The 144,179-nt window shown below is 38.5% G+C and overlaps 2 protein-coding genes across 7 annotated transcripts; both read left to right on the top strand.

The window, feature by feature from the left end:
* The first annotated feature begins 61,613 nt into the window (after positions 1–61,613).
* Positions 61,614–82,914, top strand: RIPK2 (receptor interacting serine/threonine kinase 2). 2 transcript variants are annotated; one of them, XR_007375724.1, is made up of 12 exons: positions 62,259–62,493; positions 64,215–64,368; positions 65,489–65,644; positions 68,821–68,978; positions 70,049–70,098; positions 70,447–70,608; positions 74,022–74,107; positions 74,261–74,350; positions 74,977–75,079; positions 79,597–79,776; positions 80,502–81,457; positions 82,853–82,914. XR_007375724.1 is itself a non-coding variant. In XM_048939164.1 (11 exons), the coding sequence occupies exons 1-11, from the start codon at positions 61,949–61,951 to the stop codon at positions 80,825–80,827; spliced, it is 1,653 nt and encodes a 550-aa protein (XP_048795121.1). In that variant the 5' UTR covers positions 61,614–61,948; the 3' UTR covers positions 80,828–82,115. The 2 variants fall into 2 exon arrangements, 1 of the variants encoding a protein (XP_048795121.1); XM_048939164.1 differs by lacking the exons at positions 62,259–62,493; positions 82,853–82,914 and adding an exon at positions 61,614–62,136 and having other exon boundaries at positions 80,502–82,115.
* A 1,567-nt stretch (positions 82,915–84,481) lies between these two features.
* LOC125690620 (Y+L amino acid transporter 2-like) lies at positions 84,482–107,979 on the top strand. Of its 5 annotated transcripts, none has more exons than XM_048939169.1 (11): positions 84,482–86,991; positions 87,081–87,294; positions 87,372–87,449; positions 96,529–96,654; positions 99,044–99,188; positions 100,091–100,214; positions 100,991–101,094; positions 101,357–101,453; positions 102,649–102,798; positions 104,598–104,781; positions 105,360–107,979. In XM_048939169.1, the coding sequence occupies exons 2-11, from the start codon at positions 87,120–87,122 to the stop codon at positions 105,449–105,451; spliced, it is 1,275 nt and encodes a 424-aa protein (XP_048795126.1). In that variant the 5' UTR covers positions 84,482–86,991; positions 87,081–87,119; the 3' UTR covers positions 105,452–107,979. The 5 variants fall into 5 exon arrangements, with proteins under 5 accessions (XP_048795126.1, XP_048795122.1, XP_048795123.1 ...); XM_048939165.1 differs by adding an exon at positions 93,471–93,988 and having other exon boundaries at positions 86,985–87,294; positions 87,372–87,462; XM_048939166.1 differs by lacking the exons at positions 84,482–86,991; positions 87,081–87,294 and adding an exon at positions 93,471–93,988.
* The last annotated feature ends 36,200 nt before the right edge of the window (positions 107,980–144,179 follow it).

Here is a 144,179-nt window from a genome sequence, read left to right as displayed (position 1 = left end):
TTAATGTGGTTGTTGGCTTAATTTTTATTTGAAGAAACTTACTTGACTTTGTTTGGGATTTATTCCACTAGAAATGGAATTGGAAACACAGCCCCTGAGTACTTGTAAGCAGTATGTTGCAGCCAGATTCTAGCCCACTCTGCTCACACTTTGATTCTGCAGGCACAAATTGACCAGTAGTAGTAAGCAGATTAATAAATGGTTGGTGCTGAAGTACTGCTTTAATTCAGACTTCATTTGCCACCTCTCATAACATATGTTTAGACACGCATTCCTATTTTAAACTCATTTTGACTTTCAGGCCTAGAGAAAGATTTAGGCTGAGTTTAAGCAATCTTGCCTACTCACTGATGTGCTGAAAAGATCTGGGAGTCTCTAAGGCTTCCCAGCTTACACTTAATATTTCCTGCTTTTTCTTCAGAACTCTCTTTAGACCAATAACATTCACAAATCCAAATTCTCTGCTTCCGTTCCCAGAACAAGATGTCTGTGTCCAAACTGCCTCTGGCACACTGCCCCGACTGTGCGCTATTCCTCTCACAAGGGCCACAACTTCATGTCAGTAATTAAACTTCCCACTCAATTACCAGGAAGTTCTAAGTCCTTACCCTGCATTATTAAGCGGTATGAGTGCTACTGCAATGGGAGAGATAGGAGCTTGAGTGCTTAGTCTGTCCATGCATACTTTTTCTTCAAGGCTTCTTTAAGGCTTTTTTTTTTCCTGAAAAAATAAAGCACAGGAAGTACTTTTAAACTTGGCTGACTATATGAGCCATCTAAATTCACATATAATCATCTAATGTCCTGATATCCTGCAGTGTTTAACTTTGCAGCACATTCTGAAGTATTTCTTGGTATGCTGGTACTCGTGTTTATTCCAGTCCATCACTGAATAAATGACTCAAGATCCCTTACTCATTCCCATCATGGTCAGCATGTTTGAAAATCATTGGTTTTTTAGAACCTAAATAGCAAACCAGAACCTAACTGCAGCATAGGAAGTTCTGCACAAATGTGCACAAGAACTTCTTTACAGTGAGGGTGACGGAGCACTGGAACAGGCTGCCCAGGGAGGTGGTGGAGTCTCCTTCTCTGGAGATGTTCAAGACCTGCCTGGATGCCTACCTGTGCGACCTGCTGTAGGGAACCTGCTTTGGCAGGGGGGTTGGACTCCATGATCTCTGGAGGTCCCTTCCAACCCCTACAGTTCTGTGATTCTGTGATTCTGTGATTCTAGCTTCACAGGTTTGAATATTTTGACCACAGCGACTGGTCTTGAAAAGCTTTTGACAAAACCATTCTTTTTACTTCATCCTGCTGAAGTAGTAAACTGACAAATAATGCTCTCTTTTCACTTGTCAGTGCCAAAATGTTAATAGGAAACACAAAAGCAGCTGAACTAATTCTAGATGTGTTTAGTGTTTATTGCTGAGATTTAGATTTCCTTGTATTCTTAAAATACTTCCATTGCATTTAAGCAACACTTACATAACCAAGAGCATAATCTCATTGAACAGAAAGCTTCTAGAAAAGGTTTTGCAAGCAGGAATGATTGGAAGAATTGAGAGTAATTTAGAAAAAAGAAACTTCTTTACTTTTAATATGATTTTCAATCTTTCCAATGCTGTACTATTGCTATAAGAAAAGTGCCTAAAGTGAAAATGTTATACACTTAAAATACATTGAAATGCTCCCGTTCTTGCAGATATGTGAATATTTTACTTTCTCTTGTAGTTCCAGTTTTCTTCCTCACCTAAACTATTATATAGACATCTGCACTATGAGATTATATTCCACCTCAAAAGTAGTTGCATTTTGATGGTGGGTGAAACAAGCCATTACACAGTTCAGTGTGTTAAAGTGCTCTGAGACCCCTTGGGAGAAGGTATTAGAAATATGTGTACCAGAGGTATTATTTCAAGGCAGTAACTCTGCCAAATGTTCAACTGAGACTGAAGCCTTACAGCTGAGTTGTTAACCTCTGGAAACAGGAGTTTAAACTGCAAATGCTGACCTAACCTTACCTCCAGGGGAGCAAATGGTAATAATGAAAAATTATTCAGCTTTCACCTCCTCTCCAAAGACAAAACAAACATTTTAAGCTCTCTTTCTCCACTTAATTTGGGCATGCTTGTTAAAAAAATAATAATTCCTGTGCTTAGTAAGCAGTATTTCAACTTTCTGACTCCTATACAGCAGGAAAATCATGAGGGCAGGTTACTTTCATCCTTGCTTTGTCAGTAGAAAAGAATTCAACTCTTGGCCTGCTCAGAGCCTCCAGCAAAAAGTACAACAAACATCCAAGGTACCTGTGCTGGATATTCAATTTGTCTCAGCGTATAAAATCCCAGGAACAAGCAAGGTGATAGGAATAAGACTGGAGAAAATTGACAGGAAATTTGTTACTGTAGATCTGTCAACTTTGGCTGTTATCTCTAAAGAGAAGAAAAAGAGAAAATACTCTCCAGAGATTTAGTAGACCATAAGAGAGGAAAAAAATAAAACCAACCATGTTCTCCTTTGTAAGGCAGAATATGTTCTGATTATAACACATCTTTACAAACTCTTGGAGATAGATATCACAAAGCAGCCTCATCTGGTGGGACTGCATTTATTCACCAGAAGTCGTCGCTGCATGTAACAAATGCTTTATCTATTCTTCTCTAAATGTCTGACTTACAAATTGAGTGTAATAGTCTGCTTGAAACTCCCAGGAAAAGGGTCTTAACTACTGATTACTGTAGTTACTGATTACAGGTAGATATGGCAAGGAACAACATTTCTCAAATGATAGTATTCACCAGGTTCCCACGCTTTAACCTGAGCTCCTTCTGCTACCAGGAATTGGACCAGTTGGTAAGACAAAACGTGGTTATTTTTATGCTTTCAAACCAGTCAAAGCCAAAAATAAAGCAAAGAAATGCAAAATAATTATTATTGCTCCATCTGCATAGTCTGGAGTCCAATGAGGTTTACAGAGGTGCTACATGGAAAAGCAGCGCAGATTTTCTTGCCTTCCTGGGACAAGAAGACAAGAGGAATAAAGGTCTGATGTCTTTTTAAAACCTTGGATAAAAAATTTGAATAAAGTTTACTTTTTTTTTTTTTTTTTTTTTTTTTTTTTTTGCATCTATTTTATTCCTTTACTGTATTTCACCAATAAAAATAGTTGTTTTAATCAGACATAATTACTTTTAAGCAGAGTAACCGGTATAATCTATTGACTTAAATAAACTGCTCATTTTTAAGCCCTAACCTAGGAAACAGGTTGCCAGGAGTAAAAGGCTGTTCTCATGTGACAGTTTTTTAAACACTGATAATCTCAGATAATTATTATTGACTTTGGTGTAATGGTTCAAGTAATTTCTGTCCATATAGAATAAAATATTTCTGAGTCAGAGGCTCCAGATAACACAAAATAGTTATAACCTTCATTATTACTTGCTTGAAGTAACCAGCAAATGATCCTCTACTCTTCCCATCTTCCTCCGCCACAAGTCAACTTCATCTTTCAAAAGGCATATTGATATTCTTTCTTTTCTTTTTGGTTTGTTGTTTGTTGTTGTTGTTGCTGTTGTTTTGTTTTTGTTATATCTATTTATTTGTGTTTAGTTTATTAATTATAAATTTCGACATTTATTTAGTGAGATGTATTTAGTGGAATGGGGCATAAAGTGAAATGCTGGTCACATGGAAACAACAGCAAAATCAATTCAAGCTTTGGTAAGGAGGAAGTCTCTGTAGCACTTGAGGACTAACTGAATTTTAGGGTCCTCATCTTAACAAAATCCAACCTTTCTTTTGTGTTACATTTCCATTAATGCCCTGGTACTAGGTTTCCTTTTCTAAGGTTAGGGAGATGCAAAGATCATAATCAATATCAATTGGAATACTTTTTATTAATTAAGAAGTAACTTTTAATAAAATCTATTAGTAATAGCAAATAATTATGCAGTAAATTCACTTACCTTTGCTCTGGACACAGGAGCAGTGGCTCATCCTAACATGGCAATGGCATCTGGGCAGTTGTTCAAAACACTCCCAAGCATCCCTTATCCCACCAGACATTCACATAACTGCAGTCCTGCTTCAGATCATTGATTCTTGACAAGGTCTGCACTGCACACCCCCTTGCTGCTGCCCATACACGCTGGTGACCTCCTACACTTTGTCTGGCCATTGGTGTCCTGAATGTCCCCATTTTTGGGGATCTGGTGAGACTACTGCTTTCTGGAGTTCTCATTTCTCAGGAATATCATACTCCTTTTCAGCACATTCCATTTCCATGGTTTGGCCTGGAGATTTCTAGTAACTGTATCTCTCCCTACACACACGAATGACCAAGGCACTCTGTCATACAGAAGGGGATGCTATGGGACCCTGTGCTCCCCAGCCACAGCACATCTTCCTCTCTGCACAGAACACTGAAGCTTATTTATTTGTACTCATATATGTGGTACATGTATGAAACAGAAAACATGCTTATGTGCTAAGAAATATTTTACAGCTTTGAATCTTCTATTCAAAAATATCTTCAAGTGCTGATTGTAAAAGTTTCAGGTGATCCCACAAGAATGTACAATGCATTCTGTATATTATTCCTCCACAATGTCCATTATCAACAACAAAAACAAAATGAAAGAAAAGAAAAAGACCCATTTATTTTCTGAGACCAACCTGAATTATCTATAAAAATTAAAACATAGTTTAAAGTAAATATAATTTTTACACTTCTTTCAATTCAATTGATCTAGTTACATTTATATTAGAATATGAATCATAACAATAGATTAAATTATAGTAACAATAAAACCAAATTATCTAAAGTTCTATATTTTCATATTTGCCATCCCAATCACTGCCCTCCACCATTTCCCCACCAGGGAAAAGTCAGCTCTCCTGTCAATATCTTTGTATTATCATTTTTGCTAAGACAAGAGACTAAAGATAGATTTTTCACATGTAATACAGTTATGAATCTGATCTTATTGGAATTAGACACTTTAAATCCCAGCAGTTATCATGAGGCAGAATCTTAAATTATTCACTTTTCTGTGGTGAATTATTATCTATATTGATTTTCAGGTGAGTAGGATTTTGGTTAAGAAAGCCATCCTTGAGTAAAGTGAAAAAAGCCATCCTATAGAAAGAGAAAAGCTGTTTTATTTCTGAGAATAATTTTTATTGGTTTTATTGTTTTTTTGTTGTTGTTTTTTTTTTTTTAATTTGGTATCAGAGAGAAATATTTAGTTTATTTCAATATGACAACTCATCACAGCTATACAGAAGTTGGAGTATCAGAGGTAAACATGGCACTAAAATGGTGAACATTATTAAGTAGATCTAATTCAATCTAAACCAAATTTTTCACCACGTTTTTCCTAAAGTTATGGCAGCAAATCACCATGGTGTTATGGTATTAAGCTCTGTTAGATTCAATATTTGAAATGTGCCAGAAACTGCAAAATCCTTCTCAAGAGATCTTCCAGCTTGCTAAGGATCTGTGATCAGGAAAATTTCTCCCCTACTCTTTGCTGTTCGATTCTTCAGGCAGTTTCCCAATCATTAAAAATGCCAGAAATGCCACAAGATACATTAAAAAAGGAAGTAATATCTTTACTAAGCTCATTCCCATCAGAGAGCATTTCTTTCCTTTGAGAGGATCATACTTCTGTTGCTTACGTGCAGAGAATGCAAATGGGAAAAATCTGCTTGAAGAAACATTGTCAGAAAAGGCATATGCTGTGCAGACTCCTGAAAACACTTCCAGTTACTCAAAGACTGCATCAGGCAGTGCCTTAGGCACAAGTAAGGTACTGTTGTACCCTGACAGTGTCTAGCTACTGCAGTAACTTTTGAACTCTTAGTAGCTGCTAAGATATTGAGCTCAAGTCAATGCTCAGAGGACAAAACTAAAAGTATTCTTAGTACCATAAGGAGGTTGGACGGAATGAAGACACACTGAAGCACAATAACAATACTTGATAGCACAGATCCTCAGGTAAAAAAATCACAGAATCACAGAATCATACGGGTTGGAAGGGACCTCCAGAGATCATTGAGTCCAACCCCCCTGCCAAAGCAGGTTTTCTACACCAGGTTGCACAAGTAGGAGTCCAGGCGGGTCTTGAACATCTCCAGAGAAGGAGACTCCACAATCTCCTTGGGCAGCCTGTTCCAGTGCTCTGTCACCCTCACTGTAAAGAAATTCTTAAATATTTATCTAAATATCTAAAATATTTGTTTTCAACACAGTCACCACCGTTAACTGTGCATTTTCACAAGTGATGGACAAGAGCTTGAATGCCACGCTCATCAAAATCTGAACCAGCAGAGGTGACCCACTATCACTGTTGTCACTGTTGCAACGTACCACCCACAAACTCACTGTGCTCACATCCACTGTTTGGTTTCCACTAATGTTCAGCATGCATGAGTGAATGCTTATGGGTACAATTTCTTCCACACAGTGGAATTCAGTTCCACACCTTTACTTCATACATGCTTTCACATCAGATGCCATTTTTACAGACTGTTCGTCTGCTGCCCCCTGTCGCACAACACCAAAATATGATAGAATATTGGCAAGAAAGTTCAACCTCTACTTTCATACCACCAAAATCTGCCTCTGACACTGTGGGCCAACATAATAAAACAGGAGGCACAGCTTTCAGATCAGCCTTTATAAATATCAACCTTTTATGCAGGTTTTATGCTTTTATAAGATCTGAAATAATACATTTCAAATAAAATTTTCTCCTTTTCTACTTGAGCATTTTCATTTTGAAAAGCCTAGGACATTTAAGATCATATAGTCCACCCTCTGTAGTGAGATAATCACTTACAAAGTGAGGTAAACAATTTCAAGAAATAGGAAATGAAGGAGACAGCAAAATCACAAGAGTTTTTCTGTCACAATAGTCTCTAAGGCTTTGATGCATCAGAAAATCTTCTGTGCTTAATACTGAACGTGCCGGCAAAAGTTCCAGATAAGACATCAGGAAAGGTAAATGGATTTTGGTAGTAGAATAGATTGTATTAACTTATCAACTTGTAATTTACTGAAATACTTTACAGAGAATCACAGAATCACAGAATTATAGAGATTGGAAGGAATATTTTGAAATCGTACAGTCCAACACCCTGCTAAAGCAGATTTGCTGGAGTAGTTTGCAATAGAAAGCATCCAGGCAGGTTTTCAATGTCATCAGAGGATCAGATTTAACATCCTTGCTGAACACAGTATCCACTCTTCTCCACTCATCTAACCAGCTGGTCGTGACATCACAGAAAGGTAACAGACTGGTCAAGTATGACTTCTGTATGGTGAAAATGTGTTGACTACTCTTGATAACCTTCTTTTGTTCTACTTGCTTGGAGATGACATCTGAATAAGCTGCTCCATCACCTTTCTGGGAATGGAGGTGAGGCTAACTTGCCTCTAGTTTCCAAGATCACCTTTCTTGCCCTTTATAAAGACAAGAGTAATATTGGCTTTCCTTCAATATTCAGGGACCCCTCCCCTTCTCCATGACCTTTCACTGATGATAGGAAGTGGTTTGGTAGTCAATTCTGCCAGCTCTGTCAACACTCATGGATGCATCCTGTCAGGACCCTGGAATTGCGTATGTCAAGTTTTCCTATTTGCTATAATTTTTCATGAAAATAATAGGAGGCATTACTTTTGGGGCAACCTATATATACATTTGTGGATCTTTCAGATCTTTCACCCTACAGTACATTGATCACCTTCTATATATCTTGTATCCATCTTCTTGCTGTTTACTTATCACTAGAGGAGTTGGCTCCACTCCTGTGTCTTTGAGGAAACAACTTAGGTCTCCAGTATTTGGCCTATCACTCATCCTCTCCATTCTCAACACTTTAAGGTTCTGGTGCAGTGTCAAATAGATGTTTCAGTATATTTTTCATATTTTCTTTGGCATTATTCTGCACTGAAGAACAATTCTAACCAGACTATGAACAACTTCCGCACTAAGCACTAAGAATGAGACAATACTTCAATAACCACAAAAATCTTAAGAGGCTGATGCTGAAGCTTAGTACCCCACCTTGGCTCATTTGAGCACTGATTAGACCCAGAAGCCAAGTATCTGAGCTCATCCGGGTTCCAGATTACAGATGTTTCTAGTTCTGATCTTCCACCTTGCAGATTTTTGTACCAGACATTCTCTGCCTATAGTTTTCTAATAAGATGAGCAACTATTCCCAAACTGTTTCACTTCAGCAATGTTTGGGTAATGCATCTCCGTTTTATAATAAGATATACCTAAAGAGGGAATGCATAATTAATTATGCATTAACTAGGCATTTATCTTTGCAACAGATAGAAGGATAACAAAAGCAGTGTATAGTAGCCATGAAGATAAACACAGCATTTCACATGTATAAAATATTCCCAGAAATCTAGGTTCCATTTCATTGTTATATTTTTTTTTAAAGAATGATTTTCTTGGTTACTTTCCAGAGGTAGAAGTCACAGAGGCTAATTTCAGATTGCTCAAGGCCTTGGAAACAGATGTGTTATGCAAACATTGCCCTAAACTTTTAAAAAAAAAAAAAAAAAAGTGAGCAGGACCCACACAGACTCGTAAGTAAAAGACACACAAGAGAGTTTTACTCCTCACAAGAGAGTTTCACTCCTCATAAACTTCAATCTCCTACAGTTCTACAGTTTTCAGAGTTTTCTGTCATTCATCAGCATCTACAGGCTGGTTTTCAAAATAGCCAAACTACTAGGCGGAAAAAAACAACATTGTTATCTAGGGAGATTGACAAACTGTTTTCTGTAGTGAGTGGTTTCTTTTGGTATGAGCTCCACTGAGTTCTCACCTATGTGTTGAACAATTCAAGAAAGACATGAGAAATGATCAGCAGGATCAGCAGGAATAATTAGGTGTTTCAGTGTTAAGGTCTGAAGGAATATGGATTGCTTACACTTAAAGAAAATGAGATTGGGAGGGGGAACATGGAAAGTTATAGTATACAAATCACTACTTAAAATTGTATCATCAGGAGAGAATAAAATATTTTTTTATGTTCACAGTGAATTGGAGAATCTTAAAAGACGATGAGGAAGGCTCAAGGTAGAGATCAAGAAAATCTTTGCAATGTAAAGGCAATAAAGCACTGGAACAGATAACAGGAAATGCTGAGGAGTTTGCAGAGACTGACATGAATGTTTGTCTAGAGATAAGACAATAGCAGCTAACTACTTTGGACCAGAAAAATAGATCAGGAAACTTGAAACTCTTCAGTCAGGATTTTGTGATATAATTAAAACAAACAAACAAGCAAACAAACAAAACCACTGCATAATAAATATATACCTATACACATAAAGCAGTATATATATAAAATTAGTAATAATTATTCAGCAATCCACCTTCTCCCACAGCTGTTCGCTTTCTTTCGGATGACGGTACGTGCAGAGTACAATTATTGATCCTAGAGACAAGTGAGATATTTTAAGGTTAATTCAGTATGTAGCCTTTAGATTTTGTAGAGTTAAAGCCCCAGGTTTTGTAACATGATCTTTCCCTTGGTAAAAATTAGTTACTGTAAGAATATGTGGAATTAATTATGGAAACTGGGTTCTTCCATGGGATCACAAAAAAAGTACCGTTGGGTATAGGTGGAGCAAAACAGCAAATGTCTTAAGACTAAAGCACTTAATGCCTACCAATTTTTTTTTTCATTTGCACTGAAGTAGGTGGTTGTTCTTGTTCCTTTTGAGAATAATTCTTTCATATGCTAATATGATGTAATTCTGGAACTGTAGGAACAAAATGAGAACTTATTCCAGGTAGGAAAAATTGAAGGATGCTTAATCTGTTTGCTTATAGCAGATGAAATAAATTATACCCATTAGTGTAGTAGTAAACAGCTTCTTTTAATCAAGCATAAGATCAAGCTGAAATGATCTGTACATACCATCAGAAATAAAAGGCCAGCCCTAGCATATGTATCATTTTATTAGAGTTTAATAATTCTCATTTTATGGGTAGAATTATAATGAAGATTACTTATTAAGTATTTTGGGTCAGTAAGCGTGACTGAACAAAAACTGAACAAAAAGAACTTTTTGTTCAGTAACAAAAAGTTACTGAACCTCAAAAATGTTTCATGGACCAAATTATTCTAATAGCCATCAGTTTCCCAATAATTATTATTTTCAGCTAAACATAAGCAGGTTTATGAGGGCATGATTTCTATGCCTTTCTTCAGCAAGGTGGATGAGAATTTAGAAACAGCACCAAATAAAAACAGAGATATTACACCTCCAAGGAAAAGCCTTCCTTAAATGATCAGAACCAATATCAATAGCTTCAGACCAGCTCTTTATCTGGGATTGTTCAGCATGCAAGCTTTCAAGCAGAAGTGTGAACTTTCCTGTGGTTAGACTCCCACTACCTAGAAAGCATAATGACCCATTAATTCCTCAAGTTTGTTCACCTGAAAGTGCAAGTTTAAGAACTAGATTTGTCTTCCCCAGGGGAGGAGGCTGAATCAGTAACTAACCTCAGACAGTATTTGATCTGACCTGAAAGGTGACTGAAACACAGCACTACACAGATGAGTGCTATCTTTGTAAGTCCTCTCCTTAGTGCTTCTATGCACAATGGTCTCTAACAGAGTTTCTTGGTTCAGTTTGCAGACCTGCAAGCTGAAAGTGACTCTCTTCTTTTTCTTTGGAAGTGTAAAGTGTCAGTTATTTGAGGATTTGAAGCTGCAATACACTTTCTATTCTGTTCGTTTTTCTAACTTCTAGTTCAAGGTAGAGGCATTCATATCTTCAGGAGATATAAAATCTATAAAAAGTCAGAAGGCTTAACATTTTAGCTGAAATAAACTGAACAGAGAATCTGTCACAAGACACTTATTAAGATCTTGATCTATTTTTCAACTGCAAAATTATTAATAAAGTAAAATATGTCTGCTCATGACAATTTGATCAAAAAGCAAAGCGTAATGTTTTTAATAACTCCATTTGTTTCACTGGAGTCTTCCCTCAAACCAGTTCATCTTTTCTCCATGACGTTCTTCAGATTTTATAGAAATCAAAAAATGGAACGTTTCCTTTTAACTGAAAAATTTCAATCTAATTCTGGTTTTGCTTTTTATGGCTTGCTGTTTTACACATTTCAGGATATCACTGGGAACCTGACCCATAGAACAGAAATATTAGCTCTTCTTCACTGCTGCTCACTCTTAGAGCATATTAAGTGGCAACTGTCACAGCTGGACCTTCAGTGTGAGGCAGATCATTTGCCATGGGTCACAGATTCTCACTCAAACCCATGTACATGCCAAACCTGAAGAGAAGGATGGATGGCCCACCTTTAGCACTTGTTTTTTGGCATAAAGGTAGCTCTTTTTGCACAAAGACTTTCAGGAAGTTTTCATAGTCTTCCAGCTGTCACTGAAGTTTGTAGGTAAGGCAAGACAAACAAACCTGGTTCCCTGACCACCTTGTGCTACAGTGCCAAAAATATCTCAACATTCTTCCAAGTTGGCATGACTTGTGAAGTTTATTTAAAAAAATAATAATAATAATTGTGCTCTATGTTGGCATAAATAAGGAAGAAAATTATGCCTATAATTTAAAATCTGATAAGCTGAAACTATGATAAATTCCAACTCAAAATCTGAAATGTTTCCTCAGTTTCAACAAAAAAGTTTTATTTATGTAACCCACTGCATTGAAATCAAGAGAATTCCATGAGAAAACAAATGGCATGATAGCATACATGGTTATTCCAGAATCAGGAACACAAACCATACATTTTCACTTTCTGGTCATTATTTTGACAAATATATCTCAGGCATACACTTAGTTGTTTTTATTTTTGTTTTTCCTCTAATAAGATTAATTTCATATTCTCCAAAGAGAAATATGCTGATAAAACACTTCCACAACTGAACATTCAGAAGACCTAATCTTATAACCTTGTGAATTACCATGCAGTTTTAGCTGCCTTTCTTTTTGCCTTTTCAATGCCAAGTAATAATTTGGCATGTGTGCCAAGATATATTTCCAAAACTTTACCGTAACTTTGAATATTTTTGTGGTATCACAGAATCACAGAATGTCCCTGGTTGGAAGGGACCTCAAGTATCAGGGAGCTCCAACACCTTCACTACAGGCAGGGCCACCAATCTCCCCATTTAATACTGGACCAGCCTGCCCAAGGCCCCATCCAAATTGGCCTTGATCACCTCCTGGGATGGGACATCCACAACCTTTCTGTTCCAGCATCTTCCCCCTGACATCCAGACTAAATCTTCCCTCCCTCAATTTAAAACACTTCCCCTTGTCCTGCTGTTATCTACCCTTTCAAAGAGTTGACTCCGCTCCTGTATATAGGCTCCCTTTTGGTACTGAAAGGCTGCAATGAAGTCGCCCCAGCCTTCTTTTCTCCAAGCTGAACAAGGCCAGCTCCCTCAGCCTGTCTTCGTAGAGGAGGTGCTCCAGTCCTCTGATCATCTTTGTGGCCCTCCTGTGGACCATCTCCAACAGCTCTGTCTTTCTTGTACTGGGGGCTCTAGACCTGGACACAGTACTCCAGATGGGACCTCACAAGAGCAGAGTAGAGAGGGACAATAACTTCTCTGTTCAAGTAAATCAAGTACTCAAGTAACAGAAGTGCCTTCTAATATTACACAGGTTGCTCCAAAAATAATATAGCTTATTTACTTCCACAGAAATTGTAACAGATAATAAGAGCTCAGTAGCAGTATTTGATAGAGAAAATCCTCAGCTACAAAACACTATTTTTCAACAGTCACAACCATGAGCTATGCACTTTCACCAGCAGTGACTGAGACCCTGCATGCTGTGCTCATCAAAATCTGCACCAGTGAAGGTAACCTACTGTCATTGTCACCACTGCTGAAATGCACCACCCCCTACCTCACTGTTTGTTCTCCAAACTTTCAGAAAGTATTTATAAATGTTAACAACTTTTTCTACATAGAGACATTCAGTAACATGCCTTTGCTTCATACACACTACCATGTCAGATATCAATATTCCTTTACGTGTTGTTGCTATGTAACAGGTGGCAAGAGTGGGGCAGTCTGAAAAAATGGCATTCAATCTCTGCTGCCATAATGATTATATCCAATTCTGATGTCGTGAGCCATAATAAAATAGGAGGCATTATTTTTGGAGATGCTTCTGTACTTTTTCATTTATATGTTCATGCAGTTTTCCTACTCACAATGCTTCAATACATATTTATTGTCTTAGCATTCCTGTAGGATGTCATAAACACTGGAGTTTAAAAATCTGCTGACACATATAGTTAAGAAAGTATTCTGTGCTTTCATTTGCACTGAGGACATACAAAATTAAGAAACAAAGTTGTTCTATGTGTTAAGCAACAGCATCTTACCCTTGGTCCTCTGAACCTCTGGAGAAGAATCAGCCAAAAGTTGTATAAATATAGAATCACAGAATCATCTAGGTTGGAAAAGACCTTCATGATCACCAAGTCCAACCATCAACTTGACCTACCAAGACCTGCCACATTATTGCCACAATCACACTTCTCTTTCTTCTTCATTTGGAAGAGAACTAGTAAACCCAAGCAAAAATTATATATATATATTGACAATATTGAAATCCAAAATTGGTCTGTACATATATTGCCAGCACCAGCTGAATTACCAGCTGGGGGGCAGAAGTACTCTAGACCTTGTCAGGGCCCATCAAGTTACGAATTTATGAACTGCATTGCACAGAAAGATTTAGAGATTGGATTCCTGATCACAAGTTGAATGAGTTCTTTGATGGCTGTTGAGCCAGAGTTGGAATCTAAGCACTTTAATTTTCTAGCACAGAAATTTGCTAAAGGTGTTTTGAAGTTTTGAAGTCTCTCCAAACATTTTTTCTTGATCTAAGCTTGATACCTCAGGTGAAAAATGACATTAAGCCAAATGGCATACCTGCAGAGGCCATATAAGTAAAAAAGAGAGATCACAGAAAAGAAAGAAAAATTAAATGCTAAAAAAATAAAAATAGAGACAACCACAAGAAGAAATAAGCTTACTACAGAAAGGTTTGAGAACTACCCTAAATAACAGCTAAAATTCCAGTCAATGTGTGAGAAGAACTAAGGCAAGGAATATATTCAGAGGGCACAGGGATTGGGGAGAAAGGGGCAAGGGGTGTCACTACTATCGCTGGGGTAGAATATGAACCTCCTCACCACTGTCCCTGTATGCCTTCACCCTGGGAATGCACTTATGGAAAAGTTCCAGCAATTTTAGCTATGCAGAGTATTACTCTCTGGTAGGTGGATCACTGGGTGGAAGCAGCACTTGTGTTTACAATGACAGCAGATAATAAAAGCAAGATAAGTATTTGAGTTGGTTGGTAATTTGTTTCCTTGAAACGTAACCATAGCTGTTTGATTTCTTAAGAAAGAAAAAAAAAGCAACCATCACAAAATGAAGATGAATATGTCTCTATACTTTTAACATGCAGGTGCTGAAATAATTCTTTTGCAATGTAAACACTCACAGTGCCTGAAGTACAGCTTATTGCAGCAAGTTGATGGACACCAAGAAACACAAAATAGTGATTCATCAGCATTGAGAAGCTGCAGATTTAAGCCAGAGCAGCAGCTGCTAACAGGTGCTTCATACTCTAAACTCTAATATTTGTGCTCAGCCTTTTCTCCTTGCTGCGGAATGGAAAATTTGACATTAACGCTCCCTGCAAATTTTTCACAGTTTAAGTCCTTGTGTGATTCTGTTGCATTCAACATATCCTAGATTAGGAAGTATGAGAGAGAAGCACAGGTGCAGTGCATACTGAACTATGACAGAAATGGCCTGAAAGTTATACAAGCTAAGAGGGAGGCACGATTCCTTTGCCACAACTTGCTCAGGTCAACAATCAAAAGAAATAATGAAGACTGTGGGTTCACATGGCCAGGGGTGACTCGCCATCTGAAAACACAGACTAATGGAGTTTAGTGCTACCCAGAATTTGACATCACATTCCAGTTGCTATCCTCTCTTCATTTCAATTGCATTAAGGCATTTTTTATTTTAAATTAAAATTAAAGTTTTAAACTGACCCACACTAGGAATTTTTCTCCAAAAAATTATGAGTGCCTTTCTTTTTCCTTTCTATAATCAACTGTTGGAACTTCCAGATGCTAATGGAAGAACTCAGTCATTTAAGTAGCCTTGTAGTGCATTTGTGTTAGTGCTTCATTTGCAATTAGCCTATACTACCAAAGAATTCCAACCATTTGGAATTTAAAATGCAATTTTATATGAGTGAGCAGACGTACTTGTGGGCACAGGATCTTGGACTGGACACAAACTCTGCTTGAATGAACCAACTTACAGGCTCTAATCTCTTTGTACCACAGTAACTCCATTTGAGAAATGAAAATGATTTCTTCCCCACACTCATTATATGCTCAATCTGTTCCAAGTCCTTGAAAGACCAAGAAATCAGTTGGTGTCAATGTAGGAAATTTTTTTCAATTATGTTTATAACAGACTTTGAGACACAGGATGTTGTCAGTGAGAAAACTATCCCCTACAGTGGAACCTGAATATTGATTCAATGTGTAAGAGCTTGTGTAGGGAAGAATTCTCAGAAAGAAGTACAAAAAATTTTTTTCGAAGTTTTGTCCACCTTCCTTCTGTATAGTGGCATGGTTATTTCTCTTTGCCCTATGCCCAGGAAAGAGGAATAACCATATTAATTTTATCAACATTTATTTCAGACTAGGTACAGAAAAGGGACTAGATAAAGCACTGAAAGCTGCTGCTATATGAAGTGTACTACAAGAGAATAAATTTGATTGGTTAATTCAGTATCCATGCAATTAAAAAATAGCAGGAAGGACTTAGCGAGCACTGTCTTAAGTGAACTGGATAATACTTCACACCTGTTTGTCCCTGGTTGTTGGAAAAGTCACTGCTATCCCCCCCTCCCACCCCCCACCCCCCGTAAAATATTGCAAACTCAGTAAGCTAGTCAGGCTTTGCATCAGTATAGATTATCAGATAAATGCAACTGGAAGTGAAAGAACAGATACAAGTTCAGAAAGTACGTATTATTTTATGTACATTGCAAGTTTTTCTTTGTTCATCTATTGCCTAAACAGCTGTAGTTGTAGAATTTTGACAGAGTATGTGTGTAGTTAAAACTCCACAATCCCACTGTTTCTTTTCTTTCCACACAAATACAATTGAGTCATTTATATGCAGAGCTGATGATAGCTTTTCATATTAATATTACCCAACTCCACATGTGTTCTAGTAAGTCATTAGAGTTACTAATGATTGATAAATACCTCACTGGAGTCCGCAGAGACTTACATTGGCTATTGGGGGCAAAAATGTCAAGAATTTTACTCTTCTACCTACTTCAACTAATGAGCTCCAGAATACAGAAGAAATTCCTCTTATTAAGTCCAAGGGCATCAGTTTGTACTCCGTGTTCTTTTACTTTTGGGACATGCCTGGATTATCTTCAATCTCTGTTCTGTCATTATTGTATAGTGGACTTACTTATGCTTTCCTGTGTTCTTTTTATTTATACAGCTGAATAACCTTTTGCTATTTGTTTAATTTCCTTTGCAAACTCTGGCTCAGACTGACTTTTGGCATGTCTGATGTTATCTCCTTACTCCTTGATCTTTTAAACATAATTGTGTTGCTGAGCAGGACCTTTTCCTGTTGCTGGTAGGGTGTCTACTTACTCCTGTGATTTGCTTTGTGGTGATTATTCATACAGTGAGATGTGGAGCCCTATCCTATGATATCCCCAATTCCAGAATATAAACTCCACATGGTTTTCTGTACTTCTGTACAATAAGATTTCAGGGTGCCAGTTGATCTTTTCAGTGCAACTGATTTGGTAAATCTTAACATCCTCATTCACACCGCAGATGCCAGCCACCACGATATTTCCTGGGAAAACAGAAAACAGCTTATGCCTGCACAAGCAATCATGAAACATTTTATCTTCTGAAAAAATGCAAGTACCAGCCCACTGGTGAGATGGCTTATCTGCCACCTTCGGCTTTTTTGGATTGCACAGTTGTAGTCTTAGACAACTTGTTAATTAACATTTGCCCCATAGCCTGATCTCTTTGGCACTTTTGGACGTACCAACTTGCCACTGAGAAGGAGCCATAGACTCCACAAACTTTATAGACTCCTGTATCCAAAATGTGTTGTATAATCTGTTCTCTTTTCTTCTGCTTAATGGAACATGAAACTCTGTTTTTCCATACATCTGATATTTAAAGTATCATATTCATAGTGTTTGTTATTGTAATGTCCTGTCAGAACCCAGAAATTTTAATGGTGAATTTATATCACCAGAGAGCTCTTTCTATCCATCTGTATCCTGTCTACAACCAAAAAGGAAAATTCATCAAAATCACAGACTGCTGACCCATTTTCCTGAGAATACATAGGAAATAAGTAATGGGTCACATTTGATGAGGTCATGTTAAGGAAGGGCTCATAGTAGCTTTCCTTAGAGACTCCTCACACCATGACTACTTTACATTCACACTTCTACATGCACCAGCTTTACACTGCTGGTGACTCACTCCTTTTCAGCCAGCAGCTGCTTCCTGAACCTTCTGACAAAAATGTTGAGCTCTGCTCCCTCTCATTGCCACTGTTTTCCCTGAGCACTTTCACCTGTTCCTGGTTTGATGAATGTCTCCTCCACCTCTTTCTGCCTCTTCCCAGGCTGACACAGAAAAGTTTTTATATGTTGTACGTGGAAGGTCTAGGACTTGCCAGGTGACCCCCTGGCTCATTTCCATGCTCCTTGTCACTGCTTCAGAACCAGTTGATATTCTCTTGGCAGCTCACCCTGACATGCATATTGCTAAATCCCTCTCACTCCCAGGAAAAAAAGAGTCCAGAAATTATTCTGGTCACAGCCAAAAGAATATACAGAGCAGTCAGGAGCAAATTGACCCTTGGCTTTTATAAACAGTGTGCACGAGTCAACGCTTTGAGAGCGGACTGCGTGTTGAGTCATGCAGCGAGGGGCAAATGCCACTTCCTAGGCATCAGCAAAACTAATCACTCAAGAACAATGAGCATGGCAGGCTTCAACATATGATGGAACCGTAGCAAAGGTATTTGTTTAAGTAGACTTAAGGGGGTTCCAGTGTTCTATAAGTGATGTGGAAGGTTATAACCACCATAATGAAGAATCAGAATAATAGGAGGAAGAGTAGTGGTTAAGTGTTCAAATTTCACAAATTGCATCCCTACGGTTATTCTGCATCGGCAAGGACATCTTGATTTATCCAAATAAGTGAGACTAGGCTACAAACCAATGAAGATTTGCATCACTGCAATAGAACAGTGGAAAAAACAACTAGAGAGGTGCCCATGGCCCCAAAAGCAAAAATTTTACAAGGTATTTTTAAGAATTCTTCTATCTGCACATACTGCTTGGCAAAAGGACTGAACAAATCTCAGAGCCAATTTTTGTTAAAATGTCACCATCTTTAATGCAAACAGCTTTACCCAGTATACGATCTTACAAGAAGTGCAAAAGTGAACAATTGACTCAGAAAATAAACCTACAAAGTTGAAAATGCAGCATGAACATAAAAAAAAAATAAAAGGGAAAAAAAAAAAAAAAACACTAAGAATTTCATTAAAAGCAGTTCCTTTTCAAAATGTAAAAATTTTTGGACAGTAAGTACTGCAAAGCTTTCATTATCACTGCTATTTTCATTGTTTATGGTGTGTAATTATGCTTAAGACTAGAAAAGTAAATGAAAACTACTCAGTGAAACCATTAAAACAGGAACATTATCTGAAAAGCAAATTCTAATAAAGCATAAATTTAAATCTCATAATAATCTCATAATAGGAGAAGAACTCCTATTATTTCAGCATATGCAAAACTGTCATGGAGTGTAAATTTAGCTTGAATCTCACAGCTCTGTCAGGCCAGCCAATGATCTGAGTATCTTCATAAAGAACAGATGCACAATACGATAACTCAGACAGCTTGCTGAGTTTCCTCTGCCAGTGGGACCCACTTGGTGCAGCCAGAGTCAGAAGCCTACTTTCTCACACTGTAGCAATGGCATTGCTCCAGTAGCAGCTCTCATCTTCCACCCAGCTGCTGCTCTTTATATGCAACCTCAGAAAGAGAGTATTCATTATGCATCAATTCCAAAGGCCTCAAAGAACAATGGGACCTACTGACTGCTTCTTAGCAGGTCATTCAGCATTTTTAAAACTATTAGAGATAGTAAATCTCTGCTCTGCCCATCCAGCCCTAGATGTGGTTCAGAGCAAAGTGAACATTCAGCTCAAAAGAATGTGACATCACAAATATGGATTTCCTAGAAATAGAAAACTTGGATGCTGTAGGGCTGCTGAAATTTTCTCATGGGTAGAGTTCTGGAATCTTTCAATTTCTCCACACTGGCTATGATATTGAGATTTTCTTTAGAAGGGGTTTCTTTTCAAGTGCATTTTCATTTAAGAGACTTCATTCCTTGTTTGCATTTCTCCTCTAAAGCCAGCCTACTTTGGATGAGTCATGCTGTCAGCAGGCATCTGAGCTTCGAGCATGTTGGATCTGCTGTCTTTGGTCATAAATGTCTCTGTGATTTCTGGGAATTTAAGGCATGGTTCTCTGCACTGCAAAAAGCCAATTTTTTTCCACAAGCTCCTTGTTAAAGGAGTGTAATAGAGCTGTAGTGGGCATTTGTGAAAAAGTGTGAAGGACTAGCAAGACCAAAATACTAACTTCACCTTAACAGCAAAAAGAAAAACAAAACATTGCTAGAAGAACTTAAGATTTTAAATTCTCTCTTTTCTTCCATGTCATCTGCTGCAGGAATACTCACAGAAAGCACTACTTAGAAAACAAGTTATTGTGATCTTGCACAGAGTAATATACTCAAAGGCAGTTAAATCTCCGAAAAGGGTGGTCAGCCCCTGATGACAAGCTGACTTCTTTCTCCATCACAAAGGTCCTTGCATTGGCCCCTTTTGACTGGGTGATGTTTTCCAAACAATCGTATCAATGAATTCTTATCACCTTGGGTTTTGCTGCAGGTAGTACAATAGGTGCTTCTGGAGCCTGCACTGTGTTGTTGTGATCCAGCATGTTCCTCATAGGATCACAGATATGAGTCCTCCATTTTTACAGATTCCCCCAAACTGTTATTCAGACTTCACAGCCCCGTGTCTCAAAAATGTTCAAATTCCTTCGATGTATGTTATTCAATATTTTGCATTTAAAAAAAAAAAAAAAAAAAAAAACCCTCGTTAATATTTCAATTAAATCTGCCACATGGGGGAAAAAAAAAGTCAGTATATCACTGATTTGGAGGGTTTTTCTGTGTATGTGTGTGTGTGCTCTTTTTATTATTGAAAACATAATAAATTGTGTCTCAAAGCAAAGTAGAGTGCTGTAAACATTCATAAATCATTATTACATAGGCACAATCTTAATTTACAACTCCTGTATTTCCAGGAAGGAAAATAACCTATTTATTTATTTTACAGTAGTATACAGTTATCTCTCCCTTAATTTGAGTAAAAATACATTAAAGCATCCTAAGTGGGAAATGAACTTTTAAATACAAATCTCTATAAACAAACAACCCTTTCTTAAGTAATAAAATTGTATCCAAATACTCCACATTTCTTACTGCAACGAATCACCATTGTTCAGATACTATAACTGGAGATCACACACACACATTTATGGTCAGACATCTTAAAGAGACATGAATTTCCATTTAGGTGCAACCTATTACATTGAGATATGTTATTCCATATGTGGAGGGCTGTTATTTGTGAGATGGAGAAATGACAAACTGGATAAAAAATGTTTCCCATTTGTAGATTATGAGTAGGTCAGTTTTCTTTCAGTCCTAAGGTGAAAGGTAATACATGAAAGTTTGGTCTGGTGAATTTAGTGAAAATTGTGTAGTGATTCTGGAGTCTGAAGTTGTGGATTGCGGTCTTGGACTACATTATCCATAAGTTTAAATGGATTTTCATCAGTACCAACCTCAACTACGTCAAAAATAAAGGATTATTGTACCAGATCTTTCAAATGAAAGATTATTCACTTAGTAAAAGCTGAGGCCGTTTTCCAGAGGAACATACATTTTAGGGTCTGTATATCAATGGAGAAAAAATTCAAAAACAGTTTGGGGAAAAAATATTTTAGCTTGGGAATTTTTCAGCACAAAACCAGACATGTCAATGATACTTTTATGTCCTTTTTATAGTAACTTGCAGAGTGAAGCCAACCAATCTGCAAAAATTGTGCATATACCATAAGAGAGCAAATATTCCAATTCCCTGTGCTGTTTGATCTCACAGTCTAGAAGAGAAGCAGAACTATATTTAATGACTCCCACAGCCAGAATTTCAATTTTAAAAATCATCCCTAAGCCCTATTGTTCTTTGAAACATGAAACCTCCATCTCATTTTCCTGCCCAAAGAGCTTGAAACAGATGATGGCAGGATCTTTCCATTAAATTGCTGACAGGTAGCTGGCTGCCAGCATTCTAGCTAGGAGCCAGAGAGGTCAAGGCTGGAGGTGAATGTTGTGCATGCCTATACAAGTCTTGCAATAGATAAATGCAGAAGAGAAGGCTTTTTAGAAGCAAACTCCATGAAGACATCAGGAGTGGAGATTACAGAATGTGGATGATGTGCTTCATCCACTTGTACTTACATATCAGCTTCAGATGATGAAGTCCATAATTGAAAATGGTAGAAGTACTGATGGCATTTTGTCAGCATCACAATTATCAGGTCCACAAAGTTGCTCATGTGACATATCACTCTAAGAAAATGGTTCTCTTAGAAACAGATTTGTTTCATGGGCTGAATAGCAGCTTCTCCCCTGCCACAGAAGTGTTCACAATTTCTGTTTAAAAGAGAAAATGGGATTTTTTTTATTTCAGCTGGGATGGAATCATTTGCTACAGAGTGCCTGGTAGGATGCCATGGTTTGTTTCTGGGACAAGAACAATGTTAGTCGCTGCAGTCCTGTCCAGAGCCAAGGCCATTCTCAGAAAAGGGCCCAAGGAGCTGGAGGGAACAGAATGGGGACAGCTGACTTAAACTGGACAAAGGGATATTCCATATCGTATGACAGCATTCGGAAGGAGTTTTGAAGAGGATGGGAGTTCATGAGTTCAACTTTTTCTCCTTATCCTCATCCCCAGTATCACTGGAAAAGTGAGCGAATGATTGTTTGGTGCTCAGCTGCCAGGCTAAACCACAACAGAAGTTCATTGCTGCAATGCAAATAACTTTCTCCTTTTGGAGTTTCATCTTTCAGAGATATTCATGCATGTTCCTATGACGTGGCAGTGAGGGGTAGGAAAACACAGAAGACTACCTCCCTCACCTGCTCTTACCCCAGTAAAAACACACACAGGTTAGTGTTGGAAAGATAACAGGAGACCTCACAGCGTTGGTCAAGAAAAGAAAATAACAGAGTCTAGAAAAAGAGATTTTACAATAAAGAAAAGATGAAATTAATATAGTAGGAATAACAGAAACTAATAATAATAGAAATATATGCTTTCCTCAAGATTCTGCATACAACAGTGTTACTGTTGGGCTGCATGGAGCACAGAGATGCTGATAACAAGGAGTTAGCCTACATCTCCTGTTTAGTATTCATCCCTATTTTCCTTTGCTTCACTTTTCAGTCCTTCAAAAGTTAGCTGACACCAATTTATACTAGCTTGAACTTATTTCTGCTATTCCTCCTCTAAAAATTGCTTATTTAACTTGAAATACAAAACCATTTCATATTCCAGAACCTAAATGTCACATAGATACTGTAAGAAGTGAGGCATTTGCAGTTCAGAGGATGGATTTTGATTTCATAAGTGTTCAGTGATAGGGGAAAATTTGAAAATATTTCTGTCCTAACCAGATATTTTAACTGAAATTAGTTTGGCCATTCTGTTTAATAGAAGATAAACTTTAGTTCCTAAAACTCCCTGATGAAGGATTGTGTTTTCATAAGTGAGGTAGCTCGGTTACATTGTGCAAAGAAGGATTTCTGTCTCTGCCACACTGTAACATAAATCACATATTATGTACGAATGTATCATGTGAACTCTCATAGTTTTATGGGATACTGAGACAGCTCTTTTTCTCTAGAGCCTGCTGGTAGTTTGATAATGGTCTTAGACCTTGACATTAGTGCCTTTAGGTAATGGGACATGTACCAGCAAATCCTATTGACTATAAATAAAGGGGGAAAATATAGATGATGAAGACAAATTTTCCTTAGTTACTAATGGAAGAAAATAGTGAAAGTGTGCTTGATTGCTGATATACGGAGAGCTTGAAGAACTAAAAGGCTGTTTACAGTGAAGTGGCAAATGCTGATGGAAAATTGTTTTGGCAGCATGTGAGGAAATGGAGAAGTGAACAAAAGACAAAAATAGAAATAGACCATGTGAAGCTTCCTGTAAAAAAAATCCTGCATCAACCTTCCTAACTTTAGGGAAACTATGAGTTAAATGTTTTAACCCTCATATTTAATTGTTTAAAATTTTAAAAATACTTCTAGAATTTAGTTGCCATTTATGCTACAAACCCACAGCACGACAGTAGTATTAGATGGAAACTGCAGGAGTACCATTGCAACATGGCATTGGTAAGATCTTGTTTGAAATAGTATGTGCAAGACCACTCATCTATGCTAAAGTTAAAATAGCAGTAGAAGAGGAGGAAGGAGAATTTAGAATGTCTGTTAAGTAAAGCCATACAGTGACATACTGCAGAACTTGAGCTCTTTAGACATGCAAGGTACAAGATGGAAGGAGCATTTGAAGACCTTAGAAACATGTATTTGGATTAGTATCAAGGAAAAAATAAACCCTCATGTCTTATTCTTCCATAAGCTCTGACATAATTACTAAGCAAGATTCTGAGGATATCCACAGATTTGTGAACTGAAGTTTGTTTTAAGATGATCTTCAAACCATAGTGGTAAGAGCTGTATAACACAGTAAAGAAATGTCTGGGGCTTGAAAGTTGATGACTCAACATCAGTACCTTAAACAGAGATAATTATTGCCCCTAGAGATGTCCTTGAGTACTGCCTCTGGCTTCTGAAGAAAAGCTCTGGCTACCAGAAGAGAGGTGTCCAGAAAAATTATTCCTACTGTATAGATCTGAATAGTATCTGTCACACCTGTGCAGATGTTTTTGCTAGGCTACAGCATCTCAAATGGCATTAGTTGACCACAATTCTCTTTAGAATCAGGCCATGAGTGCGGATAATCAAACTTCACGTATATTATGTGCTGTGTAGGCAGAGTGATATCCAAGGAACTGAATTATTATAAACTTGAATTGCATCTATACTAAAATGTTTTCTCAGAGATTTCACATGTTACATTTGGAGGCCAGGGAGAATTTCCCCCAGATGAATGTTCTATTTTCTAGGGGAGGAAGGTTTTGCTTTTAGCTTTGAAGCAGAAAATGTCCTCCACAGCTACAGAGAGGAAGTTGACAAGACTCATTTTGAGGTCATACTGTATCATATTGCTTCAGACTGATGCTAAGAGTAAAAGCAGATGTTGGTCAAGTGTAGACTCTTCTCCCAAGTCTGACTTAAAAGACCGTTGCATCTATTTCTTTTTCTGTATAAAGAGAAAGGTATTCTGTCTCTGAGGTAGTCATGTTTAACAAATTCTGTGCTGGTTTTTGGATTGGAGATATTCTCCTTCACAACTCTCATGGCATAGCTGTAGCACTTAGCCCATGAGCATCCAACATTTTTGTTTGCCTGGGTCGCACTGAGCAAACAGGCATTGTCTTGGTCTGCATATGAAATATATAATATAGCTAATGTATATAAGTAACAAATGTATTTTTTATTAAAACATAAAAAACAGAGAGCAAAAAACACATAAAGCCAGTGAGATGTTTTTGTGAAACCAGTGCACCAATGTCTGGTTCAATGACAGTGGTTGCAATTCTTACTGAGTTCTCAAGGTGTTCATCAGAAATTTTTGATTACTTTTCCTGTGCTTCATCCTTGACAATAACCATTCATAAATGTACATACAGCCAAAAAGGGTGTGATTGTGATGCAAGGGATATTTTTCTCTGGTAAAACAAGTCTTATAAAAGTCTAGTAAAGAGACATGATGAAATTTTTCTTTGAGTTGAATATCTGGTTGCAACTCTACACATTCCATTTGAAAATTCATGAGTAATGTATTTATGCTGACTAAAAATGAAGGCACAAATATACATAAAAAAATTATTTTTAAATCTTGAAACCTATTCTCAGGTTTCTTTATCAAAATGAAAAGCAAGGCTGCATAATTTTTGCTATTCACAGGACAAAATGCATGAAATTATTTATCACAGCTTGAGTTTGCCATAATTTAAGTTTCATTTCATATGATGTTATGGTCTGATAAGTGGATTTTTACCTTGAATATGCATGTTTAGCTCATTTTAATGAGTGGTCAAATGTACAATGCAGTGATACTTCATCAAACATGACTTACTGGTAGTAATTGCATCATCTTCTATTAATTTTATAAGTACCTCTTTCTTATCAACCATCACCAAGGTGCCATCAGTGGCTCTATCAGATACGTTGACAAAGGTTAAAAAAGTCACTTTAAAGTATTTTTTACTGTTTCATACAAGTCATGAGATTTACTTATGTCTTTCAGTGGAAGAAAAGAAGCCATTTATTCAGTGATATCACATTTACTATCATTACCTTCAACAAAAATGGCAAGCTGAGCTGTATCTGTAGCACCAGCACTTTCATCTATCACCAAAGCATTTGAAGTTAGCAGCTTTACTCTCTAATTTTTTTAATAGATTTTGCTATTTCTTCAATTCACGTGGTTTACAGTCTGATTTTGGAAAAATCTGTTTTTTTATAGACATATCTGCCATATCTGCCACTTTTCAAATATTGCTGAATAAACTCACCATCAATAAATGGTTTAGATTTTTTTTTTTTTTTTTTTCAATCAGATTTGCTACCACATAATTAACTTCTATAAAGTAGTCTGAATTTTAACATTTTTAAAAGATCTTGTTGAGGTGACATTTCTTTTCAGTTTCACTACTTTGTCTTTACAAAACATTCCTTGATGTGCATTGAAATTGCACCATCTTTCTCTATACCATGTATTTTCAAATTGTAATCTTTGATAGCTGATATTATTTCCTTTCAAATTAAGTATAATATAGAATCACAAAATCACAGAATCACAGAATGGCCTGGGTGGGAAGGGACCTCAAGGATCATGAATCTTCAACCCCCCTGCCACATGCAGGGCCACCAACCTCCACATTTAACTCTAGACCAGGCTGCCCAGAGCCCCATCCAACCTGGCCTTGAACACCTCCAGGGATGGGGCATCCACAACCTCTCTGGGCAGCCTGTTCCAGTACCTCACCATTCTCTCTGTAAAGAATTTCCCCCTGACATCCAACCTAAATCTCCCCTCCCTCAACTTAAAACTATTTCCCCACATCCTGCAGTTATCTACCCCTTCAAAGAGTTGATTCCCCTCCTGTTTGTAGGCTCCTTTTAGGTATTGAAAGGCTGCAATGAGGTCACCCTGCAGCCTTCTTTTCTCCAGGCCGAACAAGCCCAGCTCCCTCAGCCTGTCTTCACAGGGGAGGTGCTCCAGTCCCTTGATCATCTTTGTGACTCTCCTCTGGACCCTCTCCAACAGTTCTGTCTTTCTTGTACTGGGGGTGAAACCTGGACACAGTACTCCAGATGGGGCCTCACAAGAGCAGAGTAGAGGGGGACAATCACCTCCTTGTCCCTGCTGGCCACCTCTCTTCTGATGGAGCCCAGGATACCATTTGCCTTCTGAGGTGCAAGGGCACACTGCTGGCTCATGTTAAGTTTTTCATCTATCAAGACCCCAGGTCCTTCTCTGCAGGGCTGCTCTCAAGGACTGCTCCTTCCAGTCTGTATGGAATCCTGGGATTCCTCTGGCCCAAGTGCAAAACTTTGCACTTTGCCATGTTGAACCTCATTAATTTCACCTGGGCCCACCTTTCTAGCCTGCCAAGGTCCCTCTGAATGGTATCCCTTCCTACTACCATGTCAATAATAACATCATATTATTTGTCTTGACAAAAACGTGCTCATCTGTCCATTTTTCTCTGAACACTTCCTTCATCCACAATCTTTCTTTTTTGAGGTTCAGTAGATAGGTTGAACTATTAGTGTCAGCAATCACTGTGTTTTACACAACAAGTGGAACGAGCACAAGCCACGTGTAATATACATGGCGTTCGATGTGACTAACTGTATGCAATGGGGCACAATGGGTAGAGTCAGCACCTATGGGGACTGCACTGTCCCCATGTCCAGAGGCCAGATCAGGTGGGGAAAAGCTGCTGCCATGGTGGCATGGCAACAGGGCCTGTATTAGCCTGTAATTTTAGTATATGATATTGGATGTGCTTAGCATCCTAGGGTATACAGTACCTCTGGGGTCTCTGTAGCCTTTAGAACCAGAGATGTCCTTGGTTGCCAATGCTTCTGAGGGTTCTGGCCTTGATGATCCAGACTGTCTATAGATCATGACCAAGACTGTTTCTTCAGCTATATGCTTCTAATTTTCTGTCCGTGTAATTATCATAATCCATACACAGCTCAGTACTGAAAGCTGGGAGAATTTATCTTGCCCTGAATTTTCTGTGAACTCACAAATTTCTCAGGAAAGTATCCACTCAACCGTCAGTATGAAATGACTGATGTGTACAGAGAATGTAACATATACTATACAAAGCCATGACCATTCTATGAGCCACCAAAGCAGCCAATTGTTCTATGAGAGGCTCTTCTGTGTTTATAAAGAACTAAGTACAAATGACCAAGGCAAAAGGAAAAATAAGAAATTAAACATTTAGAGATGCTGTATGGACAAGAGAGGAGCCACTGATGTAATCTGTCTGGAATTCAGTAAGGCCTTTGACACAGAACCCCTGTGAGAATCCTTCTTTGTTTTTTGGCTCAAAGCTTGCTTCCTGAGGTTTTTCTTGTGATAAGACTCTGAGTGACTTGTCAAGGAGGCAAGTGATGGGTGCTAACTGTGTGACAATTGATATCGCTTTGGGAACATTTGAAAGCCCCTTCCCCCAGAGCTGCTTGCTCTGTAGAAAAGCGGAAGAGAGTGCTCAGGAGTGTTTACTGGCGGAAGATCTGGCCTGTGACTAAACCGCTCCAGCTTAGTATGGGAGGCTGGGGGATGATACCATTGTATCCTGCAAAGGCAAGATACAAGTTGGTGCCTCCCTGCTTCCTCTTATCTGCTGGCAAGGCCAGGAAGATAAGAACAAAGGAGGTTCCTGCTGAGATCCCAGAGCCAGAAGCTGTCACCGCAAGGAGAACTGACTCAACCACCTTGGGTTTGAGCTGTCACTCAAAGGAGAGCTGACTCGACCACTTTGGATTTGAGCTGTCACTCAAAGGAGAGCTGACTCGACCACTTTGGATTTGAGCTGTCACTCCAAAGACAGCTGACTCAACCACTTTGAAGCATTGAAAAAGGGCCATCATCACTATGGTCGTCGTTCATCCTCATCGTCGTCAATAGAACAACAATGCCCAACGACCCACCACTACTGAGGATCAAAGATGGAACTACGAACTTCGCTGGATCCATGGTGGTGACTATCTCCCTCTTGCTTCCTATAAAGACTCCTTGCTTCTTCTTTTCTATCTTTTCCATCGCCCTCCTTCCCTTCCTAATTCATAATAGTGTCCGTCCTCCCCTTCCCCATTTCCCTCATTAAGATTTGTAATAAACTGGTTGGACCAATATTTGAACCGTTGTTTCTTAATCTCACGCCAGGTATATAGCAAATAAAAGAACCTCCTCTCCCTCCTATAAATTGGAGCGAGACAACCCCACAACATCCTTCTCTCCAAATGGAAAGATATTAATTTGATGGGTACACTGTTCAATGGATGAAGAACTGGATACAGGATCAAGTCCAAAGAGTGGTGGTCAGTGGCTCAGTGTCTGGATGAAGACCAGTGATGAGTGGTATCCTATAAGAGTTGGTGCTGGGACTTATACTCTTTAATATCTTTACCTGTGACATCAACAGTGGGGTTAAGTGCACCCTCAACAAGTTTGCTGATGACACCAAGCTGGGATGCGGTCAACACACAAGAGGAAAAGGGTGCCAACTTGAGGGACCAGACAGGCTTTAGCAGTGGGCCCACGTGAACATCAAATCAATAAATCCAAATGCAAGATCTTGCACCTGGGTTGAGACAATCCCCATTACCAATACAAGCTGGGCGATGAAAGAATTGAGCGCAGTCCTGCTAAAAAAAAACTTGGGGTTACTGGCGGATGGGAAGCTGGAGATGAGCCAGCCGTTTGCCCTCACAGCCCAAAAAGCCAAACATAACCTGGGCTGCATCAAAAGATGCGTGGCCAGCAGGATGAGGAAGGTGATCCTGCCCCTCTGCTCTATGCTAGTGAGGCCTCACCTGGAGTACTACATCCAGATGTGGAGTCCTCAGTACAGTAGAGACATAGACCTATTGGAGCACATCCAGAAAAGGGCCACAAAAATGATCCACGTAATGGAACACCTCTCCTGTGAGGACAGGATGAGAGAGCTGGGGTAGTTCAGCCTGGAGAAGAGAGGGTTCCAAGATGACCTGATAGCAGCATTTCAATATCTAAGAGAGAGTCTATGAGAAAGAAGGGGACAGACTCTTCAGCAGGGTCTGTGGTTACAGAACAAGAGGAAATGGTTTCAAGTTCAAAGAGAGTAGATTTAGGTTAGATATAAGGAAAATTACTTTTACAGTGAGTGTGGTGAAGCTCACTGGAACAGTTTGCCCAGAGAACCCAACCCTGGTTGGACCAGGCCCTGGGGACCCTGATCTATCTGTAGATGTAGATGTAGCTGGGGAGATGGACTAGATGGAGCTTAAAGGTCCCTTCTGAACTCCCTTCTGTGATTCTATGATTTCTGGGGGAAAAGTGAAGATCTACAACGTACGTAATATCTGGGAGGTTAATATGAAAATGCATACTTGACTACCTTTCCCAGCAAATGAAAAAGGGAGTCTCAAGATTTTGTTCCTCACTCTCAAGTTCTCTGAGGAGAGAAGATTTTGAGGAGAGCTGAAGCTACTTCCTAAGACAGCAGCTGCTTCAAGGAAAAGACTGGTTGAGGATCTGTGCTGTCACAGGATTGTGATGCTAAGTCAGAGCATCCTTATGGGAAATGGCCTGGTTTCAGATATCTCAAACCAGGGAACACAAGCCAACATGTAAGCCATGACAACAATCTACCACTGTCCTCACCTAGCTGTGAGGAAACACCCCTGAATTCTGGAGCACAGAGCTGTAATTGGGCTTTTCTGTGTCTCAGCTCCAGCACAGCTCTCACCTCAGACCAGGCCAAAGTTAAAGGCTAGCTACAAAAATAGTAGGAATGAACTAAAGGAAGCAGAAAAAAAACTGGCTATTTCCTTTTTTATTTTACTGACTAGTTACTGGGCATAGAGGCTACTGGAATTTAAAAACTAATCTATGCAGGTACAAATGTTTCTGTCTATGCTTTGCTGCTTCAAGCCATGCCCAGATTCAGGGGATTCTGAAAGGTCTCCTGGATCTCACCCTGAAACGAGCTAAAAGCACTAATTGAGATTCAACAAGCCTCCATTGCTTGCTCATCTGGTTGGAGACCATGACTGAACACATATGTCTGAGATCTGTAGTAGCTGACATGCCAAACCTGGATCTGAGTTTAGCATGTCAGCAGGTATGTTGATGACTAAGTCCAGGACGAGAGCACCAGAAAACTATTGCAGCTTTCCCAGAGAGGGATACAGAGGAAGTCTAAAGAAGACAGCTGTGTTTGGCTAACAACTGATGAGTGCTGAGCTGTGTGTAGGCAGATTACAGCACATAGAGCATGGATTATTTTATTGCTGTTTTCTTATGTCATGCAGTGTTACTGTGAGCAGTACCCTGAAAAGGCAGTTGAGTCACAATCTGTTCCTGCTCACAGCTTCCAGGAGCAGAGCAGCAGGTACAGGACATAACTCAGGCTTGCTGAGGCAATCACAGCTTAGCACACAGGCCTACACAGGCATCTGGCATTCAAGCACTCTTTTGGAAGTTAAAGAGCCACTTGATTCAATCTAAGGTAGCTGACCTTAAGTCGCATTCAAATTGAACAGTGGAATGGGTGGAATGGCAGTATGCTATCTTTTTTTCAGATGTCACTTTAGCTTTGTCTTTGAAAAAGATTAGTAACAATTCTGTTGAAATGGCTAACATCTCTCTCTCTTTTTTTTTTTCTTTTTAATGAATTCATTGCATATTTATAAGCTTTGATGCCTTTACCAGGAAATTGGTGACACCTCCTTCTGCTATTTTCTTCATCACAGTTAGACTAGTTTTAAAAGACCTGATTAAAGAGATTGCCTTCAGCATTATTTCCAGCACCAACTCAAGCTTTCCTTGTTATATATCCTCTCCAGAAAGAAATAATTTTATGACTCCTGAGAATGTGAAATGTCCAGAAAACTAAAGATTATTCCACAATTAATGTGAAGGGTCTTTTTGTGCATTCAGTCCACCACAGCACTGCTATAGGATGCTGCTTTATGCCATGTTTTGGTGAAAAGATGTCCAATGGTATCATTTCAGGAATGCAGAAAAAAAAATGGATCTCAGCCAGTGTAGGTTAGAGGTAGAAATAGACTTGAATTTTTGGAAGTATTTCTCTTCTGACATCTGGGAATGGAGGAGTGAGAACACAGCTAGGATTTTTCTCCCTGACTCGCTCTCTCAGTTCATTTTCTTTTTCTCCACAACTTTGATTTTCTTTCATTACTCAAGGAGGTCCAGACTGTGAAAACCAAGCAGTGCTTACCTGATCACTACTATCCTACTATGAGTGAGACCACTCAGAAGCATACCTACTAACAATGTAGTTAAGTCCACAGTACAGCGCATATTGGTCTTAATCTACCAACTATAGTCAGTAGAAAGACTTACACTGACTTTCCTATATTTTTGTTAAGACTGTATTTTATAGCTTGAACTTGGAAGTTAGGACAAGAAAAGCAAACTGTAACTCATGATCGGACAATATAGTGTAAAACAAAAAGCAATCAAATGTAAGGCCAAATGAAATGTTGTACCTTTAAATTAACTACTTGAATTAAACATCTAATTTAAAGGCACACTAACCATCACACGTGGCAAACTGCTTTTGTCCATTAAAAAAAAAAAAAATCAAAACATCATTTAAAAAAAAAAAGATTAGAAATTTCTAATTCCACTTGGCATAGGGTCTCCCAGTTAACTGGTGATATGAAGAGAGATAATAGCTTCAAGTTGTGCCAGGAGAAGTTCAGGCTGGATATCAGAAGAAATTTCCTCTGTGAAAAAGTGGTCAAGCACTGGAACAGGCTGCCCAGGGAAGTGATGAAATCACTGTCCTTGAAGGTGTTCAAGAAATGCATAGATTTACAGGCAGCACTGAGAGACGGCGTTAGTGAGCACAACGGTGATGGTTTGATGTTGGACCAGATGACATTTAGAAGTCTTTTCCAACCTTAATGATTCTCTGATTACATGATTCTATGACTTCTTACACAGGTATCATCAGATTGCAAGTCATATTTTCTTGACTGTTACTGTGGCCTCATACTTCCATTTTGGCTTTCAGGTTGCCACTTTCCTCAGACTTGTGTTCCTGCTCTTACTGCCTTACCAACTGATCATTCCATGAATCAGCCCAAGGAAATAAAAGACTGGTTCCTGTAAGGAACAGTTACAGAAGACAACTAATGATGAATCATCAAAGTAAGGAGATATTAGTCATTAAAATGGTTTTTAATGAATGAATCTTGCAGTGTCAAAAGCAATACTCACCAGACAATGAGGGAAGTGCCAGGATGTACTTATGCAGTGTGTAGAAATGACATGACAGCAAACATCATCATCTAGAATGCAGCAGCATCTGCCTCTCCTCATTCTAACAGAATTATAAAGGTTTTACATCTGCTGTAGTACAAACAGGCACAGAACAAAATAAGAGGTGATAAGGAACATTTACTTCCACATACCACAGATAAAGACCAGGTGTACAAATACAAAAGGGAAAGGTAGGCTGTAATGAAAACTGACTTCTCGCAGGTCTTTCTGCATGCATAGATGATATTTTGCAATTAACTATTGGAGCTGAGACAGAAAAAAAACCTGAATTTAAGTTACATCTACCTAAGCAGGTAGTGTTTCAAAGAGAGAGAATCTGGAAGGTAGAGGAGTTGGTGACAAGGATGTGATGTACATATCCAATTTAAAGGTTTTGATGAAAACTAGATCTGGTTTGATCCTTCTTATTCACTACCCACTAGCAGTTGGAGTATATTAAATACCTTCCTGCAGCATTTATTCTTGATTATTTTCATAAAAAATGAATCCAGTTTGCATGCATAAATTCCAGATTCTGAGGATGGTGGGCAAATTCACAAAAATGCTCCTGATCCAAATTAAAACAATAGGATACATATGTGTGCCTATAGTGTCCACCAAGCTGTATCTTTAGGGCAATTGCATTTAGGAGACTGCATTCCCAACTCTACCAATTTCAAAGTAAGGCACCATTATTAAGCTATTACAATCCACTAGCTGTTATATTTCTTTGGCTGCAGTTTCACTAAAGCCCATAAAACAGAGTCCTATCTTTCTCTTTGCTAATGGCTTTCTTCAGCACCTGCTTAGCTCTGTTAAATTTTTTCTGGTGACTTCAAGTAATTGTAGAAGAGCCTCCAGGTAAACTATTCACTCATTTGCTTTGAATTGGATTTTTAAGTGGCTTTCATTGTTATTCAGGAATGCTGTTTTGTCTTAGCATCAGTGCAGAATCTATTTTATATTGGCAGGAGCAAACATTCCTTCTGCTGAGAAGACAGGAGATGGTATAGAGCCAACTATATTTTCTGTAGTTTCAGTGCTTTTCCAACACCTTCCAACACCAACACCTTGACAGCTGTTGCTGTTGCATCTGACCTAAAGCACAGTATCTGTTACAACATCTACTGCTCTGTTGTAACTTATTTTTTTCACTTTTCCCACGACTAGGTGCATTTTATATAGCTCTTGTTCACTTATTAGTCCAATTCTGCCAGCAGTCTAATTTTATAGCCAAATTAAATATTATTTAAGCTTAATGAAGAGTTAAATATCCATTTGTGTGAAGCCCACAATCACTCTGTTTCATGTTGCTCTATCTAATGCTTTTCTTCCATCTATGTCCATAGTTTTGTGCCATGACATTGTGAGGCACATAATGTAATGAAGGACTGCTAGCAAAATCCACGTCTCTATCCATGGAACATATCCTTGTTCACTCAGCAGTTTCTTTGCTGCAGTGGATATGGTCCATATCCTCTAACTGAAGAACAGTTCCCCGGAGGACAGCGCCTGCTCTTTGCAAAAATATAGTCAGAAAAAAAAAAATGATGCCTTCATTGGTTTTAATGTCTAATTATAACCCATAGGCCACATACCAGGGCCTTCTAACCTAAATGCCTGGGACAATAGAGACAATTAGTTAAAAAAAATGTTCTTTTTATTTAGCAAAACATTCCCTATATGTTTAGCCATTGAGCTCCTGCAGGTTAGCTTTTTTTGAACTAGCAGACAATTTTGTGATTAATTATTTGTCATGAACTTGATGCGTCAAAGTAGAAAAGTGCCACTGAGAAGCACTCATGTCAGTTTTAAATGATGAGACTTTCTGGTAAAACACAGGTCGAAGACAGATGTTTTCTAACCTGAAAAGAGTTTCAAGTAGCCACATGGCAGAAAGAATCCAATCATGCTGTTCTTAGTTCAGTCCATGCATCTGAATATTATGCTCCACATACACAGCAGGTTTTCTACCCACTGGACTACTAAGTCATCTTTCTTTACACTAGAAATAGTTATCCATGTGAAGTGAAGCATCTTCAATTGGAATGACTGTTAATGTTATTTACTCAACATGGTTCACGCACTTGCTTAAAATCTTACAGAGATCAAATAGCTATCTCATAAAGGTAAACACATCAACTCAAATGTAGACAGAAAAACAAACAGAAGCTCAAAACCTTTGGCATGTTCAGACAGAATATGTTATCTTAGTCTCTAGTATGCCTGCTCACAAGATGGGATAGATAAGTCTACCTTGTTTTACTAAAAACTAGAAACACTCTAATTTCAAAGTATAAAGTGTATGGGCTTCCTAAGAATAAAAATAAAAAAAAATAAAAAATATATATCTGCACAAAAGTTCAGTGGGGAATGGTTTTCTTCACTGAAATCTTGCTGAGTTCTTTCTGTAACACAAAACTAAGAGAATCAGCAATGTATTGAACATATATGATTCCCTGAGATCTCATGTTCCTTTAAAATAGTTAAAAAATTCATCTTCCTGATGTTTCTTTGAGGTAGGAAGGTAATATTTTCCTCATTTTAAAAATGTGAAAAATGCCATACGGAGGTAATAAGTAATCTATATTGAATAAAATGTCATTGGCAGAATGTTTAAAGAACCTAAACATATAGACCTCAGTCTTAACTACAACATTGCCTTCTTCCATAAAGTGTTCTTCTTTCTGAAGGCATCACAGCACTGAAAGGGATAAAGATACTTTTTTGCCTCATCTCTACTGCTGAGGTTTCTCTTTTTTTCTCTTGTTCCATGAGATCTGTTCTATTATTGTTGTTAAAGCACGGGACAATCATCCAGATCCTCCAGTTCAATGTGTTTCAAGCATATTCTCTAACTACAAGACTTTGAATTCTTTTGGATTTGGATCTCTACTCCGAATGTCAAAGAGAAACCTTACTGAAGAATTTGAGGTTTATATAACACAAAAATCTTCACTAAAGTCATCACAATTCCACAAATTATTTCAATGAATCAGTTTGTTTTTTTTCCAGTGGAAGCACAGTTTGCTGAGATATTTCTAATAATTTATTTTTCAGAAAAAAAGTTAAAAATCTGGACTTCAATCATGAATTCTTTCCTGAGACATAATTCATTCTCTCTCGGATTTCATCTGACAAATAAAATAATTGGGAATAGTACTAGAAATAACAATGGTTTATCACTTGTACTTTATAAGGAAAGAAGTCTTATTCATAGTGAAATTCTTCTTGGAACTTTCTTTGGACTGCAGTGACATCTGCAGGTAGTCAGAAAATTTTCTGAATGTGAAGTGAAAATGAACCTAGAATCATGGAATCATAGAATCATAGAATCATTAAGATTGGAAAGACTACTAAGATCATCTAGTCCAACCACTCACCTGTTCCCACCATGCCCACTAACCCATGTCCCTCACTGACACATCTACACATTTCTTGAACACCTCCAGGGAAGTTACTCCATCACTTCCCTGGGCAACCTGTTTCAATACCTCATCACTCTTTCTGAGAATAAATTCTTCCTAATATCCAATCTGAATGTTCCATGGTAAAAGTTGAAGCTATTACCTCTTGTAAAAGGAAAAGATCACACTGGAGGGTGAAGAACTCAGACCAATTTTCTGAGGTTATGGGAAAAAATGGTTGAAAAAATGCATAAAATTTGATAAAAAATCGAGCATAAAAAATGAGACTTAAACATTTGTTTACATTTTCTAGCTGGGTGAATCATGACCTTCATACTCTGAGGTCTTTAAAGAAACAAATGAATTGCCCTGAAACCACTTCCAGATCATGGACTAAGAATGAAAAGATTCTTCATAATGTGCCACTGTGTTCAGGATATTATATATATTACACATTATATTATAATCATGTAAAATGATGTAGCACAATCAGTAATTTTGGTTATTAGGAAAACCTTCTTTGTATCAAGATCTGTGTTTTATCAAAGTTTACTGAAGAGTATGGTGAGAGCAAATCTTTTTTGCAGCAGAAGTGCAAGAAAATATTGTTAAATAAAAGCTGCCTATGGGAAATCACCAGCACAATTTAGCCATTCACTGAGAAGACAATGACACTGCCAGCCCTGACCTTTGAGTGCTTTGTAGCATGGGGTGGATCCACTCAGAACTTCAGACCCTCCACTGAAAGATGGTAATAGTGTCATCTGTATTTTCTCCACAGCATCCAGATATTTAAATAAGAAAATACAATCACAGAATCATAGAATCACAGAATAGCTCAGGTTGGAAAAGACCTTAAAGATTGAGTCCACCTGCAACCTAACCATACTACCCTAACTAAGAATCTACCACTAAATCATGTTCCTGAGCACCACAACCAAATGGATTTTAAATGCATACAGGGATGGTGACTCAACCAGCTCCCTGGGGAGACTATTCCAATTAACAACCCTTTCTGTAAAGTTTTTCCTGATATCCAACCTAAACCTCCCCTAGCACAACTTGAGGCCATTTCTCCTCAGCCTGTCACCTGTCATCAGTGAGAAGAGACCAACTCCACTCACGCTGTAATCATCTTTCAGGTATTTGAAGACAGCAGTAAGTTCTCCCCTCAGCCTCCTCTTCCCCAGACTAAACAACCCCAGTTCCTTCAGTCTCTCCTCATAGGGCATATATTCTCCAAACCCTTCACAAGCCTTGTTGCCCTTCTTTGGACCTGCTCCAGGAGCTAAGGATTTTTTTTTTTAAATACTCAGATAGCCTTTTTCATTCTAGACTCTCTCCTTCCTTTGAGTTGTTCAAATTAGATTTATCTGTAAGTTCTAAAGAAAAATACGTAAATGTAAAATATTGTAAATATAAAATATATTATACATACGAAGCATCACAAAACATAGCACAGAAGTAACAGATTATAGTAATGCACTCAATAGTTATTTATCCATACTTTTTTTCTCAAGTAAACAAAAAATCTTATATAATTGTATACAATCTATGTGCTAATATGCACAAAGAAAAAAAGTATGTTAACATGTCGCCTTGTATCAATAATGCAGAATGATGAATATTCTGAAAATCAGTACTGAATATATTCAGATATCAAAGCTTTGCCAGGTCTTTCTGAAAGAATTGAGAACTATATGAAGAAACATTGTCCAGGGACAAAAATTTAATGGTAGTCTAAGTCAGAAAGCTGCACTAACGCACTAAATTATTCTGTTTCCCTCTGCCTTTCAGTTAAAATCAAGAAGATGAACACTAATAAGAACAGTGGGTCATTTCTCTGGACTTTGCAGTCATCCACATTATGCATGAATCTATCCTAGAGCCATTTGGAGAAGCACTAGGAGCAAATGAGCTATGAGTCATGGAAAGAAGAAAAGACATGTCACAAATATTGAAATTAAATGCAAAAGAAAATGACAAATACTGGAAATGTGAGTTGCCTAACAAGCGACAGATAGTAGAACGAGGCAAATGCTAGAAATGGTAAGTAATATGTGAAGACAAACACTGAGAAGAAAACACGGTAAAATAAAGGAATGGAGACAATACAGAGCTAATGGTATCACTGATCCTAAGGAATTTTGAAAGAGTAAGACAAAAATAGACAAATAAGGCTCAGGGGAAGATGCTAAATTAAGGCTCAGTACAAAATAAGGGATCAAAAGATTTATTGAGAAGCTTGATCAGAAGCATCAGAATTGTCAGTAATGGACTGATGCTGTAAATTGCTTTTTGTGTAACTTCCATACACTCTTTTCTATGCTATTTTCTTTCTTTTTCTAATCTTTCTTTCTTTCTTTCTTTCTTTCTTTCTTTCTTTCTTTCTTTCTTTCTTTCTTTCTTTCTTTCTTTCTTTCTTTCTTTCTTTCTTTCTTTCTTTCTTTCTTTCTTTCTTTCTTTCTTTCTTTCTTTCTTTCTTTCTTTCTTTCTTTCTTTCTTTCTTTCTTTCTTTCTTTCTTTCTTTCTTTCTTTCTTTCTTTCTTTCTTTTTTTTTCCTTTTTCTTCCTAATCTTTCTCTCTGTATATGCTGATAGAGATTTCAGGATTATGGAAGTTTCTTTTAAGACATTTGGCCATTACTTTAAAGCTAGGCTTTTCCAAATTTTGATCTAAACTTGAGAAATCTTAATGACTTGCAGAAATTACACTTGCTAAACAAGACAAAAATTTTACCACGTTCATTTATTGATTACAAAGTGGAAAAGAAGAAAAGAACATGAAAACAAAGAGGCAAGGGCATGGTCTCAGTTGACATATATGAGTGGAGTTAGATGATCCTCTGATTTATATTCCTTAGGAAACTGTCACCATGTTACTACTTCTAAGAATGACAGCTCCCAACAGGGCAAGGGAGAAAGCAGATTTGTAATTAAGAGCATTGTTCTCTCAACTAACCTAAAGCAACTTTATGAGGCGTCTGCTCTGAGATGCATTTGACTGGATACTCTGCATGTCCTGATTTTGCAGGGAACCAAAGAAGATACAGCCATACTTATAAGGCAGAGCAGTTGCTACACGAGTACACGTTAAAAAAAAAGTTCACTAGATTGAAACTAAGAGATGAATGTAAGAATAGGAGAGATCTTAATATATATATATATATATAAATGAATTTTTCCAGTGGTCATGGCTATATCCAATTTCAGTACAACTAATAGTGGGATTAAACTGAGAGAGAAACTTCCATTATTTAAATAAAAGTTGGCAACATTGTAGATAGCAGTTGATTTTAGAGGCCATGCATACATGCTGCATTCTAAGAACAGGGGTTTTCTGTTTTAACGCTGCAGTCAAGCTTTGTAAAGGAATAAATTAAAAACTTGTACATGTTCATGTATTAGATGGAACAAGACCGAGGATTGGAAACTCGGATTTTTTCTTGACTGAATTAAAGATCTTTTTACATTGTTGTTTCGTATTTGCAAAGAGTCTTCATGTGAACACAACCAAGCAAAGTAATTGTCCAAAATACTTCAATATAGATAAGCATAGCCTATAAAGAAATATACCATTTTATCCTTTTTTACTCTGTTTTACATTAACTTTTAGTGCCTTGTCAATACTATTTGTCAGTTGAAACATGGTATGTCAGGATATTTATGTTAACAGCTTTTCTGGGACTTATTTGTTTTCAAATCTGAGTTAAGGGAAGAGGAATTAATACATATATTTCTATAAAATATAAAATATTTCAAATTAACTACAACTTTTAAATAAATAATAAAAAAAAAATAAGCTTTTTGAACCTGGAGTCACACCTTCCATGGAGAAATAACGTGATTGAGTCCATATTACTGCAAAGAGTTCAATGAAATTTACAAACCTTTTTAGAACAGAATAGTGAGAACAAACTCAGGATATACGTTAATACTTTTAGCAGGACAGTACAGCTTGAAAAGTGAGGACAGGTGAAAAATGAAGATATTGAGTTACAAAAAGTATAACTGTAATCTAACAGATAAAAGATTGCTTTCAGAATGTAAGCGGGGAGAAAAATAGCACAAAAATACTGGCTATTTCTGACGCAAAATATAGGTTCTGTTTAAAAGTGCCATCATTTGTAAATGGGAGTTCTCTGTGCATTGCAAAGGAAGAGACATTAAATCAAACCTCACCAAAGCAATAAAGAAAGATTTGCTCTTCCTTGTATCACCAGCTATTAGAATGCACCCACTGGAACACTTGCAGGTCCAAACACCTGACATTCAATACAACCCCCAGCATAAATGTACTGATTTATGTTACATCGTTATACTCAAAAAACAACGCAGTTAAGACACCTGCACCTCTGCTCATTACAGAGAGATCAAGTGAAGTTTTCACTTTATTTGACGTAAGTTTAAGTTCAGAGCCCTGCAGTCAAATGGTATGCATAGACTCATCACGTGCAGCATTTTCCTGAACCACACAGTGTAGCACAATGTAGGAAACAACCTACAGAATTTTCTGGTCAGGAGTCATGGAGACAAGCTTGAAAGTCAAATTAATTGCTTATTTCTCCTGCTTTCCTGTTGGACCGTGCTCAGAACTGATTCTAACCTACTCTTCCAAGTCTTTCCCAAGAAATCACGTGGGAGTGCCACACATGATTAACAAGGCCTTCAAAGGCACAATAATCCATCAGCCCCCCCCAGGAGCAATGCAGACTCTGTCTGCACACACATCCCCACAGTCGCAGCTTCCAGCAAGATGCCTCCAAATCCCACATCCTCCATCCAGCAACCTAGAGGAGCTTTTGGATTACACGCATAAAAGGGCAAGCAGATTTTTTGAACTCCACTAGCAGATACTGTGTGGGTGACATCACAGACTCATTTAGGCTATGTTTGCAAACTATATATACTAAAATGAAAGAGTGCATAAGGACTGAAAACACTGGTGATTAATGATAACTTGATTATTTCATTTCATTAACAAACAAAAAAAAAAACATAGGGAGAAGAATTACAGAAAAACAAACCTGGAGATAAGTTACTAGGGAAAAAAATGTAAAAAAAGAAAAAAAAGGACAAAATAAGCTCCCATGCAATCTAGAAGATACAGAAAAAAGTAGACAATATAAACAGACCGCTAAACAATATTTTAAGAGTAAATATTAATTTTGAATCTATAGAAAATCACATACAAATAACTAGTAATTAATAAAACTAAAAACCTGACTGATCAGTTCTAGACTGTGATTCGTGTATACTGACTTGCTACATCACAAAGATAAAAGTGAATAAAAGTGAAATGAGTAATATCAAGATGCCTGTAAATGCAACAGGCCAAGAGATTAGTGAAAATTCAACCTTACTTTATGGAATTTCATTAATCTTGTCTCTGTGAAACTAGTGTTCCAGATTCACAGACATAACATTAATTCAGAGAGATTATTTTACAAATGCTTTACTGCCATATAGAAATATATATATATACATATATGATTAGTTAGGATATGTACTCAGTTCCTAATTGCTGAAGATTAAATCCTCTATAGCCTGCCTTAAGCAGCCAGATACTGTGAAATACATTTCATCAATAAAATCACAAGCAATTTTGTCCTCAGAAATAATAGTGAAAAACTGTCTTCACTGAACAGAATTATTTCCAAGTTTAAGCATTTAAAAGTTTGCATAGGGGATGAATTACGGAATATTAATGCTCAGCTACTTACCTTGGAGCACACCAGCTTTTCATTAGATGTTGAATTTGTACAGCCAGACTGATGTACCTGGGACTAACTATACTCAGTATTATATTATTTTTATGTAAAAGCATAAACAAATGGCTTCGGGTATGGCTGTGTGTAATTTCTGTAATTTCTTCCCTGAAATTACATGCAGAAAAAAGAAAATGAGAATATTTAAAATGAATTGGAAATCTATATCTGAAAAGTTGCTGCAGCATCGTATAAACTTTCTTCCAAATAGTGATACTGATGATCTATTTCAATGAGAAGAAAAGAAAAAAAGAATATGAAAAAAATATAGAGCAAAAACATGCTTTAAACTAGAAGAAAAGGTTTCAATACATATCACTTTTATCATATATTCACTTTATATATCACTATAAATATCTCTCTCACACCAATGGTCACTAAAACAAAATATCACAGCCTCTGGTATTCCCAGTGGATAAATCCACAAGCACAATTAAAACTTACAAATCCAAAGATGGCACATCAAGACAAAGCATTTCCACTCCAGGCTTCCTCTCTGCAGTGCTGGAAATCACAAGTTATTCAGTTCACAGAAGTATGCCTTCTATCCAAGGATCTTGATGTACTTCATAAACTTTAATTAAGCTTCACAGCATGCCTGTGCTAAGGCAGGAATTACATCATTTTCAGAGAAAGCATGGCCTTCATTCTTTACACTTCTGCTTTAATTACATACTGCATGTTCTCCATAATGACATATCAAGGACAAGTACATAAGAGGAGATCAGAAGGCCCCAGTGTGCTCAACTTATACTATTTCAACTTTCTTTGCATGGATTTCTTTCTTTTTCAATGATACCTTACTAATACTGCTGGGTTTTTTAGTTCTGCTGCTGAATTCATACCTGTATACCTAAACTGAGGTTACGGATAAGACACACATTTTTATTTTTTTATTTTTTTTAATTAGAAAGAGTTACAACTTGGGTTGCACTTTCTCCTAGAATCAACTATGGAAAAAATATGCAGGGAAGGCGTAACAGAGACTAAATAGATTTGTAATCTAATTGCTGCAGGAGTTGCTCTATTCAAAGTCATCACATACTACAGAAAAGCATAAATAGGAGAATGATATTGCAATAAGCTGAAAGGGTGTAAATTGCAGGCAGGCTGCCTGGTGAACCTGGCACAACACAGGGACCTGTGGCCAGGTGTCTAGCACAGGGGTCACAGCCTTCTCTCCCAAACACCACAGCTGCCTTAGTAGGTGGAAACTGTGAGATGTCATCCATTTGCTAGTTCAACCCAAGGAGCTTGAGAGGCCTGGAATGACCTATTAAGATAAAGGATGTTGTCTTTGCAAACACATTGCCTGGCTGCATTAATGTCAGGCTCAGCAGCAGGGTCTGTTGCCTCCTCAGTGATCATTTCAGCTCACAGCAGGCCAACCTCAGCTAGCACAGCTGAGAAGCAACCTCTGCTCACCCTTCCTCCTGTTCATTTGGACTGAAAACTTTCCAGACCACAAATCCTCTTTTTCTACATGTTAGCATGCATGTAGAACAATATGAGTGCATTTTTCTTTTGGGATATCTAAACTGCCCAATAAAAAACAGAGTATTGCACTAATAAGCTATCCTTTCCCTCCTTCAGAGTGTATCTTAGGGTTTATGCTTCATTTAAACATAGCATTGCAAAGCAAGCCACCATTTCTCCAGGACACAGTGAGAAAATGAGAGCAATATATTATTCAACTTTTGGCTAAATGCAATTGCAATTTTAGTGATCCTGTCATGCATCTGAACACTTCCAGCTAGAAGAAGTGGGGTGGTTATAAGCAAACTGAAGTTTGCTATTTTATCCACAAATGAGAATAATCTACAAAATAGTTAAAAACAAACTTGGATCTAAACCTGAGTACACTTCAAAACGGACACAACCACGAAAATGTATGTGACCAGCTCTCCTAAAGCATCTATGATTCAGAGAAAAAAACTATAGAATGTGGTTTGAATGTAGTATATGCAGTACAGTCAACCAAATATAAATCAGAAGAATTTACTATGGAGCAATAAAACTCTGTAATAAATGTTAATACCTGAAACAGTGAGGAGAGAACAACATAACTGTTATTAGAACTTAAACAAAAAGCCCAAGAAAAAGATATCTCTGGTTAAATGGTCAAAGTACTACACAAAAAAGACTGAGACACTATACACTAGCCTAATTTATTTTAGGTACAGAAAATGTGAATATTTAAAATTGATGTGGAAAGCAACAAAAACCAAAGCAAAATCAAAATTGCTGGCATGATATAGTTCCCATTTAATAGGTCAGCTTTTCTCAAAAGCATGATATCAATAACACTATCATCCCAGTTAGCACAGGCCACTGCCAGGGCCCACCTGCCACCCACAGACAGCAATATCAGGTTTACTTGCAAGCCAGAAAATGCCTATGTCTACAACCCTTCTCAATATCTTTCAGCACTAGGGGAAGTCAGAAATAGATTTTTCTAGCTTTTTAATGGAAGACTATTAAAATATACTTTATTGGATTATGTTTTATTGCAGAGGCTGACAAGAACCCCACAAAGTTCAACAAGGAGAAGTGCCCTGCAGATGGGAAGGAGCAGCTTCAGGCACCAGCACATGCTAGGGGCACCCAGTTTGGAAACAGATCTTCATAAAAAGACCTGGTGGTCCTGGTAGATACTAAGTTGAATATGTGTCAGCAATATGCCCTTGCTGCTAGAAGGACAAAAGTATTTTTGACTGCATCATGCAATTTATCCCCAGCAGGTTGAGGGATGTAGTCCTTCCAACTTACTCAGTGTTGATGAGTCCACACCTGGAGTGCTGCGTCCAGTTTTGGACCTCCAGTACAAGAAATACTTCCATATATTAGAGTCTAATAGAGGACCTCCAAGATGATGAGGAGCCTGGAGCATGGGTGTACAACCTTCTTCCTTGCATGGGCCATACTGAGTGAAGAGGAATTGTTTTGGGCCACAGATACCTAAGTCACTCCAAAAGTAATGCCTCCTATTTATTTCATTAGAAACTATAATAAATACAAGGAGTACATAACACTGTTTGATAGAAAAAACCTCAACTACAAAACACTAATTTTCAACAGACACCACAATTAGCAATGCATTTTCATCAGTGATGAACAAGAGCCTGAATGCTGTGCTAGTCAAAACCTGCTCCGGTAAAGGTGACCTGCTGTTGCTGTCACCACTTCTGAAATGCACTACCTGCCACTCACTGTGCTCACACTCACTGTCTCCATCAACGTTCATCAAGCATCAGTGAATATCAATGGTTGCAAATGGAGAAATTCAGTTCCACACTGTTGTTTCATACACACTTCCATGTCAGACACCGTTTTGTCAGACTGCTTCTCTGCTGCCATCTGTCACACAACAAAATGTAATGGAATCTTGGTGGAAAGATTCAGCCATACCACAAACATCTGTCTCTGATGCTGTAGACCAATACAGTAAAATAGGAGGCATTAGTTTCAGAGTATCCTTCATAAAATAGATAATATGGATTTAATAACAAAACTTATTTTAACTGTTTGCCATAACCATAACTTGAGCTAGCCCTGCACTGCACCCTCCCGTGGCTCTGGGCACTAACAGCACACTGATGATTGGTTGCAGCTGAATGATGTGTATGCAGCTGGGCCAGACTAGGCTGCTCAGCCATAAATCTTGTCACTTAAAAAAATTATAACACCTCATGGTAATCACAGGACATCCCCCCACCCTTCCTCCTTTCCGGAAGCACTCGCACATTAATTCAGGATAGTGCTCCATTGAAAGTGTCACTTTGGGCCACACAGTTTTGCTGACTGGCAGGAACTCACTCCAGTGTGAGATGGCCGCAGTGAGACGCTGCCTAATTGGGCTGAGTCTTGCCTGGTGCAAGGTAAGCATCTCCCAGCAACTCTGCTTTGCCGCAGCAGCCAAGTACTGCCAGGAGAGAAGCATGCCCTCTTCTTTCCCTCTTGACAGGTTCGTCACAGGGATACTCACTGCTTGCTCAGCTGCTTTGTTAATGCATTAGCATGAGCTTGTGGGTTGTAGTTCAGCTGAGTCAGAAAAGAGGATCTTTGTGCAGGGGGTTTGAGCTCCCTGCTGCACTGAAAATGGTCTGCAGGGAAGCTGATATTGGAAGTCAGATAAGTGGACGTTATGTCCCTTTCACTACTATTCTCTTCCATAACACTGAAAAAAAGGGGAAAAAAAAACAAATGACCTCCCCAGCCTTTCAGTTCTCAAATTTTATGGAACTAAACTTTCCTGCCTACAAGTATTGTGTGTTATATGACATAGTATTTCCCAAAATATTCTTTTCTATACACACATCCATCTTTTTAAAAAATCCTTCTACCTGCAAACAGAAAAATTAAGCTCACTGCTTACAGGCCACAGAGTCTGAACTGAAAATCAATGTCTCCAGGTTTCTGTGTATACACTACTTACCAGCTTCTGCACAAATTCAATTGACCTTTCTGAGACAATTTGGCTGCTGGAGAGACAATAGGAAATTATTAATATTTTTATAATCTGAAAAATTTTATAATATATAAGAACATGCTGTCATGGCAATAACTGCTCATGTGATAGCAACTCCTAAAAATACTCCTGAATTCCTTCTAGGATTAGCATATACATGATCCCTTAAAGAACCCTTTCATAAAGTAGCACTTTTGAGGGCCTGGTACCAGGGCATTAAATTTTTTGATGCTATAAAATCACTGGGAGAAAGTCTCTGTTATGACTGAAGATATCTCTTTTTCCAGGGGAATTTAACTCATTTATATGATGAAATCCCCTTTGGTCCCCTGGAAAATCTGGTATACCTCATAAAATGAGGTAGTATGGGCAGTGCCCCCACGCCATGGTTTTTTAACAACAGCAGAAAGATTTCATCTATTCCTATTAACAGAGTCTTTAATATCCACTCAGACTTACAATTTCCAAAATTCCAGATTCAGATTCAGCATTTAACTCAGAGTAAATCCTATTCACAATATTCAGAGAATTCTGCTGGTTTATAGCAGGCTAAATAATAAAAAAAAAAGACACTTTATTTAAAAATTGGCCTCCAAAGGGTTATTCTCATGCTCACCTGATAATTCAAATGTGTGTTTTTCTATATGCACAGAGTTTCAAAGCAAGATATATAACTCTATAATAAATCATTATGAGTGCTTCACTTGTAAAAAGTTGCTTGTCTGAGCATTGTGTCAGTATATTAGTAATGTTCTCCTGGCTGACAGATGTGGAATAGTGTGGAACAATAAGACACTGTCACAGTATGCTTATGTAGCACTTTCTGTTTGAAAAGTGTGTTTAGAGTAGAGCTGTCAAAAAGTTTCTTAAGACAAATGCATATTAATAAGAATTACCAGATTTTGCTAGTTCATAGTGACTCTTGCTTTCATTTCATAAAAGGGCAGTGATTAATGAGAACTCTGCATGTAGGATATGATTAGGGATGAGAAACCCAGCTTTTCCAATACAAGCAATATTTTTCCATACAAGACATCAGGGCTGAGCTCTTACTCATCATCCAGAGACTGAAGACTGAGGGATAAAGTAGAAGTGGCTCATCTGTTGGAAACAAATTGCCAGAAATCACTGCTCCAGGACTGGATCTGTCACCTACATGATGTATGAGCCTTCAGAGGCAGAGGCAGATGTCTCCTGAAGACATCTACAGATAGCTATTCTAAATTAGTTTGCTAGCAGAAAAGCCACAATAATTCAGCATTTCAGGACTGCCTAATCACAGTCCACCCACGTGACTTTCCTTGGGCAAGATCCTCAGTGTGTGCCTGCTTTATTCTTTGTGGGTAAATGATCTGGAGCAGAAAAGGTCCTGCCAACTCCATATCTGTTTATGCAAAGATTGCTGTAGGATAACTGCAGCGGTAAAGTTGACGAGTAACACGGCTGCACATGCTTGCTCTCTACTGCAAGGGTCAGCTTTATCTGAGTTTCAGGGTTTCCTCATTTGACTTCTGAACTTAAAGCATTCATCTTTTCCAGGCATCTGGAGAAGCAACACACAGATTTTTACCACGTTTCTCATCAGGAACACTTGTCCTTCAAGAGATGCATTTCACGAAATCACCACAGTACTTAGCACCTTTCCCTCAGTGGCTGTTCTTGTTTTGCTGTTCTGCCAAGTAGGATGGAAAAAAATTCCATTCTTCAGGGTATGTCTTTGGCAAAGGCAGCACAAGCTTTCTCATACAAGCTTTGGCAATAAGGAGAGGAGAAGGACAAGGCCAAATAAGGTTTCTAGGAGCTTGAGCTATGCTGAGAGAGAACATACTGTACTGACAAGTGACTAATCCTCAGGACTTCATGCATTTTCTGAAGAGGCCATAAAAGAAATACCTGACTCAGAAAAACGTATTTTTGTCTGAAATTTCTTTATCCTTTGTACCTATGATTCTTTGGGCCATTAGACAATCATACAGAAATGTCTCTGTCTTCAGGCACTTGCTTCTTAGGTTTTCAGGGACCATCTGCACAAATACATTGAAGGAGCCCTTTAAGCTCTCCGGGTTGGACTGAAGTTAAGAAATATCAAATATTACCCAAGAAATGCAAAAGCTGCATCAATCACCATTTACTTCAGCTTTTCTTCCAGATGCAAAGCAGATACTCTTCTCCCCTCCCCCCTCCCCCCCCAAAAAAATCTAATTATTTTTAATTTACTATTTTAAGTATAAATACAACTATTATTAAATTTTATTGGCAAGCAGTGACAATAAGATAACAATTTTGTCCAGCTGCTCTCTCAAAAGTCATGTGTTCTTCTCTAACATTGTAAAGTATCAAAGAAAATAAATCTGCATCACCTACGTGAGACATAAAATACTGCAGAATCTTTTAAATTTGTTTAAGAGGGATGATATATATTGGTAGATAAATATATACTGATACATAAAAACATCTAACTATAAACTCGTAATGCATATGGCACTTTAAATTAGCTTACTATATCCTAAAGGGATTCTATGAAAAATAGGAAATACAAATCACAACTTCTGATTATATTTTTCCTGAGAGTACCTGAGGAACACACAGAAGAAAACCTACCTGCAAGAGTATTTTAATAAAGCTTATTATTTACACAGCTGCTTAAAAAGATCTGTAATGCTGCTCATCTGAGATACCACATTCATGTTCTCACTAATACTAAAACACAGCTAATCAGGCTTTCTCAAATAGGAATCTGAATAACAACAGTGACATCGAGTGGTGATCACTCTCAATTGCTGCTGTGTATTGACACAAAACCCTACCAACTCCTCTCCGCTGTAACAGTAACGATAGTTCCCTGAAGTTCCCACTGACTAGTGAAGGGGAAACGTACAATGCCAATGTGTGGATTGCAAATAGAATGGAATGCTATATCAACTGGCATTACTTGTATAGGAACTATAAAGGTGAACTCATTACAGATTTTAAACATGCAGTCATTCATTTTAAACAGAATCATAAAATCATAAAATCATAGAATGGCTTGTGTTGGAAGGGACCCTAAAGATATAGTAGGTTGCCATCCAGTAGATCAGGCTGCCCAGAGCCCCATCCAACCTGATCGCAATTCCAGGGATGGGCCACCCACAGCTTTTCTGGACGGGCCACCCACAGCTTTTCTGGACAAGAATAGGCATCTGCCTTAGCAATGGTGTCAAGCCTTAAGAAACATTGACATCAAAAGCCTGAACAATGCAGCTTCACCATTCAAATATTTATGGATGTGTTTAATGTCAGCCATGTGACCAGCACCAAATTTTGTGCTTTCTTTCTAGCACCAGAAGTGCTTCCCCACCACTCGGTCTTGCTCTGGCCCCACACAACCTCTATGTTGACAGCAGACCCACAGGCCCGCATACCTTTGGCTCCTCAAATATCTCATACCTGTGCAAACCAGCCTGTCCTGAAGGTGTGCCAAAGCACAACCAACATGCTTGGGTAATCAGAGAACCAGTGCACCAGTGAAGGCTTTCATTCCTCAAAAGCAAAACAAAATGCAGCAGATTAAGTCACTGAAACTACCTGAAAAATTAATTACACACATAAGCACACAGCTGGCTGCAGCCATATGCTTCATTTTTTGAAAGGCCAAGAAGGCTTCACTGGACAGCAGGAGGCTGAAGATCAGTAGTCAGGAATACAATGAATACATATGGTTGTTTATGATGTTTATTGATTCCACAACATGTTCCTAATCTGTCTTGCTGTTTCTTTCTTCTCTCTTCTCCCAGTGCCTATGACCAGAGCATGATGCAATTTGTACAAAAATACCCCAACTTCTTCAGTTCTCTAATGCCATTTACATTTCTATGCCTTAAAGTGCCATTTCCTCCTTACTGGCTTTGCTATTTACATACTAGATTACATGTGGCAACTGTCAAAATTCGCTGGAGCTTTTCACACACTTGGGAGCACATGAGTAGTTCTCATCCAGCACATCTTTCACATAGTAATACACTCTGCCGAAACACACTTCCATACATATTTATGAGAAGACTGCAGATGAAAGCATCTGCAAACTATGCCTTTAACAGCAGATTCTCCTCTACATCTAGAGGTACGTTGAGGGAATGTGCTAAGGGTCTGATACAAAGACTTTGGTCTTCAGATTTAAGGGAATTTTGTCCACATGTCGCGCAACAGCTTCTGCATGTAGTGTGAGACTTCAGAGAAATCTGAAGAGCAATGAAGAAATTTAATTTATTTTTACAAGGTCTTAATAACATCCCAAGTGGATAACCAACACATTTCTCAAAGGCATGCAGTGTGCACAAGATGTCCAGGTTTTACTGTTTGATGTTTCCTTGTTTTACCACAAGTCATTATCCACCAACATGAATTTAAAATAAATAAAGAAATAAATAAATAATCCATAGCATTTCTCTAAGACCGCTACTCAAAAGCATTACACTAGTGGATATTTACAATATTTAAGCTGATGAGAGCCTTGTTAACACTCATGGATCACCTTCTCTAAGCTAAAGAGTGATCCCTCTCTCTAAAGAGTGAATAGGAAGTCAAGCAAAAATGCCCAGAAACCTGCAGGAATATGCAAGGAGATGCGGACCAAACTCAGACGTGAAAAACAGGTATACAGAGAGTGAAAGCATGGATGGATAGCCTGGGAGGAACAGAGAGACATTGTTCAAGCATCCAGGAATGAGGTTAAAAAGCTAAAGCCCAAATGAAATTTAATCTAGAAAGGGATGTTATTGGCAATAAGAAGGGCTTCTATAAGTACACCAGCAAAAGAAGAAAGACTAGTGAATATATGGGCCCCTTTGCTAAATGAAATAGGAGACCTGGTTACATAGGACAGGGGAAATGCTGAAGAACTGAATGCCTTTGAAAGACAATGATAATAAAAGGATTGGAGCACCCCTCCTACAAAGTATGGCTGAGAGAGCTGGGATGGTTCTTTGAAAATCAGAGGGCTGGAACACCTCTTCTATGAAGAAAGACTGAGGCCACCTGGAGTTTTTCAGCCTGGGGAAGACCCCAATGAAACTACATTGTGGCCTCCCAGTAATTAAAGAGAACTTTTAAAAAGGATCGAAACTGACTTTCACAGAGTCCCATTCTGATAGGATAAGGGAGAATGGCTTAAACCTAAAAGAGGAGAGATTTAGGTTAGATGTTTGAATGAAGCTTTTTACAAATTGCCCAAAGAAATTTTGGATGCCCTATCCCTGGAGATGTTCAAAGTCAGGTTGGATGAGTCTCTGGGAAGCACTGCTTAGGATTCATCAATGTCTATAAATATCTGAAGGGACAGTGCCAAGAGGACAGAGCCAGGCTTTGTTCAGTGGTACCCAGTGCAATGCCAAGAGGCAGCGGGAAGAAGCTGGAGCACAGGGGCTCCCTCTGAACACCAGGCAGCACTGCTATGCTGTGCAAGTGCCAGAGCACTGGAGAGGTGATACCCCAGAGACTGTGGGGTCTCCTCCTTGGAGAAGTTCAGAAGCAGCCTGTCCATGAGCCTGGTCCCCTCCTCTGGGTTTCCCTGCTGGCATGGGTGTTGGGCCAAATAGTCCAGAGGGCCCTGCGAGCCTCTTCCATTCTGTGAATCTGTGAACTAGCTTCTTATAGAAGATTCCAGAATGGCAGTAAAACTGCAAATATCAATTGTTTTCTTGGACAGCATCTACAATATTTTATTGATTTTTTTAAGCTACAGATGTAAAGGACTCACATCCTGTATATTTCCTTTGGTATTCCATCTTTGTCTGTATGTTTAGCACAATTCCTACAACATAAATGCTGTTGTTTTTAAAGCTACATTCTAAACTCACTTTCAGTTGATGCTCTTAAAGCTCATTAATCAGTAAACTTTTGAATTATTTTTTTCTCAAAAATTTGCTTAGATAAGACCCAAAACTAAAGATTTTTGTTTACTGGAAATACTAAAATAGAAACATGCTTTCAGTTTACCAAATCTGGGAAAAAAAAAAAAAAAAAAAATCTCTTTACCATCAAAGACCACAAGGTGGCATGTGAAAAATACAATAAGCACACTGGAAAAATTGTAGAGAAAAACAAGTATGCTGTTCTACTAAGAGGATGAGCACTGCCCTCTTTTAGTATATTTTATCCCAGATCATAAAATTGCCATCCTTAGAGTTGGAAGGGATGTTTAGAGGTCATCTAGTCCAACAAAGAGTGTATTATTTTGACATGTCTATTTGTAATCCATGAAAATATTTTTATTCTGTACATCACTGCATATGCCTTCCAAAATCCAAAAAGGCCTTTCTGCATCATCCCAACTATCACCCTAGCCTGTCTATATTATGTTCCCTGTATGATAGTTGTTCTGGTAACTCCAGGCCTGCCATGTACTGGCATTTCATATACTATCCAAGTGCCAGTAAGCTGATGGAAAATCTCCACATAAGATGTCCAAGTGCCCTGGTCCCCAGTTTGGCAAACAGTCATGCTAATACCAAAGCATTTGGACAAACTGAATCTGTAAGACTCTGTATATATGCTGATAAATGGAGTCCTAATGTAATACCTGTTTTATCTATATATTGTTCATGAAAAAAATCCCTTTCCATTAGTGTCTGTAAGATATTTTTCTTGAATTTTCCTTGAATTTTCTTCAAATTCATTCCAGTATTTAAAAGAAGATTACAAAAATGAGGGGAATCAGTTTATTACTTGGATAGATAGTGATAGGACAAGGGGCAATGGTTTTAAGCTCAAGGAGAGAAAGTTTATATCGGATGTCAGGAGGAAATTCTTCACAGTGAGAGTGGTGAGGTGCTGGAAAAGGCTGCCCAGAGAGGTTGTGGATGCTTCATCCCTGAAGGTGTTCAAGGCCAGACTGGATGGGGGCTCGGGCACTCTTGTCTAGCACCAGATCTGGAGATTGATGGCCCTGCCAGTGGCAGGGTAGTGTTGGAGCTTCATGATCCTTGGAGTCCCTTTCAAACCAAGCTATTCTATGATTTAACCTCTCCCAAACTGTTATATTTGTGCTTAAAATATGCCTTACATCATTCCTTGATGACACACATTAATTACGTATCAAAACAGGAAAAGAGAGCCACGTGTTTATGCTGAAAACCAAGGAAATGATTAACATGGTGATTCATCTTGGCTTACTATTTCTAAAACTATAGGCCTTCTTCAGAATATTCATAAGGAATTACTTGCTATTAAACATACAAGATTGAACTGCACCTCCTAAGTAACTACAGCTTGGATTATCAGCAAGTGGTGTTGAATGTTATGGTCAACAGACATGAGAGAGGGGAGGGAGCAGCAGAAGGGAGGGGAGGAGCTGGCATAACTATTAGTTTTATGCAAGAAAAAGTGTACCTATTGGAGATGGTTCAGAATCACAGAATTTAAACAAGATTTGAACTTGATCAAAACCTGAAGAACACCACCGCTTGGGTGTGGAAATGGAGACAGATATTTCTAATAAGAATTCAGTCTTGTACAGTACTAAACATGCTACATTCCTACAGCTCTTACCATTTCAATGACAGGCTGCATATTAATTTGATTTCAAGGCATGTACATGCTGTCAAATTAACATGACAATTTTTTACCCTTTTTGAAGTGCCAACACAGAACATAAAAGCAAATGCTTTTCAAATATTTTCAGCCCCTACTTCACCAACTGATTCTATGCATCAATTTTATTTTCTAGACTTCTCAAGTCTCATAGCCAATTAATGAATGTTATCCTTCATGACTCTGTCATGACTGACAGCTTAACAGCTATTTGGAGAGAACTGTAGCTACCCAAGAGGCAGGACTGAGTTCCAGCAGATTATGTACTTCTGGAAACTGTAACTACCAACTTGGGAGATTTTTGGCACGATATACAGCACTTTCCACCAAATTTGCAGCTCTGCTTTGGATTTTAAAAGGGAGAAAAAAAAGACATTTTATTTTCTCTAATGAACTGCTGAAACTAAATCTTCCAGTTTAAGCTATCAGCTTAAACCATTTTTAAGTTTTTAGCCACCTTTTGTGGGAAAAATGAAAAGCATTTGCATTTGAGAAACTGAAAATCAAAATGAAGGTTACAACTCAGAAGTAGATGGTAAAAGCTGAAGCATTTGAGGATATATTAAAATATATATATATATTAAATAATGACCATAGCCTGATCCTGAGTGTGGATCAGATTACTATGGACTATTTGTGTTGGTAAATTTAGAGTTATCATGGAATGTTTCCAGGCTGCTGTCAGAAGGTTGACCTGCTAGAATAATCCCTTTGGGCTCTGTTATAACAATCCTAACTCTTCAGAGGTTACAGCTTTGAATTAACAGGTTTTTGGTGCAGAGTCTCAGTTTTGGATGGATGAGAGTCATCCCACACTATCTGGCACTAATGCTAAGGAATGGTCTAGGGAACGTTCAGCTTATTAGCATGGATGAAATATGAGGAGTCCTAGGCTCCATGTGACCTCAGAGAATCCAAGACAGATCGTAATGAGAAGACCACAGAGAAAGAAGTACCGCAGCGTTACCGTGTCCAAGCAGAATCCATCAAATCTTCCCCTCTTTACCTTTCTCCTACTATACTGAGTTTTTGTCTCTACATCATTTTCACACAGACAGCTTCACTGTGTTCACGCAGAGCAGAAGTGCTGAAAAGAAATATCAAGAAATATCATTTATCTTCAAGACAGAACCCGAGATTATCCTGACATTGTATCTGGGAGGTTTCCTCACCACATGGGCACCCTACAGCTGGAGCACAAGGAAATAAGGAGTTGACTCAGACGTATTGTGCTCCCAAGCACTCCCTCCTCCCTCCAAACTGCCAGCAAAGCATCCAGCAGCTCTGCCCCTTTGCTCAATCAGCTGAGAAGAATAAACATGTTGCAATAGCTGGTTACGTGTACTTTCATGCAGATCTCTTCATGCAAAATTATGTAAACAGTCACACAATATGCAATAATTTCCCAAACAATACACGTGTTCTGCCATTCAGGCACAGCCCAGATGATGTATGGCAGGTGCAAGCAAGGAAGAGTTAACACTGGTCTGAAATCACACAGGTGACTGCAGAAGGTATTGATTTCCATGGTCTTTCTCAGCTGTAGCTCTTATTATCAATGGATCTGTGTGTGTGTATTATTACATTGTGAGGGACAAGCAGAATCTGAAACCTGATCTTGTTTTCCAAAGCCTCTTGTTTCAGAAGATGTCAGGACAGGGAACAATTTCTTACTGATAAGAGCAAGCATAACTGAACTACCAATCTCCTTAATTTCTTGCATGTGGATAGAACAAAATATTCAGAGAAAATATGCCTTAGAAGAACCTATTCTAAAACAAATATGCATTCTCTTTTCAATTAGAAGCTTGAAAATTCCACAAAAAAAAAAAAAAAAAAAAAAAAAAAAAACAACAAAGACAAAGGTGCTATGATAACTGAATGAAAAGTTATTTTCTAAACCACAATCCTTTATTCAATTCTAAAAATACATGTAAAATTCACGGTCTACTAAGTGTTAAGAGAAAAATAGCATCTCTTCATCAAGTGTTTCAGAATATGTAATAAATAAGAGGATTTGTCATGCTTAAGTCCAACAGGAAATAACATGCACAGTAGCTTAATATAGAAATCACGTTCCAACTACTGCCACACTTTTATATTACTTCATATGCTCATCTAAACAGTTTTCTCTAAGTGATACATATTAGTGTACTTAAGATTAGTGTTATCCTGTTCTCAGGTGAGTCATATGCAATAAACCATGATAATGGATATTGAATGTTACAAGTTCACAGAAAATTACACTAGTGACCCAAGTAAGTACACAATTATCTTCAAAAGCAGTAGCCATTTTTGCTATATGATTTTAATTGCTTACCATTTGTTTTTTCACTACCTTACTAAAAATATGCAGCTTGCTATAAAATTCTCCCCAGACTTTGTACGCAAGATAATACTTCCATTTTGCAGGGCCTGCCATTTTAAATCCTGCCATAAAATCTTACTTGCAAAAATCCTATCACTATCCTATTTGTGAATTCAAATTCAACTCAACCCTCAAAAAAAAAAAAAAAAAAAAAAAAAAAAAAACAGGGAAGGATTATGACAGGATCAAAGCAAGACTGAAAGTAAGAGGCAGGGCAGATGGTGAACGTCACTGTTCTAGAGAAGCTATTGATAGCTGTCCTGTCTGAATAGTGCATCACTTTGTAGGGAAACCACAAAAGAAGAAGATGAGACAAGTAGGAGGAAGGAGATGATACACAGGTAGATCTCTCCCCAGCTCTTTTGCAGTTAGGTCATATCCAGGGGACATGGCCAGACTGAGATCAGTCCGCAGTCCCAAAACACAGTCAGAACCTAAGTGTCTGATACAGACCACTGATTTTGATAATCTTCTGGCTATTGAGATTAGAGAAGATTGTTCAACTGTTTCAGTGGAACTCCATCTATTTTATTAAACCTCAAAATATACATTTCAGATAAATGACCTAAGAGGCAAAACCTGAACTGAGCAGGCAGTATAAATTCCATTTTAGCAACTGTGTACAAAGCAAACAATCCTCTTTCCAGAAAAATGGAAGACACAGAGAACCCATGCTGAAAAGCAGGTATTTGAAATCATGACAAATTGAACCTTATTTATTTATTGAGAAAATTACCACTCTTCAGTGAGGATTAAATCAGTTTTAAAGAATGCATCACAAACTCTTGTTTCTTTCAAAATTGGATTGACAATAAGCAGAGCTGTACAGCTTTCTGTGCTGTTGTCACAGTGAATATGGTGCATTTTAAAAACAACACAACTGAATTTGGTGTTGAATATCCATAAAAATTAAGGTACTAAAATTCATCTTGCTGGAGGGAAAGATTATAACAAATTATGTCAGAAAATCTCATCTATTAGTAAAGACACACATCTGGTGTGCATTCTTATGCATATATATCTGAATATAAAGGGATGCATTCACCAGGCACTGGAGACCTATCATGCAGATGGCAATAATATGTATGAGTCCCACAGATGCACAATTTCCAGAAAAAAGCACCTTTTCATCTTTACTATCATTTTTCAACATCTGTTTACAGCAGAAATCTAATGGCTCTTTCCAGTTTATACTGCCTACAAGGAGGAATATCAGAAAAGAAGTACTACCTCAATCTGGCAAATGTGTACAATTTTAGCTGTTATTTTTTATGGCCTTTTACATAGGGATACAAAGCATGAAACACATTTTACAAGCTGATATCATCATGTGCTGAAAAGACAGTAGCTGCACTCTTTTTTACAAGCTGAAAACTAAGTCCACAGAAATAGCTGTCACACTTGTAAAGTCAGTTGCACCAAATACTTCCTAAGTTCAAGAAAGAGAACTACATTTATTACAATATTGATTAAGGCATAAAGAAAAAATACAACAAAAATACTCTCTTTTTTTTGAACTTTCACTTTCTCCTTATCTTTGTGGAAATTCCCATGTTAAGGGAAGAGGCAGATGAAAGATTTCTTCTGAATGCAAATGATCAAATGGGAATGCAAATATATGGGAACTCTCACAAAGAATCAGCAAGTTAAAAACTCAAAGAAGAAACCAACAGGCAGCTGATTATCTGCTCCATGGTCCATCATTTAGAAACATCAAAAGCCTGATCTACAGGAAGACAGAAGACAGATTCTGTCTACAACCATAGTGAAGGATTTTGAATCTTCTATATAAGAATTAAGGAGTATTTTTTATTATTATATCCATTAGATAACAAGAAATGTAAAAGGAACAGCTTGTTGTAGCAGGTCATTTTTCACCTGACTCAATCAGACAAACAGTGAATTACAGGTTACAGTGACTTCTCATTCAAATGTATTAGTCCAAGAAAAAATTAATTGCATAAGTAACACATATTACGTGTTATTTTTTGTTATCATAAAAACTAGCAGTTGTTTCTATTAGCAGTTCTATTATTTATGTATCTTCTCTATTGCCAACTGCACATGTTTATGTTGCAATTCAATGGATTTTGCTAAAGGCACCTGCACTAAGAAGCAAAGCTGTTATACTTGGTCTGACAGCCAGCCCCAGGAACAGGAAAATGCACTCATCTACTCTTCCTGCTTCATTCCACGCTCAGGCTCTGGAACCTAAACTCCAGCTTTCTCCATGCCAGGATTGCTCAAATGGATTAAGGGAAGGTTGTGCCTGAGCAGTTTGGTGGCCTTCTATGATAGAGTGATGGCTGGTGGATAAAGGAAAGGCAACCGATGTCAACTACCTGGGCTTGGCCTTTGACATGGTTCCCCACCACATCCGTATTTCTAAATTGGAGAGATACGGACTTGAAGGATGGACTATTTGGTTGATAATAGAATTGTTTGGAAGGACGCAGCCAGAGGGTTGTGGTCAATGGTTCTATCTTCAGGCAGAGGCCAGTAAGGAGTTGTGTCCCACCGTGGGACCAGTACTCTTTAACATCCTTAACAGTGACATAAATAATGGGATTAAGTGCACCCTCAGCAAGTTTGCTGCTGACACTAAGCTGAGCAGTGTGATCGATATAGCAGAAGGAAGGGATGACATCCAGACGGACCTTGATAAACTTGAAAAGTGGGCCTTTATGAACCTAATAAAGGTTCATAAAAGCAAAGTGCATTTGAGTCATGGGAATATCAGATATGTATACAAACTGGGAGAAAAACTCCTTCAGAAGGACTTAGGGGTCCTGGTTGATGAAAAACTTAACGTGAGCTAGGAATGTGCACTTGCAGCCCAAAAGGCCAATAGTACATTGGGTCCCATTAGAAGAGGGGTAGCCAGCAGAGCAAGGGAGGTGATTGTCCCATCTCTTCTCTGCCTGTGTGAGGCCCCAGCCGGAGTACTGCATCTACATCTGGGGCCCCTAACAGGAAAGAGCTTTTGGAGAGGGTCCAGAGTAGGACCATGAAGATAATCCCCCTGGATGTCAGGGGGAAATTCTTTACATAGGCTGCTCAGAGAGGCTGTGAATGCCCCGTCCCTGGAGGCGTTCAAAGCCAGATCGGATGGGGCCCTGGGCAGCCTGATCTAGTATTAAATGTAGAAGTTGGTGGCCCTGCCTGTGGCAGAGGGGTTTGGAGATTCTTGATCATTGAGGTCCCTTCCAACCCAGGCCATTCTGTGATTCTGCGGTTCTGAGGTTGTGAACCATTCTACAGATACAAAAGAACTGCAGGTATTGTTACATGGTTTTCCTGTTTCCCATCATTGCAACACTGAAAGACAATTGTGCAATTAACCTAAAAATCTGAACACCGAACATACAACTTTATTTATACTGGAATTACTTTGTATTATAGCTGCAATTTATGCCACATCACTTCAACAATGAAATCTTAGGTTATGTTATCTGATATTATCTGACATAATGTCTTTACATTTACTAAAGGCAAAAAGGGGGTTTCCCAGAGCAGCAATATTTTACCCTGATTTTTCCCTCAGTAGCCCCTCCCATTGGGAACTTCAAGCCCCCAGTTTATCTTTTTGGAACTTCTGCTTTGGGGTGCCAACAAAACATAAACAGCTCACCACAGTGCTACCATCAGGAGTCAAATGGAGCACTTCTCTTCCCACCCCACCCTTACAGGCAAGTTCATCTGAACCCTGGCAAAATTCCTGAAGATCTGTAGAAAGCAGCACTGCCTCTACTCATCCTGTTTTTATAAAATATCTTAAAACTTTTAGTATAGTGATATTCATAACCTCTTAATGGAAAACACCTGAAGTATGTATTTACAAAGTGCTTTTAGAGCACATGTTCACAGCGTATGCTCACTGTGTGTTATTTTCTTTGGCCAACAAAAACTTACACATCAAAATTCCAATAGCATGAAAAAGGAGGGGTGCTTATAAGAAGGAGGGGACCAACTTTTCACACTGTCTGATAGTGACAGAACAAGGGGAAATGGCTTTAAACTAAAAGGGGGAATTTAGGTTAGATGTTAAGATGAAATTTTTCACTGAGAGGGTGCTGAGCAGCCAGGATAGGCTGCCCAGAGAAGCTGTGGATGCTCCATTCCTGAAGGTGCGTAAGGCAAGGCTAAATGGGGCCATGGGCAGTCTGATTTGGTGGGTGGCAACCAGGAGGTTAGAACTAGATGGTCTTTAAGGTCCCTTCCAACTCAAGGCATTCTATGGTTCTGTGAAATTGTGCTGCTGACGTGCTAAAAACAGAGAGGTGTGTAAATAAATTAGTGCCTAGAACCTGAATACTGCAAAGACTACCATGAAATTATGCTGCTAGGAATTCATCTGGTGTGTCTGAAGAACAAGGACCAAGTGGAAGCTGAAGACAGAGTACATCAGGCTTTCTATCAGTATGTCGGTAACGCTGCAGCATTTAGAGAGTATGAATCTTCCATGATATTAAGAAAACTGGACAGAATATAGCAAAGCTTTCTTAAGTAAATGCTCCAGACCTAGATACAGAAGTAACAAACAATGACTGTGTCTTCAGTCACATGCCACAATACGTCAACACACGACCACAGTCTCAACACCTGGTTTCTTTCTCTTGTTATCTGATCCCTGTCCTCTACAGGGAGGAAAGAGGGCAGAAGAAAGCCACAGGCTCAGCCACATCCACGCACAAGGGAAGGTGAGGTGTCTCCTTTTGGTGGGATGGCTGTGGAACTGCCCCTCCCTTGTGGAAAGCTGGGAGCTTCTAACTTGAAATTAAATTGTTTTTAATGAAGGATGTTTGCAGGGCCAATAGGCCTTGCAAAACAGTTCCATCTGCGAGCGAGCCTGACAATCACTTTCTGGAAATTCCCAAACTGCCTTTTCGAAATGCTGTGAAAAATCTTCACGGGACTGTCACGGAGGGGCCACCTATCCTCGGAAGAAGGGCTGACCCCCTCTCATTGTAGCTGAAAATGGACGGACTCCTGAAATGAGCAAACGCAGCTGGGCTCAGGTCTTCGCATCGCCTTTGGGGCACTGCGGTCCCGATCCGCCCCATACGGAGCGCAGTTGACCCCGCACCGCGCTCCTGGCACCTCCTCCGCCGCTGACCGAGGCAGCTCCGCCTCGCCCTGCCCGGGAAGCCCCGCTGCTCTCGGGGACGGGAAGCCGCTCCTCCCTGGAGCCGGCGGCTGGAGGAGGCGGGCCGAGGTGGGGGAGAGGCGGAGGAAGCGGTCGGGTTGGGGCGCTCCGAGTCCGCCGCACCCGGCACAGACACGGTGCTGCCGTCCACGGGAGAGCGGGGCAGCGCGGAGCCGGCCCCAGCCACAGCCCGTCCCCGCGGCGCAGTGCGAGGATGAGCGGCGGGGCTGGAGGCGAGCTGGCGGGCGCCATCAACAGCGCGCTGCCCGCCATCCCCTCCAGCAAGCTGCCGGACCTGCGCTTCCTCAGCCGCGGAGCCTACGGCACGGTGTCCGCCGCCCGCCACGCCGACTGGAGGGTCCCGGTGGCCCTCAAGTGCCTGCAGGGGCCGCTGCTAGACAGGTAGCGGAGCGGGCACGGGGTGTGCGGGGGTCGTGGGATCGGCGCGTCTTTCGGTGGGGCGATTCAGGCGGGGCGGGGGAGTGCCGAGCAGCTCTGCTGTTTCCTCCGTATGGGCTGTAGGGGAGGGCGGTGTGGGAGCTGCCAGCTCAGCTTCTGTCAGCGTCTGTGTTGTTCGGAGAGAGACAGCAGAAAAGGCTGGGAGAAGCTTCTCAAGACAAAAGTGTGGCTGCTGGTATCTTTGTCTCATGGTGCTAAGAGGAGCTAATTTAAAGTAGTAGCTTTGTAGAGACCTCTGTGTACAAGTATTTTTCAGTAGTTCTTCAACTTGTAGTAATTATAATCTCCATTTTCCTGGAGGTAAGTGACCGTGTTTCCTGCAGGGGCTGTCATTCCATAGGAGAGTGCAGCAGGGAGCAGTTTTTCACTTGTATCTGCCCCCTTCACCTTCTATAATTGTATTTTTTTTCCATATCGGTGCTAGTTTGCCTCTCCTTAGTGTGTTGCTGCTTATTTCCTGTGCAGGTGTCTTTCATCTTTACTTAGGTTTCTTTGATCGAGTTTTAGGCAGTTAGGAGAAATAGTTTCACTCAAACGTCTGCGTGTTGTGAGTGAGCCCACACTCAGCAGTATGACATGGGTGTGACTAAAAGCTTTTAAGCCCTGTCTCAGTTAATATACAAGTGTTTCGGTTTCCCCTGAAAGATTGCAAATGAGCCCAGAAGACTTCTGGTCTTGTGACCCAGTTGCTATGAGGGGTTTGGTATAGCTTAGAATGGCCGTGTGTACACAGGACCTTATCTCTGACATCTTGCCAGAATCTCAGCCGTGTTTTTAAGCAGAAGTGTTATGTTCTCAGTTGTTGAATTTACTGATATTTCCCTAATTTCAGTCATTACTTGCAGCAAGGCCAGCCGGGAGCTGCTGTGGGCTGTGCTCCTGTGGGTGTTACACAGTGCCCTTGGTGAGGAGCAGGCAGCTGTAGTGAATTCCAGGCACAGGGATAAACCTCCAAGTGTTGCATCCTGCTTCCTGGTTACAGCAGAATCCCATGCAGATGTGCCTCATGATCTGGGGAAACCCCTGACTTTCTCAAACCAAGTTTGTGGTAGAGAGAGAGGAAGGAAGCAGAGCCTGTCGCCCCATGTTTTTCCTGAAGCAGGCCTCTTTACTTGGATCACTTCCTGGACTTTCTCATAATAGATTTTTTTTTTTCGGTCACATAAACAAGGATTGACAGTTGGCCTTAGTTTAACAGACCTCTATATTACCTCTTTTTCTTTTTTTCTTTTTGGTCCAAGCATCCTCTCTGCAGCATGTTTGAAATATAGAGCATCCCCTTACCGCTTTTAGAGACAGAAGCACGCTCATTTTTAAACACAGCTTGAGCTTCTCATATCCATAAGCTGCAAGGTCTGAATTGGTAAAGGTGCATCAAATTCATACTTGTAAGTAGGTTTGACTGTAAGAAAGAACATTCAAATCACCAAATTTAGGTATCCAGGCATTGTGAGAGCAGTTTCTGTTTTCTGTGCCATCAAGTGTTTTTCCTGTGGGCAATTCAAGCAGGGGCATAGCTGAAGGAACAATTTAGATGAAAACATAACATGATTGGTCATTCGGAAACTGAAGGTGTGTCCCTTGAAGTATTATTTTAGCACACAGCAGAGTCACAGTGCTCTAAAACAGCTAGAAAAGTGTAAGATAAGCATTAAGATGAATAGTGGGCCACAGTAAATGCTCGGTATTTGAAGGTGGGCAGTAAGACAAGTGTTACAGTTACACAGAATGGAGAAGGTGGAATGTATCCTTGTTTGCTGGAAACATGGATGAAATGTTATGGAAACAGAGATGTTTGTGTGATACAACAAAACTAGAAAACCTGTCTGGTATTTGCACATGCAGATTCTGTGTTGCCTTACAGCATCTTGTTACCAAAGAAGGCATAGTAGGAAACAAACATTGAAAGGTGGTGCTGCATATGGATGTTGATTTTTGAAGAGAATATAGTGAATCTTAAATTTGCTTAGTTTCCTGGTACTGTAAGTAAGGTAACCTTACTTGTTGGCTTTCTTTTTAAGTGATAGAAACCACCTTCTAAAAGAAGCAGAGATATTGCACAAAGCCAGGTTTAGTTACATTCTGCCAATTTTGGGAATTTGCAATGAGCCTGACTTTCTGGGGATTGTAACAGAATACATGGCAAATGGATCGCTGAACCAGCTTTTACATGGGGTAAGTGTTCTCACAGTCTTCAGTACCGCCTCTGGTTGTTTCAAATACTGTGATTTCCATGCTTAAGGGAAGTACTACAGTAAGTGTGTTATTAATATTACAAATTTAAGGACAGTCACTCTTACTAATAATTTTTGTTGCTCAGGTAGACCTGCTGTATCACAAAAAGGCAGGCAGGCTTAGTAGATGTTCATTTTATTGCAGTTTTTCTTTTAATGCCGTGATCCATATAACAAGCTAAAGGATGAGCTACTGTATAAAATCACTTTGTTCTCTAATTGGAAACTGAACTACTTACTTTAATTTGGATTTCAGTATTATTGGCAATGTAAATATCATGAAAAAAAATGACTATTTCTTGAATTTGAACCTTTAAAAAAATACTGAAGAGTATTTATAGAAGTCAGATATTGTTAACGTTAGCAGATATAGGTATTTCAACCAAGTATTACTGTCAACATTAAGTTGACCTACGCTGAGCTCTCAGCTGCTCCCACTCCTTTGGTCCAGGCATTCACTGTTGCTGCTGCAAAGCTCCTGCAGCTATCTCAACAGTGCTGCAGTCTCTTCTGTATCTGTCCTTAATCAGTACCTGTCTATGCCTTAGATAGTTCAGCTGTGTTTTTCATAAATGCATTAGCGTTGTAACTTTTAAGATGTTATTTTTCCTGCCTTTTTGCTGTTGTATTTATATTTCTGAAGGTACTATTTTGTGCTTAATTTCACCCGTTTCCCCCTCCTCCTAGTGTCAGCTGAAGAAATGATTCTTGCCTTTCTTTGTGCAGTATCTATAGGTTACAGGTTTCATGTAGGAGTTAATCTATAATTCATGTTTCCTTATGAGTAATTAGGAATAATATGGTAAGCGTCCTGTTAACACATGATAAATAGCACTCATCAACTACTGAATGAATGCTGGGGAATGGAAACGTAACACCACATTGTTATATTTATGTATTTGTTTTAACAGCCAACCAATATCAATGTGCACTTAATGTAATGTAAGTTTTAGACAATTACTGCTTGTGCAACTCGCTTTCTTTTCATAGTGAAAGCTTCTGTGCTATTTTCCATTCAGAACAGAGGAATATATTCTGGTCTTGTGTTTTTATTTTGGCAGAAGGATATGTATCCTGACATTGCCTGGTGCCTGAGATACCGCATTCTTTATGAAATTGCTTTGGGAGTGAACTATTTGCACAACATGAATCCTCCATTGTTGCACCATGACTTGAAAACCCAGAATATTTTATTGGATGATGAGTTTCATGTCAAGGTAGAGTTATTTAATACTTATGTTCCTCAGCACCCAGAAGGAGCCAAAGTGTTTCATTGCAGTAGAAGAGTGAGGTTGTGGCTACGGAGAGGGCTATAGTTGTATGCCAGATGTTTTACTTGTATCCTTGCAGACAGAACTTAGATAATTATTTTTTTTTAAACACTGTTTTGCTCAAGTGTGGATCTGATCCATCTAAAAAGATCAGAATTCCATAATATGAACTGCTTGAGGTATAGAAGTTCATATAAAGGTTGCTTTCAAACTTAAGGAGAGTAGATTTAGTTTTAGGGAAAAGTCTTTTACGGTGGGAGTGATGAGCCACTAGAGCAGGTTGCTCAATGATGCTTCATCCCTGGAGACTTTCAAGACCAGGCTGGACCAGGGTGTGAGCAACCTGATCTAGCTGTGCACGTCCTTGCTTATTGCAGAGAGCTAGGCTGGGTGATCTCTAAAGTCCCTTACAACACAGAGGGGCTATACAGAAGTCCCTTTGTATGCTCGTTACTCAATAGCAGTGATGTTTTCTGATGACAGCTTTCGCTGGTAGCTACATCTGGCTCTTTTTGAGGAAAAAATAGAAAGTTTTCCTGTCCAAGATGCTCAGACAACTTAGTTCTGAAGGTCAGAAAAATTCTAATGTTAACACCATGTGATGTTTATCATGCAATATGAACATGTATATTCTATTAGAGCAGTATAAGAATGTGTAAAATGTAACTCTGAAATTTTAACATGCTGAGAGATGGCTCTTACGAAGCTCCTAGAGCAAGCAAGCATATATGGATAAGTAGTACTAGTTCAAAACTTCAGTTCTGCCTTTTTGAGTATCACTGCCATTGTGTGAAAAAGAGATCGGAAGAACTTGTGGCAAAACAGTTATGTGTTTATATAATTGCGAGAGTGTCTTTTTTAAAAGAACTGAAACTCTTTGTTTTTAAAATTGGTAGAATGTACTATTCAAAGTGAGGAATCCGAGATATCTTAATTCATACTTGAATAGCTTCAGCTTCAGTGCTTACTATGAGATTAATCTTTTTGTCTTTGTAATCTTTTGAGCAAATACCAAAGATGCACTGCCAGTCTCTTCTTTCTCCATTGCAAAGTTTTCCTTGGCAGCAGGGCAGCTTACACAGCTTTCCCTTCACTCACTCCCTCAGCACCTCACACCTCCTCCCACTCACCTGTGCCAGTATCACCATCTCTCAAGCTTCTTGATAAACCTGACTAGGAACTGGCCCAAGTAATCCACAAAATCCAGTTTTTTTAATCCCTAGCAACAGTGGTGCATTCTAGTGCTCTGTCTGACCACATATAAACAGTTGCTTTGTTTAGAGCAGTTTGGGTGAAGCATGATTGGTTTAGTATTATATGTGGTGGTCGGCAGCCCTGCCTGCAGAGTTGGAGCTTGATGATCATTGAGGTCCCTTCCAACCCAAGCCATTCTATGATTCTATTCTAAGATTCTTTAATTTAGGACAGCTGGCAGGAAACTGAATGAAGGTTATCACACATGCTAAACTGGAAAAGTATTGTATGTGTATAAAAGTAACAATATTAGACTGTTTCTGACTGTACCAGATGTACTGAATGAGCAAGATAACCTGACCAGCTACAGCAGGAAAGGCTTAATATGAGTGAGCCATTGAGGGAAAAGGATAATGTTTATGCTCTCCAGAAAGTTTGTGCTCACAGAGGCATCTTGAAAATTATTTTACTCTAATAGAAATGCTGAAAAAGCCCAGAGCTCATTGCTGGCACAAGAGAGATGGAGGCTGTTGCGTTTGTTTAGCTCGGAGAATAGAAGATTCTAGGAAGACCTCATTGTGGCCTTCCTATACTTGAAGGGAGCTTACAAGCTGGTGGGCTACCAGTGTTCTACATGGTCTAATAACAGTAGGACAAAGGGGAATGGCTTTAAACTAAGTGCAGGTTGGATGTTAGGAAGAGATTCTTTAATCAGTGGTGAGGCACTGGAACGGGTTGCCCAGAGAAGTTGTGAATACCCCATCCATGAAGATGTTGAAGACCAGGTTGGATGGGGCCCTGGGCAGTCTGATCTAGTGGGTAGCAAGCCTACTTACGGCAGAGTGTCTGGAGTTAGGTGATCTTTAATGTTATTTCCATCCTCAGCCGTTCTATGATATATAACTTTCTCACCTGGATGCTGGACTGGGAGCTTGCTAGTGCTCTTATTCTTCTATTCGTGCAGCTCTCCACCCATAACCTGGTCATACATCTTGCTCCTGATTTGTGGATGTCTGGGAATGTAAACTAAGCCAGTTAATTCTTGATGTAGGGTGACTTCTCTAGGAAGGGACAAGGAGAAAGAAGGTCCTGGAGGCACAGTAAAAAAATATTTGACTTTTTGCAGCACAGAATTTCAGAGTACCAAATTTGTTAATTTTAGATTAATGATTCTTAGTTTTGAGAATGAGGTGGACTTCCCTAAATTTTTTTCTGTAAATGCAATTGCCCCTAGATATCTGCAGGCTAAGTTGCATGTAGCTATTATTATCTTCATTAACTTTGTGCTTTTTACACAATCGGTGATCTGGAAACACAGTGCCTTTGTTGCTTGTTTTCCATGAAAGAAAATAGTGAAAATGACTGTTTACATGGGTGGATAGTGATAAGACAAGGGGGGAATGGTTTTAAACTGACACTGGGGAGGTTTAGGTTGGATATTAGGAGGAAGTTTTTCACACAGAGGGTGGTGACACACTGGAACAGGTTGCCCAAGGAGGTTGTGGATGCCCCATCCCTGGAGGCATTCAAGGCCAGGCTGGATGTGGCTCTGGGCAGCTTGGTCTGCTGGTTGGCGACCCTGCACATAGCAGGGGGGTTGAAACTAGATGTGGTCCTTTTCAACCCAGGCCATTCTATGATTCTGTGATTTGGGACAGACTTCCACAACGGATTCCCCAGCCACAGAGTATATGAACCTTCCTTAAAAAAACAACAGGATAGGGCAGTGCTGTAGGAATGACATGAGTCATGAACTGGGAATGTTTTCTGAAGTGAAGCTGGTGTTTCCTGTCTCTAAAGCAACCACATACTTTGTGTCAGGTTGAGGATTGCAAACAACTGGTTCTTTCAGGTGTATTTCAGGAATTTGTAACAAGGGTTAACAGAGATAAATATGGCTTTCAAAACAACTGCTGTGTCCTTTCCAGATTGCAGATTTTGGCATGTCAAAATGGCGTGTCATATCCATGTCACAGTCACGCAGTGAAACTTCCTTACCAGAAGGAGGGACCATCGTCTACATGCCCCCTGAAGATTACAATCCCAGTCAGAAAACTCGGGCAAGTGTGAAACATGATATCTACAGGTAACCTATACTGACCTCAAGAGGACTCTGCAATCTGAATTCACATCTGAGTTGCTGAAATTAGATTTTAACATGTTTTCAGTAATGTTGTAAGAATCTAAGCAAAATGAATTGGGAAAGAGGAATCAACTGGTAGTTGGAATTGTAGATTATGCATTTCTCAAGGAAACGCTGTGACAAGTGTGATGCTTCAGTAATTAAGCTGGAACTGTCAAAAGAGACCAAGGAGACTAGTTCCTATGAGTGAGAGTGTATGCATACAGTGGAGGGAGGAAAGAAACTGTTCATTAGCTCAATTCACACACCTTTGTGATTTGTATACATCTATTAAAATAATTCGCAGAATGTATTGGGAAGAAATCTTTCTTTTTTTTTTTTTTTTTTTTTGAAAGGAGTTAATAAAATAAAGAGTAATGGACTTAGAGGAGTTTTAGAGATCTCCTGTCTGTGTCTCTGAATAGAGAGCCATCTCCTGAAGGAATAATTCACTTTAAGAAAGTTCAAGTAGATTTGCTTCAGTCAGCTCTGAATCATAGCTGAAAGTACTAGAGTTGTGGCTACCTGTACAACTAAATAGAAGAATGGCTCTTAGGATGTTAGAGTTATGATCAACTAATTTGAAGAAGCTTGGAGAGCTCAAAGGTTATCTGAGCAATTGTGGAAGGGGAGGCTGAGGGAGAGACCTCACTGCTCTCTTCAAGTACCCTAAAGGTGGTATCAGCGAGAGCAGGACTGGTCTCTTCTCACTGGTGACAGGACGAGGGTAAATGGCCTCAAGTTGCAACAAGTTGGATATCAGGAAAAACTTCTTTGGAGAAAGGGTTGTTAAGCACTGGAGTAGGCTCCCCGGGGAAGTGGCTGAGTCACCATGAATGTGTTTAAAAACCATTTAAATGTGGTGCTCAGACATGATTTAGCAGAGGGTTGTTAGTGTAGTATGGTTAGGTTGTGGTCGGACTTGATGATCTTGAAGGTCTTTTTCAGCCTGAGCAATTCTATGATTCTATATTGTTTCAATAAGTGCTGGTAATCTAAAATAATGTCTTCTATACTTTTTACACTTTAAACAGTTTTGCAATTATTATATGGGAAGTGATGTCAAGGAAACACCCATTTGAAGGTAAGACCATGTTTTCTTGTAATTTATTTTTCTAGCTTTAGTGGTCACTTGTGCCAGTCGCCTAGATACTTGGGAACTTCATTTAGGGATTGCTTCATAACAATCCTATTTTTAAGCCTGTTTAAGAGGTAATTGAGTTACTTCTCAGATTAGACTCTTTTTCAAATTACAATGTTGGTAAGAAAAAATGTATTTTGAATTTTTTGCTTTTAAAAGAATTTTAAAAGAAGAAACAGCCTTATTTTGGTGAAATGTAAATATTACAACTGCAGTCTTAATTATTCTTCCTGTAGTAAGCTATTTATTTTGCATATATTTCTAATGAAAGCACGATGTCTATTTTGACAGAAGTTATAAACCCCTTGCAGATAATGTATAGTGTGTCACAAGGACAGCGACTAGACTTAAGTGAAACGAGCTTATCAATGGACATTCCACATCGAGCTCTTGTTATAAGATTGATAGAAAGTGGATGGGCACAAAACCCAGATGAAAGACCATCATTCTTAAGTAAGTTTACTTTGCAAAATGAATACAGTTCTTAAAATTGCCAGATTTTTTTGTCTCATCTCGTACATATAGAGTAAGGGTGTATTGCAAAATGGAAATAGTAAAAATGTCAAAATATGTGTCTCTGCTCAGTCAAATTGTGCGTGATTCTTGTCTGATTCCATCATATCTATAAACTAATTTTTATGAATGGAGCTACGTGTGCCATAAAATCAAGTTGTTAGTTGGAGTTGGAATATTTTATTTATTTACTTATTTTCAGAATAGGGAGGAGAATAAGTGAAATACATAGAGTGACTACTGTGGGTTTTGTAAGAGCTGGCAAAGCAGCAAATCATTGCACATCAGATGAGCTACTGTAAATTCTCTTCGGTTTTTTTGCATGTTTGCATGGATGAATCTTTTTCACTGGAACTTTGAATTGTTGAGGCCACACAAATAGTTTTTAATATTTTCTTTGTATGGTTTCTTGTCTATGAGAACAAATACAAATACCTTCAGCCTTTTTCCAATGGATTATGTAATTTAGAGCCTAAGATTGAAGAGTGAGCCTGCAGAGATTAACAGGGCATGTTGTAAACTAGAAAAGTTCGGTTTTGAAATCAAACCTGGATTTGTCATGCTTAATTAGTGTCCTTGGTGTTGAGCCATACCAATATACTCCCCATACCATACCAATTTCTCTCTAACATGAAAAGCTGCTTAGTATTTTTGTGACTTCTAGCTCTTGTGTGCAACAGCAATTCTGTAAAAATGTAGGCTGAAAGTCTTCACCGGGTTTTCAGTTGTGAAACTTGCTCTTGTTAGAGTTGGTGTAGTCACCTATAGAATCATAGTCTGTCTAGGTTGAAAAAGAACTTCAAGATCATCCAGTCCAACTGTCAGTCTGACCTGTTCCCATTGCTAATCATGTCTCTTTGTGCCATATTTAAAATCTCCCTGTTATGGAAGGAGTATTTCATCCATGCACTTTATCAACTACAATTATAGTATCTTATTTTTTCTTTTATCCTCACCCTTTTTTCCTCAATACAAATAGTATATTTCATTATTTGAATGCTCACATTTCAGTCTTTTAGCTTTCTCAGTATTTTACCCCGAGAGCTGGTCTTCAAACTCAGTCAGATACATCTAAGAGCTTTCAAAAAGCTTTTCATTCACACAGAATGTTATGTTTTAATTTGATCCAATACTTTAAAATGGCTTATTAGCCTCGAAACTGATCTTAATTTTTGTTTCTCTGCTGCCATTATGGCTTCCATTATCCTACTACCTCTTAATTGTTAATTAAAATTCAGAATCTGGACCTAAAAAATAAAGTTGTCTTAGAGTTCAACAGTATTTGAGAGGAAGCTGGGAATTCTGGATTTGCTGAACAGCCATCTGCTAAGCTTTTAGGTTCTTTTTTGAAATAAACTCGTGAGTTGTATATTGCTCCTTAAAAACTTGTCTTTCTCACAACTTGAAGCGAATGCAATGACTCTTATTTGTAAAATTAAAGTATTTCAATTAGGACAGTAATCCTAGCACCTCATTTGAAGATTTGCTGAACAGAAGTCTGCTATTTTTAAAACATTTATAAAATCTGAGTTCACTGGAAACTTGCTAATCAGGCAGCTGAGAAATAAGTGTTTGTAACTTCTTTCTGGACCAGTTTTGCAGAAAAAAAAATGGAGACACAACCAAAGAGATTTATCATCTCTGTGTTCAAAATTTGCAGTCCAAAATGAGTTGTGTGTCCTCTTTTGAAGCATTTTTAACTTTGCTTTAAAAATATTTTTTGAAATGTTCATTTATTTTGGTATGAGTCTGGTTTATATGATTTTAAATCATGGGCTGTCTAATTTTTTTTTTCTCTGCATAGATAAATATATATTTTTAAAAAATAAAGTAAAAAAAAAAAAAAAAAAGACGTCACAATACTTCCTTAAGTGTTTTTGCTTTCGTATGTCAGTTACCCAAAATAAAATAGCAGCCCAAGTCTGTGGTCACACAGAAGGAGTAATTACCTGGGATAGACATACAGTATGAACTGTTCTTTGGCTCTGTGCAGTACCTGAATTGATTTAGTCTTTGAAGAAAACATGCATTGCTTTCCCTTTACTATCGTAGAAAGAATGAGGAAGTTAGAAATCTTTCTCAAAATTAAGGGAAGAGAAGTTCACTGGTTGTGAAATTTTGCAATCAGCACACCACAGGGAAAAAGAAAATAACGCCCAGATTCTCCCCTCCTCCCCACCCTCCCCCTTCCTTTTCAAATACACTTAAAATAGAAATGTTTTGTTAACCTGTCTGTTCCCCTTATAAAGTAGGGCCAAAGGCTACTTATTCCCCTGCTTCTGCGTAGCTCTGTAATTCTGTTGATTCTGCAGCCTTCTAGCATGTACCTGCAGTGTAATTAAAATCAATAAAAACAGTCCTAGTAATTCACTGTGAAAAATGGAGTCCCAGGTTCTGTGTGAGCTGAAGCAAGGGAACGAGAATCCCACTACTGAATGTATGTCTTGAAAGTACCAGTTAAACAGGAGCTAATCTGAGAGAACTACAGTGAAACAGTAAAAATACAGTAAAAGCAATAAAAATACGTTAATAAGGATGCAGTGTCAGAGGTTCACAGTACAGTAAATGGATTTTGCTGAATCAGTGGCGTTCATAGAAAGTGCAGTAGAAGTTGTTACATGTTGTTATCCTTTCCTGAGGACTGAGCACAGCTTCAAGGAGACATTTGTATAATATCCACCTCAAAATTTGAAATACTTTGTTTTGCAAATCTTTTAGCATTGAGAAACAAGGGAGCATTACACAGTCTCTTGTTTATTAAACTGTCATGTGGCTTCCTTTGCAAGCAGATGATGTAAGCTTCTGTCTCTGCTGAGCTTGCAGATATTATCACTTGACTTATCCATATCCAATGAATTCAGTGCTTTAACAATCACCATCTCCATGGTGACAGATCTCCACAGCAGCTCTTCTGGATATTGCAGTGGGGTCTTGATTGTTTATTTTCCTCTAATAATTCTTTGCACTTCTGCTGGAGTGGGAGTAAAGCTACCCATCCTGAGGTCTTGTGCTTTTCGATCCCATTTAGCAGACTAAACTTGTTGAGTCTGCCCTGAAATATAGCAAGTCCATTAATCTGTCCATTCCAGGAATGCAAGACTAGGAGACTGGCACAGTCCTACATTTCTTTCAACCAGGCTGCTGAGAAAGCCAGATCAGAACAGGGTTTGTTTTGGTGATGTGAGATTGTTGTAACGGGTGAAAGTAATAAACTTCTGTTCGGTAACATAAGTAGTTTTGTATTACAAAGAGATATATTTGCAAAACTGATTTATTATAAGAAAGTAGCTTTAGCAACATGAAAACTTAATTTTCATACTGCATCATTGGGCAAATAATCTTTCTTTGTTTAGAATGTTTAATAGACCTTGAACCAGTCCTGAGAACGTTTGATGAAATAGCTATCCTGGAAGCAGTAATTCTGTTAAAGAGATCAAAGGTAAGTCACTTTTGTTGCAGTCGTGAGTGAGTAAAATAAATTGGCATGTTTGCTTTTCCTTGCTAGGAGAAATGTAATATTTCACATTCCTCTAGTCTTGTATCAAGCTTAAATAAAGCAAAAATTTAATATAATGCCATTTGTCTCTTACAGTCACAGTATGAATCGCAGTGTATCCACAGGAGTGGAAAAAAAGCAGGTGTGGAGAAAACATCTCTAAATATACCACTGAATCCCCAAGAGGTAAATTTTGCATCTTCCCTTGTATGTCAGCATCATTAAGATCTTTAGAACTTTAAAAGGGGATTGTTTTAGTAAGAGGGGGTGGTTCTGCAATTTAGTTTCCTGTGCAGTAAAGAAAGGTCTAACATGCACTGGTTGAGATGGAATGCAGCATGTACACAGTCATATCAGGCTGATTAAGCAGAAATAAGGTCATGTTCAATACATCTTCTAAGTGTGGGAAAGCCATCCCCTTGAGGAATCCAGCACAGTGTCTGCAGGTTAGATTGAAACTGGCTCCCTTGCGCTCCTTTATGCCTCTGTGTCACTTGTTTTTATAGGATCATATAGGTTTGTTTTTAAATTTTAGTTCTTAATGCTGCTTCTTTTGATTCTTACCAGTGGTTAAACTCGTATATAAAATTGCTGTCAGCTTTAAATAACATTTTTTTTTTTGAGCACAGCTTTAAGGATACATTTGTATAATATTCACCTCAAAAAATATTTTAATTGTGTTGTCGATTGTGTATTTAGAGCATATGTAAAAGAAAGTGATGGGAAAGTGCTCTTTAAATCATTGCGTCTTTTTATTTATTTAATATGCATTTATTTAATAAATGTATTAATATTAATTGGAAAAATTTCAGGAAACATCTGCTTCCATACACTGTGATGCACTTCCTCTTCGGAGTATCTCTCCAGATATATCACGACGCAAAGCTCTTCCCCAGTGTAATATCCTCTCATCAGGTAATACTCATGACTTCATGTAAATATAATTTGACACTGCAGCTGCCATTGTGCCATTGCACTTATATATAGTAGAATCATGGAATGATGGAATAGCATGGGTTGAAAAGGGCCACAATGATCATCGAGTTTCAACCCCCCTGCTATGTGCAGGGTTGCCAACCACCAGACCAGGCTGCCCAGAGCCACATCCAGCCTGGCCTTGAATGCCTCCAGGGATGGGGCATCCACAACCTCCTTGGGCAACCTGTTCCAGTGTGTCACCACCCTCTGTGAGAAAAACTTCCTCCTACCATCCAACCTAAACCTCCCCAGTGTCAGTTTAAAACCATTCTCCCTTCTCCTATAGATTACTGGATATCTGTTTGTGTCAGAAAAGAGATGTGTTTTATTACTGTCAACTTAGTGCTCTGAAAAACTACTGCATTTTAGCCTATATTTTCTGTTCCTGTCACTTGAGGAATTCTCATAACATTGGTTTTCCTACTGAAAGATCATGAGTGCAGCAGTACTGTTTTCTTGTCTTATTATCTTGATAGTTCAGTTAAGCATTTGTGAAGTACTTCTAAAAATAAAAAGGCTAAACATCTTGAGGTGCTTTTACAGCTGAGTAAACAGAAAGTTTCTAATCCAGGCCAACCTCTAGATCATTTCTCATTCAACAAATAAAAAGGCTTCAACAAATGGACATTGGCTTGCAAAAGTATCTGTATGTATCTTTTGTAGCTATCACCTCTTATGAATAAAAGCTGGCAAAATTCACAGTCAAAATTGAATTTTGAAGTTTTACTGTCATCAGAAGCCAGAAAAGTGTAATAGCAATGCATTGTGAAATTAAAACTTCATTTACATGTTGAAAAATGTAAATCTGTGTTTCAAAATAGTCCATTGGCTTTGCAGGGAATGCTGATGAGAAAGCAGAAAAGACAATTGACTTTATTGCTGTAAATCAGAGCATCAAAAAGTCTGCTGGTATGCTGCAAAACTGGAGATATTCTACCAAGTCCTGTGTCCTTTAGTGCTACAATGCCAAATCTCTCAAATACCTTCAGGGACAGGGACTTTTCTACTTCCTTCAGCAGTCTGCTCTGATGCTTTACTGTAACAATAACCATCAGCCATTTTTGCTGCTGGTTTGTGTTAAAAATTGCCATATCTTCCTGTGGAGATCGTTTGAATAAGATGTGGTGATGCAGTTAAATTGATTGATCAGTCTGAGGTCCTTTTTAGTGTCACTGCTTAGACTTACTGTATGTGCATAAAGATACTGTAAAGCCTGCAAAACCTTCTACAAAACTTTCCTGTCAATTTTTTAACAGCAATTAGAAACAATGAAATTACTACAGTGGCAACATGTCCTGTGAGGGAAGGCTGAGGATGTTTGCACTGTCCAGTCAGTGATAAGAGGAGGCTGAGAGCTGACCTCGTTGTTCTCTGCAGCTCCCTGAGGAGGGGAAGCACAGAGACAGGTGTCAGGTGGGCTGTGCTTCCTGGTCCCTGATCGATCACAAGACATCTCTGGCAGTGCAGAGATATGCCAAAGGAAGTTCAAACTGGGCATTAAGAAACATCTTTACCATGAGGGTGATCAAACGCTGCAGCAGGCTTTCAAGAGATGCAGTTGATGCCCATTCCTGTCGGTGTTCAAGAGGCCTTTGGACAATATCCCCAGTAATAGGCTTTAACTTTTGTTACTGTGAAGTGGTCAAGCAGTTGAACTAGACCTTTTAACTCCCCTTCCATGCTATAATTCCCCTTCCATGGAAAAATTCCATATTATAGAATTGTATTATTCCTTCAAGTCACACATCTGTATAAATAAATACTGCCACTTTTTATAACTTGTTTCTGTGCTAGTAGGTTCTTCAAAGGAAAATATTTTTCCATATAATTCTTAGTCTTAAAATTTGGAGACTTATCTGTACATCAGTTATGCTTAGCATAACCAAGTGTCCAAGTGTGTCTCCTGGGCTGTCAAGTTAGTTCTTTAACAATTGCAGGCATTCATTTCATTAAAGCATGTTTATAAAGCAATCAAGTACAAAGTATATGTTATTATTTTGCCAATATCTTCATCAGATAGTTTTACAATGGAAAGTAAGAGTCTTCTTTCTTTGCCAAAATTAGATACAGTTGTTTCAAGTGAAAATCTGTTTGCAGATTCTACTGGGAAGAAATGAGTTTGGCAAGGCATTAAGTCAGAAGTAAATGACTGTAGATTTTGTTTTTTGTTTTTTGTTTTTCTTCTGGTAATACTTTAGGAGACTTTGCAGAAACTTGTCCTTCAGAATTAGGAAGTCTTCCAACTTACAGCCTTTATGTTTTTTAGCCAACTTATATGCACTTGTTCTTGGTTGTTGCTTTAGGCTTAAGTAGCTCTCTTCCCTTTTTCCCATGGCTCATAGACAGAGTAACCCCTTAATATCTTTTGTTTCTCTAGATAAACGGAATGAACTCTGTTGACACAGTGTTATTATAAAATAAGCTTCTTTTTATCATGGTCTCCTGCTAGTCCTTGCTGTGCTTCTTCTATCTTAAGATACTGAGCTAAGGCTAGCAGAACTCTATATCTCAAAATAAAATAAAATAAAAAGTTTAACAATTGTTTTCTGTTTGAAATAAGAACTGTACTTTACATATTAGAATATTTTTTTCTTTTCTTATGTAGTGCTTTGTTACAGGATAATCTACTAGTTCTTATTCCACATCTCAAAAACACTAAGCCTCATATGGAGTCTAGATCTGGTATTTATGCTACCAAATTTCTACTTCTGAGATTTCTGTGTTAACTGTATTTGTGTTTGCCTAGAGATCTATAACAACCTGTCCCAGCAGAGCTTTTTAAAATCCTTTTCTAAAGCTCATTTGCTCATACCAGTTCTCTCCTTATCCTCTCTCATTCATGCAGGAGATAATATCTGCTGCATCACAGTACATCACTTACTTTTTCTGCCTTTCATGAAATAAAATACTAATTACTGTGAGTTCTAGTCAGTTTGGAATTGTCAGTTCTAGTTCATTTAAATAATCATAATACATTTTCATTTCTGTTTTCCTATTACTGCTCTTAGTCCTTACGGCCATGTGCTTCCATAGTTCAGCATTGTGCTTAAGCTTTCAGAACTCCCCATTTGTCAGGCAGCTGTAAATCCCGAGTTGTTTGTGGAGCTACATCTTATTGCATCTCTAGATTGCTGTTATGATTTGGCCTGCTGTCCATGACAAAGGGGTGGAGGGACCCATGGAAAGCCCCAGGAGAGAAAAGGTAGGGAGATTGACATGGATGAAGGAAAACAGCAGCAACAAGCTAAGGAACAAAACTTAATTTACTAAATATAGCAGTGGAATGTAAGATAACACAGTATAACATGGTATGATTGGAATTGAAGCTAGTAAATAAATTGAGGAGACAGTTTCCAAAACCGAAGTCCTTACTCTAATGCTGTAGGTGAAACAGCCAAGGAGCAAAGAGGGAAGTCTTGTGACTCTCAATCAGTTTTATTTTTCCCTCAGAACAGAGAACAGAAACAGAAAAATAAAGTCTTCTGGGAGTTGTAGTTCATTCTTCTCTTCTGAGATGAAGAGACCTGACATACCAACAATCCACAGAACTGCAGCATTAGCTCCCTAACTCCCAGTGTACTGCATGACATGTAATATCAATGAGAAACCATCAAAGCATGACAGACGCTCATCTGAATTTTTATATCTGTATTCCTTGTTCTTAGTTAACATCTCTAGAACTCCTTGTCAAGTGACACATTGAAAATCCTTAATGAGAACTGTGGAGAGTTAGGAATATGCCCTGTAATTTGTTTCTTATCAGCTATTTTTCATTTCTTCTCTTGCCCCTCTGAATCTTTTTTTTTTTTATGCTACACAAATCTTAAAATAGAAACTATTAGGCTTGCTACCTAATAAATATCCTCCTTTAACATTCCTTGAAAAGTTAACACAAAGCTTTCTTGAAAGCATGTGCTGCTTCAGAAAACCTCCAAAAGCTTCTATTTGTGTCTCACTTGAATGTCACCATTTGTATTTCTTTCCTCCACCTGAATCTTTTTTGGTAGTGTAACAAAGGTTAAAGAAAAGATTAAAATTTCATCAAAATAAACTGACTTTCATACTGACTCACAACTACATCTGCAAACACTTCAAATAATTATTTTGTTCTTCCAGTCTGCACATCAATTTTCTGTCCAGCAGAGCTCCAACAGTTCACACATACTGGATTTGTTGTGTCAATGTTCTTTCAAAATAAGGCAAGACCCTCAAAACCACAATCAACCCTCAAAAACACAATATAACCCTGGTTATAGACAAAGGAGTGTGCCCAGAACATGAGTGGAATGAATAGTGTGCTGTATTTGAAGTGAATTTGAGGTGTTAATGATTTGTTTTATGAACTTGTTCTAATTATTAACTGTATTTTATGAACATAATGAACATAGGTGTATTACAGCTTTTTCTTTTTTTTTTTTTTTTTTTTTTTTTTTTTTTTTTTTTTTAACTTTAAGATGGAAATTCTTGCGGTCTACACTCTCTCAGCTGTCAGAGTGTGGATGAAAATCTCTCTGTAAATCAAAGCGCCAAACCTTTTGTGCATCCATACAGTTACCTTCCCTCATCTGACAAGAATATTTCAGTTGCCTCAAATTCTTCATCGTGTGTGCTGCAGACATCACCAATTTCCTCAGGTATAGCAAATACTGATTTAATTCCAAGTCCCACATATTGAACATGTTTGTGTATGAAGGAGGAAGTGGAATTGTTTTTGTCTTTAAAATGAAAAGAAAGCATGCCATAAATTATTTCTGTAATTCTTCAGCCAAATATACAGTATCTTGAATTTACTGTGGTGGAGGACTCATGGGAATATGAGGATCTGCAACTCTTCACTCTTTAAATCCTCTGAGTAAGGAATATATGCAGGAAACTTCAGAGACATTTTCACTAGACTTAAATAAAAATCCTAGCGGGAAGTGAAGTTAGCACTTCTGTCTTTTCTTACCATGCTGGGTCATATGCTAGAATAGGTTGACTATGGAGTCTGTAGAAGGTCCATTATTGGAGGTGCTTCAAATTCATCTAGAAAAGGCCTTGAGCTGCCTGACTTATCTTTGAAGTTGGCCCAGCTTTGAGTAGGGTGTGAGATGAGATGACCTCCTGAAATTGCCTTCCAATTTAAACAGTACTGTGATTCAAATAAAAAAAATATTCTAGCCAACAATTTGACAATTATCAGAACATTTTAAGTATGAAATGCAACACAGTAGGCAAGTGACTGACTGACTAAAAAGAACTTTTGACCAGCTGTGTCTCAAATCATTCTTTGCTTTATGGCTCTGCTTATCATCAGATGGTTATAATATGAATTGATCTTATTTTTTTTTATCTTTTTTTTAATTCTTCCTGATCTCAGATTTTGTTTTGGAAACCATACAACAGAATGTAGCTCATCAATGGATCCAAAGTAAGAGAGAAGAAATTATTGATCAGATGACTGAAGCGTGTTTGAATCAGTCACTGGATGCTCTTCTATCAAGATTTTTACTCATGAAAGAAGACTATGAACTTATAAGCACCAAACCTACAAGGACATCAAAAGTCCGACAGCTACTTGATACCTCAGATAGCCAAGGAGAGGAATTTGCCAGAATTATAATACAGAAGTTGAAAGATAACAAACAGCTAGGACTTCAACCTTATCCAGACATTGTGTTTAATTCTCTAAGACTGCATCTTTAAATGTATTTGTTTCTGTTTGAAGCCATGTGAATATTTCTTAATACACAACTCTTTGTTTCTACTTAGTAATTTTATATCTGTACTGCTTTGTCTTTACTACAAATTGGTAGAAACTCAAACAAAGACACTGGGTTCATCAAGACTGCATTTGGTGAGTTACCAGTTGGGGTTTAGTCGGAAAGCCAAAAACTTGACACTGGCGGACTGATTTTAAACAAGTATTTTGTTTATATGTGATGAAGAAAAATCATTAAATTATACCCGTTTTACATATTTTCTGTTTATACATATCCTTCCAGATCACTGGAGACAACTTGATATTGGTTGTTCTCCCTCCATCTGTTTTTTCCTCTAGAGGAGAGGAAAAGCTGTATGCTTTACTTTTAGTCTTGTATGTTGTGTTTGTAAATAAATTTCCTTCTTCCAGCCATACTGAGTATTCCTCTCAATATACCTGAGAGGAACAGAAGGTATTTTTACAGGATTTTTATTGTGTTTTGTTTTGTTTTCCATTTTTTTTTTTGCCAGGGCGAGCGTGTCAGACCACTGCCTAAGAAGAATGTGAGTCCTAAGAGAAGCCTCGGGGCAAGGAACACCTTGTACTGATCATCATCATTTTGCTAAGAAATGGTACATTAGAACGAGTGGAGCTCTAGTCTCTTATTATTTGGTTACATCTGCTTAAATTCCTCTTGAAAACGGACTTGCAGAGATTTGAGATTTGCATAGTTTATAGAAGGGAACCCTCAGTTCAATTATGCTCTTACTTTCACAGTTTTGCATAAGTACTTCTCTTCTCATGCTGCTGAATCAAACTTCAGTTTTACTGTTAGTGTTTACATGATGGGCAGTAGTTTGAATGTGTGCAAAGCTCAAACATGCACTGTGCTGCAAAGTTGGAAGTAATGTACATGGGCCTCTCCTGTGTGGCAGGAGAAGCAATGTGCTCAGCTTTTGGGAAGAAAATGCAGTGTTCTGACCTGCCTTAGCCTTCTCTGGACAATGTCTGCCATCCCTTTGTTGTCTCAGGGATGGTGCTAACATGTTGAGGTACAAATGAGGCCACCTAAAAGAAAAGGTATGTGTTGGTTTTTGTTGTTTTTGTTTTTAATTATTACCTAAAAATCGTTTCAGAAAAATTAATGACTTTACCTTGGCAGCTTTAAACTCAGTAAAAAAAAAACACTACTTTGCCAGAACACGTCACAGGCAAATCATTTTTACAGGTACTAACAATTAATTTCATTTTCTGTCAATGCTATCTAAAATATGGGAAACTCAAATTTCTGGTGCATTATTATGCAAATTATATAATAAAATTATATAATAAAATTATTATATATTATATAAATTATATATATATAATTTTATATAATATATATATAATTTATATAATATATATTATATATTATATAAATTATATAATTATATAATTATATATAAAATTATATAATAAAATATTATAAAATAATTTGCATTATTATGCAAATTATACTGTTTTATAAACAGGAGTGGATAAAAGCTAAATCCTAAATGACAGTTGTTTGGAAACCAGTGAAGGTGTGAGATCATTTCAGTATGATTCAAGCTTCAGTGTTGGCAGCATTACTAGTTGCCCTCAGCTTCCAGTTAGTTCAATATTTGTCTTTTTTTGCGAAGTGATCGCAAGAATGTGGTGTATAATTTATTGCATGGAAAAGAAGTTTTTGCAGGTTTTTTTTGTGTAATAAGTTAATGGCATAAACTGGGAGTTTGCATTTTATCCCGCTTCCTTCTGGGGGTTTTACAATTCTAGCTTAGATAGCTGAGAACAGGGTAATGGTGCAATGAATGGGTGTGTTATTTGTGGAGCAGACCTGATCGTGTCTAGCAGGGACAAAATCTGGGCTACCACACCTACCAGTGTGAGTATATTGCCAGACCTCTGTTTCATTGCATGTCCCATTCTCAGCGATGTTTGCTCATTACTACTAGAGCCTGAAGAAAGACTTATGTAATGCAGGGTAACAATATCTTGTTTCTTAGATGCACATCTGAAATCCACCGTGTATTAAGAGCTTTGCTGAATTGCATTTCCAGTAACTAGAAGAAAAGCATCTTTATCATTACCTCCTTACAAGTTGGTAAGTTACTCTTGTAGTAAGTAGTGTCTGCGAAGTTGAAAATATGCAAGAAGGTAAAGGCTTTGCAAAAAAAAAAAAAAAAGTAATAATAATAATTAAAAAAAGCTCATTGTCCTGCCAGGTATCATCTGATGCCTCACATGTCTGTGCAGCAGGGGGTCGGGGTCTGTACCTCCTTCCCATTTCTCCCCAAATAAACCACTGTGGATGCCACCTTTAACCTCTGACCTAGAGCAAATACCATGATGCTTTTCCCTTGGCACAACTTGGGCATGGCATAGATGCTGTGCTTCCTAGCTCTCCACACTGCACAATATATGCTGTGATGGTAGCAGGATGTATTTAAAAATAAATAAGCAAAGCAGCAACTACCCTTTGTATGCAGGCTGGCAGGCTCTGTCCTGCATCTGTGATTCATGCTGTCGATTCTTCTTACTGCTGCACTTTTGCAATTCCTAGTCTCTGACATGCTTTGCAGCCTTTTCAGGTGCCTGGTGCACCTTTTCTGTCAGCTGGACAAGCTGCTGATCCCCAGGGATCATACGGAACTGCAGAGTGGAGGGGACAGGTCCCAAAGCCATTCTAGGTGCCATCAATGTGGTGCATTATATGTGCACCTATATAAGTGTTGTTCTGGCCGAAGCCCAGCACTCCAAGGAAGCTCCCAGTGGCTAGATTGAGGGTCTAGTGTGTCCCTTCCAAATTGGCTATTCTGTGACACTGTCCCCTTCAACTTTTCCTTGGACACTGAGCTGCTCTCCATGAAGAAGCTGGATATGTAAGCCTGTCCTCTCCAACACATCAGGGATGCAATGATTCCTTCGAAAGTGAGGAAGAAGTAGCCACACCCGGGACATGATGGGATACAGAGAATGGGTTAAGGAGAAAGTTTGGGGGTTGGAGAAAGGGAGGTGGAAGCTGCGTGCCTGAGCTCTGCAGGCTGCATGAAGGGTGTGTGGAGATGTCAGACAATTGAGTTAATACATCAGAGCCTGCCTCTGACAGTTTTGTTAATTCCAGTAACATGAAAGAGGAACAGAATTTCTGTGTGGCTGGAACACAGCACTGAGTTTGACTTTGGCAACAAGTCCAGAGCCAGCCCAAGAGCCAGGCAGAGTCACAGCTTCATCAGGAAGTTCAAATCTGGTGTGTCTGCTATAATCGTGCTCGGTGGGCCCCGGACTGCATGTGAAGTAGTTGCAAGTTCTCAGAAAGACTGCCGTCTGAAAATCTAGCTGCTTTTATTCCCCTGCTGGGAAAATTTTTCCACCAATAGGCTTGCTTAATTATCCCCAAAAGAGAGAAGTTTTTAGCTTTCTTTATTCAAATAAAGGGAGAGTCTACAGGAGTTATTCCCCCTGTAGAGGCTTTCAAAGTATTGGGAGACACAGCCCCTTCTTTATGCCTTTACCCTGACTCTTGTGAACCCTTTCCCCATTGGCTAAGGTATCTGAGTACCTGAGGTTCACGTTCTTCTCAGCACACCTCAAACATGTCCCCCTCCCCCCAACCCCTTTATTTCCTTTGTTTATACATACTTTGTAATTTGGATTCAGACTTTGTTTTTTTGCCCAACTAGAGCTGTCTTTGTATCCTTTTTGGCAAAGCCCATCAATCTTTGTGCTGTCAAGCAAACAGGATTTACACACAAGTGCTAAGCTAGCATCTCCAGCCACATACCTGCAAATAAGTTTGTTTAATCAGTTGTTCTGCACAAATCTTATTTTGCAAGGACATCTTCTTTCATCTCACCCCACAACTGTGCCAATACATGACAGTGTTCTGTGCATTCCTTACCTCTTCATTAGCAGTTCCAAAGAGATTTTTCAGCTTTCTCACTGCAAGGAAGAATGGTGTTGATGTTTCAGAACACTATTCTTGTTGACAATAATAGCTTTCTGCTGAGCTGTAATAGCTTGTTGACAGCCTTATGACATGTACGTTGCCGAAGTAGTAACCTAGGACATACTTTTTGCACTTGCTATCATTAGATCTCATAAACCGTTTTAGTGCCTATTGTAACTTACTGCATTCATTTATTAATTTTCACTCTGATGAATATCTGATGTCATCATACTCATAGAATATCCTAAGTTGGAAGTGACCCACAAGGATCATTGAGTCAAACTCCTGGCTCCACACAGGACCAGCCAAAATTCAAACCCTATGTCTGACAGCATTGTCCAGATACTTCTCAAAATTTGGCAGCATGGAGCCATGATCACTGACTGCCCTGGGGAGCCTGTTCCATGCCCACCATCCTCTTCCAAAGAACCTTTTACCTAATATACAGTCTGGTTATTTTTCACTCTCTTTTCTATAAACACTATGCTCTCTTACATATACGTCATTTGTAGCATCTGGACACCATCTGATCTTCGTGACACGTTGCTACATTTCAAAAAGAACCTTTCATGAATAGTCTGTACTTGTGCAAATCTAAACAGATATGTCCATATAATGTGGAGCAAGTCCAGCAGTCCTGCATGTGTTGCTGCCCAATTGATATGCTGACCAGCCACAGAGTTCACTGAACTTCTTTTTTTTCTCCTACACCTTGCATTAACATGGTTGATGGGGATATCTTGATGTGCACTGTGCGCTACGCTATGTGCTGTATGAGCTTTGTTAACACATAAAGTTTTGATTTTGATCAGTCAGCATAAATACTAACCTTCGTTTGCCATTCCAACTGGCATTAGTTGTAAGAGTCTGCATTCAGTGGCACTTTTTCAATCAGGGTTAGTTATAAGTGTTCCAGTTGTAGACAAAGCCTGTGCCAGCTAATGCAGTAAGATGCTTGATAGAAGGGGGAAGGGGATGGAGGCAGGGAATAGGAGAAAGTAGAGGGGTTGGCAGTGGTGAAGCTATACTGTTAGTTACATCAGAACAATGGTATAAATGAAAAGGTCTGTAGAAATAATTGGAGTATTCTTGTTTCCGATGCAAAGCAAGTAAGCAAGAAACCAAAGGGATATCACAACCTTTTCAGGCAAGTGCACTTCCCTCCATTGTTCTCTAAGTAAATGTGTATTTGTGTGGCAATATTCAGCACTAAGTTGGCACAGGAAAGAATCCTCACTGCAGAAGGACTAGTCATAGACTGCAAGGCTACAAACATTAATGAGAAAAACATTATAAAATAAGACTTATTCACTATTTTACATTATCCATTCCATTTCCTTAAAAAATGTAGGATAAGAATAACCCTCCTTTTCAAAAGAGCTAGAATTTGTGCCCACAGAAGAAATGTTTAGGATTTTATTTTTTTTTTTAATGTAGGCTGCGTGCTTTATTACTGCTCAATGCTGATTTCTGTTCTGTTACTGTAAATTTGGGGGAAACGTTAAATACAACATAATCAGCAGGGCCGGAGCAGTAATAATTGGAAAGCATTAATAAAGAAAATGCTTTATGTTCCAGTACAGAACAAAAGCAAAGGACTGAAGCCAACTTGAGAGCATGAAGAGGAGGCAAATGCCTGACTGACAGTAGCACAGAAAAAAAACAGTTCATTGCCTAAACTAAGAAACATGATAAATTCAAACTTAGAATTCAGAGCGAAAGTAATTATGCATTCTTGAAAATAGGATTGCAGACTTGCTTTCTAGCTATCGTCTGTTAATACTGCTCTGGCGGGAGCAAAAAAACTTAAGATGTTAGAGGCCCTGAGTAAAGAATGTGATACTCAGCTGGTCTCTTCCAGCAGAGAATAACATGCCTGCGAAATATCTGTTGCCAAAATGTTTCTTGATACATTAGGATGTACGTAACCACAAACTTGCAGGCATCTGAAATTAAGCAGTCATTCCACTCAAACTGAAAGAGCTTTCATGGATAAATAACTGTTCTTCATAGATTAAAATAAAATAACTTGGAGGCTTTTTATTCATAATACTATAATAAATAACCAACAACAACACAGCCGTTTCTATGTAAACATTAACAGCGGACCTGTCTCAATCTATCATGGAAAGCATGTTTTTACAAGATGTTACTTTAAAAGGAAGAAATGGGAGGAGCACTGACTACGACTGAAAGGTTTGAGATGTTTGTATTTTTCCTTTGGGTCTTTGTGCCTTACGGAATGGAACATGCAACACGATGCAACGCTCCTGCTTGTTTTCCAGTTGGAATACTGAGGCTACTGGAGGAATATCTGTGTTTGAATGCAGTTATTTCCCATCTGGATTCTGATTAAGTCCTGTTACATGGTGCTTCAACTCAGTCCTGAACTGAAGATTGTAAACGTGCTGCATCAGTTCCTCCTAAATGCCCTTTGGCACTCAGCAAATTTATGCCTTACTACTGGTCTTGTTGTTCATGGGGAAACAGAAATTCCAGGTTAGTGCTCTTGCATTTATTAACTTCTTCATCTGTCCAGAATTGTTTATTTTCTAAATGTTTACTTGTTTTGGTAGATATTGTGCTGTACATCATACTGATCTTTGTCCAAAGTACTTCAAAGAGAGGACAATATATTGTTTCAGAAGACACAGGTGAATACATTGAGTAAGTTGTTTCTTTCTTTGCTTAGTATTTTATCTTTTTTTAAAAGCATGCTTAATTAAAATCAGATCTTAACACAAGGTCAGCCTCTTTTGTGTATGATGCATTATGTCAGAAATTATTAGAAAGGCCAAAGATATATAATCATGGTTAAGAAAACTGAGTTGATAATTATTCTATAATGAATAGAGTAATAGAAAATATAGAAAAGTCCACAGATTAACAACTAACAATTAACAATTAAAGGAAATAATACCTTCCCTCTGAAAATCTTTCTGCTTTGCCAAATCCAGCCACAGGAATAAATATATTCTTTGTGCAGTGTTAGTAACACGTCTCATCATGCCTTTTTAAGTTAACAAAGAGACAGCGTTCACTTGTTACTCTCTGAAAAAGTGATCTCATCTTCAATGTAGAGGTTTTTCTGGTTTTTTGTTTGTTTGTTTTTAACCTTCCTTTCGTCTTATTCCTGCCACAACTTTCTAAGGAATAGAGAGCAGCTGGTAAGTAAGCTGTCTGCTTCTGCCTGCTAATGACCTCAGTTGGCGTTGTTTGAAGAAGCAGCATTCCAGGAGAGTCTGATCTTCCTTCTTGAGAGCTCTCGTTGATTTTAGTATTCATGTAATACTGTAATAAATATAGCAGCTAAACACAAGGCTAATCCAAGAGTGAGAGGTTATTCGTATCATATGCCGTTCTGTGTGCCTATTTTGAAACAGCAGTTAGTCGCTATTCAGCTACAATAACCTCTTTGCTAAAGGAAGAAAGCATATCATCTACTCTCTGGTAAGCTGCTATTTGGTCTTTTTCATGCCTTAGATTTGGACTAGACTAGCTTCCCTCTGAAATATTCCCCATGACTTGATTTGGGGTGGGGGCAGAGAACAGGGGATGGAGCAAGAAAACCAGCCTCTGACCACATGGCTGTGAATGGAGCATGTAAAGCTTTAATTCATCACAACATTTTTATAAGCGTGAAATTTAAAAACCAAAAGCAAAGCTGATGTTTCTTATTGAGTGGGATATTTTCTTTAGAGGAGATCAAATTGATTCATTTATTTTCAAATTATTATTTTATGCTATGCCTTCCTAAAGCATAATCCTGTTTTGTTTGCTTGACCTCCTCTCATTATGGAACAGTATTATTTCCCATGAATGCTCCCTTTAAGATCTCTTGAAACCTGTGCTCAGCAACATTATTTTGGAGTTTAATTTACATGCTTTTGCCGTGTTGAAAACTGTTGAAATCTGATTGCATTCTCCAGCAAGTATTAATATAGAGATATCATTATTGGTTACTGCTTTTATGTTATTTTTTTAATGTACTACACACAGGAAAAAAATATAGCCAGAGTGTTCTTGAAGAAGATACTGAGATTTCTCACAATTTTTAAAATGACTTTATACACATATATTGGCTTCTAATGCAAACAGAATATTCTAGCCTTTGTTTTAAAGTGTTGTAAGTGGCATCTGTAACATCATTTTCTAACTGATGGCATTTAGAAAAACTTTTTAATATTGTCTGGTTTGCATTTGCTGTTTGTTGATGTCATTGCTGACTTCTGTCGTTAAGAAATGATTTTGCAGTAGACAACAATCAACGTAATTTAAAAAACATTGAATTGTTTGAAATAACATAAAGGATGTGACATTCTAAATGCGCTCAATTAACAAGATAGTCTGTTGGAAGGAGCTACATTTGGTACCAGAGAGATCCTCTGAGTTACAACATAGTTATTTACTATTTCTTGAACTAAAAGGTTGGAATTTCAAAGCAGCCTAGGATAGATGCAGTTTATTCCCGTGGGAAGTCTCTGTGAGCAGTTTTTAAGACATCACGTTTCTGTAACCCCAGACCTAGTATTGCTTAATCATTTGGCGAAGGTTAATTACCTTCTCAAGAAGGAAGCAATCATTTATTAGACTGAAGATTCCTGAAAGATGGGAACTGTGTGAGAAAACCCTGCTGTGACACACTAGCCCTGCACTAATTTATGGAAAAACTGTCTTTGATTCAGCTTTGGTTTTCAACTATTAGCAAGATGTTCTTTTCACTTTAACATATGACTTCTGGTGGCTTCACAAAAAAAAAAAAAAAAAAAACCACAAAGAAAACCATAACAGTAATCATCTTTTGAGAATTATCTGTGTACAGTGGTGGTTTCCTTCTTTCCTTCTCAGCTGGCCATCTACAAGTCCCTTTCTCTTCCTATTATACAGAGAGGACTTTGTGCTACTTTTTTTTCAGAGAGGATGTGGAATCTTCTCTTTGGATATCTTTCCAAAGCCTCTTGGACATTGTCCTGATTTACCTGCTCTGGGTGCCCCTACTGGAGCAGATTGCTCCAGAGGTCTCTGCCAACCTCAGCCATCCTGGAGTTCTATGATTCTGTCCATACAGCTGGGGTGCAAAGACAACACTGCAAATAATTCAGGGTCATTATGCCTATCTATGTTCTCAAGGCCTTCTGCTTTTTCTCCGAGAAGAAAATTTTCTTCAGTTCATTGAGGAAGGCCCTGAGTAAGAATGGGACCTGTATGAGTGCAGGATTCTGGAGTTATGCAGTATAGACTGTTTGCCAACACAAGGCACAGGAGACTGTTGGAAACTTTTTCATTTTGTGTGCTGGTACACCAGCTTGTTGATACCTGTCTGAAAAGCATTTGCAGAGGGAAGCAGCCCTTTCTACATGTTAGAGTCTGTGGGAGCCCATCCAGCCAGGGCTTCCCCTCGCGCCAGAAAGCTTTTATGTACTGCTCTTCAAATGCAAGAATAATTGAAATATCTATTTCAGAGATGAAATATCACTTTGATGCCATAAGGTTTATTATTTCAACAAGGTTAGCCTTTACAAATTAGACCATGCTAAAGTGGAATGCTGGAATACAAAGAACATGCCTTTTCCAATTACTGTGTACATTCTTTCTAATCTCAGGAAGCCATTCTGATTCCCTGTCTCCTAAAAGATTTACTGTAAAGCTTTGTTGCCTATTATAACAATTTTCCAACTGAAACTGGCCATTCATTGTAAGAATTCAGCTTGTTATACCTGTGATGTTCGTCCCTAGTATGAAAGACCTCACAAACATTAGCTTGTAGTGGCTTTATCTTGGGTTGTGTATACCCTTGAAATGTGAGCTACAGGGATGCCCAAGTGACAATGAACCAGTCATGCTTGACCAATGAGTCTTCTTAGCTTAAGCTTTTCTGTGCAACAGTTCAAAGGCAGAAGCAGTGATGATGGTCCCAAGATGGATAGGTAGGATGAAGAGAATGTGACACACAAGGGTGAAGTGACTTAACAGTATGACAAGGCAGAAAATAAGACTGTGGGTCAGGGTTGGTAGGAACAAAATGATGAGCTATAAATAAGGGAAAGTATTAGAGCATGGTAGTGGACCACTGCATCTCCTCAAAATGCTTTTATCTTTATCTGGGCTGTAACAGCAGTAAATTCTTTGTAACAACAGATTGCCATTATACAGGAAGTTGCGACAGAAGATAGTCTCCTAGTTTTTCCAATTTTCTTAATATTGTGAAGGCTTTGATGAAAACTGATGAGACCTCAGTAAAACTTTATTTAAGGAAGACACAGTGTTGAATAAAGAAATAAATAATAACTTCCAGATTGTAACCACACTGAATAAGAGCAGTGCTCTATCAAAGCTATCAGGAGTACTGAGACAGAGGATGGCAAGAGCAAAGTCGCCTACAAGTTTTTGTCTTCAGGAAGTTACTTTCTTGCAGAACTTCAGCTAATATAAATTGGGAGTACAGTAGATTTACACCTAGTTAATTATGGAAATTGAATCTCTTATCCTTCGACTCTCAAGACTGTACCCATTTATGGGTATTAATTTAGTGTCTGGTTAAAAGTTTTGTTGATATGGCATTTCTTAAAGAACAGAAGTTTGAACTCTTTCTTCATCTAATGTATTGTCTTTCAAAGTGTTTTTATCCACAGTCACTTATTTATGAAAGAAATATTTCTCTACAGCTTTGGTTACACATTTTCAGAGATCTGAAATAATCTTTTGCTAACACAAGAGGGAAGAAGAAAAATATGCAAGACATTGTTACAAAAAAATTTAATGTTTAACTAAACATAAAAATAATTTAATATTAAACTGAACATCAAAGTTCAGGTTTTATATCATGTTTGCAAGTTACATGCACTAGCAACAGTTTATCAATTGCACTGTGTGTACTGCTTTACTGGAAAATGATTTGATCTCATTTATCAATGAGATTTCATTTCAGGGAAGCAGATAACCTCTGGTTTTGATCATCTATTTGCATAGCTCCGTGCTCATATCATCTAAGGAACAGCTGCACTTTAAATTCTTATTCCCATTTGTGCATTTTGGCTCTGAATTATCTGAAAGAAAAAGGAGGGGGAAAAAAAACAAGCAACCCTAGATCTGGGGCAAAAATCACAAGTTGATTTTAAACTAACTCTGCTGCCAAAATAGCTGATCTGGGGAGTTAAATGCTGAAATTCTGTGTGCTGCTGTCTCAGTGGGGGTATTCAAGCAGCTGCAGTCATGGAAGGGGTTCCTGCCACATCGCATATAGCCATAGGGAGCAGAAATGTGACGGGGAAAATGACTTATTTTCCTATTTCTTTTCACACCATCAGAAAATGTGTGTCAGTGGTAAGAAACTGGGAGTGCTTATTAGAAGTTTTAAAGGAGATCCTTGACTGATGGATTGGATATTCAAAATTCCTCCAATTGACCAACATGATATTTTTCATTCTTCAAGGGACAAAGTGAAAAGTAAAAGGAGTCACCCATGTGTGAAGAGAAGGTTAGCATAAGGTGGGATGATCAGTCAAGTTTGAACGCTTATAGCATAAACTAATATTTAACTTTATTCCAGTGTTCCTTCACTGCTTCTGTGGTTAGAGAAGTGCTTTTGGGATGAAAAAAAGCTCTTGATTTTTAAAGACATCTTGATATCTTTTAATCTTTAATCCACTTCAGATCTCATTAGTTACTTGATCAACCAGGAGACTGAGTTGCACCAAAAAAAGTGATAAACGTCATCATGTATTATTCAGAGGTTCTAAAACAGCCATACTTTACAAAGGAAATGATGCATCTCAGGGAGCCATCAATCCAAAATTTAACCACATACATTTGGGATCAAATGTTTTCAGCCAGCATTGTGCAGACAAGTTTTGTTCAACACAAAAAAAAAACTTTGCTTTAGCTCTTAGGATCTTTTTTGTTTTCTTTGGAAGCTCTTTGGAGTGGGTGGATGGAGGGAGAGGAAGGAGAAATGCATTTCTCTTGAGATAGGATGACAAAAAAGTCATTGTCTAAGCAGGCATTGGCATGAGTAAGCTTGACCCAAGGATAGGTGTAGTCAAGAGACATCTCTGCATTTGAGGCTGCTATATTTTCTTTTGCTGCCCCTTGCCATCTCAGCCTCAAGCAGTGATGTGTACACAGGGTTGATTTATCTGTGTGATCACGCAGCTGCATTGTTTTTCCCAGTTCCTGTTGCACTTGGATCTTGCCCTGCGAGTGCTGCTGTTGAACTCCCTTGTATGAAAATGTTTTAGGAACAGGGTGTTTAAAACACAATCCTTATGCATGCGAGTGGCTTTCATCCAAAATTTAAGATGCTTTTATTCTCTGTAGCCATAATTTAATCTCTTGGAACAGCGTGTTTCCAGGGGAAGAGAGTCTCTTTCCTCCCTAAGATCACTTTAGCAACAGAATGTGGATTTACAATTTAAGATAAATAACAGAAGTGAAGTCAGGGTTCAATTTTAGGAATGTGAAATAAATAAAGGAAATTTCAGGATTGATAACCAAGGACAGTGATCTCTCATTCACCTATTATAAAGGTACACAGAGTGTATGAGTGTAAGAGTGAAAGGCAGGATTATCCACTTCAATGTGGTTCCCCTTCTTTGTACAATTTGTACACTAATTATCTTACTCATTTCTTTGATGTTACACGCTTTATAAAAGATGTTGTCTCCTCTTGTTTTCAGGTAATACTATTTGAAGATGCCAACGTCCTGGCAAATATGCTGCAAGAAAAAATCCAAATCTAAGAATGGAAATGCTGAAATGGATGATATGGCAGACACAAGTGAAAAAATGCAGATGAAAAAAGAAATCACGTTACTAAATGGAGTTTCTTTAATTGTAGGAAATATGATTGGCTCTGGGATATTTGTATCTCCCAGAGGTGTTTTAATGTACAGTACTTCCTATGGACTCTCTCTTATAATCTGGGCTCTTGGCGGAATGTTTTCACTGTTTGGAGCTTTATGTTATGCTGAGTTGGGAACATCCATTGTCAAATCTGGAGCTAGTTATGCTTACATACTGGAAGCTTTTGGTGCCTTTGTGGCCTTCATTAGACTGTGGTCTTCTTTGCTAATTATTGAACCAACAACTCAGGCAGTGATAGCAATCACATTTGCTAACTATATTGTTCAGCCGATTTTTCCTCATTGTGAGCCACCATACGATGCAGTCAGATTGATTGCAGCTGCTTGTATTTGTAAGTAAAATTCTGATTATTAGAAATCCATAACTATGATTGTAGGTGCCCAGACAAGTTTTTATTCCTTCACCTGCTGTGAAAATACTTATTTCCTCCCTTGAATATGTTCTTAGGAATTCATATGCTTTTGTTCAGAGGTATTTTATTTAAGGCTGAGATTATTAGAGGGGAAAGGATAATTCCATCAGTTTAGGGAAGCTGTGCCTGCTGAATTGAAGTATCTTGATGAATCTTGGGTCCAGTTTACTGTTGAAATTTGGCCTGTATCCTCTTCCCTGTTTCTTGCAAATATTGTAGAATGAATAAAGATTGGAAAGCTTATATGAAATTAAAATTACAGTGACCAGTGATAGGACTCAAGGGAAAGGCATGGAGTTATGGCAGGGAGCGTCAGGTTGGATATTAGGAAAATGGTAATCTCTGAAAGGGTGGTTGGACCCCAGGCTTGCCAGGACAGTGGTCACAGCCCCAAGCTGTCAGAGTTCAAGAAGTATTTGGACAATGCTATTAGACATAAAGTTTCATTTTGGGTGATCCTTTGTGGAGCCCAGGGTTGGACTCGATGTAGATCTCTTGCTGCTGGGGATGTTCCGTGGCTCTTTCATTCTAATATGAGTTTTGTCCCTCATTTTTTTGAGTAGTAATTACATACTCCTCAGAGTTGACTTTATTGAACACAGGGATAAGCATTATAACTCCAGTAAATAATCTTCACTCAAACATTTTTTCCATAAAATTTTGTCAAGATGGGTCATGTTCCTTTCAGGCTATGCTATAGTGTGATCTTTTAGAAACAAATTGTATAGCTTAACAAAATCTTCCAGTAGGATGAGTATTTTTAAGTTATTGTAATGTACACTGACAATTCTGAAAAGCTGTTCTCCCTGTAGCTCTGATTCCTGCCAGCATGCTACAGAGGAAGTTCACTTCTGAAGAGGGCTCAGTGATGTAACTGGAGGCCATTATGACCACTCCAACCAGTGGTCCAGTAAAAAAAACAACAAACCCTATTCCAAAAGGCTTTATCAGCTGAAAGCTTCCACTTGCACAGAGAAGCAGTTGTTTGTTAGAGCAAAATTAATTTCCCTAGTTTTCTAGATGCATTTCATGAAGTCCTAATGCTTGGGAGAAGCAGTCTTCAATTACTGATTTTCATTAAGACTTTGGTTTTGTAGTTATTCTTGCTGTAGTCCTTATGTGAATCATCTGTGGTGTGCTCTGGTACCTCTGACTTCTATGAACTGATGCGCAAGGTGTGGCTGGCATCTGCTCCTTTCTCATGCAGAAAATTAGCTGCTTCTGACCAGGTTTATGACCAGCACTTTAAGTACCAGCTCAGATTGCTGGGAAAATTACAGTTTACTGTGATAACTGTAGTAAGCAACTACTGGTATGTAGTAAGCAATTTGGCAGTCAGATAGCAAGCTTACTACTAGCTTGAAAAATTTGACAAGGTTAAGGAGCAATGGATTTAATTGATGCTTCACCAACACAGTGCAGATAACGTATCCACATATTTAGTAGTATTTACCAGGAATCCCATGGCAAAATGCTGTAGCCTTTAACTACATATAATACATCTCGTTTTCTGTACATGTGCAATTATCATATCCTTTGCACTATTTCAAATAGCCCTTTATAGCATTGCAAGTAACTCATAAATGTTCAGTATTGAAAATTTCAGTCAATACTTGTATCATTTTTAAGAAATACTGCTAGAATTCTACCACTTACTGATACATACTATTGAACTGTTTTTTCATACCAGAACAAAACCAAGTCCTGTCCTTATTGCACAATATTGGTATATTAACAGTGGGGACAAATCAGGTCCTGATTCTGTAAATAGTTAGATGCATAATTACTTTCACAGCTGGCAGGGCACCCAGACAAATATGTAGAGCTGCTCATGACAAAGAAGACAGAAGTTCTATGAATGTCTGCAATTGGATGCTAATTTCCTCACCAGATGGTTTTCATTTTAAGCAGTTACAAAATTCTTTTTCTTTCTTTTGAAACTGTAGTGCAAATGATAGGCAGGTCAGAGAAACAGAAAAATAGAGCAGAAGACTACTAGAGAAGAAATAGCCTACACTGTTCAGTGCTTGAGGGTCCTACAAAGAGCATTCAAACTCCTTGGTGCAGGAGCTGTCCTTACTCTGTATATAGACAAGGGCTTTAGTTGGTGAGGAGAACTTCAATGCAAACAAAGAATACAAAGAAATTATATTTTCTGCATGTGCACAACTTGCAAGTGACACTGTTGACTCTAAGGAAATTTATAGCTTTAAAGATTATTTTAAAAGAGCAGGAGTCATCCTAGAATTCAAAATCTGGTGTTTTCTTCATGCCTTCATTGTATCCTCCAGAGTAAATCAGGTATTTAATTCATCTGATCATATCTAGGTGGTCCTGAAATATTGAAAATTGATTCTGTTGTATTGTTTGGCAGAGGGGTGGTATCTGGAAGAATGTATTTGAAATATGTGATGTCAAACATACAGCGGTCCTCCCATCCATGTCATTTTTCTCTTCAGGTTCCTTAACGTTTATTAATTGCGTCAATGTGAAGTGGGGAACTCGTGTGCAAGATATTTTCACATATGCAAAACTTATGGCCCTTGTCGTGGTGATATCTGTTGGCCTTTACAAAATTGGTAAAGGTAAGAATATTTTCTGCTTACTTGCATTCTTAAAAATGAAGTGCATATTCATTTCAAATTCCATGCAGGAAGATTGCAAGCCTCCATTAGGCTTGCGCATGAAGTATTATTTCTTCTGAAAAAGTTATCTGTCACAGGAAGATTAGGGGAATTTTATGGCTTACTAAGCACTGGTTGTTTAATTATTCCTTCGTTGTTGCTGCGGCAGACCAACACACACCAAGTTCTGCATTGCTCAGGCTGTATAGGAGATAGCAGTTGAATTCATAGAATCATAGAATCATAGAGTGGCCTGGGTTGAAAAGGAGGGGGAATGACTGTTAACATCAGTTTGATGATAGCTAGATTAGAGTTAGTCCCAGTGTCTCTGGTACATGCTAGTAAAAATGAATAGCATGTTGGTGCAATTAACAACATGAAGAAGCAAGATGTTTCACTTTCTCCTGGGACTAAACAGCATAGCAGAAATCCAGGGAAGAAGGAACTTGCTCTTCAGCTGTGTGAAAGACATGCTGGCAGTGATGATAGAGCTTGCTAATTGCTAGAAACAGGAGACAACACTGTAACACTGCACTCCTGTGATTCACTGTGGCATGGTAAGGCATCACAGGATGGATGAGCCATTTTTTATAAACAGTAACCAGGCTGAACTGTATATACCCAAAAGCTAGATACTAATTTCCTCCAGGGCTGCTTTTCCAACTCTAGCTCTGTCACTTAATAATTAAGGTTGCTTTTCTTTTTCATTTTCATTTGCCATTAAATCCCTAAATAGCCACTGTGACTTTATTCAGTAAAATTTCACTCTTCAGTTTAGGAACTATATTTCTCTTTTCTTTAGAAACTAATTTGTAAAACCAACTGTGAGAGCTTGCTTTCCCACGTTTCCTGGTGTTCACCTTTCCTTGGCTCCAGTTCTAATACATCAACTGTTTTTATACCATAAAATCTTTAAGGGAGCTTTTTTTGTTTAACCATATCAGTGTATGTCATTTGTCACTGATTTGATCAAATTTAAACAAATCTGAACAAATGAACACAGTCCTAAGGTTGGTTTATTTACATTGTTACCTGGGTCAGGAGGACAAAGGCAAAGAGGAAGCCTTCTTGCAATGGATGTAAAATGCTGAGGGTTTTTACTGGTGGCAAAGGTCTCATCTCTGATTTATCTGAATAGAACCAAGTGATTAAATACAGAAAGGGCTGGGAGGAAGAATGATTGAGACATCTGGAGAAAGTTGTGAGCAGGTCAGTGCGCTCTTTTAAATGCAGCAGCTGTGTGAGAAGAACAGCTCTCATATTTTAGCCCTGCCATGGTCCTGATGTGCTGACATACGCCACTTCTTTTAAAACACTGTGAATTTATCTGATTTTGAGTAGGCACTCTCTAGTGCTTTTCTTGATCCTGTAGGATATTTTCCTTGTTTTTTATTTTTTCCTACAATTTTCTTCATCTGTGTCCTCTAAGCGTGAGTTGATCTTGCAGCTTCACCTTCCCAAATTCTAGCAGTGTATGAAGAAAATGATTTCTTTATGAATGTGAAAGACTGGTATTTACTGTTCTTAAAAGACTGAATTTCTTTTGCGGCAGCATTGTATTTCTTAGTGTAACCACAAGATGAAATTGCTTGATTTCATAGCGAATGCTTTACTTTCTTCCCTAATAGAGGTTTCAGTCTGTTTCTGTTTTCCTTAATACCTAAACCCACTTCCATTTATGTTAATTTGCTTTCCTTCTGCAAATTCAAGTAAGCCTTTCTTCCTCTTTTCAGGGCTGCAGAGAAGGCCTACACAGTTTCATGAGCAGTTCTTCTCTTTTGCAGTTTTCTGCAGTTTCTTGTCTCAACTGATTGAGCTAAACTAGAGAATTTAGAAAGGAAATATTTTCTGTGTCTTCTCTTAATTCTGGTGAACAACTGTCCTGCTGAGATGTGAGATGGGGTCTTGAGAGCTTCTCACTCCATTGGCCACAAGTCCATTTGTTGACAATATGGATGGGAGAGGATGGAGTATGAGACAGATTCAGAAATTGAAATTGGGTTTCTCAACTGTGTCTCCCTGGCTCATAGCCCTCAGCACTTCATGCTCTCTTGGTAGGCTAGGGATTGGTGCCAGGGAATGAGGAAGCTGTGAGGACTGCTGGGATTTCCCAAGTGATGTCCAAATAGCAAACACGGGAAAATGTGCTGTCAGTGTAACTGTCTGGATGATAGCTGATTGGAACTCAAATTGGAACAATTTGTCAAGTGAAATTTTAACTTTTAAGAGTAGTGATGAAGCCTGGATTAAATAGTTTTTATTTTGAGGGGGAGAGATGAGACATTTCGTGCAGTGCCCTGTGTCTTAATTGTTGACATGTAACAGGTAATTGTACCTGCCATTTGTACAGGAGAAACAGAAAATCTCAGAGCTCCCTTTAAGGGCTCAGCAACAGACCCGGGAATGATTGCACTGGCTCTGTACTCAGCCCTCTTTTCCTACGCGGGGTGGGACACCCTGAATTACGTCACCGAGGAGATGAAGAACCCTGAGAGGTAAATGCACATTCTGCATTCAAAGCACTGGAAAGTGTCCTGGCACGGCAGGACAAGCTGCTTTCTGATTAGAAATTAGTCTAACCATTTTCTCTACAAAAACACTTATTTCCAAAAGAAATAGTAAGTAAGAAACTCCTCTCTCACCAACTGTATCACATTAATAATTTTCCTCCAGATATGTGTTTTATACCTTACACTTTGGACCAGACTTTTTAAAAGGAGAAGAACAAATCCCTGCTGAAAGTGTGAGTCCACCTAAGCTTTCTAAAATTCCCTACTTCTTCTCAGTCAGACAAAACAATTATTTTACTTTCCATGACTGCTTTTGCCACCAAGAGTCAGACTGTCAAATTCATGACTTTTATTTTGTGGTCTTCAGTGTTACTATTTATGGACAAAATGTTTCATTTTGCTGAAGGCAAAAAGTTAAATGAGAAATAAAAAAAGTCCACAGTAGTGCTGGATGTTCCATCCCCTCCTCTTTGTAGGGATGTCCACCCTGTGGGAGTGGTGTGCTTCAACTGCTCAGATGATATAAGCGCACCTTGTCTTGGGACATGCACAGTTCATCAATCAGGAAAAATGCTACAGTCAAGAAACACCTAGGCATGCATTTAAAGTTGATTAAGTGCTCTCTTAAACTGCTTTATATAAAAGGCAATTTTTAAAGTGTTCAGGTAAAATGTACAATTTTGCCCTAAAACATGTGACAGAAGCCAACTAAGCTGCTTATGGAATTGTTTCACATGTGGCTGAACTTTATTTTGTAACCCTGTGATTACAAAATTTTGGATTACAAAAAGTTATGGATGTATCCATTTGCAAGTGTTTGAATTTAGGGACAGTATTTTACTTAAATCCGCAGAACATGAAATAATTTTGTCATTTTCCTTTTTCAGGAATTTACCTCTTTCTATTGCAATTTCCATGCCCATTGTGACTATTATTTACTTGCTGACTAATATAGCATACTACGTAGTGCTGGATATGTCAGCACTCCTCACAAGTGATGCAGTGGCTGTGGTAAGTTACATAAAATGACAAAACCAAAAGTTACTGCATGGAAGTAGTTTCTAAATTCTCCTACTGTGGAAGAATCTCAGGGAGCATACTTATTGGCAAAAAAATAGAAATATTTCTTTGCTGAAGATGTTTGCTCTGTTTTAAACCTTGTTTTTGTGTGAGAGTACCGCTGTGTTAGAAGGTGCATTTAAAGTTCATACCCAATAATTCTGCTCTTGTATAATCTTCTTATATAATCTGTAAATCCTTCACCTCACAGTACTTCACTATAGAAGATGTTTTCATTAGAGCGAGACAGAGAAACAGCTACAGAAAATCTGGGATTTAGGAACTATGTGGGGTTTTTTTCTGTCATTTTAATGTAGACTGGGTGATTTTTAGTACTGTAGGTCTGAAGCAGTATTTTCAACACAAAAATATGGCATGACATGCTTTTTTAAAATTCTGTCAACATGTTCTACAAAAGTACAATCATAAATAACAGACTAATACAGTCAGGATTTGTTAGAATACATTATTAAAAATAAATTTCCATCTATTATTTCATTGATTTGATTTCAGCTTAATTTTTAAATTTTTTTAATGCGTCTGTCATTTTTATTTTTATTTCTTTTTTTTTTTTAACAATTTCTGGTTTCCCAAGTCATTACTAGTGTCAGAGGAAAGCAGTGGCTATGGCACTAGAATTGGGCTGGGGTGTTCTCATGAGAGTTTCCCAGAATTGTCCATATGTTTAATGTAATGGCCTCACTGTTGTTTTCTTTCTTGCATTACAGACGTTTGGCGCTGAAACGCTTAGTTATGCTAAGTGGATAATTCCTATAGCTGTGGCCATGTCTTGCTACAGTGGGTTAAACTCATCAATAATTGCAGCATCTAGGTATGAAATATATGATTTATTTGACGTAGTAAAAAAGGAATCATTTGTCATTAATCTGCATTCTTCACTGCTAATTTCTGCATGTTAAATTGTTCATTTATGCCCGAAGGACAATTATGATATAAACTACAGGCACTGGAGAACAGAGCAGCGTTTACAATACACTGATAAACTAATTAATTCTGTCTTTGTCAGAAAGCAATGAGACATTCCTTGGCTAACTGGTTGTTAGAGGGGACTTTTTTGTTGGGTTCTTTTTTAGGCTTTTCTATGTTGGAGCCAGAGAAGGACACCTCCCTGACAGTCTGAGCTTGATTCATATGAAGAATTTCACACCAGTCCCTGCTCTTCTCTTTAATGTAAGTAAAAGCCCAGCGCCATGCCTGGCATGATTAGCTGGGGATAAAGACACAGGGGATGTTACATCTCCTTACTGTACACTGCTCCCCAGCTTTCTTGCACTGACAGTATCTTCCTCAAGTGGCCAGGATTTCTAAAACTCATTTTATCTGGTGGTTTTTTTCTTCAGTGGAAAAAGAATGGCCTGATTCTATTATGTGCTCTCTGATTGTAAAAGTAGTCAGAATGAGAAACAGAAGCTTAGAAAATGGCCGTGTAACACATGGACAGGAGTTAAATCTTTATATGTGTTTTCAGTGTCCAGTGGAGAAGAGTATGACAGGAAGAGCTCTCCAGCCCTCCTGAAGGCCAATTTTCCAGGGCTCTAGTTATAACACGACTGTTAAAGCATTTAAGTTTAAATTCATAATATTGGATGCCTATACTTGTTATTACTATCTTCTGCTCTCACAATACAAATAAATCCTGTGACACAAAAGCAAGGGAGCATAACATACAGTCTTCATGCAAATGATCTTAATGAATAATCCATAAATCTAATAGATTGAAATAAAGAAGAGGAGACACACAAGCAAAGAAAGTGGGAAGAAGGAGGTGATTGCCTCATTATGGATACTCCCTTAATACAACAGTCCTCCTTTTTCCTGGTGGATGTTTTCTGCTCATCAAAAGAAGACTGCATACTTCTATTTCTCATGTTTGTTAAAGCAGTCGTAAAATTCCTGGTATTTTAGATCTCATTTTACCCCTTTCATGCAGAGTATATAGCACACCTGTGTGACACAGCTTTTAATGTTCTCAATGAGTGGATTATGAGCACCTCCAAAAGAGAAACAAAATTAAATGCGAGGTTTCAAACTGAAGCTGATCAGAGCAGTTGGCCCATCCAAGGTTGGGCTGTTCATCTGTCCTTCTTAGGATGGTTTTCTGTGATGCTGAAATGCAGATTCACAAAGGCAGGACCTCTTCAGACAGGCCTGGAGCTGTCACTGCTGCATTTGAGGAAGAGATACCAGCAGATTTCACACTGTGCCTTGCAGATTTCTTAGTTTTAATTATATCCTTCCCGCAAGGACCTGATTTCCAGCCAAATATGTTTGAAACAGGCCTTTTTATAACTTTACTACCTGTTTTCTTCTTAATACAATTTTTATTTATTTTCCCATTAAAATGCCTTTCTTTTTTTATCTCTAGGGTTTAATGACTTTGCTTTATCTCCTTGTGGAAGATGTTTTCCTCCTCATTAATTACTACTGCTTCAATTACTGGCTCTTCGTGGGCCTGTCTATTGCAGGACTAATATATTTGAGATATACTCAGCCCCGTAGACCACGGCCTATTAAAGTAAGTGAGAGGAAATAAGCTGTAACAGCCAGCTCATATACAGGTTTATGTTACACATAATCCCAAAATCATAACATTACCAGTTGTGCTACAGGCTATTCATTTCAGCCATAGGAATCCTGTTAACATAGAAGGTAAGAAATGAAGGGGCAAAACCTGTTTCAGTTTCCACAAGAACAAGTACTCTTGCTGTGTGCTTGAAATGATACTTTCAATTTCCTTTTCCTTTCATTAAAATTTAAGTTTCTCTTTTTTTTTTTTTTTTTCTTTCACCCGAATAAATAAATCCCTGGGGTTCACAGTCAGTCCTTAGTCCTTTTAGTTTTGTTCACAGAGGACTCCAGTATGTGATGGGGACTCCAGGGAGATTCACGCTGGTCAAACTTAGCATAAGAAGTTCATCAAGAATCTCTCCAAAAACAATAAATGCTCAAATTCTCCTCATGTAGAAGTTCAAAAGCTTGAATAATAAAATACAGACATTTAGCCTTTCTCATGCACAGTGGTCATATGCAGTGAAATGCAAGCTTAAAACTGAAAGAAGAAGGGCATCTGACTATAGCAAGGTGAAGGAGGCAGCAGAGAAATGAGGCACACCTACGGTTCATTTCTAGGTTTAATCCAGTGACTGTCCAGGATGCAGGAAAGGAAGCCCAGAGCTTCTCTTAGGCACCGAAAGCTACACACTCTTGTTTGACTGTGCTCCCTTGACTCTATGGCCTGTGTCCTAGCTCTGCAGAGATGCAGCAAAATTATGAGAAATCCAAATTAGCATCATATCTTTTGAAGCTTTTCTAGATATTTCTTCCTTGTTACCCTATATCCCTATATTCCTGCACCATCTTTACCAGCACCTTTTTTTTTTTTTTTTTTCCTGTTTAATTGTAACATCCTGAATAGAAAAGCTAAAGTATGCTTAGCACCTACTGCTAGGAAAGCTTACACAAATCAAACATTCCTGAAGCATTCTCACACTTCACTTTCAAACTTCTGTACAAGATATAAGAAGATGAAGGTAAAATTTTGAATTATGGACAGTTTTGGTATTGACTTTCCTAAAGCAAAGTAGATAATAGATAATAACTATTTAATTCCCAGCAGCATTTGCCAGCTTAGTCAATATCACAAGTTTGCATATACTTTTTTTTTTTTATCATAACCATTGGTTTTCATCACTTTATAGTTATAACTTTTTATAAGTAAAAGAAATACTTATGCCAGTAAAAATTCCAGTGCTCAAATACCATCTCCTGAATTCTTTAGAAGTCTCATGACTACAGCCAGTGAAAAGTAAAAGATAAATCCATTCATAAGTTATTGCAACTTCCATTAGCTGTGATATATACTTGCTAAGTGCCCTTCCCAAATGGTTGTAAATAATCCATTTGGTTTTGTAGAATCAGGATAATTGAAAGTCTAGCTGAGATGGATCCCCATCAAAGCTACACTTAAAAATTTGCAATTGAAGTTACAAGGAAAACTACCCATTACTGTTCAGTTTTAAAGTAGCTCTTTCAGATTGGTCTCTTACCAACGTGGAAAGGAACTGAGCTTGTGCAGGTCTAAAAACTACAAAATGGTCATCAGATTGTCACAAATGTACCAAAGATGCTCTCAGCAGCATAAACTGAAGCTACCTACAATAAGGATACTACCTGTAGCCATTCAACAGATAATACACAGTACTTACTAGTCATATAGTCAATAATTATGTTTTTATTATTGACCTGTCTCATTTTAATCTACAAAGTTTTACACACACTGCTTCTTTTAATAAATGTTTGGTTTTTTCTCCACAGCTTAATCTCTTCTTCCCTATCATATACTGTTTATGTTCCCTTTTCCTGGTCATAGTTCCTCTCTACAGTGACACGATCAATTCCCTTATTGGCATTGGTATTGCCCTCTCAGGCATTCCTGCATATTATTTAGGAGTCTATCTGCCAGTTGAAAAAAGACCTAAATGGCTACAGTGGCTCTCTGGTAAGTAATATACTATCTTTTCATAGTCACAGTGCTAGTGTTTTGAATGCTTGATCAGAAGTATAACTTTTCTTACATTCTTCATCCCCTATGATGTATACCTATGCTGCATACAGCATATCACATCATTTGCTTCATCACACGGCCCTCAAAACAAAGGCACACGTACCTGTACATGCATGCAGTTCAGTATCTTGGAAGGAAGAAATACCAGAAGACCACTGCTTCACTTCCTGACTGGGAAGTGGGATATCAGAGTCAGAGGAGCCCATATGTTTTCCTAAATTATGAAGTAATGAATGATTAGCCTGAAGGCTAGTTTCTACTTCTCAAGTTCAGGCAATCTTGGAAATCAGATGTTTAATGTTTTATTCAGTTTGACATCAGATGTCAATCTGACAATTAAATGAAAATGCTGATTAAGAGAGACTTTATTTTTAATTACTGATTTCTTTTTCCCTCTACCTATAATTGTATTCTCCTAATATTTGCATAGTGCTTTCAAATGCCTCAAAAGTCCGTACATTAGTCAAAGATGTAACTTTGTCTCAGCTACGCATTTTTGCTCTGTATTGCAGTTACAACAACCAGATACATTCAGCTGCTCTTCTACTGTGCTCTGTCAGACCTGGACATAGACATGGAACCTACAAAAGCTAAAAGCAAATAGGATTGCCTTGACATTGGGAATTGCACCCGACACATCCTGTCCGGAACAATTTTTATAACCTGAAGTTCTCTCCATATCTTCAGATATGTTAAAGCATCAGCCACTGTACTTTGCACCAGTTTGATGTCTGTTAATTTCTGCTTGTTTCATAAACCACTTGCCAGCCTCTGTTTTACAGGATTTTTTTACTGAACAGCACTTTGAAACTATAAAGTATGGTATGAACAAACACTTATCAGTAGGTAATTATTAGGTTCATTGTAAAAGCTTAATAAAGAAAAAAAATTCCATCAGAATCCTAAGAAATAAATTCATCAATGTAACAAAAATCAAATCAGATAACTGCAAGATTCAAAACTTGAGTTGGGAAGCAGAAGCTACAGTGTACTTCTAAAAATATTCCTAAATTCTTAGCCAAATAAAAAATAGATAGTCTGTACTGGATAGGATACAGTTGGCAATTGGTTTTGGTCAATTATATTTTGTGAGAAATTCTTATTTAGTTATAGGCCATATTCATTACCCTTCTGCGGAAGAAGTATCTTCAACAAACAATTGACACTCTTGTAACTGATGTATTTTTGCTTTCTGGCAGAACATCTCACTGTGGAGCACTGTAAGGGACTGAGACATACTTCAGTTCATTAAATTCAGAGAAAACACATTTCCATAGCATCCACTGCTTGCCTTTCAGTATCAAAAGTATAAAAAAAATGAATCATACTAATTTTTTTGCACAGTACAAGTCATTTAAAGATTTTTTAAGGAAAAAATTAAAAAATCTTGATTAAAAATCCTGTGAGCCACTGCCCAACCCTGCAGGTTGGTCTTTCACAGAATGGTTGAGGTTGGAAGGGACCTCTGGAGGACACCTGGTCCAAACCCTCAGAGTCATCTAGAGCAGGTTGCCCAGGACTGGCCTTGCCAGTTCTTCTGGCACAGCACCCTGCAGTCCTGCTCTTCAGCAAACAGAGAGCCTCCTGCACAGGTGCCCATTGCAGCACTAGACAAGTGCACCCATCAGTGATTAAATAAATGGGCAGTAAGAACATTCTATTTTTCAGTGTGGCACACAGTAATGTGTAACCAGTCCTAATTCTTAGCTGCTTCAAGTGGGAAAGATAATAACTGTCATAGGAAAGAAAAAAACAATCACCTTTATCAACTAGACTATGAAAACAACGGTTCCTTTTCTAATCTGCTTCATAGATACGTAGAACTTCTTGTAATCCTTTTTGTCAATTCATACTTCCTTTCTGTAATTATATTTGAAAGTAGCATATATTTTTTTAATTCAAATTCCACTCAAGTAACCCCAACTAAGTTATTTTTTTTAAATCTTATTAAGTCCCTGTGGCTTCTACTATTATTGTCTTTTATTTATGTCTATCCAGACAAAGAGAAATGGAATAGGGAAAAAGGCAGTTGTTGCCACTGTGACCTTTTTTTCATTCCCTCCCTACAGTGTAAGGTCATTTGCAAGATGATAAGCTCATGTACCTCTAGCCTAATGCTTGCTGGCACTTCTTCTGTGAAGCTTTCTCTACACATTCTAATTCCATCCATTGCAGCACTTGTGGGATTTTCTTTTGATATAAAGTGTAAGTGATAAAAATGCACTAAACTAAGGTATGGTACTTAGATATTTAGTACTTAAGGTACTAATATACTAGAAATGTATATTTTGCTTTTTGGAAGCTGTGACTTTAATGCACTAAAATCACTGAAGTATCATAAACATTAAGAGGAAAGAAGGTCAAGGGTGCAATTTAGATTGCCCTGTTCCAGATACTCTTGTGTACTCTTCATGTACACAAGTGCCTATGTTACAGTACTGCATGATGTTCATTCTGCTCTGACTTAACAGAAATACTGCATTGTCATCCCATCTTTTGAAGGCACCAGTTAATGATGAAGTTGAGATCCCACAAGGCACACAGAGAATATAAAGCCTACAAGACAAATTAGCAGTGCCAAATTAAACCTAGCAGTCTTTGTCTGCAGAGTTCAAAGTCACGCTTGGTGATGAGCTCCATGTCACATGAAGAAAGCACTGCACCATGCTATAAAGTTGTTCATTACATGCCCAAAGGTGCTACGTGGTTTGACACAATTGAAATGATACCAGGTGGTAACAGATAGTGGGCACCAAAGGTAGCATAAGAAAGGCTATGAACATTTGCATAGAAATTCTGAACTGATAAACTTTGTGGTTTTTTGCCAAAATCTGTTTCTGTATGAATCTGTTAGCTTTCTGGGCACCACACACAAGCTTCCATTTTCTTTCTTTCTGGACAGGTGACAAGTGGAAGTGTATTAGTAGTCAGATGCAATGCTATAAATGTGAATACTGTTATTGAAATTCTGTATAGATATTGGAATCTCAGAAATGTTCGTGTATTTGTTGATTTTTAATTCCTTACAAATAATACGTGAAAGTTGTTTTCAAATATCTAAGGCCAAGTTATAGATGCTAAAACATTTAAATAAATCACATTTGATCCTTGGCAAATGCTACAGTTGTGTGGTTTTAAAACATAAGAATGGCATTGCATGTGAAATTTGTCCTACCTTTCATCTCATAACTTGTTTTCTCAGAGAGCAATGAAACTCTAGTTCTTATTTCTCCTTTATTTTATCTTCAATCCCTCAATCTGTACAAATATCCTGGGTTTTCCTGTGCCAGATTCTGAACCTGGCTATATACACCAACTGGGGAATGAGAGGTTGGAGAGCAGCACTATAAGAAGGGGATCGGGGACTGTGGCTGACAGCAAGCTGAACGTGGGTCAGGAGTGCGCCTTGGCAGCCACAAGGGCCAACTGTACTCTGGGATGCACAGGCCCAGCACTGACAGCAGCTGAGAAGGGTTGTCCCACTCTGTACAGCCTCACCTCGAATGCTGGATTTGAGCACCACAATATCCAAAGGACAGAAAGTTATTAGCAGGCTGAGGGGAGGCCTCGTAGAATCACCAAGGTTGGAAAAGACCTCCAAGATCATCCAGTTCAGCTGTCCATCTATTACCAATATTTCCCCACTAAACTATCTTATTTAGTACAACATCTAAACACTTCTTGAACATCTCCAGGAACAGTGATTCCACCACCTCCCTGGGCAGCCTATTCCAGCGCCTAACAACTCTTTCAGAGAATAAATTTTTCCTAACATCCAACCTGAATCTCCCCTGGCACAACTGGAGGCCATTTCTTCTCATCCTATCACTAGTTACTCAGGAGAAGAGGCTGACCTCTCCTCACCACAACCTCCTTTCAGGCTGCTGTAGAGAGTGATAAGGTCTCCCCTGCGCCTCCTCTTCTCCAGACTTAACAATCCGGATGCCATTGGCCTTCTTGGCCACCTGGACACACTGCTGACTCCTGTTTAGCTGAAGGTCGACCAACACCCCTACGTCTGTTTCTTCCAAACAGTCTTCCAGCCACTCTGCCCTAAGCCTGTCACATTGCCTTGGGTTGTTGTGGTCAAACTGCAGGACCCAGCACTTGGTCTTGTTGAATTTCATCCCATTGGCTTCAGCCCAGCAATACAGCAATCCAGCCTATCCAGATACTAAAAGCATTCATACTGGATTTATACTAAATTTTTTCTTAAGTATTTGCATAAGTCATCCTGAGTACATTGTCCATATGTAGTTGTGAATAGCCAAGGTACCTTCTGTATATTTTTATTTGTCTTTCTTACTTCTGGAAAATTAAACTTTATTTTCCTGATGCATAAAAAATATTGAAATCAGGGTGCATTATCTAGTTCCAATCCCCCTCATGCAGGAAGGGTTGCCAGCTATTAGAACAGGCTGCCCAGGGCCCCATTCAACCTGGCCTTGAACGCCTTCAGAGATGGGGCATTCATAGCTTTTCTGGGTAACCTGTGCCAGTGCTTCAACACCTTCTGAGTAAAGAATTTTCCCCAGAATCTATCTAAATCTGTTTTGTTTTAAAGCAATTCCCCCTTATCACTGCCAGACCGTGTAAAAAGTTGGTTCCCCTCCTGTTTATAAGTTCCCTTCAAGTACTGCGAGGCGAAAGTGACGTACAGGAGAACGCACATTCAGTATCTGTGTGAGTGGGCACTAAGACACTCCCTAAGCATCTTCTCTTGTAATTACTTATATTGTTTAACAAGAGCTTTAGAATTATTATCGCAAAATCTCTGAATCTGTAGTACCAGATTTGTCTAGCTGCTGTTCTCTAGCTGATAAGAGAGTTTTGTAAAGAGTTAGCTGATAAGCTAGAGTTTTGTAACTATTCCTTTTTTTTCCTGCAGGATTCATTTTGGTATATTAAGAGTGGCAGCCCAGTATCTATGCGAAGTGCTATAGTTTTGCAATTCTCAAAAGCTCTAAAAATAAAAGCGAAAGTCAGCTGAGGTTTAAATAAAGTGCAAAATCCAAACTATGTTACAGAATTAGGAGATAACAACATCTTCATTTTCTAAACCAGGATCTCACAAGAAATACAGAAGTGCTATTTTAGGAATAGGCATTTAATCTAATAGATGACAATTTCACTGAAAAACATGAAAAACAAGCAGGCTACCAAAATATCTCATGATTAGCAACAGAGAAGGCCAGTGCTAAAGTCATAGGAAATGAGTGGAATTAGTTTGATGTGACCATGGTTTTTAAACAGGAGAGTTCAGCATTAAAGCAAATGATCATTAATCAGTTCTCCTCTAGCAAAGAGAATAAATGAGAATTAAGTGGTTCATGCTACAATTCAATTAAAAAAAAAAACACAGTAGAAATGACAAGGAGTGGTTATCCAAAATGTGCTACGTGTTGACTGAGGAAAGTGAATACACTTCAGCATACAAATAGACCAAAGATGAATTCAGCAGTATGTTTACTCAGTGCTCAAAAATGTTTATTTCACAGAGCCAAAACCAGCACTGGGCCACATTCTCAGAGGGAGGGCAGAGTTTGAATTGGGGGGAAAAAATACAAAACAATATAAAAAAAACACCACCAAACCAAAACAAAAAATCTGAGGCCGTTTGATAACATTCTCATTTACATGCAGAGATCAGAATAAAGAAAAGAATATGCACTGGTTTAAAGTCGTAATAAATCTTTCCTCTTTATAGGGTAGAAAAGTAATTTAGAAACAGAAGAGAGACAGAGGTGACTGTCATACATTCAATGCTAGGTTTCCTTCCTTCCTTCCTTCCTTCCTTCCTTCCTTCCTTCCTTCCTTCCTTCCTTCCTTCCTTCCTTCCTTCCTTCCTTCCTTCCTTCCTTCCTTCCTTCCTTCCTTCCTTCCTTCCTTCCTTCCTTCCTTCCTTCCTTCCTTCCTTCCTTCCTTCCTTCCTTCCTTCCTTCCTTTTCTTTCTTCCCTTCCTCCCTCCCTGCCCTCCCTCCCTCTTTTCTTTCCTCCCTTCCTTCACTTCTCCCTCTCTCTCCCTTTCTTTCGTTTGTTTCAGGTCCTTCCCTATAGAGAGCATTGTCTTATTACATCGCAGAGGACTTTTGCTTCTTCCCAGGAAACTGAGTTCCACATCTGTAAGAAGGGAGCTGTGGGCAGCAGGAAGGGAATAGTGTTCATTTGCTCCTACTGAAACTCTCCTACAAATCCCAAAAGTTTTGAACTAGATGTCAATCAAAAGGCAGCAGCTCTATGCCACTTACATGCTTTCTGAAAGAAATGTATATTTCTTACAGTGGGAAAATAAACAAACAAACAAACAACAACCTGAAATGGATTTGGGAATTTCAAAATGCTGAATTTAATATGTGAAGCTTGTGCTGTTTGTTAGCATTCAGATAATGAACAGTTACTTCCAGAAATCAGTGCTTAAAGCAATACAAGAAGCTGGAACAAACCTTTGTATTATGTTTTAATGTTTTCCTCTATTTGACAGAATAAAGTGATACGGAATGTCCTTCTGTCACAGCACAAAGCCAAGAGCAACTCTACATCTTTCTTCGGGACGACAAAAGGGGATAGGGTAGGATTTTCAGTGAAACCTAGATATTGCTGTGGGTCAATGAGTGCATTTATTAACATAGATAATACTGGAGGACTACAGTTTACACCTGCAGAAGCTGAAATAATTAAGGGAGGTTGGAGATCTTTATATTTGTATTTAAATATATTTATATATATCTATAGTATTTACAGATAGATTGTTTTGAACAATCTCCAAAACTTCTTTGTGTGGAAAATTAAGATGCTTAATGATATTCAAATATGAACTGCCTGTATCAGAAGTCAGCTTTGTGCAGGGGCTAGTGGTTCCATGTAGTCTGTTTAAGGCTTTGACTGGGAGAGAGCAGTGCCTCTAGCAAAACACAGAGTTGCCCATCCTCTAAAACACAGGGGCCTCTTCATGATGAGAGAAACCTGGAATCTGTGCCCATATCATTGCAAACATTAAGAATCTTTGTCCAGCTCTTCATCTTTTCACTTTCATTGCTTGTGAGGCCCCACCTGGATTACTGTGTCCAGGTCTGGATCTCCCAGTACAAGAAAGGCAGAGCTGTTGGAGAGGATCTAGAGGAGAGCCATGAAGATGATCAGGGGACTGCAGCACCTCCCCTATGAAGACAGGCTGAGGGAGCTGGGCTTGTTCAGCCTGGAGAAAAGAAGGCTGAGGAGTGACCTCATTGCAGCATTTCATTACCTAAAGGGAGCCTACAAAGAGGAGGGGAATCGACTCTTTGAAGGGGTTGATAACAGCAGGACAAGGAAGTTGAGGATATTCTAATTTGATACCAGCAACAAAGGACCTCAAGCTTCCTACTATGGCAGAGAAGAAAATAGCAGAGAATCATCAGAAATTCAAATAGCAGCTATAGAGTAGGTCAAAAGGTGAGGGTACTATTGCTCAGTCAACTGCAGAGAAATAGTGAATTAAGCAATATTTAAAAAAAAATATTAGAAAAAAAATCAAAGTGTTTTGTTTTCCTTGGTCAATGTATTGGAAAATGTCACTATTTTGCCACAGAACTAAGGCTGTTTGGTTTTCTTCAGTTGAATTTTAGCTGCGGGGAGAAACTGTGAAGTTGATTTAAGTGAAGTTTATGTACATTATCTCACAGAATGGCGTATCTCTGGAGTAAAGGATTAATCACAATAAAACTATTTTGCCAACACATCACAAAAACATGACACTTTCTCTTTTTGCTTATTTCTAATGGCCAGAGGCAGGAGAAAGCCCTTCTGTGCTGGAAGGCAGCAGAAATGTTCATCACAGAGGGAGGCCCCTGCTGGAGGATGGCAGTGGGGCAGGGGGAGATAGAAGCACCTTGCAAATGTAATAACCTGTAACAAGAAGCACTGCCAGGTTAATTATGTATGTTTAATACAGTTCCAGGGTTATGCAGGTCGTGCAGCAGTGCCCTGATGTTTGCCCTGTAAGTTGACTTGCTTTCATTCCTCATCAGCTGCTTGAACAGCTGAGCAACAGCAACAGCACGCGCACAGCCAAAGGAGGGCACCTTGCAAACCTGTGGAATTCACTTCCTATGCAATCAATAGGAGTATGTATGTGAACAGTGGTTTGCAGAAATTGTATCTTTAGTGTCAGAGCAGAGACACCAAAACCCATCACATTGTCACAGAGAGGGAGAGGGCCGGGTGTGCTGATTGCCTCTGACAGCTCCATCATTCGTGACAGCCTTTAATCTCATTTCTGATCACAACAGGAAATAGAGTAGAAGATTAAATGAGGAAAGGGAACAGCTTTGGAAGCTGTGATATCATCTGTTATAAATGGAGTCCCAAGCAGTTCTGTGAGAAAACTTTGTTGGGAGAGGTCACTAAGGGGCTGGGTGCCACCAGGAGGGCACGAGCACTGCAGTGAGGAGATGGCAGCAGATTGAAACACTCTGTTGGCCCAGTGGTAAACCACTCTGTTCTGGAGGCAGATTCCCTTTTGTGAGTTATCTCACTGGATAACAGCTCCCAGTGATAGCCCATCTCACCTGGAATGGGGATGTTTCTGAATGATTTGTTGGTTGCTCTGTGTTCCAACATAGTGGCTGAAATACAAGCTGAGTGGTGGTTGCTGTGGACAGATTGGTCCCGTGGCTGCTCAGAAGAACAAAGGGGGAAAAAGATGTGCTGGTTTATGGGGATTCAAAGAAAGGGCAGTGAAGGCTGCTGGTGGCTGCACAGTGCTCCGATGAGAGCTGGCAGTTGGCTGGTTTATGCACTCCAGCATTGAAGGAGATTTTGGTTTCTGTAGCCTACGTGGTCCAAAAGCAGCTTTCTCTCCTTTTCCCACCTTGTGCCCTCAGCTTGCTGAGGCTGGGTAATTTTACATGGCATAACTAACTGTTATAGCTGGTTTAGTGTAGGAATAGGGAGAAGTGATTTTCTACAGAGACTGGAATTGAATGAGACAGAGACAGGGGAAGAATGCACAGGAAGACAGTAATTACTCATTTATCTTCAAGTAAAACGGTAATGCACCAAGCATCATCATTTTATCTGATGATATCCCAAACTATTTGGTGCTATAGAGCACTGTCTCAAAAGTAACAAACAAAAACAGTCAGTGCATCACATTTCTGTATACATTCATTAATTATTCTCATTCAGCATGAGATTGTATTAATAACTGCACTTGCTTAGAAAATGATTTTTATATTGCAGCATCTATTTCTTAATGGTAGATAGAAATGGCAGAGTTTTAAAACTGGACCAACATTTCAATAGTAAGGACAGCTCTTTGGAGCAGTACCTCAAACTGACACACGATGGCAGGAGGATGACATCTTTAAGCAGATCTCCAGGAGAGCGTTGTGGTAACCACAGCAACAGTTTGAAATGTAGTCCTTAAAGTACGTTTTGCGGAGGAAATTTATTTATTTCACTTTCCATTTAGACGTGCAATTGGTATTTCCTTAGCATTTACATCATCACGGCTAACTTTCTAAAGTTTTATTGGAACAAAAAATTAATTCAGTACCTGGAGTTCCTTTAAGAAAAACACTGCAAATAACTGAATGTTTGTTTGGGCAGTGGTGGGTTTTCATATGCTTATTTGGGGGTTTTTTCATCCCTTTTCCCTCCCTCCCTCCCTCCCTCTCTCTTTTCTTTCCTCCCTTCCTTCAGTTCTCCCTCTCTCTTCCTTTCTTTCGTTTGTTTCAGGTCCTTCCCTTTAGAGAGCACTGCCTTATTACATCGCAGAGGACTTTTGCTTCTTCCCAGGAAACCGAGTTCCACATCTGTAAGGAGGGAGCTGTGGGCTCTCTGGATCTTCCAGAACCAAGCAATGTAAATGTGTATTCCAGAGATGCAACCGATTGCATATAAAACAGTAATTTAACATTTCGACTCAAATTCTGAATTTTCAGGTGACTTTTTCTCTGTGTTAATATCCATGAGAAAATCCGAATACCTGGATGTTTTTCATCCAGCTGAAGTTTAGCAGTATTTCAGAGTTCCCACATTAAAGATACGTTGGTAAAGATAGAATAAAAGTTGCTCATGATGCTGCTGAGCAATCTGGTAGAGCTTGAACATTTGAGGTTGGAGTAGTTGTCTGTGGGCTGGGAGAATGCTTAGGAGATGTTTAGGGGATTTCTACAGTTCAAAGAAGGAAAAGACACGTAATGATTGCTCCAGCAAAGCCACTGCACAATATAAGGGTCTCCACGCTTAATCGTTCTGCTAAATTCAGTGAATTTGGTTTGAAATTGGTAAGAATAGAAATAGGCTGTTAAAATGCCTTCAAATAAGGAGAAACAATTCACATTTTAAGAATTAAATGGTGATACACCAAAGCAGAACACAGTGAAAGAATAAACAACCCACTAACTTACAGAGAACTTTTTAGACTTTATAAAATAGTTCTTGTAAATAATAAAGTAAGAACAGTGAGGTGCTGAATAGATTTTAAGGGATGATGCATAGTCCCCGTGGCTAGTAAATTCTGTTTAGGATAAGCTTGACAAACAACTGATGATGTGACTGTCATCTAAAGCCTGTATCCAGGCAGCTTTGGCCATTTCGTAGCCCAAATGACCTCTTGAGATCTCTACCAGCACTATTTTTCAAAGGTAACAAAGTTCTCCCTTTACCACCCACCCCGTTATTGGCACTATAATAGAGTCATTGCTCAGATTTATAGATTCAGCTTATGTTTGTGTTACCATATTGGCTGGTTGTGTAACAGCCCACTGAGGCACTTTTGGTTTAGCACCAATTCTTTACCAAAATTGGCTGCAGGAGGCAGGAGGCCTTTGCTCACCTGGTCTGTGCCTGCCCCATGAGCAGCATGAGCCTATGGGGCTGCCCAGAATACAAGTGCAGGGCTGCATTTCTCCCTCTTGTCTGTCCTAAAGTCCTATTATGCTTATAGCATTATATCCAATTAGTACAACACATCATAAAAACATGAAACTTTCTCTTTTTGCTTATTTCTAATGGCCCAAGGTAGGACAAAGCCCAGAAGCTGAAATAGTTAAGGAAGGTTGGGGATATTTATATTTATATTCATATTCATATTCATATTTATATTTATATTTATATTTATATTTATATTTATATTTATATTTATATTTATATTTATATTTATATTTATATTTATTTATGTATATTTATAGTATTTATAGATAGATTGTTTTGAACAATCTCCAAAACTTCTTTGTGTGGAAAATTAAGATGCTTAATGATATTGAAATATCTCAGATCATTGCAAACCTCATGTTTCTAATATTTTAACTGGGAATCACTCTCATTGTCTGGCACTGCTGATGCTGCCCCTTCAGAAGCCATAAAATATCAGATATCTCTGTATTTTCAGGATACTTTTGTTCCCATTCAGCCTGACAGACAAAAAAGATGGTTCTGAGGGAAGCTCTTATTTCCTCCCTTCCCATCTCCCTTTGCTCTTGCAATAGCACCACTGTACAGTACCATTATGCCAAAATTTATGCATAGAGACAGATTAACCTGTCCCACACTGTTCATTTTGACACTGTTTCTAACAAAGACGTATTTTCTGAAGATTATATTAGAAAATGGCTTTGGGTCTAGTACTAGTAAAAGAAGAAAGGCAAATCCAAAGAATCCACTCATTGAGTTCAGAGTGGCTACGAGGGAATGCTGCATCTTGCTTTTTAAGCAAAATCTGCAATTTTGTTTATCCAGAACAATCTGTAACAGCTGTACGGTAAAACTGCTTTGAGGTTTAGTTTTGAAGTTTACTGCTCCCAGTTTTTCATTTATTTCCTCACACACATGCATAAAACATTTTTATTATTTGGATAGTAATTTGCACAAGCACCGGGACTTTATCTCAAATGCTCATGAACAAGGCCGTTCTTCAGTTGGGTCAACTGAAAGTTATTCTGCTTTACTACAGGGCTTTCAGTTAATTAAATTCCAAGAACCAATTCAACTGCTAAGGCCTGTTATACTCCAGATAAAGAAAAAAATACATTTTTCATCAGTTTATGGGGACAGACTCTGCTGATGCTCCTCCTGAGCTGTAGCCACAATACACAGTGAAAAATAGGAAGAATGGCCTGCCCAAAGTATTTCAGTGGGACATAGACTTCTGTGATGAACACAGAAAGGACTATTCAGATGGATTTGTTATATGGAATGAACTACATTTCCGATCTTCTAATGCAATGAATATTGTGCTCTGCGAATAATGTCATTAACATAGGAAAAAAGAGGAGTGAACTGCAGATACAGTAGAAGAGAACTTTACCTGAAATTATCATTTCAGAAAACTGATTCTTCTTATAAATGTTGGTAATTATTATTTCTTTTTTCCTTGAGTTCTCCTATATTTGGATAAGTAATAAAATTTGTTTTGATTCTCCACACTGAAGGAGAAACCCTTTTGTCCACATTCTGACTTTATTTGAACTAGTGTAGGAGCTCATATTGAAAATTAAGTGGAAATCAATTAACAGTTGCCCTGGGCATTTGAAACTGATATCAACCAGGAATCCCTTAGTTCTGTATAATCAGAATGATCAGAGATAAAGAACAAGAAAAAAAATTAAGAGATTTTTCTAAAAAGAGAAGGTGGAATGGAGATGTACTTCATAGGCTACTCTGTTGGATTAAAGGCCTGGAATGAAAACGTATGTGTAACAGAGGCGTGAGACAGGTGGAAGGCTTCTCATTTCTCAAGGCTGAGAGCTTCCAGTTCTTTTTGCATTTGGCTGATTGCAAAATCTGAAATCTCAAAGGGTCACAATCATCTTCAGCTTTTGTTGGTGAGAGACACAAAGCACACCACATTGCATGTTGACCCTGCTGTAATAAGATGTCACTCCATCAGAAAGAGTAGACAGAAGAATAGATCTTTATTCTTTTCCTCTTTTCCTCTGTTTTCCCTTGGCATATAATGTCCAGTTTCTCTTTTCAGTTCTTCACAACATCACAGAGCCAGTTCTTGCTTTGAACCTTAGTAATATCAAGTACCTTCCATGTAAATGGTGCTTGAGACATAGGCATACTGCATGGCCTCTGAGAAACCAAGACCACGTGGAAACTTTTTCCCCTCAGTTCTGCCAGTAACATCAGATTGTGCATTGCTTTCCCAACAAGAACTGCCTGTATCAGAAGTCAGCTTTGTGCAGGGGCTGGTGGTTCCATGTAGTCTGTTTAAGGCTTTGACTGGGAGAGAGCAGTGCCTCTAGCAAAACACAGAGTTGCCCATCCTCTAAAACACAGGGGTCTCTTCATGATGAGAGAAACCTGGAATCTGTGCCCATATCATTGCAAACATTAAGAATCTTTGTCCAGCTCTTCATCTTTTCACTTTCATTGCTTGTGAGGCCCCATCTGAATTACTGTGTCCAGGTCTGGATCCCCCAGTACAAGAAAGACAGAGCTGTTGGAGAGGATCCAGAGGAGGGCCATGAAGATGATCAGGGAACTGGAGCACCTCCCCTATGAAGACAGGCTGAGGGAGCTGGGCTTGTTCAGCCTGGAGAAAAGAAGGCTGAGGAGTGACCTCATTGCAGCATTTCAATACCTAAAGGGAGCCTACAAAGAGGAGGGGAATCAACTCTTTGAAAGGGTAGATAACTGCAGGATGAGGGGAAACTGTTTTAAGTTGAGAGAGGGAAGATTTAGGTTGGATGTCAGGGGGAGATTCTTTACAGAGAGAATGGTAAGGTGATGGAACAGGCTGCCCAGAGAGGTTGTGGATGCCCCGTCTCTGGAGGTGTTCAAGGCCAGACTGGATGGGGCCCTGGGCAGCCTGGTCTAGAGTTAAATGGGAAGGTTGGTGGCCCTGCCTGTGGCAGGGGATTGGAGATTCATGATCCTTGCAGTCCCTTCCAACCCGTGCCATTCTGTGATTCTGTGATTCTATAACATCTCTTCACCTTGGTTTCTAGCTTCTCCCTTTCCCCACGCCAACAATTTGCACAGAAGCTGTTTTTTTCCACGGTCAGAGCCTCTTCTGGCACTTTTGCACATTACCTCCATCTTATTTCTGAACTTCTGTTTCTCTCCTTGTCCTTCAGTGATTGTGTTTTTGCATGCTGTAGAGATATTCAATGCTTTTTTTTTTTTTTTCTGTGTCCATGTCCTCATTCTGTTCTATGACCTCTTTTGTGCTGCCCTGTGCTCCAGGAGTGCTGAGACAAACAGGCTGGGACAGAACACATCTATGTGCTCTTCCTGGGAGCACATTTTATTCCAGAAAATTTGTTCTGCTGGTCTCACCTATATTTCTTCAATTGTTTAATATTAAGCACTTATCCAGCAGTGTGAATTATAATTAACATGAATTATACAACATAGCAGTTTCTGCCCTGCTTTTCTCTCATTTGCATAACTGCTAGACTGTAATCACATTTTGTCTTCCAGACAGAAGTCTTCCAGACTTATCCCAGGTTTAATTGGAGGTGCTTTGTAAACCTTTGATGGTTAAGGACACCAGATTTTGCAGTGAGATGCAGGTGTATGTATATAATTTTCAGTTTTATAAGATTTAGACCTGACTTCATGGCCACTTGTTGCATCTTCCTGTTGGTGAGGATGGTGGACAAGGTGTGGGTACTTAAAGAAGAGCAAATGAAGTGCTAGTTCATAGAGCCAAAACCCTTTGTGCTGCGGGAAGAAGCTGGTGATTTTTCCTTCTGAAGCATCATAGAGGCTGGCTTTCAGATAATGTAAATGTGTGAGGATGTGTTTTGTCTCAGGAATCAAGCTGGAGTCTAAGTCTGACATCCATTATTATGCTATGCATTGCCACAACATCAGAAAATACTCTTGCAGCAATTTAATATTTCACATTCACTTCCAAACATCATAATGCTGGGTCAGTACTTTCTTTTCATTTTTAGGTTGTAAAATTTTTATCTTCTCCTCTACCTAATAAAACACATGCTGCACTTAAAAATCTCTCTTGCAAAGATGACGTTGCGATGCTGGACGTACCACTCTTGGTATCAAATGTCATTACTGACATGTCAGCCCTGTGTGATGCTGCTGTTTCATCTGGAGGCATCTTTCTCCAAGCCATATAAACACACTGGTCGAGTGCTGTGCTCTCTTCAGCAGTTAGTTGATTGTATAACATTTTTGAATGAGGTGTGTCTTGTGTGTAGCCTGTGAAATCAGTTTGTGCAGCAATTTGTTGCCTTCCTCCAGTGCTGTATGAGTGTAAGTCATTAATTTAGTCATTATCCAACAAAAAAAAAAATGAAAATATGCAGATATATTTCTTAGTGTAGATGTAATTATAGCATTTTGTAAGACTAATTAAATAGTACTTGTTTGGCATAGTGGTTGCTATTTAGTTTTAAGCAAGATGAAAGGTAGATCATTTTTGCTTATTTTTGTTCCATTTTAATTCAGTGCTTTTAAACTAAGCAAATTTAAGATTGGAGAGAGTGAAGTAATAGGATGATTTGAAAAACAGCAACAAAATAGAATGAAAAATGAAAATAATTATTGTTTTTTAGACATAAAACTAAAGTAGCAAACAGCAGTAAAACCATACCTGCCTCTAACTTTTTCATCTGCTTCTATCTTTTTCATCTTGAGATCCCAGAAGCTTGAAAGAGCAAAAGAAACAGCTTGTGGAAAATCTGTGAAGTCCATCTATTTCTACAATAGGATTATTCATCACCACATGTTTTCCCCATCTGGAAGTAAATGGACAAAATGCTGAAACCACCACCGTCTCACTTGCAAATTACTCCACAGTCTAACCAGTCACGCTATTAAGAAGATATGCCTGCAGTTCAACCCAAATTGTCTGTAATCATGTTGCTTCCTTTCCCTTGTTATCCTGAGTAGTTCCTCCCCACCCATGTGTTTAACCTCTCTGAAATATTTGTGGATGGCAATCAAATCCCTCTGAGTCACTGCTTAGCTAAGCTGTATGCATTTTCAGCATCGTTCTTTTCTTGTGTAAATCTTCTCAGATATTTAACTATTTTTCTCCACTTTCCTGTGAAGTCTTAAGCATTCACTGAAGATGTTAGAATGATTGCCCCTGGCTGAACATGGGAACGGACCATGAGACCTACACAGATGGTCCCTTTACTGGCCTGGGTACAACTGCAGTGGGTCAGGATGCTCAAACACTCCCTTACCATGCCTGGAACTCCTGCTCTATTTATCATGGAGAGGTTTCAGGGCCATTCAGTCTGGAGAGTACTGGAACCGTACAGCTGGGAGAAAGTCCCAGGTTTGCTCCACCTAGATTGTGGCCACAACGGAAAATTTTCTGGTTAAAGTCAATTATTTTGCTGTCCCATAAGTAAGGCTCCTAAGCAAAATGAGTTCTTGACGACTGCAGCTAGCTGTTATCCTTGATCTGCCCCTGGGCTGGGAACCCATCAGGGTAGGCTTCTAGAGATTCAGTCAAAGAGGATCCCTTTTTGGGGCTGATCTTGATCATGTGCCGAGAGACAATAAAAGGGAAGGGTGAATAGCTCACTGGGGAGGGGGCAAAGATAGAAACTTCCCCTCCAGTGCCATGAAGTAAGTCGTGTGATCCTTGCCATTCTCAAACCTGTAGCTAAATCGCTGTATTTGATTGCAACAAATTGTATTGAATCACCATGTTAAATTGGCTGATGATTAAGTGCTGATTAAGTGCTATAGAGAATCATACAACCTAATATTGTGATTTATCATAAAAGTATTAATAAACCTTAAATTGCTGCAAAACCATACTTGTGTAAAAATCATTCCACAACAGTGGCCTGCGTGTGCCTGGGGCTATGCTATGAGCTGTTCACTCAGATAAAAAGAGAGGTAGAATCCCACTCTGTACAGCTAATGCCCACAGTCTTAGAAGCTGCAGCATAGCCCAACTTAATCACATGGAGCAGTGCAGTGTGAGGGAATACCATCTTACAGATTTCAGAGGTAGAAGCAATGCTTAGATTACTGGATTGACCAAGCATGTGAAATAGACACACAGTTTTCTAATTTTCCACAATGATTTGGAAAAACAGTTGGGGAAATATGAACCATTCATCAAATGTTTTTAGTAATTTTCCTTAGAAGGAGTTGTGTAAGATTGTGGTTTTTTTTTTAAATACTGCAGTCAGGAAACTGACTCTTGGCTAAAGCAGGAATCTAGGAAGACAGAAATATTTGCAGCTGGTCAGTGCTTTCCATCTCTCCCTTCCCACTGAGGCCAGTGACCAAAAATCCATTCTGAGAGCTAAGGAGCACTGGCCTCCCTGCCTATTTTCTATCAACAGTTTTGACAGGTCCTCACAGAGTGTTGTTATTAAATCAAATCTGTATTTACAACCAGAAAACGCCTGTCAAAATATATCTTTAACAAGCTGAAATTTAGTTCTTTAGCTGTCTCTATAGTAAGCATGTCCATTACAGGAAACATTTCATTCCTCTTTCCATTAAAATATTTTCAATTTTGCATGCCAAAAAAGCCCTATCTCAAAGAGAAAAAAAATTTAAAAAAAAGTGTTCAGTAGAGCAAGTAGATGTATAAAATCACTTATTACCTTTGGCTCCCAAACTAATCTTAGAGTGAGAGAGAGTAGTGCTAGAATGCCTAAGAAAAGTGAGGAGTTTATAAGGCCAATTAACCTACTCAGGCTTTAATAATAATAATAATAATAGTAATACTACTACTAATAATAATAGTATAAAATAGATAAGTTATTTGATATCTGAGCTTGTTATCTGACAAATATATATATACAAATTAAAATGACAACACTGGCAATACTGTGTGTCAAGTGAAGTAACTGCAGGAAACTTTTGCAGTGCACATTAAGACCACCCAACTCCTCTATGCTGGCAAGGTAGCAGTATCTGCTAAGCTACTTGGAGAACATATTACTAAAAATCAGCATATCTATTTAATTGGCCTACCTTTCACAGAGGTCATAGCTCCCATAAGAAGAGCTAATGTCTCTCTCGTGTTTCTGCTTTGTTTATCTTAGGAACTGCAGCCAAGTTCTTGCTCTTAGCTTTGCTTAGAGTTTCTCATGGATCTGGGAAAAGTGTCCTGCAAGTGACAGATTGGGACTGAGTGTAATTGGGAGCACAGAAAGGTAAAAGAAAGAGGGCAATATCCCAGTGGCATGGGATCAGTGCTTGTAAATGGACAGAAGGGAAAGTCTCCTGTTTATTTCCTTCATCATGATTCAATAGAATGAATATTTTTCTTTGGTGGTATATAATGAATGCTAAATTAATGAACTGCATTGTAGCTGCAGCATTTTATTTATTTACGTATAAATTAGTTGTCATATCTCTTTCCCTGTATACCTTCCATTAGAGTGATAGCATCTCTGAGGCTGGATAAGACCCTTACAATCATCAAGTCCAACCACCAACCTGTCATTACTGAGTGAATCACTGAACCATGTCCCTAAGCACCACATCCATGTATCTTACATGCTTCCATGGAAGAGGAATCTACCACTTCCTTGAGCAGCCCGTTCCTATGACTGACCATCCTTTCCATGAAAAAACTCTTCCTGATTTCCAACCTACACGTCCTTTGGCGCAACTTGAAGCTCTCTCCTCACATCCTCCTGCTTGTCCCTTGAAAAAAACAGGGTAATACCTTACTCCTTTCAGTTAACCATAGAGAGTGATGAGGCCTCCCATCAGCCTCCTTTTCTCCACACTAAACAGCTCCAGTTCTCACATGCACTCCTGATAACTCTTATTTTCTTGTTCTTTCACCAGCTCTGGTTGCTGTCTTTTGCACAGCACTCAGCATCCTTCTTGCAGTGAGGGGCCGAAAGTTGAACACAGTACTCAAGTTGTGGTCTAATCAGTGTCAAGCATTGAGGGACAAGCAGAACAAGTCCAAGGCTATGAGTATCCTTGAGACCCTGGAGTGCCTGCATCTACAGAAACTGTCCACAGACACCTTTCTGGACCATATTTTATTGTCACTCTTTCTGGACAAATGTTTTGTAATGCTACAGTGGAGTCTACCTTACCAAAGCAATGGAGACAGATAGCAACGGAGCTGTCAGAACTACCTGTAAATTACCTGCCCTAAAATTTTCAAAGAGCACTTTGAGTTGAAAAGCAGGCTATTCAAGGCAGGAGGGGAAGGATTTGATCTTGCCTTCATTTGTTGGACAGGAACAGAAAGGAGGAGTGTTTTGTTTATCAAGTGAACACAGCACTTTAAAAATTCAACTAAATCAATATAGAAATACATTTAAAATATATTCACTTTCAGAAAAAGATTTCCTGGACTGACAGAACTGCCAGTGGGTATGAGCTATTGCTTAGCAAAAGTTGATGCAAAGGATGCTGTACCCATCACCTGTGTGAATGGGTCAATTTGCTAAGGAAGTCATGGAACTTCCCTATGGAAAGTCCAGCCTTTGACTGGTGCTTTGGTAACTATGTGTGAGGATAGTCTGCTGTTATTCTATTTTTCTTCCTTCTTTGTCAGGGAAAATGGCAGTCTGGTGACAGTGTTCTTGAGAATAGCAACTTCATTAAGTCCTGCTGGTAGAGTAGAACTGGAAAGTCCTGTCTGATAATGTGCATTGTAGAATCACTGCTCCCAAACCTGGCAGTTCTGCCAAAACCCAGAACATGAGCACTTTGGAGATGCCCTGGTAGAAACTTAGGTCAGTGTCAGCCTCAGGCCATCCAGAGTTAGAAGTGAACTGCCTGGACTATGGCATTACTGGGCAGTAAGAGTGTCTGATCCCTTCATGATTTCAACTTCAGATCTGCACACCTTATACTTACCTCTGAGTTCTTAGTAGCACAGTTCGATATTTATGCTTTGACTTCTTTAATACAAAAAGAATCTGGAGAGGAGTAAGAGGAATAATTCTGAAATCTGACAGCGTTTAGGACGGGAAATAGAAGCTACAATGCTGATTATTTTACTTTATTCTCCCTACTGAATGTGATTTTTTTGTTTTGTTATTTTTATTTTTCTTTCTATGCTATGTATGAGTGATACCAGGCCAGTTCCTATCCAAAGACTTGTTTAACTGCCTTCAATCTTACTTGCTTATCTTGGGTCAGCAATAACAAGGATTCAGTTGTGAGTAAACCTCAGCATGTTACTTTAGTTCATATGATTTCTAACTGGAATATCAGTGAATCTTTATCTTCAGGCCATCCATACCCTTTCAAAGGAATGGATTTCAGTAGCTTAAAAGTGCTCAGAGCTTGTGAATTATAATGATAACTCACTGCTATGAAACTTCCTGTAAGTATGCACACATCTCCCTAAAAAAGTAAAAATTGGTTTCAAGTAACAGGTTCTTCTATTTATAAGATAGGTAATTAAAAATACATTAAGGAAACACATTTCAAATCATTTCAAAAGCAGGTGTATGATATCTCTGAAGTTTCCTGCTTTTTTTTCTTTTCTATTTACGTTTGAGGCTCCTGATTGTCTAATGAGATTAGGGTAAATTTGAAATTAATTTTACCTTGTATATGTTTTTTAAATAACAGGCATAAAGCTACATTAACTTGTTTCCATATGCAAAAGCAGCTTGCTTCTCTTGGTATCTCCATGGTTACTAAAGTCTTACCTATAGCCTTTGAACTCTATGAGCAAACCTTGTGTTCATGAAGATATTCAAGAAATCTCAGCAGCTATGTTTGCAGGTAGATGAGTGAAGCTGGCATTTAAACTCTTGAAGATTACATAACAGCTACTAGTGTTACGAAATTATAGATATGATGAAGGAAGAGCTGTGAATTAACATTTAGAAATCAACCCAGCTGGGTTTTCTATACGAGTGAAAGGTGAAGGAGAGATATTTTTAAAAGCTATTATTGCATATCAGCAAGTTGTGTGTCATTAACTAATTATTTTGAGAATGCCTTATTAAGACAGTAGTGGTAATTAGTCTTTAGTTTTGTAGAAGGAATGAGACTTTTTTTTTAATTGAGAAAGTTTTCCTGCCTCTAGACACATGCCCTGAAGTGGAGAGGGAGGGAGAGCAGAGGAGAGGGGAAAGTAGGAGGGGAGTGAATAGAAGAGGTAGGAGGGAAGGGGTCTCAGTGGACTTCAAGAAATGTCCATCCTTTTCCAAAATAGTCAACCACGCTATTGAAAAGCCTTATTTCTGAATGACATTATCCTATCCTAACATTAATTAGGAGTTTTCTATCCATAGATGAATTCTACATTCATTAATGTCAGCAAGTCTTTTTTTCTGGACTATTGAGGCCATCTTTCTTGCGAATGACCTTAACAGCTGCAAAGAGAAAAGATATGATAATGTTACATTAAAACACACACTATGGTAATTCTCTGAAAATTTGGGGATTTTGTTAGGTTTCTTGCTGATTTTATGAATTTACCGTATGCAAAGCTGCAGTATTTCTGCGTCTGTAGCAGTGGATTTTTCAGTTCACTCCACTAGTTCCCCAAACCTCAGGTTATGAGAGAAAAGCCAAAAATGCAGGGCAGTGTTAATTATAGGATAGCCGGAGGCATTATGTTCCCCTTTCCCAAGCTGTTCTCAACAGTTACTAGTTGCCACACTTCAGAGAATAAATTGAGGTGCTCTGCAATGATGAATCCCAAAAACTTGTATGTCCTGAGAGCCTAGGAAGAGAAAAAGGTGTGGCAAACAATGAATGCACCAGGATAGATGAAGCTAGGGGGATGTGGAACTGTAATGCTGAAATACCCAGTCTATGTTCCCTTTCCTGGCCATAACAAGAGAAATAAAATCAGTTATGTGTTTTGACTTTTTGTGAAATAGAGGGAGATTTAGACCTTCTGGATTCAAGGGAGGGAACCATGTACATAAGAATGGCTGCTTTTCTTCATTTGTGGTCTTGGACATGAATAAGTAATGAGTGACAATGTGTATTCACTCCTGAGTAAATAACAGAACTCCTTGAGAGAAGGGATGCAGGTTTCCGAAATCTACCAGCTTCTATGCACTAGTTTTGCAATATCTGTCTTACCACTTGTGAAAGTAAGCCTTTGTGTATCTGTGTAATTCAGCAGAAGATGTAATCAAATTATTACCTTTTTGTCTTTTTACTCTGAATTACCTCCAAAACTAAGGTCAAATAAGGAGAAATTATCCCCGTAGCAAAGGAGAGAAAAACCAAAGAGACATGCTGGTTAGCTTCTTACTCTCTGCTAAACTGTATGAAGTCTAATTGAAATCTCCTATCTACACTAGTATATCAGCTTCAAAAAAATCCAAAAAAATGCTATATACTGTAACTAGAAAAATAGGCAGCTGAGTTAAACTTGTAGATAGTGAGTCAGTGAGTCAGGCTCATTAGATTCCAAGGAAGACCGAGGATGAGAGGAAGCAGAGAAACTGCTGGGCTTTTGAAACATAACACTGGCAAAGTTAGGGGACAACAGTGGCAAAAGTTCCCCAGTCTATGGGGAATTTGGGATGTGAATCGCCTTCATAAAGGTAAAAGTGGTGCCTGAAAGAGTCGTGTACAGATGTCAGTGGATTAGGGTGGTGAGTGTCCAAGAGGAAACACTCCTGAAGGACAGCAATAGAACAAGTTTATGAGAAAAAAAGGCCAGAACATAAATTCTTGTCACCCTTTAAAACTTAACAATATTAAGCATAATCGTATGGCAGTTCACTTAATCTCAGTGGCAAAAATAACTGGTTATAAGTTATTATCGAAGATTAAATCTTAAATCTTCCATCAAGGAAGGGAAGGAGGGGGAGATGCTAGATATGATTTTTGTCATATCAGGACCCTAATGAATTCTGCAAAAAAGAATTCTTATGAAATATCCTCTCCATTCAGCTATTATCTTTGGCTGTAGCAATTACTCACTTGCTCTAAACTGAAATCCAACATCAAGCATAGCTATTCTCTTTCAAACTAAAATCAGTATTGGCAGGATGACTAAAACTGTTTGCTTCCATTAAAGGCAAAATATGTGGTCACAAGTATGCCATCTTTCTCTGCTGTCAGTTCCTAATTTGAAATATTTAATTTAAAACATTTTTAAAGCAGGCTGGTTGTCTCTGTTACTCTGAGCTTACATCTCCTACATTCTATTTCCAATACCTGCCCCCAGATCCATTTGCTGCTTCTGATGTGTTAATGCATTTAGAAATGTGATTTTCCTCATCTGTGCTAGACAGAAAGTCCTATGCAAGATCATGTTGGTGCATTCATTCCAGAAAACCATCTTCTGTCCTATTTTAGCTGGGAGAAGCAGAAGAAAGGAAACTGAGCTCCAACTACTGCTCCAGTATGGCCAGCAAGATGCATAGGAGTGAAATTCTGTACACACCTTGTGGAAGGTGTGGCATGCCTCTTTCAGATCCTCCTCAGAAGGGCACCTACATCATAGTAATGCGGCCAAAGATGTAGTGGAGCAGCCATGAGAGAGAAATCCCAGAGAGAACCTCATAATTCATAGAATCATAGAATCATTAAGGTTGAAAACGACATCTAAGGTAATCTAGTCCAAATCCCACCCATCCCCACCATGCCCACTAACCACCTTCCTAACTACCACATCTGCACCTTTTAGGAACACCTCCAGGGGCAATGACTCCACCACCTCCCTGGGCAGACTGTTCCAATGCATTAATACTATTTTGGAGAATTAATTTTTCCTAATATTGAACCTTGGCACAATGTAAAGCCATTCTTGTCCTATCACTAATTACCTGGGAAAAAAAGCCAACCCCCATCTCACCACAAACTCCTTTCAGGCAGTTGTGAAAGGCAGTAAGGTTTCCTCTGAGTCTCCTCTTCTCCAGATTGAACAATTCCAGTTCACTCAGCTCCCATAAGACTTGTACTCCAGATCCTAGATTAATCTTCTATGCACTTGAGTAAAAATGTTATCTCTACTGAAATAAAACTGTTCAGGCAAAGAGAGGACATTTTTGTATACAAACAACAGTAAGTACATCAGAGACATTATATTCATCCTAAATTCTGAAAAAAATGCCAATAATAAAGCTCTGTCTAAAGAACCACAGAAGGAAAAAGATTTTTTGATTTATTTTTTTTTAAACAATTAAAGCTGAAGCATTCAGCATTCTGGATCCAGTCTAAATCCTCACATTCCTGGGCAAAATAATTTTTTTTCTGTCAGGAAATCCTTAGTTTTCACAGTAGCTAATCTTCCACCTTCTGTTTAAACATACGCTAGCTGTCCCTTGCCCCTGTGATGTTCCCTTGTGGCAGTCCTTTTTTCTTCCTTTTTTTTTTTCTGTCAAATATGCAGAAAATACCTTTGAAAATGTGCACACTGTTCATAAAAAATGGAAATCACACAGATGTATGTGTGTGCATTTATGGAAGTGTAATACTTCTGAGAACAGTACTGAGAGCTCATTTAACTGACTACAGTAAACGATGCCAGTTTACCTAAACCTCATAATCCCCAAAGGAAGGATTTTAGACAGCTTGCTGATGTTCACAGTGACATGAACTGTGTCTTCACAAAGCCCACATAATGGGTTTAAATGATCTATTGACCTCCGAAAGTGATTATGAGCATGGGTATCATCCTTCATTATTAATAAAAAGGGAATCAACTGAGACATTTTGATTCTTATTTGTCCTCCTTCAGAGTTATTCAGACCCTGTCATATTGGAAAAGGATGAAGAGACGGTAAGAAGTTTCTTTTCAGTATTTCTGAACTGGGGATCCATTCTGATGTGAAAGATTCCAAGTTAAAGTGAGATGAAAGAAGTGGCTCGAATGAGCAAAAACGGTTGGTGGTAGGAAATTAGCTGATGCTAATTTGTTCTGCTCAGAATATTTTCTCCAAGCTGCTAGGTGAGGGTGTAGCTAGTTGATCCCTCCAGAAAGCCCAGGAAAAGTCCATGCTGTTTCCATAACCTCTCTGTGAAGCCTGCTCCAGAGCTCTGTCAACCCCAAAGTAAAGATTTTTCTCATGTTCTCATGGAACTTTCTAAGCTCCAGTCTGTGCCTTGTTGCCCTGTCGCTGAGTACTTGACCCAGAACTGGACACAGTACTCCAGGTGAGGCCTCACCAGGGCAGAGTAGAGGAGGAGGATCACCTCCCATGTTCTGCTGGCTGTGCTCTTTTTAATGCACTCCAGGATACCGTTGGCCTTGTTGGCCACAAGGGCACACTGCTGGCTCATGGACAACCTGTTGTCCACCAGAATACCCAGGTCCTTCTCAACAGAGCTCCTCTCCAGCAAGTCAGCTCCTAACCTGTACTGTTGCATGTTGTTCTTCTTTCCCAGGTGGAGGACTTAACAGACACAGAACATCTACATAGCTTTGGAAGCATGATGTGGGGTATACAAGAGGCCTTCACACTTTTGAAGTGGTAGATGGAAGCCAAATGGAATAGCTGGTATTGTCAAATATGCTTGTAGACTCCCTGCTGAGGTATCTCAACTCTTCCCTTTATACTGAATCTGAGCTATACACTCTTAGGCTCCCTTTAGGGTAAACAGGGAGAAAGAGACATCTCCAGAGAATAGTTTTTCTCATCTTCAGATTGGATAGATGAATTCAGTCTGAAGCTGACTGGTCATCTCTGCTGATTATCATTTTCCCAGAGTGACTAACTCAGACACTTAGATATGTAAGCCTCTACACATTTCTGTGCATCTGATCTTCCAGTGCCATGTGAAGGGCTCCAGATCTCCCACCCAATGCCCAGCTACCACCCTAGGAGAGTCAAAACTCACAGTCCTGCCAACCCCTTGCGGTAGCTTTTGGTCTGTAGCAGGAGGCTGAGCAGGAAATTGCAGGGAATCTAATGTGGCTGCAGTTACCTCAGTATCAGCAATTGCACCAAGCCATAGATACTTCAGAGTGAGCCATATCACTCCCTAAGCTCTACTGAACATACTGATTAGATTTACACTGAATTTAGTAGTAGCTAAAACCTTACTAATGTATAAATGCTGACACGTAGATATATGCAGAAGATGCTTATCTCTAACTTTAATCATTTAGGTTAAGTGAGGTTAATTCTGGTCCTAAGAGCTTCTTATAAGAAAGGAAAGTATTCCATAGTCTTGCCTACTCACGTCCAATACTTTATGTCTCTGCTCAAAAGAGAGAGTTGTCCATACATAATGCAATGACTTCATGAAAAGATAGAAAGTGAGTAAGAAATAGTCAGTAGCTGACATGACTCCAAACATCATAATGGTCACATCTTTTGGTCTCCTCAAAGAGGTTGAAGTTGTACAAATTATTAAAATCATACGGAAATCCCTTATCAGATCTTCATGAGGCCTGAATGGACATCGATATCAAGAAGGATGATGCTAGCAAGCTTTCTTTTATTAATATTTAAAGAACAAAGATACCATGTCACTGAACACCTAAATTGAACTTCATTTGGGTCGCGGAGAAAACACAAGATAAAATGAAAGGCTCAAACATTTCGTGGTGGCACAGATACCTGCAGAAAGTTGTAGTGATCACAAGTCTTAGTTCAGAAGATTACTTTCACAGACTCAGATTATGACAGAAGGCTGTTTGCCAGACTGGGATTAAAAAATGTTAAGAAATGTGTTACCAGGGAAGAAGCAAGCCTACTAAAGAAGGTGTTGTGTTACAAATTTCACTTTTGTACTGCTGAAGTCCATTAGGACCAGTAAAACAACTCCGTTTGCTTCAAGACTGAAAAGAAAGGAAGCTTTCCTTCACTGGAGTTGGTTGTTTTTGTTTTTTGTTTGTTTTTTAACATGTGTTGGTTTGGTTTTTTGTTTGTTTGTTTGTTTTCTGTTCAAATCATCTCTACTTAAAAGTCTAAGAAGTACTGTTGCTGAAACTAATTTGTCATAAATCTAAATTTTGTTTTAACTGTGAAAAATCCTGTGACAGGATAAGGGGCCCAGACACATTTTCCACCAAATCATTCAGATTTTTTCTCTAGAAAAGAATACTCCATAGGTCTAAAGGGCAGTGGAGACATATCACACTTTACTGATTGTAAGATTTGGGACACAATAATGGAAAAATCATTAGAACGGCATGGCATAGAATGGCATAGCATAGCATAGCACAGCACAGCACAGCACAGCATGGAGTAGAATAGAATAGAATAGAATAGAATAGAATAGAATAGAATAGAATAGAATAGAATAGAATAGAATAGAATAGAATAGAATAGAATAGAATAGAATAGAATAGAATAGAATAGAATAGAATAATCTCAAGCTGTAAGGGACCCACACAAAGATCATCAAGTTCACATACTGATGGCCTGGCAAGTTCATCTCATCAAAATGTAAAGTACCAAAAGATAATCAGATATGCATACTGAATTTTCTTCCACCAAAATATAATTGTTCAATTTATAAAAGTGGACAGGGTATTTAGGTCTATATTTGCTTGATTGCAAAAGGAAAGGTTTGTAAGCCTCTGCGCAAGCTGAGGAATATAACGTAAATCATGTCTTGGATATAAATTAAAACAAAAGCAAATAAAAATCTTTACAAGATTATAATTAAAGAACTGTATCTGAATCCTTTAACTAATTCACTATTTTTTGTTCTGTAATAGCTGCAGTGGCAACCACTTATTCTTCTACAAATTAGAACTTCATGAATATCAAGTGACAGTCTATAGAATGTCTAGGTTACTTCGTTAGCCAGGCTGTGATGGGGTGGTGGGAGATCTGTCAGCAATGGTAGAAATTATTTATTATTATTATTTTTAATGATGGCAGTTGTGCCAGTTGCTGATATTTATGATACTTAGAATAGAAAGACAAAATAAATTATAAATTCCTACCCATGATGTCCCTAAATATGTTCCTGACACCAGGAACATTCTTGTCAAATGTCATGGAAGCGCTTCAGTGTACAGAACAACTTCAGCTCAATGGAAGCCATGAGCTTAAAAATCTTGTAACACAACATATTTCCTCTAGCTAGAGCATTTCAATCCTTCTAATGGGTACTTGTCCAACAAAACCCAGCTTGAGGCTGGACCTGAAAAATTTGAGTCTGAGCTATTAAATTTTGCTAGGCTTAATGGTAAAAAGAAAATCAGGTGAAATAATACATCAAACTGTGTGGTTTGCTATCATTAGCATCTGTAAAAGTATTTCATTACATTTTTTAAAAATGGGCAGTTGTATATTTAGCTTAATTATGAAAGCTTTCACATTCCAGCATCTGGGAAATTTTTGAAAAGACTGGAAAACAACTGCTGAAATTGGGTAAAATTGGGTGTGGATTGGTAATAAACAGGTGAGTTTGTTATTGTTGGATTTTTAATTGAGCCTATTCTCACTCAATTAGGATTGATATCTGAAATACCAACAGCCAAAAAGACCAACAAAGGTTGAGGCTCACATTTCAAATGTACTTGCACACAAAGCATCTGCAAATATAAGTAACAATGTCCATACAATAAATAAACAAATAAATTCATTTCATCCTTTTTTTCCAGACTTCCTTCTCTTTCTCTGCTCAAGATGTTGCAAAGTCAACCTTGGATAAATCTTTTGGATATTAAACAAATGATATTCAAATGCTAGCAACAATTTCTAATATGAAGTACCAAATCGAGAAAATAAACTAATGATTTGATTTAATTAAGAAGTAGTGTGTCTACCTACACCACCCACAGAGAATGTTGTTTCCTACCTGAAATGTGTCTCTTGGCTGCTCAATGTTTTCAATTTATTGGCTGTTGGTTACATGACCTCTGGCAGTAGTGCATTCAATAGTATTATTCCCATCTGTCCAGTTGGCTCAGCATTGTAGCAACATGTTGGATTTGGGGGTTATTTTTGGCTGCAATTTAATTAATTACCTCATTGTTCATACTACACAGTAAATTTTGCATCTATTTGGAAATCTGAAACGTGGTTTACATCATCAATCTTCATTTATTTCTTTTACTTAAAATTAACAAAAGTCTTTAAGCACTTCAATAGCATTTTTTTTCTTTTTTTATCTTAACAGAGGGGCAGTACAGATAAGTGTAGGGATGAATTTTCTTACTGTAAACTTCAGAATTATTCAGAGAAGAACAAAACTCCCAAGTGATTCTGGATCACTAAATTCGGATCCACTGAGACTCAAAAGATGACCTATCCCGTGTTTCTTCCCCAAGGAAAGTTTATTTACCTATGAGGAAATGGCAAGGCAGATAATTACGTAACATTTTACTAAAAGTATTAGTGATGGAGATTCACAGTGTCTCAGTTTTACATTACTAATTTATATAAAATGAGACTATAAGATAAAAAATCAAAGTATTATTTTCTTTCCACACATATACAGTTTCCAGAAATTTAACGTTAAACATCTGCTGATTTTTCCTGTCAACGGCGTTGTTCAGATATTTGGGACGTTTTCCCAGACAAAGCAATTTCTCTTACCTTACTGATAGTTTGCATGTGTCCTAGAAGCGTAAAAGATATGAAGATTAGGCGACTCTAGGCTTCTTGGCAAGCTAAATCAATAGGAACTATATCTGTAGTCATACAGCAGAGCTCATATACCCCTGGTGATATAGATACATATATCAGTCCTTCAATTTGAGCTCTGACATGTCCCTGAAATAGGTCGTTATGATTCAAGTAGACATTTTCTTCTTCACACTTAAGCAAGTTCTGCACAGAATGTAATTATTTCCTGACGTAATATGTTTGATACCCAAAGAAGAGAGAAAGACGACACTAAATTTTCCACCTTTTTTCTTCAAAATCTGGAAGGAACCTCCAGAGAACATCAAGTCCAGCCCCCCTGCAAAGCAGGCTCCCTATAGCAGGCTGCACAGGGAGGCATCCAGGCAGGTCTTGAATATCTCCAGGGAAGGAGAATTCACAACCTCCGTAGGTAGCCCGTATGCCTGTGGCTTTGCACCTTTCCCTACTACGTGAAGCACAGTTCTGACACAAAACCAGAACATTAGGGTTTGAATGTAATCATTCTATTTCTACCAATACACTCTTCTCTACTGTGCAGTTCTTCAGGAAAGAACATCATGACCGCTGTGAGATTGTACTCCTAAAGATGAGTAACTTTACTGAGGAACAAACAAATTGCTCTATATAGTGCTGTGTAATTGCTGTAAGATGCAATTAATATGGTGGCATCCCTTGAAAAATAGTCATAAAAGTTTTGAAGGAATACGTGCAATCTTTGCCATAAACTGAGGAAGTAAATTCTACTTTGTCTTTATCTCGAGAGTTGAATGTTTGAAGATCTGCTTTGTGAGGGTTAATACTTTTTCCAGAAGCACATTGATGTTGGCTATTAAATCTCTGTCTACTGGCAATGCAAAATGTTCAAGCTACCTTCAAATTCAGTTTAATTCCTTATTTCAGCAGCTTTTTTCAGATACACATATTTCCTTTTGTCAGTTTCAATTTTGCCACAGTGGACAAAGTGCTTTCCAAACATATGAAAAAAAAAGCTCTAAAGAGTTTGCATCCTCCAGTAAGGTGAAGATGATAAACAGGAACATTGCAAGTTTCTGTTAGATGAGCAAAAAATGAATCACTTTGAGAAGGGTCCAGTTACATAAAAGGGGTGGAGGGCAGGAAGGGGTCAATATATTGACTCAGAAAATGCAAAACTAATCCTGATACTGGGAAAAATTATGAATATGGAGACTGACCTGAAATCTCAGGTGAAGTTGCAGAAACTGTAGTCTATTTACTTGTTCTCAAAACAATTAAATGTTGACCTTGAGTGTGTGCTCAGCAAAACAGGGAAGAGAGTTACCTAGGCTGACCAGAATGCTTCTTTTATATCTCCTCCTAATTTGTTATTATGTCCTTATAACTGATTCAGAAATCAGAGGACTGACAGTGGAGTTTCTGAGGCTGACAGCAAAGATATTAGCCATCAGAATCTAGACCAGTTTCTATATGTGAGCAAATGTCTTTTCAAATAGTGTAAAATCATGATGGTTTGTTAAGAAGGCAGTAGTCTGCATATTTTCCATTGGTGCTCAGAAAGGAAAAAAGCATAATGGGTTGAAAGTCATAAACAAAACAACTAAACATCATCATAATTACATCAGTTTAAGAATATGCATTACATTATGTTCTTTCTTATGTGTTTGGGAAAAAGCAGAAGTAATCAAGTGACATTTGGGAGTATCATAAATTATCCAGTATCACACAGTGGTAATTTTGCATCATATTACTTCTTGGTAGTGAGGTTTCTTATATAGAATCTGGGTTGGGAGTGTCTGACATAAGACTGGAAAATGCATTTTAGCTGATTTTCAGGTAACTGACGTTACCTGAAACTGATGTAAACTATGTGTTTTTGCTTTTGGGTTTCCCCAGCTTTTACACTAAAAATTACGTGCAGTCATTCCCATGCAAGCTAGTGGAACTTCAAATGCCAATGAGATTGACCATAAACCTCAGGAAAGCAGCAGACCAACAAAGCAGTAACCAAAAATATGCTATGTAAATATTTTAATTTATTTCCCGAGTTTTCTTTTACACATCTATCTCATCCCTGGCCTTACTTTGAACAAGTGGTTGGATTACAGATCTCCTAAGATCCCTCACAATCTGAATGATCTAATAACTAGATAAGCCCCAAACAATCCAAGAATTGTTCTTTTGCTATATGGTACTTCACATCAAACAGAAATGTAGTTTTACATTGAGATGTTATTTTACAATACAAATTGTAAATGGTTAAATAGAAGCTTCTGCTTATTTTTTAAACTAATTGCAAAAATATGTAATAAGGTATAAAATGCTAGAGATTATGACCAAGACCAGATAGGAAATATGTTGCTTATGTATAACACGGGTATATATTCAACTAATATTCTCAGAATATGGTCTACTTACGCCATGACATTTTTTAATTGATATCGGACGGTTGGAGTAGATGATCTTGTAGGTCCCTTCCAACCTTGTGATTCTGTGATTCTATGATTTATTTTTATAAGTTCATAAAAAAAGCATGGCTGCTTCAGACTCTGTGAATTGCTCTCTGGGATGATGTAATCCAGTGAGAAATGAGAATAAAGATAGTGGACACTGTGCTGGCCTTTAATACAGCTTTACTTGTATGGTGGCTATTTCTGTAAATTTTCCGTCAAGTGCTATTTCTGTCAGCTACTACTTCTACTGAAAAACACTTTCCACTGAAGCAAACACCTTTGAGAGAGTTCAGCATTATTTACCGTAATAAACACTAAATCTGACACAGTTTTCAGGAAAATTGATTTCCTTTTCTTGAAGTCCCACTACTCTAAAATGTCAAGAAAAACAATGATCTCTGGCAGAAAGTGCAATTTCACCTTTTTTTGGTATGTCTTATTCTCCCATTCTGCAACATAAAAATATTACTTCTGACTTTGTTACCCCACAGTATCTTGAACATATAACTATTTTTTATTTTTTAACGCTGCTCGTCTGCAGAACTTCCCATTCTATAACAACATATAAAAAAATAATCCAAAATTAAGTAATGATCTGTTGGGGGCCTTTTCTGTTTGAAGAGTCCTTATGAAATTAATTATATCTGAGCTGTTCCAGGCTTATATCCACTAGAATGTCATTTTGATTATTTAATTTCTTTTTATATGGTGCAGCCAAAAAAAAAAAAAAACAAAAACAAAACTACAGAAGCATTTATCTTTTCACAAAATCTACTAGTGAACCAGTTACCCCATGGTCATGATCTGCAGAAAATAGTCTATAGGAAAGGACTGAGAAACTTTTGTGATCCACCCTGCTCCACCAAGTGAAACTGAGAATCTCAAATCCAGTCTCAGTTCCAATAAGTCAACCTTAGGGAGCAGCAACACTTCACATTTATGCTAGCAAATCTTGCATGTGACCAGAGATCAACGTTGAAGCAAAATTCAAGTTATCATTTAAGATAAGAGTAACACAATAACAATCTTTGTTAAGGCGTTGGGTTCATTGCTTTCCACTATAATTCATTTTACTTTCATGTTATGCAAGGTTTGATAACAAATATTTGACTATAAAGACATTCTCTATCATAGTTCTAGTCGCCTTATGGATGACAACTGGATCTAGTAATACATATATTAAGGAGTAGAATCATAGAATCATAGAATCATAGAATCACAGAAGGGCCTGGGTTGGAAAGGACCACAGTGATCATCTAGACCATCAGCAAGGTCACACTGAGTAAAAAGAATCAGTTTCCACTATAATGAGTGCAACAGAAGCACCTACCATTTTTGCAGTATCAGTTTGTTGACATTTTTATAGCAGAGTTTAATTTTACAGGCTACAAAAGAAAAAAAGAAAGCAGAGTGAAAAAGAAAGGTATAGAAAAAACTAAAATGCATAGTGGGATAGGGTCATATAATTAAATGAGAGAGCAATGGTTACGTTTTCCCGAGAGTCCCCAGCCTCTGAAAGCACATTGAAAGCCAATGCTTTCAATACGAACTAATAAATTATGAATTCTGTTCAGTGCTTTCCTGACATATCTTTGTTGGAAGGCTGATGATAACTGTTTTATTGCCACTGCAGAACAATTCCAGGCTGGTTGCTAAAGGTGCTTGAACTGAATGGTGAAACTGTACCATAGAATTCTCCTAGAGAGTAGGAGGAAATGAGTCTGCCTTGAGTTTTTCTAAGAAGTTTATTACAACCAACACAGTATTATATAAAAGAAGACCATGGATACTCTGTTCTTTTTTAATTGGTTATTTATGTGTACTTATATTCCATATTAAAAATAACATTTTATACTTATATATTTTATTTATTCAATGTAGACTGAGTCCAACTTGACTCTTGAACAGAAGGAACAGACTTCTTCCTGAAAATGTTCTCATCTGTGATTATTAAATGGACAGAAATGCTTCTTCCTTGAACACCAAGGCTTGAGTGTATCACCAAAAGCTGTAACATCACCCTGGATTTAAGCAGTCATTTTGAGTTTGCTTTTTTCTTTTCAGTGTATTGGATGTTTGAGCTCTTATTCTGATGTAACCATCTCCCAATATACTCTGTCCTGCAGCTTCTCTCTTTGGACAGTAAGAGTTGCAATAGATGCTGTGCTTTAGTGGAATATATGGAACAGCCTCACCTTTGTCTATAACTGGTATCTGTTGAACTATTTGAGACTGAATTGTTATAAAACAGAATCATATGATCTCTTGTTCTGTATGCCCCTTTATATATGTTCAGTGTCTAAAAAAAACAGGTGGTTGTCCTGTGCTGAGAACCAATCAATGTCTGCAACAGTCCTTTCTTGCAGAGGATGGAAATCTTTCTGTACATGTGACTCTAATTTTCTCACATATCCAACTGAGCAGAGGGGCTAACCTGAATTATCCTCAAAGAATTCCTTCTTTATAAGGGGTAAAATAAAATGCAGAAAGAGAAAGCTGAACACCATGCATTTGCAGAGTTAGGCCTTCATTACCATTTCGGATGAGAGACTTCCTCGCCCCATCTGGAAGGAACTTTGCATAGTCGAACACCATTCTGCAGAGGCTGAGGCACCTCCATACTCACTGAGGCAGCATTACTTTATAGCCTGGTACAGCTTTTCTTGCCAGCCAGTGGAAAATGCTATGGTTAAATGGAAGTATGGCTTTGCTCACCTTCTCCCCAGAGAGTCCCAAGGCAAAGCGGAGTTTTTCAGCAGACTGTATTCATCACATAATTTTGCTTAGTATAGAGAAGTGAGCTGTGACTGAATGAAATGTTCTGACTGCTTAACTAACCAGCAGCATGCTGGGGCAGCAGTGGGTTGGAGTTGGGCTCTGTGGCAAGTCCATGGTACTGCTTTTTTTTTTCTTTTTTTTTCTTCCCAGCAATACAAATGAGTTTGAAGAAATGGCTGCCTGTGCTGCATTGTTGACCTCTTTCGTGATTTCCAAGATGTGTCCTAAAAGAGAACATCTTCACATTGCTGGGAAGTTGTCTAGCTCCACCTATTGTCGTGCTTTTCTTGATAACCATAGAATCATAGAATGGCCTGGATTGAAAAGAACCACAATGATCATCGAGTTTCAACCCCCCTGCTATGTGCAGGGTTGCCAACCACCAGACCAGGCTGCCCAGAGTCACATCCAGCCTGGACTTGAATGCCTCCAGAGATGGGGCATCCACAACTTCCTTGGGCAGCCTATTCCACTATGTGTGTGATAGGACTGATCTTGTCCTGTCTAGAAGTATCTTGAGGTGGATGACTGTTTAGGTTGATCATTTTTTCTTCTAAATTTCATTCTAAATATTTTAGTGATTCTAGTCATTTGGAATATGGAAAAAATAGGTGGTGTTTTGGTTTGGCTTAGTTTTGTTTTAGCTCAGATGAATAAAAAAATGTTTTTGTAACAAATTTCTAGCTTCTCTCTTCATAGGGGCTACAATTTAAAATTTGGCAGACCTGTAGGTGCTTTGGAGATCTTTCAAGCAGTAATACTGTTGATCTGAAGCTATGAATAGAGAGCTCTAGTGTACGTATGAAAAATGCAAATTTCCTTGCTGTTATTGCAGCTTTGAGATATATTAAACCATGAATCCTGAGTCAGTTCATAATTTCTTGTTTGATTTCAGTCCTACAAGTGTTTATCATTATAGTGGTATAATAGCTGGGATAAATGGAATCTTTCATCCATCATGGAGCCCTGGGCAGCCTGATCTAGTGGGTGACAACCCTGCCTATGGCATGTGATTGGAACTGGACAGCCTTTGAGCTCCCTTCCAAAGTAAACCACTCTATGGTTCTATGATTCTTTGAAAATACACAGGGATAGCTGGAATCAGAGGCTTATATATATATATATATATATATATGTCTGGCAGAAAGGAGAGTAGGGGAGAAGAAAGGAGAGGAGAGGAGAACATGGTCATATCAGCAGTCTTCAATGCATGGCCACAAGGGAGAAAATTTTAATACTGGTATTTCTTCAGCTTTTAATAACGGATTTGTAAAATTAATACTGTGTTTTCAGTGTGTTTTTAATGAGCTTTGTGTAGAAGAACCCTGGGCTTCACAGGAACTGTGTGAGCAGGGCAAGGACTGCAGCATTGCCCCACAGAACTCACATCCTAACAATTCCTGGGGGCAGTGCACCATGTGATGAAAAGGTAAGGAAATGTCTGTATTAACAGGGGAAGAAAAATATAACATTCAACTTTAGGGAATAATAGGGCTTCTGCCAAGGATAAGTAAAATAAAACTGTTTAGTCCCTAAAGCATTCGTTTAATAGTGAAATTTATTTCAGCTGTGGATTAGTGTGAAAAGTTGCAGAAAAGGTTAAGGACAGGAGCTTCAATAATAGCAACAACTGTGCTGCTGCTGAACTGGCTTCAGGCAGCTACAAGGAAAATTGTGGAGTTTCAGACCAACAGTCTGTTTGTCTGGGCCCCTATTCAATTGCCTTTAAAGGATTCCTTCACCAGAGCGGACCTGTTCTTCAGAGGATGCTTTGGCTTACTCATAGCTGCCGTCTCATCCATTAGTCTTCAGTACCAAACCTCTCAAACAGGAGCTTTGAGCTGCCTGCCTCCTCCAATATGGCATTTTCCATGGCCAATTTAGTTGTCTTTGAAAGGCCACGTGCCCTTAATGAAATCAGCTGCACTTCCTGCTCAAGGCCTGGCTGAATACACTAACCTTCAGCACTCATCAGGGGATTTGCCTTTATTTCTGAAGAAAAAGTGACCCTACACTCTAGACAGGACACTGTTGATAGGCACAGTGCTATCATAGTCATTTTGTACAGAGCATCAAACAGGTTGTCACAAAATAAAATGTTGCTGCAATTTTCACCATATATGTGGTGAAGTGTTTTTGTGTGTACATATATATATATACAAACATCATTTTTACATTTACTAGGCCTGTCACTTTCAGCTAGAAGGCAAAATTCTTTTTTTTCCCCACTTTTTTTTCCACTTTGCACACTTTCTTTTTTCTCATTCCCCTAATCCATGTTTTTATTTTGCTCCCAACTTCATCTGCTATTAATAGTCCTCACCTACTGTGTCCAAATTTGTGCTATGCATGTTATCAAGAGCTGATGGTATGGGACAAGTACAGCTTTGAAGAGCAAGAGCAGAGCATGTGCCGGGAGATTTTGGTCACATCTACAAGGTACAGTGGTAACCAAGTTAGACATTCCAAAGGCAAACAATGGAGTAAAGTGGCTTCTTGCTCTGCATTAACATCTACAGTCTTGTCTGCCCTTGACTGCATGTTGTAATGTAACTGTCAGTCATCCAACTGAGAAAATACAAGAGCTGTTGAAGTTGTAATGTTGTAATTATCAATCCATCAACCCATAGGATGGGATGTGTTTGTTTTAAACAGAAGTTTCTTAAAAGGAAGAGTGGGGAGAGAACAGTGATTCAATCTAATATTCAATTTTGATCTTTTCTATTTTCCACTTACTTTTACTTATCGGGTTTCCATTTCATATGATTCAGTTAAGCAAAATCAGAAGGAAACATCTAATTTCTGATGAGACACTATTTGTGTTTCCCAAAAAAACTGTTTTCCTACTGTTATTTTGCACACAAGGCACACTTTTACGTTTCATGTGTGGATTTATTTATGAATTTAATTCTGTTCTAGAACACAAAGCATTTTCTCAGTCCAGGGTGCAAAATGAAAGACTGTGCAGTAGCAGAGCAGAAGCTGTATTTTTCATTCATTTTCTGTGATCCAAAATGGCACAAAAACAAGAGGTACCTGGAGAGTGCCCAGGAGGCTGTGAGGTCTGTTGCTCTTTCTGGGATGAGGACAGCAACTGTGGCACGGTATGAGCAGAGGAGTGTTAGATCTCACACTTTAAGCATGAAATACACTTTTTTGATACAGACAAAAGCAGAACCTCCATGTTAAGGACTTCAAACACACACTTCAGCAGAATCAGTGCCGTGCTGTAACATGTTGGGCATGCTTTTGAGCCTGCTGGGATCCAGATGCATCTGCAGGGAGCCTGCCCTGCAGAGAGGAGTGACTGTAGACCCTCCTGCAGGAAAACACCTCTGGGGCAGAGATATCAAAGTTCTTCTGAATACAAGATTAATAAACAGATATCCTGTATTATCCTGACACTTTCTTATTTCCTTCTTAATAATTTCCATGGGCTGAGCTGTTGTTCTACACTGTGCTCTGAAGTGCAAGGCCCAGCCTGCAGTGAGTTCCTGTACTCCAATGATCAGTTGGGTGAGGCACATCATGGTCCCTGAGCAGTGAGGATGCTGAGCCCTGAGGGAGGAGGGAGCATGAGGGAGATCAGACACCTCCACTGAATGTCTTCGACTGTGCCATGACCTGAGCCTGCTTCTCCACAGATGGTGTGAGGTAGCTTCCTGGGAAAGGGGTACGAACCTTCCTGTTATGATGTCTGCAGTGCTGTTATCCTAGGCTATGTGCTCATGATGCACACAGCAACCCAGAATGAAGTAGGAGGCTGCTTGAAGAGTGAAGCCTCTTTTGGTTTGGGGTTTGGGGTTACTGGGCTCGTGGCAAGTGTTGTACCTTTGCTGTGCATATGAAGATGTACCCTAAAGTATCATTGGCATGCCTGGGAGACAACTTATTGCTAGTTGCAGCATTGCAGCAATTCAGAGAAGTGGCATCCACACTCTCTAAACCTGCTGTAAACTGTCTTTTTTTTCCTTTTGGGGTTCCAGTGCCCAGTGGGGTCTTTACTGCTACTGCTGTCACAGTCAAAGTCTGAATTTCAAATCAAAGAGGAAACATGAGGTAAATAACATCAAAATCTGAAGATGAGTTTGGATGTATTGAGAGTCAATAATAACTCCAATGAAGGTAAATCCTATTACAAACACCCAGAAAAGTCACAGCTGCCTCTCAAATATACCCTTCAGACTTTAAGGTTATATTTCTAGAGTTTGTGGTTTGTTTTATGTCACTAACAGAGACTGCTTTGGAATGAAGGGAGTAATGAGTTTTTGTCTTGGTTTGCTGATAGATTTGCATTGGGTAGTTTAATTTCTGCTATCGATTACATGGGGTAGTCAGCCTCTATTCTTAGGCTAGGTAATGTCCAGTTTCTTTAGCACAGCTGAACTGCAGCAGCATTTATGGCCTGCTTGACAGATAAAAATCCACTAAGATCACTGAAACTTTATCTCAAAACTCAAATACAGTTAGGCTTGAGAAAGATGCTATTACTAAAAATTGACCTGCTCTGCTCCTGGAGTGACTCTGTTAAGGCAGTTGCATTTTGTAATTATTTGCATAGAACATCTTTTACAAAAGATACTCTGGAATACTCTGCAGAATTAAATAGTACAATTACATGTGAAGAAGCTGTGCTTTCAGACAGTCTTGCAAAGTAAATATCAATGTCAGTGATAAACAGATTGCAGACCTTCTCTAAAACATTTAGCCAAGTTTTAGAGTGCAGACACAATCA

Source organism: Lagopus muta, chromosome 3, assembly GCF_023343835.1.
Source record: "Lagopus muta isolate bLagMut1 chromosome 3, bLagMut1 primary, whole genome shotgun sequence".
Lineage (NCBI taxonomy): Eukaryota > Metazoa > Chordata > Aves > Galliformes > Phasianidae > Lagopus > Lagopus muta.
The sequence above is the reverse complement of the archived record's forward strand: the minus strand, read 5'-3'. Positions and strand labels throughout refer to the sequence as shown.

What these genes read in the sequence shown, in the direction of transcription:
- LOC125690620 (XM_048939165.1), top strand. Translation starts at nt 93,487, where the DNA reads ATGCCAACGTCCTGGCAAATATGCTGCAAGAAAAAATCCAAATCTAAG. An exon ending in GATTGCAGCTGCTTGTATTT is followed by an intron (nt 93,989 to 96,528) that starts GTAAGTAAAATT and finishes TTTTCTCTTCAG; the next exon opens with GTTCCTTAACGTTTATTAAT. An exon ending in CAAGTGATGCAGTGGCTGTG is followed by an intron (nt 100,215 to 100,990) that starts GTAAGTTACATA and finishes CTTGCATTACAG; the next exon opens with ACGTTTGGCGCTGAAACGCT.
- RIPK2 (XM_048939164.1), top strand. Translation starts at nt 61,949, where the DNA reads ATGAGCGGCGGGGCTGGAGGCGAGCTGGCGGGCGCCATCAACAGCGCG. An exon ending in ATGATGAGTTTCATGTCAAG is followed by an intron (nt 65,645 to 68,820) that starts GTAGAGTTATTT and finishes TGTCCTTTCCAG; the next exon opens with ATTGCAGATTTTGGCATGTC. An exon ending in GTGAAACATGATATCTACAG is followed by an intron (nt 68,979 to 70,048) that starts GTAACCTATACT and finishes CACTTTAAACAG; the next exon opens with TTTTGCAATTATTATATGGG.